Source organism: Pleuronectes platessa, chromosome 6 (assembly GCF_947347685.1).
Source record: "Pleuronectes platessa chromosome 6, fPlePla1.1, whole genome shotgun sequence".
NCBI classification, from domain to species: domain Eukaryota; kingdom Metazoa; phylum Chordata; class Actinopteri; order Pleuronectiformes; family Pleuronectidae; genus Pleuronectes; species Pleuronectes platessa.
This window is the reverse complement of record NC_070631.1, coordinates 2,472,602-2,610,816: the sequence shown is the minus strand read 5'-3', so window position 1 is coordinate 2,610,816 and position 138,215 is coordinate 2,472,602. Positions and strand designations below refer to the sequence as shown.

Below are 138,215 nucleotides of genomic sequence, written 5' to 3'. Positions count from 1 at the left end.
TCAAACAACCTCCGGGGTTTCTGTGGTGAAGATTCTGACTCCAGTCGACAGGATTTGATCCCACGAAGGCTTTTTAAAAGCCCTCAGATTTAGTATCTGATCTTTTGAAAGGACGGTTATAGATCAGATGTTTCCACTTGTTCATGTTTCATCCCCAAAAAAAACCTTGGAAACCCCTGAAACCCTCAGGCTCCACTTCCTCCAGACTTAGGATTGAATCCCTCTCTTCACCCTGGTTTCCGTGATGTCAGGGCAACACGTCCGAGGTCGACTTGAACTTGACTCTGAGTGATTCCTCTACTGGAAAGAGAAGAGCTGCTCAGAGGCTTCTCACAGTGCACAGCTGTCATGACCCCAAACACTGTGTGTGTTGTGTCTGTGTCTCTCAAACCAGTCTCAACAGGACGACACAAACATTCACAGCTGACGGGAACAGGGAGGACAGATTTAAACCTTTACAGGACGGTGGTGCTACACCACAGGGATAACAGGGAGTCGAGAAGGACACTTTAATATCTGTACTGAATATCATCATATAGTTGAGACATCTAGTCAATCCACAAATGTCTGTCTGTATGGAAATTTGGTGCGTTTTGGACTCATTGTTTTGAACGACGACACAAACAGCCAATGAGAATGAGAATAGCCCTGCACCCGAGTCATCAGGAGTGGGAGCAAAATATAAAAGATAATGTGACGTCAGGAAACGTTGACGGAAACTCAAGCGACAAAGACGAAGAGGATTCAGACATCTGTCCATCATAAGTGGACGGGCACAGACATTAACGATGTCAGAAGTTTGAAGTTGTCTTCAAAGTAAAAGATCTGAGCCCTTTAACTGTTATTTGACTCTAAAGTCTTCCCTGCAGATAAACCAGGTGGGATGAACGCAAAGTTTTCTATCTTCACTCTGCACTTTGTGTAGATTGTGGAAGTGTTTGAAGAGGACTCACTAAGTAGGACAAGAGAACACAAGAATAAACTAGTTTTCTTAATATTCTGGTTTGTTGACCTCATGGTGGCGCTAGAGGAACTTTCTGTGCTCATTCATCACATCGATGTTGAGCAGTTAAGTGTTTTAATCTGGAAAATGTCTTTTTTTGGAATGACTAGAAAATAGCAAAGATTTATTTTTTTAAACATTACACTTTGAATCCAAAGACTGGAGCCACTGAAACACAAAGAAATCCCATTCAGGGTCGGAGGAATTCGATGGAGAGAAACACGAGACTCTCTCGGTGCCGGGTGGACACCGAAGACGTCCAGCGTCCGGTTATAAATAGAAGGAGACAGACAGGAAGACAGAAGAGGAGGAAGGAATGTGTGTCGCCGGCAGGTGGGCTCCAGGTGCACGGCCAGTTCACACTATACATTACAAACAAAGCTCACTCATAACTCTGCCTAGAGAGCAGACGGAGTTAGTCTCCCGTCATTAAGCTCCGTCCGTGAGAACACCACCGTGAGGAGAGGATGGAGTCAAGTCATAACATCAACAACTGCAGCCGGTATCAGTCAGAGTGAGGTCATCTGCCAGCTCCACCCAAAGAGGCAGAGAATGAGGCTCAACACAGGTTTTGTTTCCAGAGGACGCAGACGTTGGAAAGTTCCCAGACAGTAAAGATTCACTCTCACTTCTGAAGAAACCAAACCCTGGACAAGGACCCTCATTCAGTCGGGGGGGGGCGCACGTGTTGTTTTGGTGTGTGCTGGTATGCAGGGAAAACCCTCTTGATTCACAATTGCCCCAAAAAAAGACTGCAGGTCAAAGTAATGAAAATATTATTTGTCCCGTGAAGAATGAACCGATCTAAGTGGTGAAAGAGGAGAAACCCCCGCTCGTCCAAGTCTGTCGCTGTGGAGTAAAAAATGTCTAACACATGTTTCGGAGAAGTTGTCCGACGGCCCAGAAATACCTCTCAGGGAAAAGTCGGCGTAGACGCAGATTGTTGGAGCGATACTCAGCGGTGACACTCGGCTGGAGCTATGCAGGGATTAGATCACATCCAGAGAAGTTCTGTTCTGTCTGTGTTCGTTAAAGGTCGTCTCACAGGGAAGTCAGGCCGGTGAATCATTTACTCTCACTTTCACACATAAAGGTCAATTAAGAATCTCGTATTAACCTCATGTCTCTGTCTCTGGACTGTGGGAGGAAGTGGAACCATCGTAGTGTTTCGGGTGAAGCCACAGGAAGCTCTGGTGGAGTCGTGATGGTGACGTGCAAACCAGTCATCTGAGATCATAGGGGAAAGACTTTCCAGCAGCGGGTTTCCCCCCCAAGATGACTCAGCGTCTTGGTTATGTCATGCATCAACAGATTTAATTATTTGTTTGTCTGCCCCGCCCTCCAGTCCCTCTGGAATTCATCAGTATTGATCTTATTTGTTGATCCTCTGACTTTTGAATTTGTCCTGTTCTTTATGATAACTTGACTTTCCCATCAACTGCAGTCACCACTGGACGTGTGAGCAGGCAGATATTAACATTGAGCTCAGGCAGAGCCACTGATTAGCCAGTGTAAACTGTTTACAGTGTAAAGAGGGAAACCAAATCATCTTGATTGCCCCCTGGTGGCTGGCTGTAGTATTAGTCATGTCAGTGGATGGGAAATGGACCAAATTAAAAAGTAAAAGTCCATGTGTCACCTTTACACACGTTAGTTCAGTTCAGAGTGCTTCATATATCTGATTTACAACATGATGAGATGTAAGAAAAGAAACAAAACAAGTCAAACCAATGAGACTCATACATGAGGTACAAATGAATAAATAGACAAATGAATAATTAACATATATTACAATTACAGAGTGGATTAAAACGTTAAGAGAGGGAATAAGAAGAAAAAAGGAGTTTAGTCTCATCTCTTATTCATAGAAATGGCGAACAAGTGTTATCACAGAAATCAGTGCTGATACCAGGAAGAGAAAGCAGATTTAAAAACCACTGTGCAGAACAGTGACATGAGTTCAACCACCTCTTCCATCACCTGTCACATCTCTGAGCTTCTGCTTTCAACTGAAAAGAACATTTTCTCAAGATCAATATTCACGTCTGCCAGTTTGTGGGTTTCGCTGATGCCAACCAGCTCCGACTGATTTGAGTGCTACTCAGAATAAAACGGATGTGGCCTGTAACAAACACTCATATTACTCTAATCTCCTCACAAGGCAAAGGAATCTAACACAACAGGCAGAGCAGCTGCGAGTGCACCTGGTAATCTGTGTGTCTGTGGCTTTGGCATCCTGTGGTGCAGAAGGTTTTTCCGGTACATGTTTTCACGGCTCAGCCAGACGTGCAGGTATCCTCTCAGCGAGGACGGCACCTTGGCCTCGACTGCTGGAACCGTCCGACACAGACAGAAACAAAAACGTGCAAGTGGTTTTCAGCCCTAAGTCAGGAAGCACGTGTGGAGTTGTAGTCTGCTCGTGATGTTGATGCACTGAGTGGGACTGACTCATTGTTCCAGGAAGGCTGCTGCAGAGGTAATGTGATGACGGGCATCCCTGGATCAGCACCACACCCTGAGAGGTCGCAGACAGAGCGCTCTCTATCCATCACAATGACCGTTCTGAATCCACTTGGTCTGTTCCGTCTGCTCCGCTTCCGTCTCTATTTATGACTCCTTCTACAAACCTCAGCTCGGTGACTTTCCTGGTACAGTGACACTGGATTTGTACTTATTCCCTGAAAGCCAGCGGTGTGGATAATGTCATCTGGGCTCTGACATCAAACGGCCGAGCTAAACGACTTCTGCACATTTCTCGTTTACTCACCGACCACGAGAACAAACGGAGCGTGAAGAGTGGAAGTTTTTAAACTTATAAAACTTTTCATGGGGGATGAAAAAAGACGAGATGGAGACGTAAACGTTCGGACGGAAAAGTTTCCCTCACATTTACATAATGAACAGCAAGGAGATGTCCAGGTGTTTCCTCGGAGAGCAGGAGGAAATCCTATAGGTGCAGGGGAAATATTCAGCTCAAATTGCTCTGAGGCGTCTAAATATATCGAGACATGATTTAATTCCACTTCACCACTCAGCCAGAGACTAAATATGGTAATTACCTGAATTCCAAACAGCAGGAGTCTAAAAATGTCCCAGAGAAATATTGAAAACCACAAAAGGGAAACATACCAGAGAGGAGGAATTTATCAAGAGCTGATTGTGTAAGGGCTTTGTGCATGTGCCTGTTACTGCAGGTTATATGATGAGTGTGTCAAGATGTGGTCCAGATGTATGCAGCCACAGCAGGAGACACACACACACACACACACACACACATACACTCCAGCTGCAGATGAAATGTTTTCCCTAAGATGACATCTAGATTCCAGACATTCCAGCTCAGTATGTGAAAATCCGACGGTGTTGTCACAGGAACACCCGGAGCCGGCGATGAGAACATCCTCCCGTCCAAAAGGTCGCCTCCTGACGTACGCGGGGCCAGAGGTCACGGCCGCGTCGACAGCTACAGTAGAAAAGCTCGGATCCTCCAGACTCTCAGACGGATGTGTCAGAAAGAGGAGAAACAAACGAGTGGGACATCGCACGCTCCATCAAAACCAGGAGAATGTGGATCCGGTGACAAAAGGTTTTATAGAGCGAATACAAAGATGGCAGGAGACAGCTCCATCAAAGTGAAGCCAGTACAGGTCCACACCTCCTCCATGTTAGCAGATAGGACCTGGACCAAACTAGAAAGTAAAAAATACATCTTAAATACATTTTTATCAGTGATGGTTTCTGTCCTTTAGATAGTTCTTATCACACTGATGTTCAAGTTTCTGATTGGTTTGTTTTTAACGAGAGGGTGAAACGTGATTGATAGTTGAGAGCTGACTCTTGATTGGTCAAGTTTGTGTATCGGCAGGACCTTGATACTGAAGCTCCACCTTCACATAGGTAGGTAGTTAGGTAGTTCAGTCAGTCAGTCTGTAGGTAGGTAGGTAGGTAGGTAGGTAGGTATGTGGGTAGGTAATTCAGTCAGTCTGTAGGTAGGTAGGTAGGTAGGTAGGTATGTGGGTAGGTAGGTAGGTATGTGGGTAGGTAGGTAGGTGGGTAGGTAGGTAGGTAGGTAAGTAGGTATGTGGGTAGGTAGGTAGGTGGGTAGGTAGGCATGTAGGTAGGTAAGTAGGTAGGTAGGTAGGTAGGCAGGAAGGTAGGTAGGTAGGTGGGTAGGTAGGTAGGTAGGTAGGTAGGTAGGTAGGTAGGTAGGTAGGTATGTGGGTAGGTAGGCAGGAAGGTAGGTATGTGGGTAGGTAGGTAGGTGGGTAGGTAGGCATGTAGGTAGGTAAGTAGGTAGGTAGGCAGGTATGTAGGTATGTGGGTAGGTAGGTAGGTAGGTAGGAAGGTAGGTAGGTAGGTAGGTAGGTAGGTAGGTAGGTAGGTAGGTAGGTAGGTAGGTAGGTAGGTAGTTCAGTCAGTCTGTAGGTAGGTAGGTAGGTAGGCAGGCAGGTAGGTAGGTAGGTAGGTAGGTAGGTAGGTAGGTAGGTAGGTAGGCAGGTAGGTAGGTAGGTAAGTAGGTAGGAAGGTAGGTAGGTGATGAATCTGAAGTATCTCACTTATCTAATACACAGACCTTCATGGTGCACAGAGGATGAATCCTGCAGACTTCGAACAGTCCCTCATTCATTCCACAGAGGAGGTTATGTACTCATTTGTCTGTTTGCCTGATAGTTTGCAGGATCAGAGAAGAACTAGTGCAGATCACCTCAAAGCCTGGTGGAAGGATGCAGTGTGTGCGACAGGGAAGAACTCAATTAACGTTGGTGTGAATCCAGATCAGTGGTCAGATCCAGGATTTTCTTCTTTCTTTAGGATTATGAAATCTGACATTTTTTTTACCATTTACATTGATTTATCAGAGTAAAGATCCGGAATGTGAAGGGAACTGATATTTATGAGATTGTACAATCTGGTGCCGACCCAAAGAGAAATCTGGATCTAGTGAATTTATATGTTTCATGAGGGGACGGAGGTGTGGGTTCCAGATTCTGAATGTGGTGCCAGCAACAGGTGAAAGTCTAAGTTGAGTCTAAGCTATGAAGTTGAGATATTCATGGAGGATCAGTTTGTCTGATTCTTCACCAGAAACCTGCAGAACCAATGACCTTCACATCCCGCTGGTGACACACACTCTGTTTGATGTAAAGCCCACTGACACCTCGGATGTAATGAGCTATACATAAACTTCACTTGAAGTCCCATCGCCCGCTCACTGCGTCGCCCCGGGGTCGGGTTCACGAGGTTGTTTGCAAAGATCTGATTGGCTGCCGCTGCTGCACGGTGCAGAAATAACCTCCTGCATTCGCTGACACGCCTGAACCAACAACACATCCATTTCTAGCTCCACTTACTAAAAATGAACCCGAACAAATAAATAAGCGACAAGGGGCTCGGTTCATGAGCGCAGCCACTTCCTAGCCTGGCACACGGCGGCTGTATTTTTAAGTGGAGGTCGACTCCAGGTTCAGGTGAAGGAGCGATGGTCTTCAGGGAGAAGGAGACGTCTGCAGCACAGGACCGAGGATCCAGCTGCTGAACGTGGATCAACAGTTTCCTGCAGAGCTCCGGACACACGTGATGTTTTCTGTCTGTCTTCTCCAAAAACATATTTTTGTCAGTATGTTGAACGTGAATCTGGCAAACCCCTCCTTCTATTTGGATTCACACTTGTATTGTAAACTGACCGGGGAAGTGAAGAAGTCTATTTTGAAAACGTGATACATACAATATTAATAGAGCTCTTCCTCTTTATCTTTGGATCAAGTGCAGCAGTGGGCGACAACTGCGTCAAACTGAAACTCAAAATCGACACCAGATCATTTTGTTATTTTAATTTCACAACTTTTGACTGAAGCAGACGCTGATCTCCATCACGGCAGCAACATTCATCGAATCACTTTCTATCGAATTGTCTTAAAAATAAAAGAACAACGCTTCATATTGAGCTTAATTACAAAGCTTTTATTTTGAAAGTTGTGAGCTTGGGTCTGAGGAATGAGTCGGTTGCTTCACAGTCTCGTGATGTACGAATAAAAAACACCAGTTCAGTAAATCATTCACTCATATATATAATCCACGTGAACAGTAATAAAGAAACACATAGACTATGAACTTTATGTTATATATGTTCACTGCAGATAAACCAGGTGGGATGAACACAGAGTTTTCTAACTTCACTGCACCACAGACGTAAAGTGTCAGTAGATCATAGAAGAGTTTAGAGACGACTCATTAATGATGAGGAGTAAATCTGAAGGACGAGAGTAACACAACATTACAAACAAGACAACTTTAGAAACATTCAGCTCACGTTTGCATGATTGATTCATTTTTTTTTACCACAGACTCATTTCCTCTTAGTAAATCATTCCAGCCCATGTGAGAAGACACCAGTAACAGATCCACAGACAGTCTTGGGCCTCATCCCAGTAACTCAATGACATATGAACTGGCTCAGTGACGGCCTGAAGCAGCAGCTGCCAGCGTGTGTGGGAGACGTCGGGATTCAATCTGGAATCGCTCCCTGATCCAGAGCCGTGACTTTTCACAATGATTGTCGAATTGTTTGTGTTCAGCTTCTGGTAAACGTCAAGATTTCAGAGTTATGTGTGAGACAAATGTTGTTTTTAACGGTCGACTGTGACACTTTCTTACGCCTCGATTCCAAAACACGTACCAATAATAATAATATATATTCAATTCAGGTTTAAGCTGTAGCCTGAAATGAAAATCTTTATATTTGTTTCCCTATTTGTTTTCAATCAAACACATTTAAGAGATAAAAGAAGAGTAAGAAGCATGTTTTCCTTTCTGAAGGGAAACGCCCCCTTGTGGAAGTTAGTGTGGAAGTTTGTAAACACAAACACATCCCCCCCTCCTGCACCACACACTAGTGATTTATGAGAAACAGAGACCTCTAGTGGACAAATAAAGAAACTTCATCACAGCTGCCTGATGTCGTCACTGTTCACACGGATCTTTACCGTTACCTTTGATGACAGAGGACTTTACATTCAGGTCTGAATCCATCATTTACTTTTTAAACATCATTTCTCAGAGAATAATAATATTTAGGGAGTTGATATTGAATTAGATGTGATTAGAGTGTGTGTGAAATTTGGTGCAGATCCAAATAGAAATCCAGATTTAAATGTGGTTTCATACAGGGCTGTTCCGCCTCGGTGGAAACACGCCCTCTGCTGAGACACATTCTAGTTACAGCATGTTATGTTTTTTATCATCATCACAACATCAATTTTCACAGAAACACAACCGCAACAGAAGTGAGAGACAGGGAATGTTGACCAGGACACGAGCAGAGTGAAGTCAGGGTTGTACGGGTCAAGAGAAAGTGTGTGAGTCTGTGTAGAGATGTCAACAACTCATTGTGTTTCATAAAGGATTCCCACTAAAGTAGGTTTCTATTATAGACAATTTGATGACATAAATGGAAATAAAAGTTCAGGTAGCATTTTTCCTTCTAAACAGAGAAACAGAATCACAACAACAAGTAGAACACAAACCTGCTCCAAGGCCCCTTAGATCAGAACGAGCCTCAGAGTTAAGGCCATGTTACATTTCACAGTTACACACAAGTTTCAGGTTCTGTGAAACTACTTTTAAATCCACTAGATCTGCACAACATTACACAAACTCATCATCAACCTCCTTAATGTGTCTGATTATCATCAAGATGCTAAAACAATTCTCTGATCAATCAGGGAAGATGTGGACAAATATAATGTTGCAATGTTTCCTCATTAATGTGTCGCTAATGGAGCGTGTGTCTGCAGAGCTGCTGCAGCTACGACCACAAGATGGCGCTGACGCACACAGACACACACAATTTACCAGTGATTAGTGACATGTGTAGGTTCAGTGTGAATGAGGTTCACTATGTCACATGACAAAGACAAACAAACATACATACATACAGGCAAAATACATATATACTTATATACATACACACACTTTAATACATACATACAGTACACAAAAACTAAATACAAATATACATATATACAGGAAAAATACATATATACTTATATTCATACAAACACTTTAATACATAAATACAGTACAAAAAACACATACAAATATACATATATACAGGCAAAATACATATATACTTATATTCATACACACACTTTAATACATACATACAGTACACAAAAACAGATACAAATATACATATACAAACACACGTACATACATACATATATACACACATACATAGATACATATACATACACACACATACATACAGTACACAAAAACACATACAAATATACATATATACAGGCAAAATACATATATACTAATATTCATACACACACTTTAATACATACATACAGTACACAAAAACACATACAAATATACATATACAAACACACATACATACATACATATATACACACATAGATAGATACATATACATATACACACATAAATACAAACACACATAAATACAGGCAAAATACACACATACATACAAATACGTACACACACACAAACATATACATACACACTTACACAAACACACACATACAAATTAACAAATTCAATACCTATCGATATATTAGTTTTATGTTCTATATTTAAGGAGACGTGTTCAGTCCTACATGTGAATTTGAGAAGCAGAGTTTCAAACACTGAATTGGTTTTCTTCTTGTTTCCCATCAACTGTCGAGGTGTCCACATCTCTGTGGGTATAACTCAGGGACCTTGTGGTTGCACATGTCTCTGTGAGAAACATCTTACTGACTCTCTGTGGTCCATTGCAACACCCCCCCCCCCCTCCCACCATGTCCCTCATGTCCCTCACCATCTGCGGAGTCCACATCACACAGACCCCCCAGATTGTGTCCTAACGTGGTTTGACATGAGTAATTAGCCCGGAGGTAAAGCTCCCATCACATGGTGCAAAGCTGCTTCCGCCACCCAGGCCCGTTAATCCTCCAACCCGCCGTCCACAGACGTTTTAACCCCGCACCGGGTGAACCGCACGACCCGCAGGCCCGTGCATCCTCTGCCCTGGGTGTACAGCCCTGCAGTGTGTGTGTGTGTGTGTGTGTGTGTGTGTGTATGTGTGTGTGTGTGTGTTTATATTTCAGCCGTTGCGCGCAAAAAGGCGTGTCCATGTCTGAGTCATGCATATAACCAGAGGAGCTGCGATAAGCGCCGTCCCTCCGGTCCTCAGCGCACAGTGCACCGGCTCTCTCACCGGCAGCAGCCTCACCGCGATGGCCGAGCACGCTCCTGAACCAGTGGTATTCAACAAGCCCAAGGTACGTTCCCCACCGGAGGAGTGTGAGTACTCGGGAGTTTAAACAGAGAGGAACGGGATCTGGGGACAGGCGAACTTTGCTTCGAGGGTTTTACGCACGTTGTGGCTGCGTAAAAGTGTCCAGAGACAAGAATGAGCAGGAACACGGAGGCTGAATAAAGACAGGGATGAAGTTTAAAGCTCATTAGAACAAAGATCTACTGCTTCCTGTCACTCTGTTGTTTGGAACCCGCAGTAAAACAAGGGAGAGCAGCTCCAGTGCTTTGGCAACAAGCAGCACTGGGATGTGGCACATTTACTCATCCTCCACTCTCTGGTCTTGGAAGTTGAAAAGAGGAAAGAGGCAGGTTGAGCTCATGGTGGATCAAAGCACGCACTTTAAAAACGTGAAGTTAAATGATCTTCTCCCGAAAACAGAAACAAAGACAAACTCTTTATTTCTGCATCACAGATGTTTTTGCATGAACTGAACACGAGCCTTGTTTGACATGTGTCAGACACTGAGGCATGAGAAGGTTTACAGCCACTCGCCACTGCCCTTTGGTCCCGGGTGATACCTGCACCTGCATATCTCTCCTGATAAGAGGCGAGGAAATGACTGGTTCAGTGACAGAGGAGCAACACACTCACTCAGAGATGTGGCAGCTCCATGGACGTGAATTGTAAAAGCACAGACCTCAGGCCGCCTGAAGAGATAAACTCATTAAATATTAATTTGCTGGAGCAGAATCGAAACCACCATCGTCTGCTGCAGCAGTCGTCACCGGTTCAGTATCCACACACCTCATAGGATCACAGTCATGCAGCTGCAGAGTCAATACTGTCAGTCATCAGGATGTGAGGGAGGTTTCATTTTCTATTTACTATTTTATCAATTGACAAATTAGTTGTTTGGTCTATAAAATGTCAGAAAATAGTAAAATCATGACATTTTCTATGGATTAATTCAAATATGAAGAATATTCACTTTGCAATGACTTAAAACCGAGACGCAGCAAATCCTCACATGTTTTCATCACAAAAGTTGATGAATTAAATTTGAATAATTGATTATTGATGTGGATCAGATGAACATGATTAAGCACAAACATATAAATCCGACCAAAATGGGGCTTCAGTCATTGATTGTGTTGTTTTGTTGATTAGTTCAACAATCTATGAATTGTTTGGAATCCCAAAATATCTATTAAACAGTATAGTATCCATCAATTCTATATAAAACCCAATATGACATTATCATTAGTTTAATTATTTTATCCAACCAACAGCTCAAACCTCAACGCAGTAAAGCACATTCACCTGCCAACGCCCAATTCTGGATTATGGATCTGACCTCTAATGTGGATCCAAACCAAATATGCATAATTCTACTGAAAATCGACTTCAACCTTGGCAGAGGTGAAGATATTGAGTTCACTGTCACTCAGACACTGAGACACTAAGACAAAAGCAAACGACTCCCTTGATTAATCTGAAGTGTGTCGCTTTTTAAAAACATCAAACTGATCCATCACAGTTAAGTGGAAGTGATATTTTCAGATTTCTTGTTTCATTGTTCAGATCATAAAACCCAGAGAAAAGCAGAGAATCTTTAATGATCAGAGCAGAGTCAGAAAATGGTTTGGTGAGATGATGATAATGAAAAAACACTGCAGCTGTGGTGACTAATCAACTAATGTATATAATGTATATAATATGTAAATACAGAAGCTAAAACGATGCGTTCACTGACTGATGTGAAGTCCAGATCTTTGCCTCTCACACACCAGAGATAGTTATGCACCGGTATTGATCACTTATCATCATCTCGCCTAAAGGGCAAGATCTCACATCTTTAATCAACCAATTAGCGAGTGAGTCTGCAGCAGAACAACAAGCTGCTGGATTCCTGAAACGAGCAGAACCGACCTATCACACGCTGCGTGACAGGAAGTGCTGCTGCAGGATTTCCTGTGGTTGCAGATGAGTTTAGCAGCTGGGTTCCTTCTCAAGAACAGCACACGTGTAAACAAGTGAGATGCAAACCACTTCAGTAGAATGCACATCGAGCCGTGGTGTAAACATTTGTGTAGAAACATCCGATCTCTGGAGTTGCTCGTACTTTGTCGCACACAAACGGACACAACTCGGTTTATTGTCGTTTGGATAATTGATTAATTATCATTCAAGGAACAAGTATTAATGCTACGTGTGAACATCAGCACCTGATCCACACACGTTCTGCTGCCTTTACGTATGAAAAGAGATACGTACGTTTCAAGCTATTCCACCATCATCGCACATATACCTGTTAAGCAATACAACCACTAGAGGGCGGGGCCGAGTCGAGGGTTTCTGACGACATCAAACATTTGAGGTTCTCATCACACTGACGTTTTGCTCAAGTGCTTTTTGATAAATTCTGTTTCGCTCTCAGTTGAACGTTCGCAGCCTCAATTCAGGGCTCGTTTCCACAAAGGAGCTAATTTCCATTCTTCGTGCGACCAGGATCTAATGTCTGGTGTAGTGAAATTCTACTTTGGAATCTGGTCCCTCGACTGAAGAGCGTAGTTCAGATGTCAGCTGTTGAAGGAGCAGCAGAGATTCATGGGTGTCATGTGGCCGGAGAGGCAGAGCAGTCAGTCTTCTCTCTGGCCCCCCCGGTCGCTCCACCACTTGTTGCCCAGTCAGGCGCGATGCATTCACGACGGGGTGCAGCCAAAACATTGAACTGCAGCCCCCCCCCCCCCCCCCCCCCCCCCCCCCCGCTCTCCCCTGCAGCTCGGCTCTTTGACACCAGGCAGGTTGTGTTCATTAATAAAGACACAAGACATGAAAAACATATTAAATACACGACTTTTGGGGAATTTGGAGGTCAAAGGTCATAGTTTCGCCTTGTGAACACGTTATCTTGTTGATGCCTTGAGAGAATCCTCCCAGATTCAGAACAAATGTTCACTTAAACTGGATCAATTATCTGATTTGATTTGGGTGGGCGAAGGTCAAAGGTCAATGTAACGGCGACCCTTACAGAAACACAGATTTCACCTCTTGATCAGGAAATATCAACGCTGCATTTAGGGAATTCCCTCAGAGTTTGACCAGTTGTCCCTCTGGACTCAGACACTGAGTCATGAGTCTGAAATGTAAAGTGAAACTCTGCAGGTCATTGGTTTCGTTGAGCCACGGTTTCATTTATAGTTTTGTAAATCATTAAATTCTTGCTATTTTGAAGGAATAGTAAACACATGTTAGTCATCATGTGTTTTCAGGTCTGTTCTGTAGGTAGAACCTTCATATACGTGATTAATAACACCTGTAATAATAATTCATATCCAAATGGCGGCAGTGGAAAATGTCTGTTATTTCAGTTTCTTTCTGTTTTTCCTCTGAACTGCTCAGATTGTTTATTCACTGTTTCCCCGTCGTGCACAGGTGGAGCTTCACGTGCACCTGGACGGAGCCATCAGGGTCCAGACGCTTCTCGATGTCGCCAAGTAAGTTCCTTTATCCGAACTCTTCAATATTGACATTAGATTGTTTGTGTTGTTTTGTGTTTGTTCCAGATAAACACACGTTTAGATAGATAAGAAGATAAGAAGATAAGAAGGCCCCGCTGTCATCACCAGTAACGTTGATTCACTTGTTTTAACAACTTCATCCTGATTAGACAAAGAAGCATTTCAGTAAAGGAATGCAAAATGTATTTTCCAGATAATAACAAACACATTCTTTGATAAGAGAAGATAAGGGATTCTTACTTTTCTTTAATCTCTGCTCGGGAGGTTAATGCTACAGCTAAAGAGAACTGCAGGTTATGAATAAAACCATTAACTGGTGGAGCTCTACAGTAAAAATCTGTGTATTTTTTGTTTTGAATACAATTACACAATAGACTAAATAAGTCCTGGCCCAGTTTCAGCAGCTGGATTCTTCATTAACAACTCGTCTGTGCAACACGTCGCACAAACACAACGGCCTCTTTGTTCAACGTCTCCTTTAACAACAACAAATCACCGGCTCAGATTCCAGCTCTGTGATTGAATCACTTATTTTTATTCTCTTCTCTTCCTTCTAGGAGACGCGGCATCAGTGTGCCGGCCACTGTCGAGGAGATGAGGTCGAGGATCATTCTGCAGGAACCCGCCACCCTCACCCAGTTCCTGGGCAAGTTTGCAGAGTACATGCACGTGGTTGCGTAAGTGCTGACCTGACGTTTCCTAATGACTCTGTTTCATAATTACCAAAGGTGCAAAAGAGCAAAATGTGAGCGATGGTCCTGTCGAGGGAAGTTTTACGACGAGGGGTCAAAATCCAGTCGTGCACTTTATCGCACACGTGCATTCGCCGCAATCCAGTGACTTGTAAAGTTTGAGATTGATGGCGTTCGGGGATCCAAGACGCTGTGGGAGTAACCCGGTGAGATTCTAAAGCTCGGTGGGGCGGCGGTTTTTAAAAAGCCAGACATGCCAGAGAGGAACATATCACTGCTTCGATGGAGGGTCCCCTCGGAGACCACAGTGAAAGGAGGAGTTCCGGTGTCTTACATTTAGTCCTGAGCTGTTTAGAAAAGACCTAAACACACTCTTTCAGATTCTCAGTGGCTGTAGAATCTGTCGTGGTCGGAGTGCAGCGTGCAGTCGAGCTGAATGGACCCTTCTGTGTGGAGGCCCTTGAAAGCAGCACGGCCTCAGCAACACGGGGGAACTTACCAGCGGAGTTCAGCTCATGCAGGATTGTTGTATGTTGTCTGTGTGTGCTGGGGGTTGGGGGTGGGGGGGGGGGGGGAGGGGTGGAGGCTGGAGAACAACAGGCATTCAGACCTGTGCAGAGCATTTACCTTCAGTGTAACTGCTGGAAGCCGCGTTGTTCTAAAGGGAAGAGCACGTTTACATCGTCACAAAAAGCATCCGGTAAACAAACAGTAAACAATCAAATTCCACTTGTCATAAACATGCCGAAATGTTAAAGGGAAAAGTAAATTATTTACTATATTACAAAACACGTCGTAATAAACAGCAGTAAACAATGAAACTCAATAAAAAACCAACACGCCAGGGGAAAGAAAAGAAGAAGAAAAGAGTAAAGTGAATAGTTTGTAATTTTGATTTTCATTTAGAAAGATTAGAACCAAAGATTTTAAGTTAGAAAAATGTATTTTTGTTAATTTTCCCTACAAATATAAATCAGATGTTTATGAATTATTTCCTCTACTTCCATTCATCCTGAAGTGTGTGTTGAAAAAGAATTTAGACAAATAACATGAAGCACATCGAGGTCAAATACATCTAATGAAGTGTTAATGTTCATGATCAATATTAATATAATTATGTTTTGGAGCTCAAATGAAGCTAGCTGTGTAATTGTTATATTGCTCAAGTCCAAAGCCACTTAACTGTTTAAATAACCTGTTAACTGGGACTAATGGTTTGATTTATTATCCCTCAGATAAGTTTATCAGGGTCAAAAGGTCGAAGCACTCACCGGGTGTTTGTCCATGTTCTTTCCAGTGGGGACAGAGACGCCATCAAGAGGATCGCCTTCGAGTTCGTTGAGGACAAAGCGAGCGAGGGCGTGATCTACGTGGAGGTCAGATACAGCCCACATTTCCTGGCCAACACCAAAGTGGAACCTTTGCCGTGGAACCAGACAGAGTGAGTCGAGTCTCAGAGGGAAACACGAAGGTGGATTCACCGCGTGTTGTCGTCTCACGCTGTGTCTCTTCTGTCCAATCAGAGGAGACCTGAGTCCGGACGAGGTGGTGCGGCTGGTGAACGAGGGGCTGAGCGAGGGGGAGAGGGCGTTCCACATCAAGGCCAGGTCCATCCTGTGCTGCATGCGCCACATGCCAAGTAATGAACTGTTACTGTCTGCTAAATCCACCTTGTCCTCACTGTTCTGTCTTCTGTCTCAAACGTCTCGTTCATCATCGCTCAAATCACGAGCAGGAGCATCACAGACACACACTTACTACTTGAATAACCACCGACATGTTGTCAGTGTCCAGGGGAGCCAAGCATCTCCAAACTATTTAACCAGATTGAGATAAGATAAGAGTCTATAAAATAAGATAAGATAAAATATAATTATCCTTTATGAGTCCAACAATTGGGAAACTATGCAATATTACAGCAGCAAGAGTAACTCTCTGCATTTTCTAATATTATTGTTTGAACTTTTGGAAATATTACAGACAACTTCTAGATTATCGGTTTCTCAGATTTTAGCATTCAAAGTTATGTTTTAAAATAAAAAATGTTCTACTATTACAGAAAATTTCAAGTTCCACTGACACTGGAGTAAAATGTAGAGATTCAGATTTAACCTCTTAACTTTGTGATATTTACATTTTCTTCAAAAAAAAACGTGTTAAATTCAAATAATTCAGTCAAACCTGAATGTTAAATATAAATCTAAATATAAAGCTTTTTCTAAGTGTTAAATCACAAACATATTCTGTATACCTGCTTTAAAAAGTCCCTATAAAAATACACACCACTACTTTTTACATGTTTGTGAGCTAAATATTGAAATGTTATTGTCAACGTGCTGCTTTTCATTCGGCGCCCGAAGCAAATCAGAGGAATATTTCAACATGTGGGAAACGAACTCTTTTGTTTCGTTGCCAAGATTCAACCCTGAAACCAACTGTTGTGTGTGTTTGGTAAATATGAGGCTCTCACCAGGAGCCAGGGAGTTAACCAAAGATTAAATCAACTGGTTCCTTCCAAAAGATTATAATAATTAAGCTGAATTAAAATGCTCGGTCACATCGTGTGTGTGTTTGATCCGACCGACACAAACTGTGCAGTAACACATCTGTTCTGGATCCTGCAGGCTGGTCCATGGACGTGGTCGAGCTGTGTAAGAAGTATCGCCACCAGGGCGTGGTGGCCATCGACCTGGCCGGTGATGAGTCCCTGAACTGTGAAGCCAACCCCGACCACAGGAAGGCCTATGAGGTGAGGGGTACACACATCGAGGCAACACCAGCACACACAAGGAGGGAGGTTCTGTTTGTGTTTCTCTTATTCAGCCTCACGAGCAGCAACAACAGCAGTGAGTTGGATAAACAGCAGATTGTTTGGCAGCTTCGGGGGGGGGGGGGGGGGGGGAGTCGAGGGAGAGCTGTGGGAGAGCTGAGGGAGAGCCAGGGATTTCACAACACTAATGCAAAAGCCACATTTCTTCAGGGTTTTTTTCAAACTAGCACTGTCACCTCACAGCGAGAAGACTCCTGGTTCGAATCCCAGCTCTGACCTCGTGCCTCAGAGCAAACAGCACATGTGGGCCAACGTGCAGAGCTCGAGACCAGGTGCAATCTGGATGTGGCTCATGTGGCAAATGGTGAATATGGATCAAATCCAGCTAAACTAATTCAGGCCACCTTTGGATAACAAGCGGTATTACTTTGGATTATCTGTGGCCCAGATCGGAAACTGTTTTCCTCCGTCGGTGTGTCCATGTAGGTTTTCTCTAAAGATTAGATTAAATTGCCAGTAGGTGTAAATGTGTTTGACCCTCGTCTGGAAACCAGTCCTGTCTCTCGCCCTCTCTCTGCTGGGACCAGCTCTTCTCAAACCTCAGAAGAAGAGATGGCTGTGTCTTTTACGCTCTTGCTTCCCAGATCATGTATTTTGGATGATTTCACTTTGTTTAATCCAGGACGTGTCTTGATGAATCCTCTCGTCCCTTGTCCTCACCACTCGTCCCTTCAGGAGCAAAGAGGAGCTGGATCCAATCCCAGCTGCCATCGGGGCGAGAGGCGGCACATGTGGATCACAGGGCCGACGTTTAGAAACAAACAACCAGTCACACTCGTACAGACACTGTAGTCACAATCTATCGTGAGCTGCATGTCTTTGGACCGTGAGAGGAAGGCTTTGTTCAAACCAGGGTTTGAACCCACATCCTCTTTTCTGTGTGACAGGAGCCACTGCACCACCGTGCCACCCAGCTGCTGCCATACTTTGTTTTAGTGCTAGTTAGAAAAAGCTGCTAAAACATTTAGAAAACACTGACCTCAGCTCGATGAGCCCAGCGACACTTGGTTGTGGGCTTGTTTATTTATTTATTTAGAAGGATCCCCATTAGCTCTACCCTAAGACAGAGCTACTTCTAGTGGGGTCCACATTTAAGACATACATACAGATATCAAACATTAAAAAAAATACATTAAATACCAATATCAAACATTTAAAACATACGTTAAACTATAAATATATGTTACATTATAGATATCAAAAGTTAATATACATAAAAATAGTGATCATATAATATTACAGATATCAAAAATAAATTTAGTGGTTATGCAATATTACCTTTGTCATGATATAAAACACTGATATATACAATTCCATAGAAGAGAAAACTGCAAACCATGTAAGAGAATACTACTCCTTTATGTACAGTACCTCACCATCAAGGCTTGTTAACGTGCTGATGTGGAAACTTTACTTATCAAGCGTCAAACAGACGATATCTTCACATCTGGATCTGTCGCCACCATCGTGTGGCAGTGAAACCTGTTTCTCTGAGAAACCGAGTTCCTCTTAATCTCCGACGCTTCTGAGAAAAACTCAGTTTGGCTTTCAGGCAGAATTTAGTGATGAATTCAGAGAAATGTTTTTTTAACTTGTCAGAACATAACGGATGAGATGAACCAATTAAAACACTTTCACTGCCTCATTCCAAAATAATGATGATTCAGGTTGTGAGCTCCGGTCTGTGCACGAGGGCACGAAGGAATGCTTCACTAACTTCCTCTGACCCAACTTGTGACAAGGAAGTAAAAACACAACCAGTTCAAAGTCGTTAGTGACAATGGTTCTGTTAATAATTCATTAAATTACAATAACTCTGTTGCACAATGGTTCATAAGTGTAGTATTTGCAGATGTTGCACTAAATCTGTCCATAAAACAGCAATCAAACCTGAAGACTGACATTAAACCTCTCAAATTAAATTATGCTTAACTATATGAACACCCAGATTTGATTGTTATTATAAGCCTTTTTATGATCTTGTTCAGTTCAGGTTATTGTTCTGCATGTGTTGTATTTGTTTGCATACACGTCCGACTTCAGGACTCAATCAGAAACAGTTCATGGAGTTTTATGCTGCGTACATAATCAGATATTCAGTTTTTAATTCCCATCGTGAAGCAGTGAAACATCTGTCTCACGTCTAGTTTGGAATTTATGAAATGTGATCCAATTGTGAACGAGAAGCACAAGTGACATTCTCCGCTCAGTGAGAAAGCTCAAACGAAAAAACACATGTTCGAACTGGAGCGCTGTCGTGTCTGTACTGAGTTTAAACTTTGTGAATTAGAAAATGAACATTCTGTTTATCTTCTCATCCGGTGGAGACAGTTGTTTTCTCCACGGAGCCTCAGAAAGGCAACTTTTCCTCTGAGACAAAAGAATGTAAAAGTGTTAAGATCCAGGCTGATTTATATAAAAAAAAAAAATAACCTCTGTTGATATCATAGTGGTGCAGATGTGGACACCAGATGTTGGTCCCTGCTGCTCGGTTGCTCATGTGCTCCATGATTTATTTTGTGGCCAGGAAGCCGAGCGGTGTGGGATCCACAGGACGGTGCATGCAGGAGAGGTGGGCCCGGCCTCCGTGGTGAAGGAGGTGAGCTGCTCCACAATGAAGTGAGACATTTCTCAACTGGGCGGAGTCTCGAACAAACACGTGACACAAAACCGGTTTGGTGTTTCCAGCGAAGAGTTGACCAGGGAACAAAGAAGTGATGCAAATACACACGTGTGCAAAAACAACATTTGGGTGGATGTGACAATTTTGTTCCTGTTTGTGTCCATCTCAGCTGCTTTTATTACCACACACACACAAACACACACATAGACCACACACACACACACACACACACCGACAGCCAACACAAAGTGGTCATGCTCCCAGCGAGACATGTTTCAACACTTCCTGCAGATTCTGCTGACATGTGTTCCCTGGAGGGTTTGTTTTGTGCTCTAAACCCTCTGCCTGGTCCTCGTGGCCCCTGGGGGACCCTGTAGGCGGTGGAGGTGCTGAAAGCCGAGCGCGTGGGACACGGCTACAGAACCCTGGAGGATCCGGTCCTGTATAAACAACTACTCGCTCAGGACATGCACTTCGAGGTGAGGACGATTATCACTTGTGCAGAATGTGCATGCAGCTGATTGACAGCCGCTCTGTCCTCGGTGGGGATGCACCGCCCCCTGGTGGAGGCTCAAGTTCTCAGGCTATGTGCTGCTGTGACTGCAGGTGTGTCCTGTTTCCAGTAAACTGACCGGTGCCTGCGACCCGGACTTCAGCAAACACCCTGTGGTCACGTGAGCTGCTTTCATATTCACACTGGGGTCGTGTTGAGATGCAGGTCGATCACGTGGCGTCTCTGGGTTTCACCGGTTTGTCTGTGCAGGTTCAGGAAGGATAAGGCCAACTACTCCCTGAACACAGACGACCCCCTGATCTTCAACTCCACCCTGCACCTCGACTACAGCACCGCGCTCCACCACATGGGATTCACCGAGGAGGAGTTCAAACGGCTGGTGAGATCAAAAGCGTGAATAATTAATTAGAGAAGAAGTTCACAGGCACAGAATGGAGGGAGACTTTGAAATGACGGCACGGGCTGCAGATATACGCCGTGCATGTCAACGACTTCCTCTGCTTCTAATTAAACCAGGAACAAAAGCTTACATGAGAGAGAGAGAGAGAGAGAGAGAGAGAGAGAGAGAGAGAGAGAGAGAGAGAGAGAGAGAGAGAGAGAGAGAGAGAGAGAGGCCTCAGTCTCCTTTTAAAAACCTGCAGAGAATGTGAGGACGTGTTCTTCACAACCAGGTTCATAAGAAGGTCTTTTAATAAACAGTTTGACATTTTGGTAAATTGCTTTCTGCAGAGTTTTTCAAGAAGACTGGAAACAGGGAAAACAAAGAAATCATTGTCATTATGATTCTATGCACTGGACTGACCAGTTTGTTTAACCCCCCCAGCAACACTTTAAAAGAAGACCAATTAAGGCGGGAGCCCAGCAGACTAGAAACCCCGTCTCTCTGCCTATCTGAGAATTCACTGATAATTACCTGGTGGTTTTATTTCTGACTTTTCAGCAGAACCTGGCTGTGAAACTAAGATTTTTAAATGTGACCCTTTTATATCATGAATAACTTGTAGGAGCCGTAAAGTTGTTGTCGTCATTTTCTAGAACCTCAAGTCTGCAGAGTCGTCCTTCCTGCCTGAGGAGGAGAAGAAAGAGCTCCTCCTCAAACTTTACGAGGCCTATGGGATGATACAGGACACCGCCTTCTAAACCTCCGAGGAAATCTGAGGAGGAAAACCCGTTAATCTCCTCCACTTGACACGGGGAGAACGTGTTTTCACAGATCTCTACCCAGATATATCGCCTATAGGATAATAAATCAAACATGGCTGCATCCCTTTAACCACACACACACACGTATATCTGTACATCATCAGCATGAGGGGCATGTTTCTGTGTGGGTTCCATCCCAACCCGTGTTATATGACAGGACAGTTAACTGGAGGATGTCATGGTCCTGGACATGTTGTTCCATCTTGTGTTTGCATCCTGTCGTCTTACAGAGAATCAGGGAACCTTCAGGAATTATTCACAAATATCATAGTAGGTTAAACATTCGCAGTTCAGGTTTCAGACCTATGAGAAATCTATGTCTTACAGTGAAGACATTTGTTCCCGACTATATATGCAAAACTGGTTAAACATCAGGTTAATACAGCTTAATACCAAAGTTCCAGTCGGACACTAGGTGGCAGACTTCTGTCACTTAGATGCACTCACCACTTAGTGTGGTTATGCATTTATATAATTACTCTCAGTTCGATTGATGTGTATATTTATTTAAATAAAACAAATTCCATTGGTAACTGCCACATTTCACACTTAGGAAAAAAAACACCTTAATAAAAGTTATTATGAAACGTTGTCTGTGTGTCAGACTATTTCTTTAACTAATAAAACCAGCTCCTGTTTATGAGGAACATCTGAGAAGATTCAGTTCATGCTCATTACTTTGATTTCACTGGCTGTGACCATAAAGGGAGCGCTGGTACCAGTCAGTGCTGGTTTGAGTATTTTCTGAAACTGCAGCTCTCTGGGGATTTTTCCACTCACAGCAGAAAAATCCAGTGATGTGCCGACGAGAGGTCAGAGGGGACTGGACGCAGGGACTCGAGCTGAGAGGAAAAACAGAATGAACCACGCGTCAGACATGGAGGCCGACGTGCTGGAGCAGAGTCTGTGTCAGGTTCCAGACCTGTCAGGTTCCAGTCCAGTCAGGTTCCAGTCCCGTCAGGTTCCAGTCCCTTCAGGTTCCAGACCCCTCAGGTTCCAGTCCCGTCAGGTTCCAGTCCCGTCAGGTTCCAGTCCCGTCAGGTTCCAGTCCCCTCAGGTTCCAGTCCCCTCAGGTTCCAGTCCCGTCAGGTTCCAGTCCCGTCAGGTTCCAGACCCCTTAGGTTCCAGTCCCTACAGGTTTGACTCCCGTCAGGTTCCAGACCCGTCAGGTTCCAATAGAGCAGAGTCTGTGTCAGGTTCCAGTCCCGTCAGGTTCCAGTCCCGTCAGGTTCCAGACCCCTCAGGTTCCAGTCCTGTCAGGATCCAGTCCCTACAGGTTTGACTCCCGTCAGGTTCCAGACCCATCAGGTTTCAGTCCCATCAGGATCCAGTCCCGTCAGGTTCCACTGGAGCAGAGTCCCTGTCAGGTTCCAGTCCCGTCAGGTTCCACTGGAGCAGAGTCTGTGTCAGGTTCCAGTCCCGTCAGGTTCCAGTCCCGTCAGTCACAGATCTGAGGCTGCAGGGAAACAGACGCAGCAGCAGACTGGACAGACGTGGTCTGGTCTCATGCATCTGCAGTTTAGATGATTTTATTAGGTGTAGATCCAAGTGCAAATCTGGATCTGGTGAATTTCAATGTGTTTTCATGGGGAGACTTGGTGGAGGCTGTTGGCTCAGAATGAGAATCCACTGTTCCTAATAAAGAGCTCAGGGGGTGTGCATATTATTAATCAAACTAATCGTGGATATAAAGATGAAATTTCCTCACCCCTTGTTTTTAAAAAGATCGGTACGACTCACCACGTCATTGGAGCGGAGATGGAGCAGGTCGTCCTCTAACCAGGAGGCCGGCGGTTCGATTCCACCCATAGATAGACTGAGTGTGAATGTGTGTGTGAACGGAAAAGAAACTGATCTTTAAAAGATCTTTGAGCCGTCATCCAGACGAAAGAAGCTCGGTATCAGAACAGAGTATCTACCATAAAGACTGAGGTGGAAGAGTAAACTCTGGATTCCCGTGTGTGTGCTAAAGTAAACAACCACTGTGCGCAGGAAAGATTTGTGGATCTGGAACGACTCAGAGCTGAAGACGATAATCATGCTTCCACCGGGACCCCCCCCCCCCACAGCACTTGAAAACCATAGAATGGAAAATATTGCAGCAGTTCATAGTTATTTTATTACACAAAGAAAATTGCTATCACAAAGTTATCACTGAACATTTAGCAATAAATATGACGTCCGCACACGACAGCTTTAACCGCGACTATGTTTGTTACAAAAAGAAAAGAGAAACGACTCGATGATGAAACCGAACAACAAGGTCACAAACTCACACACGGACATGAAAGGAAAATGACACGTAGATGATTATGAATATTCACTCGAGGACACGGCTCCATATCAGTTTGGAGCCGTGTTTGAGTTCATCTCCACAGACGTGAATCCAGAGTTTCTGTGCTTTCTTGTCCGGTCGGGAAAAACAAACGAGTAGCAGAGTCTGAAGAAGAAGAAGAAGAAGAAGAAGCGTCTCCACTGTCTCTTCTGTTCTGGTCCTCATGTTTCAACAGGGTCCAATGAAAAGCTGAACATCCAGAGCGGTGGACGCTGGGACCAGGCCGGCAGCGAGCCGAGGTGTCTCGTGTCCGGTTGGAAAAAACACTCTCTCTCTCCGTTCTCCACTTTCTCCCCTCTCCACCCTTCTCTCCTCGGCTCGGCCCCCATCTGTCTCCGCCCGGCTGGGTTTAGGACGGGCCTCCACTTCCCTGGGCGTCTTGGCTGGTGGAGCCCTCGGCCTCAGGGGCTGGGGAGGCCCCTGGGTCTCCTTCTGGGGGGGGGGGGGGGGGGGGGGGGGGCACACACAAAGAAATGCATCAGTCAGTGATAGAGCAACGTGATCTAGTTCAGGTGCTCACCTGGAGCTGGGCTGCTCTAATCATGTGACCTGCCTCACTCACCACAATCCTCTATCACACTCCATCCTCAGACATGACCTCAGGAGGATGTCTGGAGAATTGTGTCCGGACTTTCTCTGGAATTTGCTTTTTACACATTTTTACACCTACAGCAGGAGATTCTCGGCTCAGACACGTTTACCAAAGCATCTTCTGCAGACTCTTAACCAGGGGAGTGACCGGAGGAGGTCAGCAGAGAATCCGGAGGCTCTCACTTCCATATTTGCGGTCACTCTCTGGAGAAGATCAGAGGATATCTCCGGAGAGCAGCGATACACACTGGCACAAAGAGGCTGTTTATTCAAGATCATATCTGGGGAAGTGATGAGGCCTCACCACGTTCTGCTGCTGCGATAAACATGTGTCTGACTGAAAAGCTTTCAGCGTTAACAGCGGGGAATCAATCTGCTCTCAGGCGCCGGAGAGAAATAAATAATGAGAATCCTGAGGAAGGAACTACAACTTCCTGTAGCAGCACAGTGTCAGCATGATATGAGATTATTACGAAATATGAGGCCTCCCACCAGAGCCGTGTTAAGTTTGAGTTAAAGCGGTCAAACTGGTTATCGTGACATGGGAGACTTTTCTTTTCTTTGACTGAGGGGGAAGTCAGGAGGAACAAGGATGTGACACACAACCTGCTGGTGGGACACTTGCGTCATATTCAGACATGTTCCTCCTGAGACCACAAGTCTGCGTCTGGAGATCTGGAGATCTGGTTCCTTCAAGTTCCTCAGAGACTGAAGATTAGATCAAACTAACAATCAGACAATCATCCAATGTCATCGTGCGTCATAGTTCCTCGTTTGCCGTGAACTCTGGGTAAATTAGGAGGAAATGACGTCAAACCACTCGGCCGTATTCACGTTCTTCCCTCTGGAACAATTGGACAATTAAAGGATAATTGACTGAGAGAATTCAGCGAACAATGTGCTAAACTAGAATAACCTGACTCATACGAGGCCACAGTGACCTTTGACCTTTGCTTCAGGTTGTGCCCATAGTTCTACAGGATGCAGAGATACCTGGACAAATGCATATTTAACCTATGGATGATGTTAAATTGCTCCCACACACACACAAGCAGAATAATAAAGACATATCCAACCCTACAGTCTGAACGTCTACCTTCTGATGTCCAGCTGTTTACTGACCTGCAGCCTTCAGGTCCATCCCCGCCAGGTCTTTGCTCAGGTCACTGGTGCTGGCCGTGGATTTCTCCTGCCCTTCGATGTCGGGCACTGCGTTCCTGCGGCCTGTGCGATCACAGTTGATGAAGTCCGAGTACGACGTCTCCACGTCCATCATCTGTCCATGACCAGCGCTCGCATTACACCTGCAGGGGGGGGGTGGAGGAGAGAGGCGGGGACAGTGAGAGGAGCTGCGGAGGTGTTGCAAGAAGCACATAAATCACCCTGCTGTCTGTGGAGCCCGTGGGAGGAAGCATTACTGTGTCCTGGGCTTTTCTACTTCCACACAAGAACACTGGCTACACACAGAGAATGATCACCGAGCTCAGGTGTTTCACTTCTATTTCTGCACGCAAATTAACAACACAACCCTGCATCAAACCATCAAACCTCCTCCACTTCTCCACTGGTCTGTTCTACGTCCTGCAGGTCCTGACACAGCACGGGTTCCACACAGAAGAGGAGGCAGAGGCAAAGAGGTTTAAACCGTCTGAAGAACAAAGACACGGGCGGGGCCACAGAAGAGTCAAGCTCCCATTTGCCTTTCACTCCTCCGCCGTTTCCTGTTCTCAGTCCATATTTAACTAGGTCATGGATCCTGCCAACCACTGACTGCACAGCTGGGAACTCCCCGGAGAGGAGAGGACCAAAAGTGAGACTGCTCCAGAAAACACGAGGAGAAAGAAAGAAAAGATAGAAACTGCAAAGAAAGACTGCAAATGTCAAAACAGCTGCTCCTACATCTTCAGTCCCTGGAGACCCCCCCGCACCCCGACCGGGCGGCACAGACAGCAGAGGCCTCACTGCTCCCTGTGTGTATGTGTGTGTGTGTGTGTGGAGGGGGGGGGGGGGGTGTTAAGCTGGTGGCAGCCTGTTTTCAGTTGGAGTCTTATCCAGACTTTTGTACTCGACACAATCGCACTTGCAGAGAGAGGAGGTTCTTCTCTTTGAGCTGCAAAGAACTTTTTTATCTTCACATTTGCACACCACACTTTTCATGGCACAGTGACAGATCTATTTTATTATTTATTTATTTATTCACCTGACAGTGTGGGAATAGGACCTGGCACAAATTCTGAGTCATTTTTACTTTATTTGTTTATCTATCTGGCAGTAAGAGTTTAGTCTGCACGCAGCTCCAGGACAAACCTACCCCAGGTTGTGGGTTGTGTTTTAATTGCTGCTTGAAACACTGTTATTTCCCTTTTGGGATTAATTAAGTATCCATCTTTCTATCTATCCATCTATCTATCTGTCTATATATCTATCTCTCCATCCATCTCTCCATCTATCTATCTATGGGCAGCTACAAACCTGCAGCATGTAACACCAGGACCGTGACAGAAGCCGAGCAGCGACTCTATGAATCCTTAAGAGACACAGAGGTGGTTGGACCCCCGAAGGGAAACGACCAAAAGAATGGGAGAGGAACAAAAAGAAGCTGGCAGCTACAGACACGCTGACCCGGGGCCAGTTTGTTCCCAAACGCTTTCACTCACATTCTGTTATTCAAAGGGCTCTCTCTCTCTCTCTCTCTCTCTCTCAAAAGGAAGCAGCCCGGGTCGCTCCCCGAGAGGTCACGGTTGGGGATTTTGAAACTCACAGTCAGGGGCAGTGTTCGAGTCCCCGTGGGTAAGAGAGCGGTACCTCAGGAAATGTCACTGTGTTCTGTGTGGCTGCCATTTCCCCGCCGAGCGCTCGCACCCGACACCAGAGCCGCTCTGAGTCTCCGATAGAGCAGCCGGTGGTGAGCTCCTCTGACCTCCATGCCACCGGGCCCGTGGAGTCACTACTGAGCGTCTCTCACAGGTTCATAATTACACTTTCTACCTTTTTCCACATGCTCCAGTTCAAACAACTGAGACGTTCACTGATTAGTGAGGCGTCGGAGGAGAACACGTGACTCTGATCATTTCCTTTACATTTAGATTCAAGTCTGTATCTGTGCTCCAGATAAATCAAGATGTTGAACAATCACAAACTTATTCTCATCGGATCGTGAAGGTTTCTCGTCTTTGTGCTGCTGCTGGTGTTAACTTCATATTTACTGTAACGGTGGAAAACACAGACTGTAAATAAAGATGGATGTCATAACAGCTCCCAAAAGTGGAGCCAAAGAACCTCGATCGCCCCCTGGTGGCAGGCTGCAGCATAGGTCATAAACACTGCCTGCTCCATGTTAGTGGACGGGACGAAACTAAAAAGTAAACGTCAAATAAATGTTCATCAAAGATTGTTTCTGTCATTACAGGTCGATTATTAATCAAACTGATGTTTCTTCAAATGTTAAATCTTCCAAAGAGTTTTGGGCTTAATTAGTTAATTTATCCCGAAACATCATGATTGACATCTGACTCGTGATTGGCCGACTGTGTGCATGTCAGTGGTAGAAACTCTGCCTTTAAATTGCAGCTCCTGTTAAATGAAAACAAACCAATCATGATGTAAGAATCATCAAACCTGCGACTGTGATTTCACTAAAGGATCTAAACACAACCAGCAGCGCCCGTATTACAACAACAGTGTGGGTGTGTGTGTGTTTGTCATGTATGTGTGTGTGTGTGTGTGTGTCTGTGCGTGTGTGCCGTGTTATGTTTGCCTTTTTCTACTCCACTGGCCCAGTTGTTATGCCGCTTATGAGAGCTCCATCAAATTGCCATTTGTTTGTTTAATTAGTCGGCTTGCCTGCGCATGTGGATCCAGTCCCACCATGAGATCATTAACAGGTTTCCATGGAGGGACCACAATGATGATGATGATGATGATGATGTTGTTCCGCCCGCTGCTCTTCAGCACGTGTTGACACTCCTCTCTGCCCGGCGGCCGGCCTCAGCTGTGGTAGAAGCAGTTTAACGACGCCGCATTTTAAAAATCACATTATCTCGATAACCGCGGCGCTCGCTGAGATGATGGAGTTGTTTTCATGGCGCCGGTCGACTGAGGCAGCGTCGGATTCTGTTCTTCACCTGCTGCGATTGTTCTGATGCAAATAAACACGTGAGGTCACGTGACACCAGCAGATGAGAAACAGACGACTTTGTGCATGAACTCGAATCAGCTCATTAAGAAGAAGAAGAATAGAAAAGTCACTCACCATCAAGAGCAACACTCAATAATTAGATTATAGTTATGATAAGTCTTTATAGGGAAATAAATAAAACTGAATACTTTAAATGATAAATGATTTAAATCATTAAAAATACATTTTATATTAGAATTTGTCAAGTTTAACGCAGATTTATACAACTGATAGAATCTTGTTTTTCTGTTAACTTTTTCTTCTGCCATTACTTCTAAATGATTATTTTATCTGTTGCCTTTAGAAATTCTAATGAGATTATATCAACTTGCTTCTTGGCTTTGATTATGTTTTCTTATTTTCTATTATTTGTTCTAAGGTGCCATATAAATCAAGTTATTATTATTATTGTCATACAAGTTTCTTGGTAAATAGTAAATATGTCTAAATTAAGAAAAACTAAGAGATGAGACGAGATGTGTAGTCTGTATTAATATTTGCAGGGGAAAAAAACTATAAAATCTTGATCATAGTTCTATGTACTATAGTAGAATTTGTGTTTTCTTTTTAATTACAGCTCTTTATATCCGATATCAGAAGAATGTTTAACTCCTTATATCGGTATCAGCCTCGTTGGGCTTCTTCTCTCCACCCTCCAGAAACAGTGACAGTCTCAAAGAGCGTGTCCTACTTAGATAAAAGGAAGTCTTTGTGTTACAGAGGGAAACTCGACACAGCAGCAACTGGAAACACGAGCAGCTGACAAACGTCACAGGTGTTGTATTTTCACTCCGGACAACAACAGCTCAATCGTCTGAGGGAAACCGCCGCAGCTGAACTCGGCCTCACCCCCCCCTCTGCACCCTGGATCCTGTCCAACCTCCCTCTCTCTCCCTCCCTCCCTCTCTCTCTCTCTCTGCAGTCACCTCAGGAAAACATCCCCTTCGTGAAGGAGCTGCATTATCTCATCTACACAAAAAGGCCCCTAACGTGATCGTGAGCGAGAGGAGAGGCTGAACAAAGGGTTCCACGAGGCTGCAGGTTCCAACACGAGACACATGAGGAGCAGGAGAGGTTCAGGTCTTCAGAGGTGAAGGAGTGAACATGAGTCAGCAGAGTCACTCACACTGGAACCATTAGAGAGACACACCCACCATCATCCCACTGGAGCCTTTTAAGCCTGATTTGTGCATAATAAACTCACATTATCTGCATTGACTCACAAAGAGCGGCTCCCCCCCCCCCCCCGCCCCCCGATATGATTCCATTAGCGCCGTCTTCAGGACCAGTTTCCAGCCTGTCGACTGGTTTCACTGGGGAGGTGAAGAGGCTCCACGTGACTGAGCTTCACCTGCTGCGCGTGGCAACGTGGCCATGTTTCCATTTGGCCTTTTCCACCTTGATGATCGATGAACCGTCTTTACGACTCTGAGCTGAACGAGAGCGAACATGAGACGGACCCGGGAAACAGTCATTTTCTATAAGGATTCATCTGTCGTTCCTGTATTGTTAAGAAACCCTGAATAAAAAAAAAAAACTGTGATTTGCTCATAAACTGATTATTAATTTGCAAATTTATGATGATCAAGTGCTTTTTGTTGTTTTTGAAGCAAATTTACAACACAATGGATAAAAAAAGATGTTATGCTTCTGTTTAAAGTAAACTTCATAACTCTGACATTATGGACAAATGATCAAATGACCCAAGGAAATAATCAGTTGATTATTCCTTGGGTCCGCCCCCACACCTCGAGGATGTGTTAAATTAACACATTATATTATATTATACTTCATTACATTCCATATTGCAATTTGACACTATTCACTGTTTTGCATTTTGCATTTCACTTTTGACATCTTTTACATATTTTTATTTAGATATGTTCTAAATAAATGTTACTTTGTATAAATATTAGAAAAAGTGAGTAAATAAGAAGTAAATAGTGAGTAAATATATATAAATATATTTTTTTTTTATAGCTTTTCTTATGTGTGTTGTATCTATTGTAGGGATGTCCCGATACAACTTTTTCACTTCCGATACGATACCGATATTGTAGCCTTGAGTATTGGCCGATACCGATATCAATACGATACGATATAGGCACAAATCATACATATATTTATTCCTTATTTTGTTGTGTGGAATGTTAGAAAAGGCTTGATAAAGTGATGTTACTGTTACTGATGTTGTAGTGATATAACAGAAAACAATAGTCAGCAACAGTAGGTATAGGAAAAACTGACCCATGTATTATTAACCAATTGGTTACATAAATTTTAACCTTCAACATAAGAGTATTACCTCAACAAATCCAATGAAAACAAAATGTTATATTTAAAGTGCAAAATAACCACTGGTTACCAACATCATTATACAATTGAATAGAATAAATTAAATTTTAAAGTGCAAACAATTCAAGTTCACTTCAGTTATTTTTCTACTGTCAGCATATGTTGGAAACAACTGTGGGCAGGGACAAAAACAACAAAAACTGTAGGAATAATGTAGCGAGGTTCGAGGTGCTCCATTAAGCGTTTAAACCCGACATTACTCACCACCGACAGGGGCTGGTCATCAAGCACAATAAACTGGGCTATCTTTTCTGTTATGGCCATTGCCTTTTTGCTGTCCCGTGGTAGTTTGTCATAGCCTGGATGCCAGACGAATTTAGCCCCGCCCACAACAGATTTGGTCGGGCAGTTCGGTCTGGGGTCGCTCCATTGGGAAAAAATTATGGCCGGACTGGGCCAATCAGATTGTCAGGGCGGGCTTTATACGATGATTGACAGATGATCAACGGTGACGTAATCAACCACGTCACCAAAGTGCCCTCGGGTTGAATTCGTTTTCAACAAACATGCCTGCCGCTGGCGAGCTGAGATGTGTAGATGCTGCCATTGAGTCTGTTTTAGAAGACATCGACAGCGCATTCATTTTGAAAGAGGAACACAGAACGTGGAGGCGACGCCAGAGCACCGCGCTAATCCCTATCGCCCCGGCGCTTGGCTGTTCACACCGGACACTGAAGCGACGCTGAACCGCCGGGCAGCGCTAATAATATCACCCGTTGATCCAGTAGATCGCTGCACGGCTTTGTGCCGGTCACACCGGAGGCTGAAGCACCGCGCTGCACCAAGGCTGCCTCGCGGTGCTTCAGCCTCCGGTGTGACCGGCACAAAGTTTTAACATGGGAGTGGATGGGAGCCAGCTGTTATTTAAGGCTTGGCGCTGCGCTGAAGCGTCCGGTGTGAACCCGGGTTAGTAAATAACTCACAATGCGTTGCTTAGCATACGTCACATACTACGTTGCTCTGATTGGTTGTAGGTCTATCCAATTGAGCGAAATACTTCCACACAGCCGACATCACTACACCTTGCTGCAGGCACACACGTTGTCGTTGTTGTGATCACGTGGGCTGTGCATGCTGGATCAGAGACGCTCTTCTTCCGCGGCCGGCACCAACGTTAATTAAGGGGCATTACCACCTACTGTGTTTGAGTGTGATCAAACCAGAGTCACCTATTATAGAAGTCCTGTAGCGGTAAATGGACAGCTTATATCGGAGCGCTTATATCGGAGTTTTTAGATTCAGTCCGATAAAATCCGATATTCACTTTTTTGGCTGATATCGGACTGATTTCCGATATCAATATCGGATCGGGACATCCCTAATCTATTGTGCTTTTATGTTCATTGTATGCACCAATAACCAGAGCAAATTCCTGGTAGGTGTAAACCTACTTGGCAATAAATACTTTTTGATTCTGATTCTGATTCATGAAAATAATCCTTAGCTGCAGTTTCCCAGTGACCTGGCATCAAACCCTCACTTTAGAGAAGCTGAAACCGGAGTGTGTTTATCATTTCTACTCAAATCATCAGATAAACGTTACAGTAAAACCACTTTTTCCATTAATCAACTAATAATCTTGTCTGTAATCAAACCCCCAGAGAAGGAGGAGGCTCACCGACTCTCCTGTGGGCGAACGAATCATCCAGAAGGAAAACACTCACATCAGGATAAAAGTTAACAAGTCTCTTACCGAAGTATCAGAGTCGCTGCCGGACGCCTACAAGCAGAACCAAACTACTTCAGAGCGATTCATCCCAATCCGTTCCCCCTCCAGATCCCAGTGCTGCACAGGGAGAGCAGCATCACACTGGTGTGGCTCCTGCTCGCTGCCGCTCGGCCCCCCCGTCCGCTGAGGTCTGGCTCTGTTCACATGATGTCAGCAGCTGCCAGGTCCACGACGCGGAGTCCAAACACAAGGGAGCTGTATTTCCTCATCGGGAACAGCATTGTTGTTCCTCTTCCTCCCATAAATAAATAAAAGCCCTGACCATTCAACTGTGCTGTGTGTATTTGCCCCACATCCTTCCTCTTCTACTGGGACCCACTGGGGCTGAAGGCCTTATTTCCCCTGGTGGAGGGGATATTGCCACTCGCCTCTGCTCTTCAATACTCGGCCGTTTTTTACCACCTCTGTCTCGCTGGCACTTTTCAAGTCTCAGGCTTAGTATGAAGCCACAGAGGAAGTTTCCAGTTTCTCTGTCAAACAGGCAGAATTACCACCGAAAACACTGGATACTCAAGTGTCTCTCTCTGCTTCCCACTGAGCGGAGATACCGAGAACCATCACTGCCACTCTGGTATAATAATTGACGGCATTATGAATCAGCCCCGAACAGGAGATAAGAAGCCTGACCGAGGCTATTAGCATCCTGTGGAAAAGTCCTGAGTGAACTAATGAATAAAACAAAAGGCCGGGGCGAGGCTGCTTCTTCAGAAAGCTGAGGCCAAATCAAAAATCCATCAGGCTCGGACAGATTATCGCAGTGGGCGTACAGAGGGGCAGCCGGAGTCCGACTCGGAGCACTTCGGAGATCAATTCCCGGCATTTGTCTTTCGTGAGAAGAAGAAGAGGAAGCGTTCATATGGATGACAGTTCTCCAGAAGAGATTCACACCATTAAGAACATGACACTGCTGGTATGTGAAGCTGAGGAAGGCTGCAGATATAACAAATATCACTATCATCCATAAGAGCAAAAGATGATGAGGATGGACATGAGTCAGTTTATTATATTTATTTGAAACTGCACCAAATTTAACGCATTCATAAAAATCACTTCCCGAAACATCGCAATAATATTTAACCAGTAAGTCATCTTGTCAAGCAGAAGAAGAGCTTGAATTTAATTGTATGCATTATTTTAATCTTTCTTTTGGTCAAACCTCGTGAAGTTTTTATTTATTATAGTCAGAAACTAATGATATTGATCAGGCTGCTTTACGGCAATAAAAAAAACAAAAAGCTCCATCTCCGTGTTTTTAACCAGGAAGGAGAATCGGATCTCGACCTCGAGCTGGAAGCCGCTCACAGAAGATGAGGAGAAGGTCAGAGACGCAGCAACAGAAGCTTAGTGGTCATAAAAAAATCAATTCTTTACAAACCGTGTCGCTAAGTGTTTCTGTGCAGAACGTGACTGCTGCTGCTGCTGCTGAACTCGGATCAGTGCAGTCAAATTAAAACAGATTTAATCCATAACAGCTGCTCGATACCAGTTGGGTGAAGAGAGGCTGTGCACCAGGAAACAGCTTCACACACGTGTAACACTGAAGTCACAGTTTCAGGCTTCAGACACACGACTCATCGACTACAGAGACGTCCACACTGCTCAGGAGCTTCAGAGAAAACAGAGACGTTTGGAAACTATGACTCACAACCTCTTGATGATTTGGGTCTTTTAAAAAGGTCATGACATAGTCTCCACTGATTCGTCAGGCTCCTGTCACGTGACCCTCGACTGGAAGAAGCCAAAAAAAAACGCCGTCGGCCTCGGAGCCACCAGTAGAGAGCGACACGGAGAATCATTCACACGCGTTACTGAGCCTGTTGTCTTTGCCAACAGCTGTTGTGCAGTTAATTCCTGAGTTGTACAGTCACACAACTGTTAACGTGTGTTGGAGACGAGCTGTTGTAGACACACACGTGCACAGAGTATGTGAGTGGCTCACGTGTTATTGTCGTGTTGGTGTGGCCGAGGATTAAAACTGAGCCAAAACACTGATGTGGACAGTTTTGGGTTTTAAAACAAAAATGTAATAGTGTGGGTTTAGCTTCATATGTGTGTGTGTGTGTGTGTGTGTGTGTTTGTGTGTCTCCAAAAACTGCAAATGACCAAAGATCGATCATCATTTCAGAGACGAGTGTCCAGACACACGAGACCAGGTCTACGGCAGCAGCAGCGTGGCCGGCCTCAGGCTACAGGGAGTCCCCTGGTGTGTGTGTGTGTGTGTGTGTGTGTGTCTCTGTGTGTGTGAATTAATAGGATGGGTGTGACTGACAGATTCATCAACCGTCCGTGATTCACAGCTGAGTCAGGAGCAGGTGCTGGGACTGGACCCCGAAATGAGGCCGGGATTACATCCCCCCCCCCCACCGTCCAGCCGCCACCCTCCCTCACCCCCCATCCTACCCCCCCAAAAGAGCGTTCTCCCGTCTTGGTTTCCGACGCAGCACCAACTGGTCACTGGGAGTCTGCTCGATCCTCTGAGGCTTCGCAGGCCGAGCTGCTCCTCACAGATCTCATAAGCTCTGAACTCCTGAATGTGAAGCTCCCTCCGTCTCTCACAGTTAAAAACAAGTTTCATGTTCGCGGACGTGTCTGAACAGACATTCTCTGGCTCCTCGACAGGACGAGTGAATAAACGGCTTTTTGGAAGCAGCTCTGAGGGAAACAGAAGGTGACGCACGTGACGCGGCTGCAGCTCCACGTCCAGCGTGAAGATATTTACATGTGGGTGAAGCTGCTGCGTGTCTGGAAAACTACTGAGAGCCGACAGGACTTTGTTCTACGTCTGTTCTCTTCTGGTTACTCCTCAAACTTTACTTTGACTTGTAAATATTTCAATGTGGAGCTCAAAGGATTCGTTTATACGTAGGAAATAAACTTTCATTATCAATTTGACTTTAAAGTAGATTTTCTTAGCAAAAACTGACAGAAACTTTTAGATTTTCTCAGTTTGTATTGTTCTACATTTAATGTCTTTGTGGTTTCTACACATTCATTGGACATAAAAAAGCCACAGAGCAATTTGAAGATGCAAAGTTTTGATCTGGAAACGATGGTAAACATGATTATTTCTGTCTTTGTGAAAGGAAACAAAGAAAATCTACAAATATTCATGTTTGAAGTTTCAAGCCAAACCGATTAATCACAATCCAATAAATCTAATGTCACGGATCAAAGGATTAATCCAGAGGAAACGAATGTGCAACACTTCTGATGATCAATAGTTTCAGTTTATTCAAGCAAAACAATATTTGGTTCAAGACTTTAAACTGTGAAGATTTGAGCTTTTTCCTCTTTAGTGTCTTTGAAACAATAAAAATCTGTTGACCAGGAATAGATGCATCATAATGAAGATTCAAATCAAATGAAAGTCATTTATCACAACTCCTCTGCACTGATTGGTTTAAATCATAAGTCAGAAAACGACTAACGACCAAAACTGATACATTTATTTATCTTAGAAAAACATCCTCACGACTTTGAGGCTCAATGGATTAATCGAATAGCTTCAGATTATTAATGGACATTGATAAATCGATTGTTTTAATGACTTCCTGTCTCCCTGTCCTCCCCGTCTGACGTCATGGCAGCTCGGTGACACCGTGATGTGTTGTGTGCTCGGTGACTCGTCTCCCACTGTCCATTCTATCTGCTCTAATTCTACAGAGAGGTTGCCCCGCTTCTATTTCCGTCCACACATTTAACAACACGAGACCTCGGCAGGAAGCAGGTGGTTTGTTTGCCTGTGCTGTTTATGTCCCATGTCTTTCCCAGGCTCTCTGCACAGACGCACACGGGAGGAGGCGGGGAGGAGGACATAACGGGAGGACGGGGGGGGGGGGAGGAGATGAGGGGATGGAGGAGATGAGAGGGAGCAGGAGGTCTGGAGGAGGATGAAAGGATGGAAAGCAGATGAGGGACGAGTAGAGAGAAGGGCAGGGGAGTGGGGGGGGGGGACCGAAGGGAAAAGAGGGAGGATGAGCTGCAGGGAAGGAATGCCTGTATATTTATTGTGTTTGCTATATAAGGAAATATCCCTCACAGCCTCCAGTGTTTTCATTTCTTCTTTTTTGAGAAGCGGAGAAACATGGTTCATCCTCCCGGCTCCGACCGCTCAAACAGAATCTGTCATCTGGTCGTGAGCTACGTCTCTGCTCCACCTGTTAGAAGCATCTCACCCACACCTCCCTCCATCCTCTCTGATCAAACAGAACACACTCACATTCAGCCACTGCTCATCTCCAAACCTACGTGAGTTCACTAACCACCGCGCTCTTTACGCTGCGTGTACTAATGAGCTCTGATGGATTCCACTTAGCTGCAACACTGTTTGTCCTCAAGTCCAGGAGGACGTTACCTCCTTGTGAGTAAATTAAATAACAGAGCATGTTTCCCCTCTAGAGCCCTAGACCATGAAGCCATCGCTCCTCATGTTGGAGTAAAGCACAAACACCTTGAGGCTTTTCTAACGTGGCGCTCACCTGGATCCTGGATCAGCCCCCTGATCCAGGATCTGCACCCAAATTCAACAGGTTCTTCCCTGGGTGAGGCCTCAGCCCTCCACCAAACTGCATGGAGCTCGGTTCAGTACTTTTTGCATAATTCTGGTAACAAACAGACAAAAACATATATAAACATATCTATATAATAATTTGTTATATAGAGTTAATGTAGTTTATGTACAGTGAATGTCTTGTGGCTCGTTAGACTGCAGAGTGCTCACCAGCCCGTCTGCCTTCGTTTCCTCACAACTCTGGAATTTATCACTGTCAAGTGAATTTATGACATTAAAATAATTTGCTGTCAGGTTCCTGTGAGCTGCTTCTTATCAACCCTGCTTATTGTTTCCCCTCCTCTGGGATTCAGATGAAAACCTTTCCTGAAGAGCTGTGAAACATCTGAAGGCGAGCGCAGCCTGATGTTTCTCCCTCGATGGATCAAATCAAAGCATCGAGCAGATCAGCCTCCGAGTCGCTGTCAAACTGTGAAGGTCACATCGTTCCGTTTACCCTCAAGCGCTTCTCCGTCTCATCACCTCCAAAGATAATGGATTTAAGCACTGAATGGCATCACACGGAAATTAAAATGGGCCACTCCGTCTGAAACAATGAAAGCTGGTTTTAATTTGTTTTCATGACGAGGGATTCTCATCAAATCATCTCTCACTGACCTGCTGAGCCTGAAAACAGGGTCACTTTCTATTTCCAAACCAATTCACTCTCCGATCCTCCCATCGGCATCGTAAGGTTTGATTAAACGACCTCTCAGAACCGAGTGTTGATTCCAACCTGTCAACATCTGCATCTGTGGGATTGATGCTGATGCTCTGGGCCAATCACGCTGAAGCAGCAGCTGCATTAAAGGGGGGGGGGGGGGGGGGGGGGAAACCTGTCCTTCATTAACAAAGCAGAGACCGAAGAAGAGATGGAAGCCAGGAGGTAGCGAGCGAGTCACAGGGAAGTCGTCTTCTAGTGGTTGTGAGGTCGTCCATGTGCGTAACTTTGACAAGGGAGCTGATGGGAGGGGGGGGGGGGGGGGGGGGGGGGTGACCAACCCTAGCTTTAATAAACTGACTAAATGTTAGAAAACACATGTCACCATGTTGAAAAGGCAACTTCAACAAACAATGTGATTCAGGCAGAGTGGGAGACGTGGGGAGAATAGAGTTTGGACTGTTAAATAAAAGAAGTTGTGGATATTTACCATGCATCCATTTTCTGTAGCCGATTACTGTGTGCAGAGCTGTGGCCAGCTGCAGCCAATCACAGCCTTTCAACTGGAGTGGCGCTCAGCGGAGCGTTTACCTCCACTGAGGCCCCCCCCCGACCCTTAATTCAATCAAGCTGCACCAGTTCTCTGCACATTTCACATTTTCACAAGAGCCATGAATTATTCACTGTGAAATCAGGGATTCTTGAAAGAAAATCACCAAAGATTAAATGTGCTCTTCCCTGACGGACCGGCCTTCCTCCAGGTGTCATGGAAATCTGTCGTAGTTTTTAATCTTGTTGACGACAAACAAACAAACAAACAAACAAACAAACAAACAGAGAACACAACACCCGGCCGAGGCAACAAGGCTTTGGACCAAGTCGCTGCACGATTCCTCCGGCATTTTTGCACTTGGAATGAAATCCATCACACATTGAAGTGATACTCCACCCAGAAGGTATATTTAGAGTGTGGCCCGTTGACTCTCTGTGGGCGTCACATAAGTTCTGGTTTGATCTATCGGTGTAAACGGAGCCTGTAGTTTGTATCCATAGTGGGGACGGTATATTTTCATGGTGACCCACTTTCACAGCAGTTAAAGTTTCTTCTCCAGAGGAGCTCGGTGGTTCTCCTCCTGCAGATCAACGGTCTGATCTGTGCCGTGTGGCGCTCACTGTCACCATCACATGTTTCTGTTGCCCACATATGGTTAAACAGCTCCGTCCTCACACGGACACCAGCACATGTTTATGATCTGTATACGCAGCGTCTGTCTCAGCGTGTGTCTCTACGTCCACACGTCTGCTGGACGGGTTCTTTTTACGATGCAAGCTGTTTTATAAATTCACAAATCGCTTTAACTTGAGGATAGTTGAGGCATTTATATAAATGATTCATTCAACCTTGAGAAGAATGTGTAAAGTGAGCGGGGTAATAAGCTCCTGCAGCTCGACATCTGCTTCACAGAACTTAACATAAAAAATAACTTCATCATTATTTCCAGCAGCTGAATTTTGGGACAAATCCCCCGAAACTGCACAGGGACCCAGTTTGAGACTCTGTGGTGAACGGAGAGAAGCATTCAGACGCCTCAACACAAAAAAGAACCACAATCACAAAGCGTGGATGAGTCGTCGACTGCTGCACAAAGAGCCGTTCACCCGTTCACCCAAAGTTCAGTGAAACTCGGCTCAGCTCACAGAACCTGGAGATCAGTTGTGTTTCTATTGTTCCTGATCATTCAAAGTTCATCCATATTGAACATATCACGTGTCCATATTTGACTTCACTTCCATGGGCCCTTAACATCACACATGACAAGTGTGAAGCTGATCAGATGAACGGTTCTCGAGTTTCGTGTGACACACAAACAGACCGATTCTCGAATAACTAGCCAATAAAGATAAAGATGCTAATATTAGCTGGTGGCTCAGGAGGTTCATGTCGAGTCCTGCTATTTAAAGAACCTGTATCATTATTCAAGAGAAGGTGTCGGTGATATCTAAGTTATTATTATCATTAAATGTCAGAAAGATAATGAGCTACTTAGCAGTAGTAGTATCATTATTAAAGCAGGACTTTATATAAAAGGTGCTTCTCAGTGAAAAGAACCTTAACACAGGAGAAACTAGTTTGGTAATGAAGCGTGTTTGTACATGAACTGTTCTTCTCTCATAAAAACCTGTTTCTGTGTGGAAAAGGTAAATGAAATCACCGATAATGTATCTGATTCCAGAAATGTTCTACATTCATTAACTAAATTCAGATTCTAGAAGAAAAGTCAAAATGCAGCTTTGACCACCAGGACAATAGACTGTTAAAATAATCCTTTCATCATAAGCAGAGTCTCAGGCAGCGCTGGGGAACATCTCAGTAAACCAGAAAGCCTTGTAGGTCTGTCACACGAGATGATGAAGGCCGGGCTGACGGCGCTCGTCTTCTCCTCGTGGGGACGTCAGGGAGCTAAAAGCAGAGGAGCTTAAGTCCTCTGCGCACAGAGCAAAGAATGTGGCAGGAGGTCAGCGCCGTTGAACTGAGAAATCCCCGTCCACAGTACATGTGCACATCAAACCCATGATTACACAGAGGGAAGCAAAAAATAGACCTGGAGCGATGTGTTCACATCGGATCAGAGCCTGTTGTTCTCTGCTGCATCTCAAACGTGGGATCTCAACCAAGTCTAGAAAGCTCTCCAACCACTTCTGAGAATAGATTGCTATTTCCACCCAGAGCGGGTAATGACCAGTGCTTATTGCAGGAAAGCGTTGAATCCAGCTTCCTCTGGTTCCCATTAAAACCAGTGTATTCGCCAGCAACAACATTACAAAGATCTAATTTAACCTTCAGTGGAGCGGTCTGATGAGCACTTGTGGAAAAAGGGAAGCACACAGTCACTCTACTGGCTCTCAGCGCCGGGGTTTAGGGGTTCGAATGTTCTCAGAGTCATCGTGTTATTGTTGGCCGGCCTCAGCAGGAGAAGAAAGCTCTGCCATTTGCAGAAGGAGTTGGAGTTGGAGGAGGAGGAGGAGGAGGAGGAGGAGGAGGAGAATGCTGCTGCTGAGTGCATTCTTCATGCAGCAGTGCAGATAATACAAATTTACTTGCACGACTTCATTACTCATCTTCTAGCTGCTTTCTGAACGTCACAGATCAGAAGATGCACGAGGGCCTCTGAGGACGAGCAGGACATGTCCTCTCAGCAGTGAGTGGTCCCCCCCCCCGCGCCCCATGTTGTGTGTCAGTGAATGTGAGTGAGACGCAGTAGGGAAGGTTGTGTCAGAGGTCAGCAGGACATATGTGTGTGTGTGGGTGTGTCTCAGGGAAGAAGGTTTTCTAGCATCACTGTCCTACACCCCCCCCCCCCCCCCCCAGCCCCTCTGAAGGACACCAGACCATGTTTGGTTTGTTCAGACAGGAGAGGAGACGAGGCAGACACACTCAAACACACACACACACACATCTGCACAGATTTAATCTCTAATTCTTAATCCCCTAATGACTTTTAGTTTTTTTCCCAATAATGTCCAAAGATCTCTCAGCTCTTCAATGTCAAAGTTGTGTCTTGGAGAGAAGCACCAGACACATTCACCTTCAGCTGCAGCTCCTGGGAGAATATATGCAAACACGGTGAGAATCTCTTTTGGCATTTATCATTTTTTTCCCGAGCTGACGTTATCATAAATAATCTAAAATTAGCTTTGTGCCTTTGTCTGGAAGGAAGATTACACAAGAATAACTGAAGGGGTTTCCAGGAAAACATGTTTCAATTCATGGATCTTGATGAAAAGAAATCAGACGTGTTTAGTGGACGTCATCGATGCCCACACATGCTCCTGGTGAATCCTGCTGGGAATCCCCTGCTCTGCTAAAGTCTGTACAAAGTCCGGAGCCGCTCACCTGAACATTCACACCTTCACCTCCTCCGGAGCGGCTCACCTGAACATTCACACCTTCGCCTCCTCCGGAGACAAAGCAGAGGAGCTCCACCGTCCAGTGCACCTCCTCACTCCGTCGTCTCCATCGACCGGGAATCACATCGCTGCCTGTTTTTCCTTTCAGACTCAAATGTCACTGGTGATGTGCAACACTTTCCCTGAGCCACGAAATGCCAAACCATTACAAATCACGGTCCCACCCTGGTAACACAGTTTGTTAAGCCTCAACACTCTGGTTGTGTTACAGAGAAGCTGGAGAACCGGTCCTCCTGCGGAGCTGCCTCCTCTGAACCAGAAGAGTGGGTTGTGTGCAGGTGGCCGAGCTCAGGAGGAGCTGAGCTGTGGTGACAGGCCACAGAGAAGCAAACCACAGGCGAGCAGCCAGTGTTTGTTTGCACCAGGGCCTTTGCCCAGTAACTGGCACTTGCCCAGCAACACTCACACAAAGTGGGGGGTCTCCGGCTGCTTGCCCTCTCCACCACCAGCAGCACCAGCAGCACCAGCAGCAGCCTGCTGCTCAGTCCCAGTCAGACGTCTTTTCACAAGACGACTCTGGACTGAACTAGAAAGACGAGCTGCGTCCTCAGAGTTACTGAGAGGAGAGTTAGGACACACAGCAGGACGGGGTGGGTTAGAGTTAGGGCTGGTTAGGTTTATGATAGGTTAGGTTAAAGTATGGGTCTAGTAATCAGGTTAAGGTCAAGGGTTAGAGTTAGGTTAAGGTTAGGAACTGTGGTTTAGGTTTGATCAAGTGTCCAGGAAATCAATGCAAGTAAATGTCCACAGCTGTGTGTGTGTGTGTGTGTGAGTGTCTGTGTGTATGTGTATGTGTGTGTGTGTGTGTGGAGCTGTCATGAGCTAAACTGTGTGGGAAGGACGTGCATGCCAGCCCTTCACACAAACACACACACACACACACACACTACACACTACACACACACAGACTGTCCATGTACACAAACACACTGCACACACACCGACACACACACAGCGGGCTACGAGCACAATGGCTCCACTTGCCTGCCTCGAACATACACGGAACATACATGTGAAATAACACGAACGTGCACATTAACCAGCGTCGTTCCGTCAGACACGATCCGTGCGCGCGGCCGTGCACACACACACACACACACGCACACACACACACAGGAGGAAAATGTCCCGGTGGAGAAAAATAAAAAAAGGGCAGAACCGGTCGTGACTCTGCAGCTCCACGCGCACGAGCTCGTCGCTCCGTGCACAACAAAGACCTCCACTCACCTTGGCCGGGTCTCCTCCGGTTCTCCACTTGTCACAACGGGGATCTGACACCATGGATCCGCAGTAAGTTCCCAGGCGGGCGGGCTCAACCGAGGCAACCGGGCCGGAGCCGGACCAGGAGGTGGAGCTGGACCAGGAGCTGGAGCAGGAGCTGGAGCTGGAGCAGGAGTCGGTGGATGTGATGGATCAGGGACCGTGTGGTGGAGACGCGTTAACAGCCTCCTCCTCCTCTCCCTCCTCCTCTTCCTCCTCCTCCTCTTCCTCCTGCTGCTGCGGGGTGTTTTCTCATGGCACCGACGGCAAACGACGAGGAAAAGGTTGTGTCTTCGAACAGCTGTTTTCCAAAATGGAGTTAGTCGTGTCTGAGCCAATCAGAACTCGCCTGTGGAGGCTCCCACTCCTCTGTGGGCTGGAGGACTCACACTCTCTCACACTCACACACACAGACACACACTACTCTCTTTTATCGTGTAGGTTTCTCTCTGGGTGTGTTTCATCCTTCATGTGAGGAGAGACTTCAAACCACCAGAGGAGATGAGATTCCCTCACAGAAAAGCCACAGATGTTTTTTTTACCACATGTTGGATTCACTCCCATTGTTCAACATTCCAGGGCCGGGTCTAGGATTTTTAGTTATAAAGGGGCCACCATTTTTTTTGGGGGGGGGGTCCAAGATCCATGCACATTCCCTGATTCAGTAAAGTGAACGTTTGAGTTGTCCCTTGGTTCCTGTTTGCTCTTCAGCTTTGAGCAAAGCCACACATCATAGACAACACAAATACCTGACAGATTGTCATACTGTCATACCTGAGATTCTCCAGATGTTTGTGTTGTTGTGAACTCGTCCTCAGCGGAGAATCTCCTGCTGCCTCCAGAGAAAGTCCGGACCTGATGGTGTGGACATTCTCCGGAGTTCCTGTCTGAAGGAGGCCTCAAACAATAAAAGCACCTGATGAATTGAAACGCTCCTAGAAGATCACTCAATCAATTAATCTAGAAATATTAATCTGCAGATGAATCCACGATGAAAGTAATGACGCGTTATGAATCCCACCATGGAGACAGAAAACCAGCAGTGTCCAGCAGTGTGGGCTGCGAGGAGTTTAGAGTCAGAACCTCCTGGAAGAGACAAGTCAATGAGTTGTGTGTGTGTGTGAGTCGTCCTGAATCACAGCAACACAATCACAAGCCAAACCTATTTTCATCTCCTCTGTAAGCCACAGATCGTCATTGTTGAAAATACATGTTTCTGTTTCTGCAGAGTTTTGAATCACTTCACCACCGTGACTGAGCTCATGAAGAATGTCAAACGTCATCTGATCATGTAAAGTTTACTAAATGATAACATATGGCTGATCTATGATGATATAAGTCTCCCTGAGGGGTGGTGATAGTTACTGGAGTACTTAATTACTTCAAATCATATATGATCATCTTGTTAAATACACATTGCTACAAATGAAGCAGTAATGTTAATGTTTTAGTAATAAAACAAAATTCTTTCTTTTTAACAAGCAGTTTTAAATTATATAAACATAGAATGTTATCATGAAGGGATCTTTGTGATCTTTATCTTTAAAACACATTCTGATTTTAAGACTTCCGACTTTCACGGAAAATGAATGACACTGGAAGTACTAGTTCCACGAAAGTAAAACATATAAATAAAATCTGAATACTTCTTTTTCGGGACCCATGAGCCCAGTTGGTGAAAATACCCACAATGCCCTGGGACTCTTCCTCCTGCTCCGCTGCCAACACAAGCATCCACAGTCCCAACAACACACAAACGGCCTTTTCTCCACTTGTGTTTCACTTTATTATCTATGCTACAGACGATAAATATCCGGCAACACAATGCAGCTTATTGTGACACACACATGCTCGAAAATAAAATTATAAAAAAAGAATGAACAACATTATTCAAAGCTGGCTTCGGGCAACGGCACGGAAACAGATCACTGCACATGTCTGTACATGGCCCGATGTGAGATTTGGCAAAGCAGACGTCTATAGAGTGGGGACAGAATGTTCTGTTCCCCCATGGGACTCCTGTGATCAGGAACCCCCCCCCCCCCCCCCCCCCGCCTTAAGACTGCATGATGACACACAGGTCACACAAAGGTTGAAACAAGAAAAACATAAGGCAGATTATCTGAATTTAAAAAAAGAAACATGAATCCTTTTAGGAGATTCAAGCTGGAGACAACTAAAGCCCCAAGGACACAAAGGCATGAAAACAACGTGTATGAACAAGATGTTGAACTTAAACATTCACCAGTTGATCTGTGAGGTGATTCTTCCTCTCGGCCACAGCAGCATCTTTCTACACCCACTAACAGAGAAGTACCTCCACCCTCAGGTGAATCAAGCCCCCGGGGGAAACATGAGTATTGCTTTGGTGAAACAAACTCATTGACAGAAGTTTAAGGCAAAGTTCTGTTACAGTAACGTTTGTTTGAACAGATACCAAAACAAACGTGAGAGATGTGAGTTGTGAGCAGCTGTTTTTAGAATCGCTCCGCAGTGGGAACCGTTAACAGATGGGTTCATATTTTTCCACGACTGTTCTCAAACAGTGCTCTGGCCCATGTGTACATTAAAACAGATTTACTTTGTTGTTTTTTTTGCTCACTGTATTAAAACCTTCTGTTCATATCGGCCGCCATGGAACCACTTCCAGTCCCGTGCTCCCAGTGAAAGAGACGAGGGACAGAATCCACGTTCCACAGGAGAAGATGTTTTAACGTGAAACTTCTGTGGTCTCAGTCGAATTTGTCTTTTTTTATTACTCAACCCCGTCTTTGATTCTCCTGATATTCTCTCTGTAAATACAATAATTTATTCTGACTGAGATTTCTGAGGCCTGAAGTGTTTTTCTATCCCCCCCGTCTCTTCCATTGGAAACACATAAAAGACATTTTTAATGGACAGCATGGATTTGAGGAATGTTTACATAAAGTCTTTCAAAACACACATGGACCCCTGACTACTGCAGAAAATAATATGAATCCTTCCTTCACTGTAAATACTGTAAATGAATCCACAGAGGCCAATGAAACGTCTCTAAATGCATCAGCTGGTGTCAAAGCCTCTTTCCGGAGTCTGCAGCTGCCTGTGAGACATGATTGATCGCTGGGCTACATGAACATTTAGAGTAGTGCTGCTTTGTTAGTAAAATAAATCATGTAGAACGTCGGCAAATTTCCGCGTCGTTACGTTTCAACTGAAACATAAACTGTCCTCTCAGCGATGGGAGTCGACCCGGGGCTTCAGTAGCAGTAGTAGAGTTGTGAGCGCAGCCCCCTGAAGGTGTCGTCCTCCTGCCCTCTGCCCTGCTCGCCCTCGAACAACATGGAGTCTGGGAGCACCACACCCTCTAGTGGATCGGGCTGGCAGAACTCCACTATGAACTCCTCCTCGCAGTCCAGCAGCAGCCGGGACCAGGAGGACAGGTCCAGCTGGCCCGCGGTGCCGCCGTACTCCTCCGGCAGGACGGAGCGGGGGATGTTCCGGTGCAGGGAGCGCAGGTCGGAGCCGTGGAGGGTGTACTGTCGGAGAGGAGAGGGCACACACACCAGCTTCATTAACTTAAAAGGCTTTAATCAGAAAAAACAGAATAAACAGCCTACAGTTCCTCAGCTCCTCAAGATCTTTGTTCTGGTTTTAAAGCCCCCACATTTACTTTGGGTGCACTCTCTATAGATCTGTCCAGCACCAGTCAGCTGCTTTCAGACTCTGAATTACCCAGAGGGGCCGTAAGTGAGAATACAAATGTCTGAGTCAGTTGCTGTGGACATTTCTAAAAGAGTTTCTCCTGCCTGATCCCCTTGAGCCAAAACTCTGGATGTTTTCCGAATGAGCTCATGTGAGAACGCAGCAGGAGATTCTCCAGAGGATTCACCACGAGCAAGTGGGCGTGTTGAGGACATTTCCAAACCCAACACAAGAGGAACCACAAACGTAGAAGACCCAGATAAAGACGTCTACTTGGAAAGAGGACGATGCTGTGCTCTAAAGGAAAGAGTTTGCTCTCCGCTGCAGAACTCATGTGTAACGACAGATTTCCGTGTTTCTGTGAATGCGTCTGAGCTGAGAATCTCCTGCTGTGTTATTCATGTCAGAAAGATAAACTCTGGAGAAAGTCCAGACTCTGTTTTCAGACATTCTCCAGAGGATTCACCACGAGCAAGTGGGCGTGTAGAGGACATTTACAAACCCAATACAAGAGGAACCACACACGTAGAAGACCCAGATAAAGACGTCTACATGGAAAGAGGACGAGAGTCGAGAGATTTTGGAGACAAGGGGCGTTGCTGTGCTGTAAATGAAAGAGTTTCCTCTCCGCTGCAGAACTCATGTGTAGTGTCATGCCTCTGCCTGCTGCACCCCCCCTCGGCCCCTCCACAGATTTCTGTGTTTCTGTGAATGCGTCTGAGCTGAGAATCTCCTGCTGTGTTATTCATGTCAGAAAGATAAACTCTGGAGAAACACCAGACTCCACTTTGTAGACATTCTCCAGAGTTCACGTCTGAAAACGGTTTTAACGACTCCTCATGCTGCTCTGTATCTGTTGATTGTGTAAACATGCATCTGTCTGGTAATGATTTCCGCTTCAACTTGAAAGCTAATGACACCATTTTCACAGATTCACAATTATTTTGGAACACGAGCTGCAGATAAAAGTAAAACCAACACATCAAAAAAGACAGATAGTTACCCTCTCTGCCATCTTCTCCTTCAGAAACGGTTTAATTATAGCGAAGATGCCTTTGAAAATCCTGGGCTCGTTAATGATGTTCACGGCCTTGATTCTGATTGGAAACCCGTCCTGTAAATCAGAAGAGAAGCAGTCAAACGTCTCATGTGTGATTTGTGTGCTTATGTAAATATTAAACTCTGCAGTCAATCAACAGGAAGAGCTCCAGAGCCTCAGGTGTCATATTTACTGATGTCATAACAAAATAAAAACAAGATGTTGAGAAGCGGTTGCAGCCACGTATCTGATGAAAATACTATTTCATATTCATTTTATTGACACAGATCATCATAGGTTCTCACCTGGAGGATGCTCACCACCTTTTTGGCGAGGAAGGGCCCCGGATTGGACGCCTGCGACATGCCCACGCCGGTGTAGTCGGCTAAGATGACGATGCCGTTCACCTGCGTCTCCTCGGGCTGGATGAGCTTCTCCAGCGTCAGATAAATGGCCCTCACGTTGTCCACAAACGGATAATCGTTGGGTTTCCATTTTCCTGCAAAAAGACGACTGAGCTGAGCGATCGTAAATCACGAGTAAAGCACAAACTGGAAGTAGTTTAAGCTCCACTGTGTACTGGGAAATTGAAAAATAGTATTATAGATGGTGAAGTTGTTGCAAAGCTGCTGAGTTCACAGATGAAGATGCACCAGACCTGGACGCAGACAGAGGATGTATCGTCCGTTGGGCTCGGGCCGGGGCAGGACCGTCAGAAAGCCCAGGTCCAGGACGTGCTTCACCGTGGACGGCTTCAGATCCTGGAACACCTCAGGCCAGGCTCGGCGACCTGCGTGGTAGTTGAGCAGCAGCTGCAGCGCCCGGTCGTAGTCAAACTTCCTGGCTCGCAGGAAGCGGAGGAGGAAGGAGTCGTCCAGCCTCGTCCGGAGGTTCGGCTGTTCCTGCAGAGTCAGGGGGAGGAACAGGCACTCATTGAATATCATTATTATTATAACTGTTATCATTATCGGTATCAGGAAGGGAAAATAGTATTCGAACATCAGTCGGGTTCAGAATTTGTTTTTTTCAACCTCTTCGGGTTTGTACTCGTGTTGATGAACAGGCAGGTCGGTGAAACCCCCACCAGGGGGTCGTTGGCGTCTCCTGAGTCAAGTGGCTGTTGATAAGTGTGAGTTGTTGACCCACCCTGCTGTTGTGTGAGTTATGAGGGTCACAGGAGTTAGGCTGTGGTTGGGCATTGAGCTGCCTGAGGAGAAAACTTACACAACAATACATGTGGTTTAAAGTTGGTGTCTTAAACCACCTGATGGGTTTTTTCACTATTTCAAACCATTTGTCTTTTCTCTGTTGTGCCATTCATTTGTGTTTTGGTTGCTTTGCTTCCCCCGATGGGCTCATGTAGGTCTGAGCCTTTTAGATGAGATGTGAAACTTCATGTAAATGTGTAGAACTCCTGAAGATACCATGACATGGATGACTGAGGATATTCACAAACATCTCAAGTACTACAGTACTCGACTAAATGTACTAAGTTAATGTACATCACTGGCCACCAGTGCCGACTTTCATTACTTGACAGATGTTGGTGACTGGGACTCGGATGTTTTCCATCAGGCTGCCATGTCCTCTGTGAAATGTTACTTATATCTAGAGTTCCCGTTGCTCTGGAAGCAGAAATGAGAAACACTGTTTATGTTCTTTATGAATAAAAGTACAAAGCAGAACCTTCAGTATCATGTCTCTCAGTGCCTGCACGTCCCGGAGACGCCACTCTGGCTTCTCCTGTAGCTCCTCCCGCGCCTTGGCCACCAGTTCAGGGCTCAGGCTGCAGGAGTAGACGGGCGGGGGGGGTCCAGGGAACCAGCTGTGTCCTGCAGCTGCGGGGGGGTCCACTGGAGGAGACATGAGGTCGATGGACTCATGCTGGTCAGCCATGGACTGACTGGGAGGAGCTGTTTGGAAATCAACACAGAGAAAGACACTGAAGTGTGAAAATATAAAACCTTTCAAGGGATTCAAGGACGCTTTACATATTTAAAGGAGAAGAACAGATTAAAGGGAACAGGCAAGGTGGAGTGATTTCTGTCTGTTTATGGACATATTGCATTTTAAATAAGATATGATTTGTATTAATCCAGAAGAAAGTTGTTGTGCCAGCTTGCTCCAGGATAAAAGATAAAATATATTAGGTATTATATCTAAAAATACAAATATAAAGTGAATTATAAAGGGAAGTAAAAACATGATTTTCAAAACAGAATAATGAAGAACCAGAGCCTGATAGAAACGAGATGAGGATTAGAAATGTTCGACTGTTTAATGAATTTAATAGATGTTCAATTTCCTCTCTCATATTTATATATAAAACATGTATTGAAGATTTTGTATTGTATTATGTTGTTTTATATAGTTTTCATATAAGACATAACTGGTTTCCACCAGACAAGGTTTTAACATTTTATGTATATATTCTGTAAACCTGTCTCAAGTCAAACCAGCACCACAGAGGTATAAATACTCTGTCTTCATAAGTACATGTACCACACTAACATAAGTATTTACTGATATTAATATGTGGATGAATAAAGGTAACAGATCCAGAGTCAGAGAAGTCAGTGTTGACAGTGAGTCACAGTCCTCCCCCATCCCCACACGCACACGCGCACACGCACACACGCACACGCACACGCACACACACAAACACACACACACACACACACACACACACACACACACACACACACACACACACACACACAGACTGACACGCACCTGCAGCAGCACTGAACATGAAGCTTCTCAGGACGAACGCACACGTGTTGTGTTAGTTTCCATTGATGAGCGACAGGACAGCGACAGAAAGGACGGAACAGCCGCAGGATCACGGAACAGCCACAAGATCAGGACGCAGCGTTAAACACAACAAGCTTCCAGGGAAATCCTGCTTCCGGGTTCTGACACGGAGCTCTCTCATTGGGTCCTTCTGGATCATGTGACGCTGTGACGCACACATTGTGCTTCCGCTGTTTTGGCGACCGTGCTGCCTTCAGGGCGGCTGGGAGATTTCCCTGACACGACACGTCGCGTAGACAAAATCCTAAAACTTATAGGGGTAGTTTACAAAATAAAAATAAAGATTTAGGAATTATCTTCTCACCACCAAGCAGATGGAGGGCGAGTGAAGGGTTTGAATCCCCAAAACACTTCAGAGGTCACAGCGTTGAACCCAAATCCAATACTACAAAAGTAAATGGTGACAACTTTGTTAAACGTAAAAAATAAACATTTATAAAAAACCTTATAAAATGCCTCCATGCTGCTGGTGTGGTTTCATCTAAGTGTCTGTAATTCATCTGAGGACTAACAGGGTGAAAACATGATGTTAATGAGTCATTTCGAGTTAGATCCCTTCTACCATATTGTTAAACATCAATAAAATCCTACACACTGCATACAACGCTTCTCTCTGCTGGGGGAATTCTGATATAGAAGTTTTTTATTAGTAGTTGGTATTTATTTATTATATTACCTCCTCCTGTCCATTCCAGTGAAGTTACAAGATACTGTCTGGCCTCATGCTCTCCACTCGTCACACTAAAAGCTGTACACGCAGCCCTCCACAACATTTACATCCCAATCCTACATCCTGCTAAACATCCCAGAATATTCAGAAGCATTTTCTGCCTGAAGCAACAAGCACACAGGTTTCTGGCTGTGGATTTAAGTGTGTTTAGCAGTTGTAGTTTGTCTTCAACGTGGTCTAGATCAGGGGTCTTCAACGTTTTTCAGGCCAAGGACCCCCAAACTGGTGGAGAGATGGAGCAGGGACCCCCTACTATATATATTGTATAAAATTGTTTTTTATATTAAACTGGGCCTAGTGCGATATATAAACATAGCTACCCTGTTATTGTGCATTCAATACTAAGCTATTCAAATATAACACGGGTGCATATATTCATGTTTTTAATTTAAACATGTGCACTGTTCAGGGTGGCCATGCCACTGCCATTTATAAACATACATCTTGCATACAACACTGAGCTATTAAAGTAATTCACAGATTCATGTTTTTATTTTAAACATACATGTAGAAGAGACAGTGAATCCCCAAGCCATCTGTGGATGCCACACATACTCCCACATCAGTGAGATGTCGGACCCTGATGGGTAGCACACAACTTATCTAACCTTGGACGGATGGAGGTTGTCAGGCAGAGGGTCAAATCAGCCTCTCAATATGTTGGATGCATGTTAATGTGTATTTAAAGACATTTAAATTTGTGGAATTAATTGGTTAGAAAATGAATAAAAAATTATACAAAATATACGAAATTGTCTAATCAACCAAACATTTCACGAGCCCCCTGCAGTACCTCCGCGACCCCCTAGGGGTCGCGGACCCCCTGTTGAAGACCTCTGGTCTAGATGATGTCTTTTCTCAATTTAACTGCAGAACGTTTTACAGGCAAATAAAAAGTAGCAGAAATGGAAAGTACTTGGGTTAAGTACTTCCACCGCTGGATTACTTCAACATATGAATACCTGCATACATGTAAATGTGTATCCACATTGAAATTTGCCTGTATCCAATGTGCCATTTACACCTGAAACCAGTTGAGGGCAGCGTTTGTCTGCTCAGCCACAGTCTGCAGCTCAGGCCACATGTGATGTTACTAAACCTGTCAGGTATGTTCACAAGCTTTTAAAACATGTCACGGTAATAACTTCATATTTATATTACAGTGTGTGGTGGTGTTGTGTTAAGACACTGAAGATATTTGGGTTTACTCAGCGGTGACCTTCATGTATGAGGTATTTTTACTATATTAATGGGAAACTAGTTGTCTAGTCTAGATGTCTAAAAGCAGCATGTTGTTTTGGCATCGGCTCGAGATTGTAAAGTTGCTCGAAAGTATCACTGACTGTAAAGTTTATCTCCCAGATTGTGTTCAGTGCTGTCAGAGTTGAATCAGAGCTACGTGCCGGGGGTTTATGGCAGTTTATCAATCTGAGGCAGCATGTTGCAATATGGTTTGTAATCAGTGGATGAGCGGCGCTGCCACGTTGGAGCCGTGATTTTCCTCCAGCAAGTCGATTACATCTCATATTCAGCAGTCACCTGCACCAGGGAGGTTACGTTGTCACCCCGGTGTGTTTCTCTTTGTTTGCAATTTGAGACTGGAACCATTAAATGTTTGGATTTTAAATTATTCTTAAATTATTAAACGATTATCAAAAGCATCGTTTAATTACCTGCACCGAGGAGGTAATGTTTTCACCCCTGTCCGTTTGTCTGTGAGGAAGATTACACACAAACCACCGGACTGATTTCCATGAAACTCGGTTGGTGCAGATCTTTTTATGGAAGTGATCCCGATAAGGCAGAGATCCCACAATCTCTCAGGGAACACTTCCTGAATCTTGATGAAAAACATCCGGGATATCTAAGGAACATTTATTTATAAATATGTGCTAATAACAAATCTGGATCTAGGGAAGTTTAATGTATTTTCATGGGTCTAAAGAGACATTTTAGTTATGAACACAACCACATTCATTCTTCTGTAAACTCTTCCCTTGTGATTATGCAGTGAAATAAAACATGGTCGGCAGAAAATGTAAAAATAGATCTTGAGATTTATTATTTCCTGTTCACATTGTAAGGCGAAAACATTGCCTGTTTTTAAAAGGCAGTACAGGTTACAAGGCACAATTAATTCCATCAGCTAAACCATGACAAAGTACTAAACAAAAAATATAATATATATTTTAAAAACCAATACAACACATCATCGGGACACGTCCTCAGTGTGTCTGTGTGGGACTTTTACAAAGTGGCACCACAGAGAATTTTCAACACGGTAAATTGTACTTTTGTAAATATGCATTTTCCGGCATTTATAAAACCGACCACATACATTTGAGTCTTGTCACAGAATCTTTAGGAGACCACCACGTTACGCTTTCTGAGCTCATGCCTGAAAACAGTTTATCACCAATGAACATAAAATAAAAATACTGTGCAACACTAAATACATGACAGTGTAAGGCCTGTTGTAACATTCATAAAGTAGTGATCACCACGCCCGACAAAAGCCGCTCTGCACACTGAGGCCATGCTAATGATGTGATGTTTCCCGATAACAAACTCTATGTACAACATTGTGTGTCTCAAAGTGTCGATCTCACAGACCGACAGTTCTCCTGGAACGTTTCAATGCTGATGGTTTTGTGTGTCTGTCGGTGCAGCTCCTCTGCACCTGCATGCGAGAGCAGATCGATCCCTGAAGACTCAGAATCTGCAAGGGACGTCACCGCAATTACATTCTGAATGTGTAGCTACCTCATTGTTTCAGTCACTTTAACAGCTTCAATGCTGATTGTGTATAAACTTACATTTTAATGATCTAACACAATATAAAAACTGGTGGAATAAGTATTCAGAGGGTTGCTAGATGGCCTCTTGTTTTGTAATGGTGGGCTGAGGGATTGAGGTTGGCTGCTTCGGCGCAGTGGCTATGACCCCCTGAGCCATTTTATAATGTTCTGAGCTGGAGGCAGTAGGCGGAGACGGGATCGGGGTTTCAGGAGTGGCTGGAAAGTGGAGCACAGAGAAACGGGAGCGAGTTAGAAGGAGAGAGTGCAACGTCAGCAGGTGTCTGTTCACCGTTCTGCACGATAACATGTCTTGGGGGTTGACATTTTTTTTTTTCGAGATAAGGAATAAGCACTTTTGTGAAATTTCTGAGAGCATTAAAAATGCTAAGAAAGAATAACAGAAGTTCTCTTTGACTAAATAAGCCAGATTAGTTTGCATGAAGAACTTAGTGGATTATTGCAGAGCCTGTTCCCCCCCCCCACCCCCCCAGCTTCCTGACCAGACTGCACATGGAGCATTGGGATCAGAAAATACAAACTGAACTTCAGGCTGAACATATTTGTTTTATGCACTTACAGATTTGACCGTTATGGATGGACGTTGGTATGTTGCCGGCCACGATGACGTTGCTGCTGAGGTGCTCCTGCACCAGGTGAGGGTGCAGACAGTGAGGTGCATGTGGAGCTTCATTGGCAGAGCCTGGGACACAAACACACAAATATACTGTCAGTCCCAAAAGACAAAAAGCACATCTGACTGCCCAGCAGACACTGGGCGAGAGGCAGGTCCAACATACACAGATAAACAACCATTCACACTATACTGTCAATTTAGAATCTCCAATTAACCCTAACCCCTTTGGACTCTGGAGAAAACACACACAAACACAGGGAGAACATGCAAACAGAAAGACACCAGGCCAATGACGTTAATGTCGTTAACACACTTGGATTCTCAAAGCTAAAAGGGCCCACCTCCGAGGAGCATCTCCTGCAGCAGGTTGTCGATCTTGGCCATCCCGAAGAGCTTGACGAACTGGATCTGTTCGATCATCTGCCAGGTGATGCTCTGTAGTGTGGGCAGCAGCAGGAGCAGCTCCCCGAAGCGGCCTCGGGAGTCGTACTGCCGGTCGTTGATGTAGTCCTCCAGGCTAACCTGGACCTGGTATCGCATCCGCTTGATTTTTCCAGGGTCACTCAGACCTTTGGCATCTGTGGGCAAATAAGAGTCTGTTAATGAGTCGTAACTTTTCATCCGTGTACAGTGTGTGGATATTTCTTTTGGCCTGAGGAGAATCTTTCACAATCCCAAACGGATCGGGAGTCGAACCTGGGTCAAAGAAAACGATGGCCTTCAAGCAGGCGTATTCGTTGTCGTCTATCTGGAGCTCCTGGAAGGGAAGCACCAGCTCGTCCAGGATCCTCACCGACACCCGGCCCACCTCCAGCTCCGGACAGTTCCTGGGAACGATGTAGTCATTTCCTGCAGGAGAAGTGAAAACACTGGGTTAGAATTTCCCTCCTGGATGAGGCGACTGCAGAAATGGGAAATGCAGTTTTTTACAATGTGAGTTTGGTAAGATATCTGTGCATGTGTCAGGTTTACCTAACAAGAGGATATCTTTGTAAAGCATGGACCTCTTGGCAGCACCGAGCAGGAGGTGTTCTCCGGCATGAGCTCGCAGCAGCGCCACCTGGAACCCAATGACATCATTAACTGATTAGTTGTGTGATCGTGACTTTTTTGTAAAATGACACATGAAGCTCGGTTTGAAGAGTGAAGCTTCATGAAGAGAGAGCATGAGAAAGAGACACACCGATATAACCGATGTAATCAGTTACCAAGGCCTGGTGATCGACTGTTAATGATTCTGTATTCCACAAGGGATATAACTTTAAAACCAGCTCATCATGTTCTCACTCAGGATTAAAACCCATTAACCACCATGGCATGAAGACTTCAGTGGTTTTGAGTCCATGAAGATTTGCGTTTTCATTCCTCTCCTCTTTTCGGTGACACATGTATTGATCCAGGCAGAACGTGGTCGGCCTCTGGCTGCGAGCGCCTGTCGGCCGCACCGTGGTTCTGGGTGAACTGGTTGATGAGTGACCAGAGTGTCTATACAACTGTGTACACTGTGTCAGTGAGTGAGTCTTACCTGGTCGTCCAGGGGCAGGTCAGAGAAGGCCGGGATGTACTTGGCCCACTCCACCAGGACCAGCAGCTGCTGCTTCATGGACTCGCACACGTCCGTGATGGCGGCGATCTTCTTGGTCCTGATGTCGCCGTTCAGCAGGGGAGTGGGGGAGGTGATCTGCAGGAGGCCAGGAAGATGAGGAATCACTCTGGTTCTTATTACAGGTGGTTAACAGCAGTGAGGTGTGAGTCCCACGGGATGCAGTACCTGTCTGGACAGCATGTCGGCCTGGATGAGTGCATTGATGGAGGGTAAACTGCTGTCTTCATAGCTGGACCTCCTGGTGCTGATTCTGTCTCGCTCGTTCTGCACGGCTGAGAAAAACCAAACAGGAATAAAAAGTCTGCTGCAGTTGAGACGGTTTTAAAACACCAGAGGGAGACGGGAGAAACGCTTCCTGGTTTCCTTTCTGGACGCTGAGTCATTTAAAAGAAAAACCAAGTCTCCCAAGGTTGTCATGTTTATCAGTATATTGCTGTTATTGCTCCGAAGTGTTTGCTCAGCATAAGCCGCTCGGAGACTTCAGCGCTTCACTGAGTGAACATTAACAAAGTGCTGCTCTCCCGGGTGTCGCAACACACTCACACGAGTCGGGTCAGCTCAGCAGGGACGGCTGTGATTTGTCCAGAGACAGTTTGAGTCTCTGTAAAGTTGTCTCACCTTCTTTCTTCATGCCAGCTCTGAAGCATTTCTTCAGCCGGCAGTATCTGCATTGATTCCTCTTGTCTTTGTCCACGATGCATTGTCTGTTGAACCTGGAGAGTGATCGGAGGAAGGTTTGTTGAAGTGTCGACATTAGAACTGCAACGATTCACTGATTCAGGATTTGCCAATAAACTTTAAAACTGCATAACTTTGGGTTTTAGACAGTTACACAAAAACAAAGAGTAGAAAGGCTGCAAGACCAATACCTGATAAGATATGGATAAAAACATTGATATATTATTAAAGAAGATAATTGGCAGATGTCATGAGTTTAGGATCAAATAGGTCAAAGCTTTGCTGCACTGTGACATGTATGAATCTGAGGGTTTCTCTCACCTGCACGAGTACATGTGGTTCTTGCGGACGCTGCGTCTGAAGAAGCCCTTGCAGCCGTCGCAGCTGGAGGCTCCGTAGTGTTTGCCGGTGGCTCGGTCTCCACAGATGGCGCAGAGGCTGCCCGCTGCCAGGTGGCCGGTGGCGCTCATGTTGGGGCTTTCTGTCGGTGAAGAGTCTGTCACAGCGGGAGAGGACGGAGAGACACATGTTAGAGTCTTAGATATTTAGAGAAACTTAACGTGGAGTAAGAGGAGGGAGATGTTTGATTTAATAAGGTGTGAACAGCCGTGATGAAGACAGTGAGTGGCTCAGTCAACACAGAGCGACTGATGAAAAGTCAATCACAGCTTTCTTTTCAGTCGCTGGACGGAGTGAATCACTCACTCAGAATCAGTCAGGACACATTCTATAGATTAAAACATGTGCTGGTGATGACTCAGGACCCCGTCACCCCGTGTTTGTAACAGACCAGAAATCCGTTTAGAGGTAGAGGTAGAGTTCTCTCTCAGGCTCAGTGGGAATTTAAGAATCGGGATCACAGCCAGGCGTCATGGGAGACTGAATGAATAAATATGTTGGTGTCACCGTGAAACAGAACTTCACTTCAGACTGTGGGAACCAACGTTTGTAACAGGAGAACCGAGATCATGATACTCAGAGAATAAATAACAAGCCCCTCTAATGATCTGACACCACATCGCTGCACAAGCTGAAACAGGCCAAGTCAGCTCGGACCATTTGACCTGAGAGTAAATCAGAGTCTCTCCATGCTTCACACCCAGAGGGGATAATACAAGTGGACCTCTGCAGGTCAGGATGTCCCCTGGACGGACAGATGACCCCTTCGTCCTCTTCTTCTCTATCCCCTCACATCAGAACTCCCCTCTGTCCTCTCACCAGCAAAGTTTTAAAAACCAGCAGATGTTTCCCAGTGGCATGTGTGTGACTCACCTGAGCCCAGCGGCAGCACTTGCATGTTTTCGAACTCCAGCGTGGTGTAGGCCGGGTCCAGGGCCTCGCTGTAGTCTGCCATGTCCATGTCTGCTGCTTTGGACAAACAGATTCTCAACTACCTGACAGTGGGGCCGAAAGACTCGTCCAAGAAGCTAATGTGCCCCCGACCCTCACCCCCTCCTCCTCCTCCTCCTCCTCCTCCTCCTCCTCCGCCTCCTCCTTCTCTTCTCACACCTCCACTAACCCCCCCACACACCCCCTCCCCCTGTTCTTTTGCAGCCTGGCTCCGCCCAGTAACCAGGTCGCTCCCTGTGGGCCCCGGCTGGAGTGTGATGGGACCTGCTGGTGTCAGAGAGGAGACCGGTGAGTGACAGGAGAGCTCGCCTCCTTCTCCTCCTGCTCCTGCCCTCTCGTGCCGCTAACCAGCCAGAGGAGAGGTGGAGTGGTTGATGGTTAACCAGCCCCTTCACTGGTGAATCACAGGCGTGGGTTTTTTTTGTTTTCTGTGCAGAGGAGATAGGACAACTTCGATATGTCCCACCTCCGTCAGTAATGGGGAAACCATTTCTCCACGCCAGCACAGTTGAAGTCAATCCTTTGCCAAATCACTCTGACACCATTAAAAACCAGTTCATTTTACAGACGGTCCTGAGTGGGACACGCAGGACTCACATGCACACGAGGTAAAAGCAGATAAGAGCAAACAGAGGTGCAGTTTGGATTCATGTGTCTGCTCGGTGAGAGGAGTTTTTTTGATTATTATATTCATATGCTATTCTGTGTTTTCATTTCATAGGTTTACAATTATGCTCAGTACAAACAAACCACAGCAAATTCCTTGTTTGTCTAAACCTAACTGGCAAAGAGCCTGAATCCGATTCTTCACTCAAGGACATAGTTCTAAAGTAAATATGGCACTGAGGTACTTTTAACTCCAAGATCTTTATCTGATAGGACATCAATGGATTATTAGACAAACACGTACGAGGCCCCTCACCACCAGTACTGGGAAGTACATTTACTTCGTGTACATAACTTTATTTTCAGGTACTTTTCCCTCTTGCTGTATTACATATATCAGAAAAGTACTTTCCACTCCACTTCATCACTGTATTGACGATCACATTGTTTTCAAGTCATCAATAATGAGAGGGGAATTAGCACGATGATCCAATCAGAGCAGGCAGGTATAACGTTAGACCCCGCCTCCTTCAGCAGAAGAAGAAACGAGTGGGCTGCGTTCGGAAAAAACGAAATAATCTCCTTAGGGGCTAGGAAAGGAGTAAGGGAAGGAGTTAGGAAAGGAGTAAGGGAAGGAGTTAGCGAAGGAGAAACTCTTATTTCACCAGAATTAAACAGCTGGTCTGTTTTTAGTTTTCTTAGTGCAACTACGAGGTTGGCTGAGACTTGCATTAGTGAATAGGTTACAGTACTTTTACTTTTAATACTTTGACTGTGCGATCACGCCTGAAGTTCAACATGTGTTAAAAACATGGACGCTGTAAGAACATGTGTGGTATTAACGTGTTTGGAACATTTAAACAATAGATTCCTCCTTTTTCCAATATTTATATAATTACAAAGAGCAAAGAAAAAGGTGCAGGTGGGACACGTCAGAGACATGTAAGAAGACAAAAGAAGGGTTTCTCTCATCCCTGACGTTAACTAGTGCAACACTGAGAGTGAATCAGAAAGTGATATCATCCCTTTTACAACCTGCTGTTAGGATCACGCCTCTCCGAGCGCCGGGAGGAACGACTGACAAACACTTGATTTCTGAGGAGCTCAGATAAGACAAAGTCAAACTGGTTCTAACGAGGTCTGGTTCTCACTGTGTGAAGATTCCAAACACAGAAACCTACACCGACGTCCCTCTGCACGGATTCTGAATCTGACTATTCACCTGAAAACTCACCATTATTTTTCAATTTTGAATTTTATTTCCACCTAAGCCTCTGAACAGAGAGTACAGTGTATATGAAGCACTTCTATAATCATGAGCTCGCAAAGATATGTATTCATTCACACTGTGCATCTTCTCCATCAAACATCAACCACTCACATACTGGACCAGTAAGTTGCAGCGTCTTGCCCAAAGAAACTTGGGGAGACTGGGATCAAACCGCCAACATTTTCTAAGTGGACGACCCGCTTTGCCTCCTGAGCCACAGCCACCCAAAAGTTAATTCTGATTCCAGAGGAGTTTGTGTTTGAAATTCAAGTTCATTTCTGTTGTTCTTTTAAGGAACCGATACGACAGCATTAAATCAACTTAATTTAAAACTAGATCAATTACATTTTATATTATAAAGCACGATTTTAAAATTCTATTCACTGTCTGGATTTAAATGAAACGTCTTCATTCAATAATAAAAATAATGATCTTACAAATAACCGGTTACTACATATGTTGAAGAATAAAGTCCTAAGTTCCTATTTAAGTACAATTTATTTTGTACAGTACTTGAGTAAATATTGACCCCCCCCCATCGGTGAATTTACTGTGAGATGTAGTAGAGTAAGAAGTTTGTGTTGTTACATTAGAATAATTTTGAAAATAAAAATGAATTTAAAGTAAATGAAGCAAAATGAGAATAAGACGCCACAGTAATATTTCACAAGAACAAAAACCCCAACATGTGATCTGAGCTGATATTGGATTGTTTTCACAAAACAAATTCTCCACTTGCGCAAAGAATCGTCCGCCTCCTGCAAACAGTAGTCGTGTATTTGAAGAGAAAGTGCCAGTACATAACAAGAGGTCAACGATCCCGAGTTCAGCCCGACCTCAGCAGCAGTAAAACCCCGTGTAGGTGAACCTGTTAACTATGCACTCAAATTATACTGGGGACTCGTAAAATTATTTTTCCCTCAGCGGACAAACAGCGTGACATTCCGGGAGGCTCCTGTGCACGACACCTGAGATGATGAGTTCAGGCGACACACACAGAAGGAAATGGACGTGATCAAGCCGTTGATTGAAAAACCCCACAGAAACTGTTCTTCAGCCACGATCACAGATTTAGATTCATTGATCTTTGGCTCCTGCAGTGAGTGGAATCAGTGGAGCAGCCTGATTAACTCAATGGGAACGGCCACGCCCACCAGCAGAGAACCACCAGGGGCCTCCTGCTCCCAATCTGCTCAGGGACGGTTCCTCTGCCTCAGACGCCAGCTCGGTCGCAGCGTGTTGTTCCACTTGTGTGTACAGAGGTCGTCCATTACAACATTTCTGCATGTTCGATCTGCAGTCGCTCATATTTGCTCAAGAATTGTGCTGATTATTTTCAAAGCGAGTGATCAGAGGGTGGGGGGGGGATGGGAGGAGAGCTGCCATTGAGTCACTCGCAGCGAATCTTATCTCCTCCGTCATTAAAACGTCTTTTACTGCCGCCTCAATGTTAAATCTCTGTGAACTCCTCAAGGAAGAGTCATATACACGGGACTGTAAAGTTTAATCTGTGAGGTCACAGCCGTCTCAATCACGAACTGTTCCTGATGAGCTAGATAGGGGCTGGTTAGCTCCACGCTATCCTGTTAACTTATCTGCGTTTTGAGGTGGGGGGGTTTGTGCTAACATGATGTGCCCACATTCCCACAGTGCACGGGGATGGATGTGACACGTGCACGAGGCTGCAGAGCAAAGAAGAACAAGTTACTGCAGCTCACGGTCGTCCCAACTCTCCACTTCAAATCTGCTGAAAAATTAACAAAATGATATTTCTTTCCTTCTTTCTTATTTTCTATACGTAGGAAACACTTTCTGCAGAGGTGTAACTCTCAGTGTAGATGTTACTGAGTCAGACACGACACTAATGAAAGATATCATGTTCAAATTAATAACTAAATTGAAGTTTAGAGTGAATTTCCCCTGTGAGCTCGTGCAGTTGAGCATCATCTGTTTCAAAAGATATTCTGATAAATGAAGCAGAGGTTTGAGCAGAGATCGGTTCTGGAGGTAATGTTCACATGAAGTATAAAGTTCTGCTCACAGGAAAACTTTCAACAAAGTTATTCGTAAATATAAGTTTTCCAGTTTTTCTGTGTCAAGTCTGAATTTTGTAGTATTGCATGTTTAAACTATAAGTTCGACCTCATGTTGAGTCGATCACGTTTACACACCAACTCATTGAAGTTCTCAGAACACGGGACAAGGACCAAATAAAACAATAAAAAACTTTTTCTCAAAGATGGTTTCTGTCGTTCTTATCACGATGATGTTTGTTCAAGTGTTCGTGTTTCTGATAAGTTCGGTTATTTGATGATATAAAAACTGAGACTTGATTGGTCGAGTATCGACTCCGGCTCCAGAAGGAGCTGGTGCTGATCTCTGGGAGGTTGAGGCCTCATCTCTGGATTGAGGGAGGAAGTGGAAATGTGTCGTCCAATTTTATTTACATTGACGTCGACTGTGACGTTTTGCTGTTGAGTGAAACATGCTGTTGGATTTTGGATGAATTTGCATGAAAATTAAAAATGTCCAATAGGTGTAAAATCAATGAGGTTTGAACACGAGTTGTACTGAAGCTTTGTGTACTGTGCTGGAACTAAAACACAAAAGTGAGATGGTGAACATGATGCAGCAGAGAGTGAGCAAGTTAACAACAGTCACACGAGCATGAATATAAACTTTTTATCTGGTTAAATAGAAGAAATTACATATGAAACAAAAAGTTATTAATGTTAACTTGTCATCAGCTTGTAAAATGGTTTATATAATATATTTATTCATAAAAATGGGTTCATTAGAAAACTGAATTGTTGGGAATCAAAGTACTAAAAACTAAAAAATAACTTTAAAAAATAAATTTATCAAACCACATGGAAATCAAATGTAGTTTTTATCTTGTGTTTCCTATTATAGAATCTTGTTTTAATATATCTACATTTTGTCTTTGGATTGAATCTCTTTCTTATTTTTTTATTTTGTGATTCATTTTTCATAAAGTTTCATATTTATAAATGTAAATAAGTTTGCCGGGTAACTGTCGTTTACTCAGAATACAAATATAAATCTCATTTCCACGTCATGTTTTTGCAGATAAAGAATAAATGGAGCAGGTCAAGCTGAATCTGAGCTTTTTACATGACACTGGTTGTGATCCCGGCTTCAGCTGAAAACAACTGTGTGTAAAACCCATCTCCAGTGCAGTGGGAGGCTGCCATGCGGAAATGTGATGGGCCAGAGAGCGTTGTCTTATAATCAGTCACCCAAACTCCTGCCCTGGGGCTAAAAGTCAAAGGATCGCTGAGACCTGATGTAATACTTGTGTGATTCTCCCCTTTGAAACTTCAAACTCCAGTTTGTGAACAAAGTCCTGTCTATCTTCCGAATAGGGATCTCCGACCACTGACCAAACTCCATTTGCAACCACTGCCTATTTGTACCTTCTCCTCCATGACTACATTTCATTTCCCCGTAGTGAGAGCTGAAAGGGAAGCGGCAGGGCAGCGGCTTAGTAAAGTCAAAAGACAGGAGCCAGCGTCTGGGAGGAGAAGACGGCCATAGAGGCCCGGAGGAGTGAATAAGATGTGGAATATACACTGACTGGGGACCTTCTCTGTTTCTCTCTGAGCCGCACCACAGGGGAAATGTGAGTGTTTGTGAGGCTCGTCCGGCAGCGACTCGATGATGATAAGAGTAAAAACAGAAGGAGACAATGTGCTGGCTGCAGCAGGTTTGAGGCCAGCAGAAAAAAGCTGTTCTCCTGCAGTAGATGGAGGAGATAGGTGAGTAGAGTGTCATGGCAAAGCCCTTGTCAACAGATAACTATCTGCAAATAACACGGCTTATGCAAGCCCCTGTGGCTGAGCGGGGGAATATCATATTTTCTGTGCCACGGGAATCATGTCTTTTATTTTACGTTCATTATCCCAGATTTTTTTAATCAACTGATTTCCTGATTGTGTTGTTTCAGTGTGTTTGGTGTCTCCTGCCTCGATGCTGGAAACTACTGTCACACAACTCGGCTAAAACTTATCACTTCTGATTTTTCTGGATCTCTAGAAGCTAATTTGTTGTCCTAGGCCCAGAAACACAGTTAACATGTCATTCATACATGTTTTTTAAAGTTTTGTGCTAATCTGATAATCCTTGTTAACCAGAACGATTAAAAACTCTACTTTAGTCACATAACGTCAGGGTTAAGGTGATTAACTGTCGATTTGTAGGGATGATTTCTAAATGGGCTGAAATCAGATCTTTTCTTTGAAGCCTCGGTCGTACGGTCGTCTCCTGTGATGCCTGTTTGTCTCCGGCTAATGATGAACTAGTGTCTGTGAAGCTGTGATATAAAACACAGGTAAATACATTGAGGATTTCATTAAAGTTGGGAAAGATTTTAACACTTTAAAAGACTTTAGTCGTGCGTTTTAACATATTTTACTTTTTCTTCATATCCGATATTCATTTCTAAATCAAATGGATTCCCTTGGTGATGGTTCAGGCTGAGGTCTCGGGCGTTTGGTGAAAACCTGCTTCATCCCGTTCCACATCCAGTCAGACTGAAGCGCAGCCTCCGTGCACCAAATAAGTAAACAATTGCATCAATAAACACGGAGAGCATTGCGAGACGTAAATCAATCACAGCGCGTGATAAGGGACGGTAATCATTAACTCTGTTTTGCTGAGACTTCGTTTTGGCTGCCGGCCCGATCGCCTCAGTCAGCAGCTCGGGGCCCGGAGCACTTTTATCTCTCTGATTCTCCAAAGGTGCTTCAGTCATCAGCCAATCGATAGACGTTTGACCCCATCACGAATAACAAGGCACTAAATATTCAGATATTAGAGTCATCGGGGCAACACAACACAGGGGAGAGAAATTCTTAAAAAAACTTATTTATGATTGAGACTGTTTCAGCTGCTGAGGTCACATGCTGCTCTGGCCCTCTTTTGTTTTATATCATAGAGAAACTATTTTATTTTACAGCCACGTTGCTGTTACGGTGCTGGGAAACATATATTACATGTATAAACCCCTTAACTTATCAAAAGAAGACATATCACAGTGTCTGACTAGTAAAAATCATGCAGTCAGAGTTTGACTTCAGTAAAAACACATTATGATACTTAAGGAGCTTATTTTATCAACTCAATATTCTATTATGTAACTTTAATCTACAATAATGCATTAACGTTTTTACTTATTTTACTGCGTTTGTTTGTTAGATAGGATTGTGCAAACAAGGCAGATGACCATGGAACTTGGTGAACGCATGTTGTTTGTGTCGGGAAAGAACAAATTAAAGTTTGGTGCAGATCCAGGATTTATTTCTTCACTTTCTTTAATATTGTGACAATTGGGTTTTTCAACTTTTTCATATATTTCTATTTGCGATTACAAGTTGGTGAAGATAAAAATCAGGATCTAATAACTGTTCGAGGATTCACTCTCTAGTTTACTTATATATGTTGAATTAATCTGAATATGCAGGGTTTCTATCTTTAAATGTTGTTATTGTGAAGAATTAAAGTAAGTTAGTGAGCTTTATTTCAGAGTGCTCAGGGATTAAAAACACAGACCGACTTCTGTTCCAGTGTTTATAAAAACAAGATGTGTATATTTTGTCGTCTCAGTTAAGGACCATATGATCAGGTTTTTTGTCAGTTAGTTCATCTGAATATGAAGTTATGGACATTATGGAAAGAAGGAGACATTGTTCTGCACAAAAATGTGACTTGAACTTTTTCATCTTAGAAGTTTGAGCATCATTATATCATGTGCCACCTGAAGCTTTATCAGTTTTACATGACTTTTGCTGCATGTGTGCTAAAAAGTGATATTTTAACATTGTCTGTACACATGTAGAACTTGTTGAGTTGTGCATAAAAGTACTAATTATGCAGTAGTGTTCAGCCAATTATTTATCATATTTAGTTTGCATCATATTTTATGAGGCTGGTGAGAGGTTAGTAGAAATATTGTTTTTGAGTAAAAAGTGAAGTATAAATTACAGTTACACATTATTATATGTAGTAATAGTACTTGAGCCTAGTATTTCAGTTTGCAGTAAGTAGCTCGTTACCACCTCAGGGATCTAAATTCACTGCTCACTACCACCACCATGTGGACGCATCCTGCAACACAAGCTCCGGATCAGTTCACCGATCAGCTGCTCGGGCTCATACCACAGATGATGTTTCATCCACAGACAAATCCCTGAATTATTTAGAGTCTAAACGAGTCGTCACATCAAACACAATCATTTCAGTTGTCAGGTTTTTCAAAGTTTGTTGTTGATTTGTGATTTCTGTTCCTGAAAGTTCCTCCTCGACGAAGCAAACATCCAAACACACGTTCTGTTGAAGTCTAAAAGCTGCAGTGAACCAGAAACCCTCTGAAACCGTCTCTCTACTAAACCAACACCGTCTCTGCGTTTCCTCTCAGCCTCCGGCGGCTTTACTCTCCTCTGTGGTTGGAACAGCAGCTTGTTGTTCTCCCTCCACTCTGGAATAATCACACTCACACTCCAGTAAATCTCCTCGGTGGGTTTTCTTTACCTGCGAGCGTGAAGTGCAGCGTCCCGCCCTGGCCGTACATCCCTGCGAAGGCCGAGCCCGGACAGTGAGCCGGCCAGCTGAGCGAGGAAGGCCCATGAGCCTCGGCGGCTCTCTCGGGCCCGGCCAGGCTGAGAGGAGAAGCAGGGCCACTGTTAGCGGACGGTGCGGTTTGCCGGGGCCACTGGGCCGGCGGTAAGGGCCCACATTATGCAGGGATAATCCACTAATGCCCGTCACAATGAGATTTGATTGGAGGCCTGAACACTGGGATTAATAGTGTCAAGTGAACCGTGTGTAATACCTATCGTCCACTCGGCCGGGCGGCGAACTGGCCTCTGCGCCTGTGTGAGGCTCCACGAGCCACATTGACAGAATATCATGTTTTATTCCAGTGCAGATTAAATGTCACTTCATTAGGTGAGTGGTCAGTTCCCTGTCGGAGTCTGTTCTTCAACACAAGACGTTTTACTCAGTTCTTTATGATCCTGATCAGATTCTGTCGCAGATCAATATCAGCTCTTAGTTTCTGTCTGATCAGATTTTATCTTGAGAACCGGTCACGAACAGACTGAGGCAGAAACAACAACAACATCTTCCCACCGACACAACCGACAAACTTCTTTTTGTTATTTACTATGTGTTATTTACTAGTATTATATTCAGTTTAACAGTAAAATGAAGCTAATTAGTGTGAGTCTCAGAGTTTAGATTAAAAATCAATGAAGGAAAACAAAATTCCGCTGTGACACTTTTAGGTTCTGTACTGAGTTACTCTGTTTTATGAGATGATTAATAACATTTATTTAATAGCTGCAGTTTCTTTGTGTTTACATACAAAACATGATCAACTTATAAAATACTATATATATAACACCTGTGTGTATATCCACATTACACATGACACTGCACGCTGAAAGCTACACTTAGTGTGTGTGTGGGTGTGTGTGTGTACGTGTGTGTGTGTGTGTGTGTGTGTGTGTATATGTGTTTGTGTGTGCTCTTGTAGTGCTATCTTTGTGAGGACCAGTAGAGTCTCCAACCTACGGAGTGAGGACCTTTTGGCCAGTCCTTTGTGACCCCCCCCCCCCCCCATGTTAGAATTCGGTTTAGGTTAAGTTAAGGGTAAGGCATTTAGTTTGGAGGGTTTAGGGTAAGGGTCTCAGGAATGCAATAAACCAATGAGGGTCCTCACTAAGACAGCTGTACAAACACGTGTGTATGTGTGTATATGAGGACATTTGGAAAAGTGAGGACAGACTTTCACTAATTATAGATTATTACTCTGGACTTTATTTCCAGATGATTAACTCTTGGAACTGATCGGTCCAAGATCAAGAAAAACAAAAAAATAACTCGCATCTCATTTATCATTTGATGAGTTACGTCATGAAGAAGTTTCTTATCATGTGACAGGAGTGACATCATCATCATGATCAATTCCCAGCGTATTTAGATTAACCAATCGTTAATGAGGATGAATGACATCATGGTCGTCTCATTAAAATACAAATGTTTACAAACCACAACAGTCAGGAGGTAAATCCTCATGTGATGTTTTTAATTAAGAAGCAGAATAAAGATCAGTGATTCTTGTATATTTACTAAGGCTGTCAACGTTAACGCGTTAACGCGTGCGATTAATCTGGAAACCTTAACGCGTTAATTTTTTTTTAACGCAAATTAATCACATCACCAAGTCTGACCACAATTTCCTGCCGTAGTCCTCCAGCGCGGATGTTTACCTGCCTGTGGGTGAAGAAGTAGCGAAGTGATGAGTGAGGAGACGGACCCCGGTGTGCTTAACGGCAAATTTAGATTAAAAAAGCTTCTGAATGGGAGTTTAGATAAAACCAGAGTTGTGTGTACCACAGACGCTAACACCAAGACGAGTTCAAGCCGTGCTCGTCAAGCTACACTGCCAGCGGAGTGCAGCAGAGCCGGTGCTCTGTCAAAAAGACGATAACAACTAAGCTAACTAATGCTATAGCTAAATGGGTCGCAATAGACTGCAGACCCATCAACATAGTTGAAGACAAGGGGCTTCGAGACATTATCCAGATCGCCTCAGGGGACTCATCCTACAACACGCCTTCGAGGAGAACTATTGTCACAAGAATCCATGAACTCTATGGAAGTGAAAAAAAACACTGGACATCAGTAAGCAACCATAACTACCTCGGCATAATATCAAGTATCAAATAATGTTATTCATTGTAGAGTTTGAAAAGGGACTGTTTACTTTGTCTCTCCAAAGACACCATGGCATTCATTTTCTTTGTAAACGTTAAGCCTACTCAATGTAAAAGTCATGAGGGTAATATGTCATTTTACAAATTATTTACAGGTAAGCTGTTATTCTTGTACTTGATGTGGTTGTCTGCCAAATAAATTTGTATTTTATAGGTTGTTGCTCAGTGACTAAAGACACTGTTATTGCCTGAGATGTAAAATAAAGTTTAGAAAAGCCCTAACCAGTTTGTTATACATTTCTTTATTTAAAAACCGTACTTGAAAATAGTATTAAATAATATTTAAGTGTGTGATTAATCATGATTAATCACAGCCTATTGACGTGATTAACTTGATTAATTTTTTTAATCGATTAACAGCACTAATATTTACCCTCATTCATGTGAATGGGGTTTGACGCCGTCTGTAAAACGTGATACAATTGACCTCAAGTACCTGAAACCTCCGGCTGTTACGTGCCCCTTTCATAAGATGAAGCTGTTTGTGAGTCTCCCTCCCTGAGCTGTTCCCTGTGTGTGTGTGTGTGTGTGTGTGTGTGTGTGTGTGTGTGTATGTGTGTGTGTGTGTGTTCAGGGACCAGGCCTCAAGTCATTCAGCTTGGAAGGCAAACACGTATCTGTCGTGGAGCTGTTGAACGGCTGTTGTCATGTTTACATTCACCCAGCGGCTCAGTTTATCCAGGCAGTGACCGTTGAGCAATTAATCCCATGTGTCTCCCCCTCAGTTGTGTGTTTTGTGTACCAGCTTTAAGTTGCTGTAAGAGGAGCTCGTGTCTGCAGAGTTTAAGTGTTGAAAGGATCCAGATATATTTAAAACACAGACACTGATCTTTTTTCACCGAGCTGTGATCTGCTCAACAACACAGGAAAGTTGTTCAACTCCCCACAGACGTTCTGTCAGCTCCACTTTAAACCTCAGTGATTTGCACTTGGTTTGGACAAAGAAACATAGTATAACCCGATATAGGCCAAAGAGAAGCTTAGAGCCGGCCGCTGCCAAAGAATGTATTTGTAACATTAATGTCCTGGTTTGTGAAGCGTTTACTGTAAACAAATCCTCTCAGAGAAATGTTGCTATTGTGCTGCAACGCCGTGCAGCCGACTAATCACGCCAGAGCTGAGACTCCCTCCTGGAAACATGGTGGTTGTTTACATAACCAGACTTGTTTGTCTGTTTACAAATTAATTCAAGCAAATAATATAAACAGTCTGGAGCAGATATTCTGTGTGAAGCTGTTCTGAGACTTGACTTCTGGGTCAAATCTGGAGAGTTTGTCTTTTACACCTGAACAACACAGCAGGAGGTTTACTGAGGTTTTTACTCAGGCGAGAGATGGAGCAGCCGGGGGGGGGGGGGGGGGGGGGCAGCATGCAGAGACAGGAAGTAACGTATTAACTCCGCTGCAGAGATCACGTGATCATGTTTACATCACCGACACATTTTCAGCTCTGCAACGCAAACTCTCAATGTTTGTGTGTCGTCCAGCCGTGAGTCCTCTACTGTCTTCACACAATCGACTGCTTGTGGATTTCTACGAACTTTATATTCGGAGGCTAGTCAGTAAAGTCCGTAGAACCTACGTCTCATTCGGACATTTGCGTTCACATCCGAACCACCGGAGATAATAGAGAGAAACTGTGGAGTTCAGTGCAGATCTGAAAGCAGCTTTATTGTCAACAAACCCCATGAAACTACCAGAACTAACAGCAGGAGGAGCAACGAGCCGCTGCCAATTATAGTTTGAGTTTTTTATTGGCACTTTTGTTATAACTGTCGCTGTTGCCCCATAACATTATATCATAGCCAGTCATGGGGTAAATGCTTGTTGGGGATTTTCTTTTGTTGCATTACTACGAGTGGCCACTGGGCCCAATTTACAAGTCTAACCGTGCTACAGTAGTTCAAGTACTTTTAGTAATTTCTGAATCTTAATTTGTATTTTATAGACCTTGTCTGTATTTCTGCAGGTATTTCACCTCCATTTGTACGAATTTCTCCGTCCACACGTCCTTTGTTTGTCCAGATGAAAGCACAAAAACAAGTAAAGCCTCTAAAACAAGCATCACAGGCAGTAGGTGACGATAAAGTCGACATGAGGAATCTGTCAAAAAACAGAGAACAACATTATGAGCTTATTCTCTGGTCGTATAAACACGCCATTGTTGTTGTTGTTGTTTTACAAGGATCATAGTAAAATAGTGTCAAACTGTCTGTGTTGCTTTTTGTAATGAACCAATGCAATAGAGTGAGAATATAAAAAAATACAAAGCTGAGTTATTAAACCACTAAACAGGGCAGATAATCAGAATAGAGAGAAAGTTGTAAGTGAGAGAAGCTTCAGCTCAGCAGCAGCTGTTCAGACACATTCTCCCTCTTCTTTAATCTTTCTTTTTCTCGTTTGCTTTGTGAAAATGAATTTGCATCTCCACATCCCATCGTGACATGCAAATCCTCCGGTGAGTAGAAACATGAAGCCAGCTCTCTGTGTGGGAGACGATGAGGCCTCAGCTGGTTGGAAGTCAAACTCAAGGAAACGTTTTCATCCTGCAGCAGATTTCTGTGATCTCCAAGAAATCCACCGTGTTTGTGTTTCCATCACCGACAAAACAGTAAACTTCAACAAGTGTCATCGTAGCTTCTCACAGTTAATGTCGCTCCTCAGATCCAGAATAAAACCTGAATTCATCCGATTTCCTGAAACTCCTTCAAACCAACATCTTTAAATCTCCAGACCTGCTTTGCGCTCGCTGCTCTGACATCCCACAGCCACCATCACCATCAGGCCCGGCTCCCATGGCCTCGCCGAACAACCCCACGTCCCTGACACACCTCCTGGATCACAGCCGTGAGAAAACACCAGACACAAATGGCGATGATAGTTCATTCCACTGGGAATCGAACGTCATCCAGCAGCAGAGCTCCGGATGACAAACGGCTGCAGCACAAACCGGCCAACGAGGGAAAAAAAAGGAAAAACACAAGCAGCTGCCACCGAGAAACCACCGAGCCAAGTTGATAAAAACAAAGTGCACTCACCGAAAGGAAGTTCCATGCTTGACCTGACGTGCGTGTTTACATTGACCATGTCGTCCTCGGCCGCCTCTCTCAACCATATGTCGTAAAATCCACTTTCTCCTGCCGCAACCACACAAGGTGTAAAATGTGGAAGTTTGGCGCAGGGTGCCGTGGTGTGAGAAGGGTGTTGGTGCAAGGTAAGGCCGGCGTTGCTGCTGTTATCTTATTGATTTTCCTAATCTGGGCAAATGTGGGTGGGGAGGTTAAACAGTAACCAGGCTCGTATGGACACCAATCTATATAGCAGCCGGCACCATGGAAACACGATGATAGAAACTCAAATAGACATAAAGTGATTATGAGCTTTTCCCTCGTTCTCATCACCAAACGGCCGTTTCTCCAGATACGGATGTTTTAGAGTTTATAGAAAAAAGGGAGAGAGAAAGGCGAGAGGGTGGGGGAGCCACATAACAGACAGAGGAGTGGAGAATGTACCGAGGGAGGCAGAGAGCAAACGCAAAGTGTGAGGATTGACGTCACAAGTCTTTGACCGAGGAGAACGAGTCACAGACCAGACACCCGGAGGAGTTTTGTTTTCAAATGTTTGTCCAGAGTTTGTCGTCACAAATTTAAACCATTTACCTGATTTCACTCAACAAGACGAAGCTCACAATCACCTCCATGGTTCTGTTTGTGTTAGTTAGTGTGTTTGTTGTTCAGCAGCATTACACAAAAAGATCTGAACCAGTTTCCTTGAAAGTCAGTGGACGTGTGGGACATGACCACAGCATCTCCTGGATTTCTCAGAGAATAACTCATCGACCTTTGTGTGAATGGACATATGAATGATTCAAATAAAATAAGGATTTAGTGAATTTAAATGTGATTTCATGAGGAGACTGTTCTGCACTCGGACATTCTAGTTGTTTTGAGTAATTTGACCTGTTTTATAATTATTCCAGCAAACAAACGAAGGTGTTAAATGTGATATACATGTACGTGTACATAACAGCCAGCAGCATTAATCACATATGAGACAATACAAGTGTGTTCATGTAGTTTCAGTCTGGATTAGTTTGAGGTTTATTTTAAAAGTCTAGAAGAACAATGCACCAAATTCTTGTATAACAATCAAAGATGGTATTTTCCTTCAAGTAACATTTAGAGTTAGAAATATTGGGAGACAAAACAAACAGCCAATCAAATGAAGGGTCCATCTATAGTCTTTAATAAACCTGACCCCATGTGCAGGTGTTTGAACTGTGACTGGAGAGAACCCACAGACAGAGAAGGACCTTGAATTGCCGGATCGTTTTTTATCCCTCTAAGGGTCAGTGTTGTGTCAGTAGTCGGACAAGATGCAGAAAAATATCTCCAACAAAGCAGAAACCATACAAGCTGCCTCCTGCTGTGCAGAGTAATAAGCTGCCAAGATAAATTGGTAATGAAGTCACGTGAATGCTGAGCCACAGGCCTCTCTGCTGGTTTCTGACTAATTCTAATGTCGAACAAAGCTGGCTCCATATCCAGTAGTTTACATGTTTGCTGTCGTGACTGTACAGTGTGTGTGTGTGTGTCTGTGTGTGTGTGTGTGTGTGTCCTGATTCCCTCATATTCTAGACCATAAACTCTGCATTAGTCTCCAGCTTTATGGCAGAGGAGGCCTCCCTGGGGCTGAGGGTGAGATGTAATGAGGTGAAATGCAGCACAGAGAGCGAACAAGCAGTGAACAGCAGATTATTTATTGGGACATAAAGCCTCAGTCCGTTTGTTAATAACTCAATTAATGTTCAGTCGTGCAGAAGGACAAATTGAACACTTGTTTTGCAGTAAATAGATTTTATTGATCATGTTGGAGACAGAACCAGTAACATCCCAGGTTACAGTGGGTTTCATCTGTACAGTAAAAGTGCTTCAATCGGGTCAATGCCTCTAAAAAGTTACTCCAACGACTAATTCATTCAAAACAGTGCAAAACAAGACATTTACAAGAAAACTCTTTCTCTTGTTATTTATTCAAATATTAACATTCCATCTGCAGCTCTACAACTCGATGTGTGTGTGAGACATTCATGGATAAAGATGTTCTGAACATAGTGGTACCTCGACAGCTGCAGCGTTTTCTACAAGCGCAAATTGTTATTTCAAGATGGACTAATCCTGATAAATTACCTTTTCCTCTTCCATTAAAACCCATTTGAAACTTTGTGTTAATATCTGGAGCGTCTTCTGGTCTTGTTGTTTGTCGAGCACTGATTCCTCCAGCAGGAGCCACCGTAGCTGGACGGACAGACGGAGCAGGGCCGGCCGGTCTTATAGGGAGCGTCTCCAACCCAGTTCCCTCTGAAACACACAGGAGCTCAGTGATGTTTAAGAAAATACAAGAATATCTGATTTATATCCTGTGGACGGAATGAAAGATGTTAAATGGACCTGAACAAATGTGTGTTTGAGTTGTTTTTCCTTTTAAATGATAAATAAAGGTTTAAAAAACACTGGTGTGTGTTGTCCTGATCTTGTGCTGATGTGATTTATCTGTGAAAAAAATAAAAACTAGAAGCAGAACTACAGTGTGAAATATTCTGTCATGAGTAAAAGTCGTGTTCTCACATTTTTACTTCTGACTGATGCTCACACGTATCGAGCATCAAACAAATTTTCTCAAACTAACTGATCATGTATTTTAATAAATGTATAATCAATGTAAATGTAATTAATTCATTAAAGGTAATATTATAAACAGTAAATTGTATTGTTACTTATGCATCACATTGCTTTTTAAATTGATATGTAGTGTTTTTTAGTTTTATCTTAGCTGATGTGTTTTTTTACACAATTACAAAATGCATGCAGACAATTGAATGCACAAGCAAAATACAAGTACCTCATAATTGTACTTAAGTACTTTACTAGTTTAATTACCATTTGCTGTATATTGCTATTTAGGGGATTTTTCTGTGAAATAAAACTTCATATCTGAACTTAATCATCAAACTCCTGCTGTATATGTTTTGAGTGTGTGTGAGACAGAACCATGATACACAGATAAATATGAAGAACGTACTTTATAGAGTAGTTGCAGACCAGCAGCGTCGCCTCCCTCCAGCTGCTCCCGAACGCCTGCACGTTGGAGCATTTCCTGACGGCACATCCCAGCCGGCTGCTGCTCGCCCACACCATCTGACCGGGGCCACAGAACACAGGTGATGCTCACTCACTAAATCTCAGTGTTTAAGATTGTCTTCGTTGTAAGAGACTTTGTCTGCTTATGAACAAGATGATGGAAAAACTACTGAACAGATTTCCATGAAACTCAGTGAAAGGTTGTGGTATCAATCACAGAAGAACCCATTAAAGTTTGGTGCAAATCCACATCAGGGGTCCGATCCAGGATTTATCTTTTATTTCTTCACATTGCGAGATTGGGCAACATCGGAAAAGAGATTGAACAAAAATATACAAAACAGGATAAACGTGTATAAAACTCTATTCAAAGTTACTTCAACTGGCTAAAATATGAATAAATAAATAAAATTCATAAGGTAAAGATCCAGAAAAAGCATCATAGATTCCTCTGGATGTACCTGAGTATAGTGCGAGCACACAGATCCAGAGCATCTGCTGGGGTAAGAGAAATGATGCCTCTCGTTGTACCAGGACCTGACGAGGTCAGTGATCGACTGGAACCTGTCACATCCAACAAACATCCAGTCAATCTTCCACGTCAGCCACAGAAAGTGTCACAATCCATCACATGTCCTAGGGATCTGAGGACTGTACCTTCCTGAGGTGATGGACAGGTTCTGGCCCATGTACTTCATGGCTTGTGTTGGGCCGTGATCCCAGATGCAGAGCGAGGCCCAGGAGTCGGCGGACCGAGCCAGTCCCTCATCCCACAGCTGATCAGAGGAGACAGCGAGAGAAGACACGCTTTTATTTTATTCTGTGAGGTGAGAAAAGTGATTCAGCTCTTTGACTAGAATATAAATCTAAAGCCAGGTCGTTTTGAAGATAATAAACCACTTCCTCGGGCCTCCGGTCAGATTCTCCTCACCATGAACTCCATATTAGCAGCAGGGGGGAAAACCTGCGAGCGGACCCGGTTGTGGTAATCCAGCAGGGCCGTGACCTCTCTGGAGGACAGGGCTCTCTTGCGTCTGCTTCTGGAAGCAGTGCCAGCAGGAAGCATCCTGGAGTCAGACTGGGCCTCAGCTGCAGCTCTGGTGGCGTTGAGCAGCTCGGTGGAGCTCGACCACGCGGCAGCAGCAGCTCCCACATGGGGCATCGACCACAGGGGGGCAGCGAGCAGCAGCTGAAGGCAAACAGCAGCCATCTGGGGCCTGTGGAGGAGGAGGAGGAGGAGGGGGGGGGGTGTCCCTGCAAGACTCTGTTGAAAAACAGGTGAATTAACTCAACACCTCTGCAGCCACATCGCTAGATGAATAATCTTTGAATCTATATACAAGGTTTCTGCAGAAACACAAGTATAAATGTTACTGGGTCACAGTTAATGAGGAAGACGTGATCAGTTTTTAGGACGTCTAATATTAATAAAAACGTAATAAACAGGTGACCAGTGCTGTGTAGCAGTCAGAGGGGGCGGGGCAGTCGGTAGTAAACATGTCTTCTTCCAGGTCCTCAGATAAACGGGTCGGTAACTGGGTCAAAAACCATTGGAGATCATTTGATTATGTTTATTTCACCATATCAGACTGAGACAGAAATTCTGAGTTGTGAACTTGAGTCTGAAGATTGATGCTTAACAGACTCTGAAGTAGCCGACTAATGATGTATGAAAAAACAACAAATCATTCAAACTAACACGTGAACAGTAATAAAGCAAATTTGAATTTGAACATTTGATTAAAAACATTGACTATAAACTCTTCCCTGCAGATAAACCAGGTAGGATGAACACAACGTTTTCTAACCTCACTCTGCAACATAGACTGTTTATGAAACTCTCTGCACACAAACAATAAAAAGTGACAGAATATTGTAGAAGAGTCTGTGGATAATTCACATAATTCTGAAGTAGCATCAAAACAAAACAAGAGAAACACAACATTACAAACAAACAAGTTCAGAGCAGAGACTGACCTAGAAACCTAATTTAAAACAATGATCCCAACATCTGCAGTGAGTGAATCAGCCTCTGCTCTCGTCCTGTGTTCGAGTGAAGAAGACAAAGAGTGTTTTACCTTCATCAGCTCCTCTCACAGGTCAGAGCCACAGAGCAGCAGCACAGTCGCTCTGCAGCTTCAACTCGAGCTTCTGCAAACAAGCTGCTGTCTCTGAGCGGCAGAGAGTTTTAACTGGGCCGAGGAACTTTCTGACGTGTTCTTCTTCCTCCCCAAACCGAGCGTCTGCCTCCTTCTCTCGGTCGTTGCCTCCACTGCAGAGAAAATCACAAACGCAGGAAATTGCCTTTCATAACAGACGAGGCAATCACGAAATATCTCACTGGCCACCTTCTTTTTTTTAAGAGGCTTTATGAGGTGGTTGCACACAGATACATTTAAATGTTTGTGTTGATGCACTGGAATTTTAACAAGTATAACTTCTATAAAAACACATTTTATACATCTACAGCTAAGTTACATGTTTATCATACCAGTGGTGGATTTAGGATGTTTCTGTGTCAGGGGCCATAATTCACTTTTGGCTCTAAAACTTTAAGCAAAACTTTGAATATTTCCGAAAATAGTTTAGTTTATTATCATTCTTGTAAGTGAGTGACTAGTTCTTTTTCTAAAGATGTCTGAAAAGTAAGTGAAGCTGTCAGACAAATGTGGTCGAGTAAAAAGTACAATATCTTCATCAGAGACGGAGACAAAGTATTACAAGTAGCACTAGAGTAAATGTACTCAGCTGAACCCACCAGTTGAACTCTTCAGCTCCAGTAGGAATAGAGCGCATGCTTTGGCTGATCTCCCCGAAGTCGTTTCAATAAAACACAATGAAATGTTTCAATCAGCACGCCTCGGGGACGGCCTGAGTGAAGAATGCATCTTAAACAAAGGGAGAGAAGTCAGCGTTCATCTGCAGCTGCTGTTTCCAGGGAGAAGCCCCAGACTCCTCCACTGAGTAATACACGATGAGGAGACGCTGCCAAGATACACTGCACCACCTGGCCGTGGCGCTACAGGGGGGCACAGGGATCAGTGGTACCCGGACTCAAACACCGGGGGGAACAACCGCTACATGGAATTAAAACCACAGAATACAACTTCTATTGAAATGCAATGAAACTATTGGCAGCTTTTGAAAAGCCACTAAATTATAGGTTCTTACGCAACAAAACCCGACGCACTCCCAAACATCTCGTGCACGATAACTGGAAACTGTGAGAAATCTAAATTCATGAAGGGCTCTATATGCACAGAATGAAATGAGCTCTTTAACTCTGGCGCTCACAGGGAGTGTCAGTTCACGGTTTAGGGCCGAGGAACCCGGTTCATGTTTGTTTAACCCAGATACGACCTCCAGGAGTTCCACAGCAGCTATGATGACTTTATGATTCAAACTCAGACATGAGCACGAAAGCATCAGGCAGCGAATAACGTGGAAATGACTCAAATCTTTCCTCTGTCACGTTGTCTCAGCTGTTGGCCCGTCAAGCTGCTTCAGGAAGGAAAACTTCAGATTAAAGTAAATAGAGAAACTGGCTGAAGGCCCCGTGTGAATATTAAATAAGTTAAGGACTAAATCACTGCTTCTATTCAAAATGGGGCAGAAAGCAGAATCCTCCTGAGAGCACACGTGTCACCTGGTCGCTCAGGTGAGGCGTCTGAAGTGCAGCCTTCAAAGCTTCGCAGCTTACTTCCACACAGGCTCAGCAAGGAGCTGTCAGACTTTGCGACTTTGTGTGTAAAATGCCCAGAAGGATCCTTCAAAGAGGCGGCCGGGCCCTTTGGCATCGGGAAGGTCAACGTCTCTCAAGGTTCAGGTCAAACCCAGAGTCACATCGTGTTCATGATCTTGAAGCTCGGCCGGTTTGCTTTTCCACTCGCCTGAAGGATCACATCTCACAGACAGAAAGAGAAAGAGCTTTGAGTGATCAAGACTAGAAAAGTACATAAATACAGATAATTTACCTTTAACTTCTAGTTTTAATCTGCATTTTGACAGTTTTTATCACTATACCTCCAAGAATTAGAAGAAAAGAAGGAAGAAAATACGAGGAAAAATACAAAATCACATATTTTCTCTTTAATATTGTGATATAGGCAGTTTTTCAACATTTGTGCAATTTCTCAGAATAATTCATGGACAATCAAACGTATTTAAGGACTGGTATTTGTGTGTGTGTGCAATTTGATGCAAATTCAGATAAAAGACTATATTTAGTGAATTTTAAAAGCAGTTTCATGTTCAGTTATGTACTAAGTATTCCTAACTGTGCATTTATCTCATCTGAGTGTAATCAAGCTGTATCTATACTGCAGTGCTGAGGCTGGACGAGCTGTTTGAACACCGCTGAAAGCAAAGACTTGTACTTGCAGCATCCAGCGTTTAAATTTAGCAAAGCCCACTTGTGTGTCACTTCTGTCACATAGTTAATATTTCCATCAGTGCACATCTAAGAGGGGGGGGAAATGTTGAGCAGCGATATAAAGCCGATCCCTCAGATTGACGGATGGTGGAGCGAGTGCAACATGTCGGACTTCTGGTTTCAAGGATGAAACACTTGTGGAGAAATTCTGTTCCGAGCTGTGCAGCCAGACAAATTAAAGTACTCGGTCATTTATTAAATTTCATGAGACAGACAGAAGTTGGAAATGTGGCTGTTGCATGAATTCACAGAGTCAATAAAGAATAAACCTTCAACTTGGTGATGTGAATACAAACTTTGAGGTTTTTTTTCTTAAACATACAGAGTCAGAGGATAATTTATTGTGGTTTTCCTTCCCACACAAAGTCCGTCTCCAGGTGGTACCGCTGGATACTTCTGCAGGATTTGGCCCTTAAACATTCAGGAAGTCTGAGCAGAGACAAGTTCTGGAGGACGATTCTCCGTCCAGACGGTTTCACCCGGAGTCCGTCCCTCAGCACCTGCAGTATGACATCATCTGTCTGGTCTGAGGCGCTGCAGGGCGCTCGCACACAAAAGCTCCCTGTGACCTTGTAGCGTCTGAAAGGTGAGGAGGAGAACTCAGTAGCCTCGTGCATTTACTCAGGAAGGAACATAAAACATCCACCCGACTGTTTTCAGATCCCTGCTTGTGTCGGCCGGGTCGAGTTACAGCTGCTGCTGCGTCTCACTGGGAAATACTTTGTTCAACAGTGGATCTATTGTAATAATCTATAAAAACTATGAATGATGAGGGGGAGAACAAAGGGCTTTTTATAGACAACTTAATGAAGGTATAAATAAAGTGTTTTATGCAAGGTAAGTTTATTTGTAAAGCACATTTCAGGAACTTTAACATGTTTAACATATTACATCTTCCATCAAGAATAATGGATCTCAGAATAACTTTTTAAGAAGATTTTGTACTAATTGTTTCATGAAACCAGCAGGCATTGATCTTACAATCTGATGATGCAGGAAAAGTCTAAAAACCAGGAAACATCGTCCCAACACTGTGTTCATGGAGGACAGGAAGCAAACAGGAAGTAGAACCACAGGGGGTTTAAATACAACGGCGTCTGATTGGCTAACTGACAACAGGTGAACTGAAGAACTGGCGGGAAGTGCAAACAGGAAGTAAACTAACTGAAATACATTCGGATAAGAGAGGAGACATTTGATCATGAGTCAGGATGGATGGTGGATGATGGGTGTATGGTCCTTCCTCCAACCATGACCTCACAGCATCTGCCTTCACTGTGGCTTGAGATTCTTCTTCATATGATATAATGTGACCGTGTTGTGTCTAAAGGTTGTGACTCTGCCCTCAGGTGGCCACATATAAAACATCTTCAGAAAACAGACGGAACAAATCCAAAGTTCTGACCTTTGTCTCTGGAAGAAAACTGAAGACATCAGGACTGGTGTCTCTGCAGCGTCATCGTGCAGTCGGGCACTAAATCAGCAAAGTCAATGAGCAGCTTCTCCTCCTGGATGCAGGAAGAAACTCAGTTTGTTTTAATAATTCATTCTGCACAGGAAAGCTGCAGCCTTTTGAAAAAGCAGCCAAGATGTCTACTGTAGTTTTTTTGTTTTATGTTTCATTCCCTTTCCCATAGTGAAGGAGATTCTCTCAGTGTTTGCATTGAGCAGGATCACATATCTGCAGTCTAACAGTAAGAGTAAGAGTCATTTTCAATATTTGAATTAGCATCAAACGTTTTCTTAATTGTATAACCCACGTTTTAAAACCTTAGGTCCCTTAAATCAACTCTTGTGTTGACATATCTGAACAGTGAGACATTCAAGAACAATCAGCCGAACCCCGGCCATGCCTGCAGACTGCATTTCTAGGAGACGCTTGTTTGCCGAGTCAGAGTGCATCAATCCTCCGGTACAACTGTGATGACTCAGCAAGAGCTCAGCCTTTCCTTTAGAACTCAGAGCACCACGAACACACACTTCATGAGTCACTCCACAAGAAAACAACCACTATTCAATCCATGAAAACATTTCCTTACTGATGGATGGAAGGAGGAGTATATTTACTCTTTTGACCAGGTTTGAATGACCTGACATTATGATGATGACTGTAGAAAGAAGAAATAGTTTGACAGTTTTTCTTGTAGAGATTTGTTTTGTTCTAAGATTTAGATTTAGATTTAGATTAAGATTTAAATTTAGATTTAGATTTAGATCAAGATTTAAATTTAGATTTAGATTTAGATCAGGCATGATGCCGCCAGAAAGTACATTTTCACTGCAATTATCATCCATTTGATATAAATACATCTGTATTAATTTATTATCCACTGCCAGCTTGAACAGTATCTGCTTTCACACAATCTCCAGTAGCAGTACACCACTCTGTACAGCAGGTGTCAGCCAAGATACCTCATTGGTTGATCTACGCCGGGGATGTCAGAGCAACTTCCGCCCTTAGCATCTTTTAAAAATACATTTGCTGTAATTATAATAATAATAATCATAATACTAATCATACTAATCATGATAATCATGAAGAAAATTTGTGGAACTAATCTTATTTCTTTATTATAATTATATATTCAAAATCCCAATTTCATTTAGTCTCGAACACACTTATTACTCACACTTTAATTATATGTTACGTATTATAAAGTTAAGTATCATCACTGTAAGTGTCATTATTGTAAGTATTACAATTGTATTATAATTGTAAGTATTATAATTATTATTATTGTTATTGTATTATCATGATTTTGATATAATACTGTAACGTGTGTCCTGCACTTTGTCAGCTGCCTGTGATCGTTGTTGGAATGTTAAGCTGTAGTGTTTGTGTTAATAAAGTTATTTGAACAGTTCAACATGGCGGCGGTGGACGTGACGGTGGAGAGGCTGCTGTCTCTGTGGAGGACACCGGCTCTCAGGCTCTACTTCCCCGGGGTCTTCGTGCTGCTGACGGTGCTGGGCTCCGTGCTGAAGGAGCTGGAGCTCGTCCCGGAGACTTACTTCAGCAGCAGCCGCAACCTGCTGAACGTGTGAGTGGCTGTTAGCTCTGTTGTTAGCTGTTAGCAGTTAGCCGTTAGCTTCACAGTGCTAGTCAGAGACACCTGTAGCTCAGGGACAGGTCACCTGCTGACGTCACAAAGGTGAGAGGAGGGGCTCCCTGGTTTTCATGACGTCAACATTAATGTACTATACAAAAGTGTGAGGAGAGTTAGGAAAGAGGAATCTGTGAGGTATTAGGAAAGGAGACTCACCGAGGAGTTAAGAAAGGAGAATCTGTGAGGGACTAGGAAAGGAGAATCTCTGAGGTATTAGGAAAGGAGAATCTGTTAGGAGTTAGGAAAGGATAATCTCTGAGGTATTAGGAAAGGAGAACCTGTGAGGAGAGTTAGGAAAGGCTAATCTGTCAGGAGTTAGGAAAGGAGAATATGTAAGGAGTTAGGAAAGGAGAAACTGTGAGGTATTAGGAAAGGAGAATATGTAAGGAGTTAGGAAAGGAGAAACTGTGAGGTATTAGGAAAGGAGAATCTGTGAGGAGTTAGGAAAGGATAATGGCTGAGGTATTAGGAAAGGAGAATCTGTGAGGTATAAGGAAAGGATAATCTTTGAGGTATTAGGAAAGGAGAATCTGTGAGGAGTTAGGAAAGGAGAATCTGTGAGGAGTTAGGAAAGGAGAATCTGTGAGGAGTTAGGAAAGGAGAATCTGTGAGGTATAAGGAAAGGATAATCTTTGAGGTATTAGGAAAGGAGACTCTGTGAGTAGAGTTAGGAAAGGAGAACCTGTGAGGTATTAGGAAAGGAGAATCTGTGAGGAGTTAGGAAAGGAGAATCTGTGAGGAGTTAGGAAAGGAGACTGTGAGGAGTTAGGAAAGGAGACTGTGAGGAGTTAGGAAAGGAGAATCTGTGAGGAGTTAGGAAAGGAGAATCTGTGAGGTATAAGGAAAGGAGACTCTGTGAGTAGAGTTAGGAAAGGAGAACCTGTGAAGAGCTAGGAAAGGATAATCTCTGAGGTATTAGGAAAGGAGACTGTGAGGAGTTAGGAAAGGAGAATAGAACCCAGAGTCAGCGTCTGTCTTGTCCTGCAGGTACTTTGTCAAAGTGTCCTGGGGCTGGACGCTGCTGCTGCTGACGCCCTTCGTCCTCCTGTCCAACTCCTCCTTCAGCCGGAGCCCCTCCTTCCTCGGCCGGCGGCTGCTGTCCCTGGCGGTGGCGTCGGCCGTGTGGTACGTGTGCACCGAGACCTTCTTCTACATCGAGGACGTGACCGGCTCCTGCTTTGAGACCTCCTCCATGGAGGCGCTGAACTCGGAGCTCACGACCAAAGTGTCCTGCAGGCGCGCCGGCTTCCACTGGTGGGGCTACGACATCTCGGGCCACTCCTTCATCCTGTGTTACTCCGCCCTCTTCATCGTGGAGGAGATAGCGCCCATGGCCTCGGTGAAGACAGCTGGACTGTCCCCGCTGCCCCGGCTGGTCCTCAACCTGCTCTACGTGGCCTTGAACGTGCTGGTGACCCTCTGGGTGTGGATGTTTGCCTGCACCTCTGTTTACTTCCATGAGTCGATCCAGAAGTGGCTGGGCACCACGTGCGCTCTGCTGGCCTGGTACCTCACCTACCGGGTCTGGTATCTAAACCCCTTGTCTCCAGGACTCCCCCCACAGCGCCACCCGAAGGAGAAGAAGCAACACGCCTGAGCTGCACTCAAACGCTCCTCTACCACGTTGTTTCTCACGTTTCCGACACACTACAGTAGATGTTCTGTCCCCAGGTCCGAGCTGTCGCACTCCTCTAACTTATAGAAAGGTCATCTTGTGCAGGAGGGCCGGCTGGTGGCTCCTCCCGGTGTCTGGCAGCTGCCGTTCCCAAAATGACTCCTGGTAATCTGAGATAAACACACGACGCTGCCTCCTTTGTCCGGCTCCTCACATTCAGCCTCTGTAGCTGCTCTCAGACCTGAACTCCAGATGTTCTCCTGAAATTATCCAGAGGGACTGAATGTGAGAACGCACAAGTCCAAGTCAGCTTTTCTTGTCAGTCCCCCCCCCCCAAGAGTAAAACCTCCAGATAATGAGTGAGCCCATGTGAGACCACAGCAGGAGATTCTCCGGAGGATTCATCATGAGTCTCCTGCGCCTCCTCGTTCCTGCGCCTCCTCTCACTTGACCTCTCCGGAGGTTTGTGTCTCCAGTGGAGAATCTCCTGCTGAACTCCTCACATGTGAAACAAACTCCAAAGAAAGTCCGAACCCGGTTGTGTGGACGTTCTCCAGAGAGGTTCTCACGCTGGCTGATTGTTTGTTTGTTGCCTTATAATGTTCTGAACTAATAGATGAGTGATCTGATCAGTGGCCACTTTTCATCCTCCAGGTTATACAGCGTGTTAACATTATATTTAAATTTCATATAACAGGGTAATTGAACTGTAGTTGTAGACCAGTCCTACAAGTACAACACATTATTAAAATACTTCAGAGGACAAGGCTGGAAATATTCAGTTAGTATTGTAGTATTAAATTATTTAGGGCTGCATCGAACAAGTATTTACACAATCATTTAAAAATATGAATAATGACAAAATGTCACTGTTCCAATGGTCCAAACTCCAAAGAAATAGTTTACTATCTATTTATAAGAGAAATATATGGTGATTTTAAATGATAAATCAATTGTTGAAACATTTGCAATTTTATTTTCTTGTGAAGCAACTTCTTGTTTCAGCTGAAATGTTTCCTTTAGGTATAAAGTAGTAGATGTATTAAAATCAAGCTAAGCTAATTCCTCTCTGCCACAGACTTCCATTGTTTTCCTCATTGATGATGTAAAACCTCGGTGCTCACTTGTTTTAGAAAATAGTTTTTAAAGACTTGAACTTTATTTGCCAAACATGTTAAATAGGAACCATCGAGCTTCAGAGACAGAAAGTGTTGAGGAGCTTTTCATCTGCATTTGTTTATTCCTTATCAGAATAATGTTAAAACTACAGAACTGATTCCATTGCAATATTTTGGAGACGTGGAGCTTGACCCAATAAAGAATCCAGAAAATGTCTTTGCACCATCCAGGATTTTATTTTTTCCAACTTTCTTTAATATTGTTTGAGTTAAGGCGTTTTTAGAAAGCTGATGAATATGAGTGTTTGGCCTCGTGGAGGTTTGAGCTCCACTGAAGAACAATGTGTTAAGTTTGTCGAAACTAGTGGACGGATTAACACTGAAGCAGGTGGAAGGATCATTTAAAACATCTATAGATCATATCTGAGAACAGGGGAACGATTTGTGCAGATCCGGATCATGATTCAGTATTTTAAGAGGATTGATATTTATTCAGTATTTCTAAGAATATTAAGCTAAATGTTTTGTAGCCGTGTTTCAAGAAGCAAAGTAACAAAGTAAAAACCAGATTCTTCATATTCCATTTTTCATTATTTATTTGTCATTGATGGCAACTGAATAAATTAAGGCTTATGAACAAACATCATAAAAAGCACCATAAATAAATGCATATATATATATAGAAATATAAAAAATAAAAAGTAAAAAATAAAAAAATACTATAGTGAAATATAATGGCCACAAATCACAACCAGGACTCTCGACTTGAACTCTGTGTGATCCAGGAAGTTCAGATCCGACCCTCAGGCAGCAGGACTTGGTGAAGCAGTCGAGTCGACAGGTCTTTGCCCTCAGTTAAACAATAAGTGAATGTTTTTGCATCTTAAAATCAACGTGAATGAGAATCAATCTAATTATTTGATTTGATCACATCAGCAGATGAAACCTTTTCACCCGAGTGTCCTCGTCCTTACTTCTAATCTTCTCCTATGTGCCGTTTACATGCAAGAAGCCAAACACCCTCCCTGTTTCCTCTAATGCATAACCTTAAAGTATATCATGTATATCTTAAGCTCCAGACTGTCCTGCACCCTCACATGAAAACTGGAATCAGAACAACAGCTTCTACTCGTAGTGAAAATCAGGTTTAATTGACACAGCACGGTGATGCTGCGGTTAAAGGAACTCTGATCATCATCGTCTTTGGTTCAACGTTGTCCTGAAAATCTCCCCATCGATCACCTCCATCGTCCGAGGCCACCCCCCCCCCCCCCCCCCTCTTCAGATGACAGGAAGAAAAGCTGCCTCACTGCAAGAATGTCTCTGTAACCGGCCGTGAAAACCAAAAGCAGCTTACAAGTCCAGCCAGGGCCTCACAACCACGAGTTAAACCATAAGAGCGCACGGTTCAGGAGCAGATTGTGAAGCTTGTTAAACCCCAGAGGTCTGACCAGGAGCAGGAAGGTTCCCCCTGAAGGGTGAACAGAAGAATCACGGCATCGAACAGGCGACTGGCCACGAGGAGAGAAAAGGCCTTTCTCCACTTCTCCATCCTTTAGCCTCGGGATGAGTCGGCTGTTTCCTCCCCGCTCGGTTCCCCTTACTCACCCTATGAGCTCATTAAAAATGCAGCATGGTAAAATAAACGAGACGATGCACAATTAAAAATATCTGTCTGCAAAAACAATCTTGCATCTGTCAGGAGGAGTGGGCGTCGACCGGGGGGGGGGGGGGGGGGGGGCAGCGCTGGTGCTTCAGAGGTCACATTGAGAAATCTGTGGTTTTAACGTCGGCTCGTAAAACTCTGCAGACACCGAGTCCTCAGTGTTCACTCGCCTGGACACGCTTACACAACAAGAAAAGAACCCATGCAATGAAATACACAATCCTAAACCTAACGCAACACTATCGCACCATCCACGCAGAATCCACAAAGTGACCTCCGGTTCAGTGCAGCCGGTCAAACACCAGAGAGACTCCTCCCGGCTGAACTCCTGCTCAGCGACAGAGAGGGTGACAGTGGACCACGTGTGTGTGTGTGACCTGTGGTGCTCCAAATAAACTGAGCGCACGTGTGTGTGTCTGTGTGTGTGTCTGTGTGTGTGTGTCTGTGTGCACGGTGTACAGTTATTGAAAGGAATCGTTTGACATTTGGGAGAAATTTGCTTCACTGCTGAGTGTCGAGACGAGAAGACGTCACGTCTCAGACTCGTCTCCTTTCTGTTTGTCTCATTTCCCCCCCCCCCCCGACAGATAAACATGAACCTGGTGGATTTCATTTTGGTTCATATCTGTGTCTGGATGTTTTCCTCGTGTCTCTGTGAGTTTCCTCCCACTGAGTCATGCAGATTAGGTTAAAAGGATCTAATTTCACAGCAGATGTGATTGGCTGTTTGTCTCTGTAAGTGTTGACCCTGTGATACGCTGGGGACCATGTGTGACCCCCCCTCCCGCCCAACGACAGCTGGGATTGGCTCCAGCTCCCCCCCCACCACCACCACCACCCTCACCCTCAATAGGCAAAGCAGTATGGATAATGGATGAATCTGGATCAGGGGGGCGGATTCAGGATATTTATTTTTCACTTTCTTCCATATTGCGGAGATGGGACGTCCCTCGACCAATCAGAAGATGCGGGACAAGAGTTTCTAGTTTGTTTCTAGTTTGACCAATCACGTCTGAACCGGCTCTGGCTGCTCGGAACAAATTGACTTTTACAAATTTAACTTATATGCAGACTTATCTTGATGGAATTTTGCCAAATTTGCATCTACAAAAAAGGTAGATGCCCACGAAGGGAGAAGGTCTGTGAAGAGAAGGTTTGATAGATTTTCCGAGATCTTCATCTACTGGTCCCCCCCCCCCCCCCCCCCCCCGCCCTTTGGCTTATGGCTCTAGAAACAGAAATTGGACGCTATGACAAAGTTTTGATTCTCTGGGTTTGACGGCACCAATTAATCACCAAAGCAGATTAGCAAATTCCCCCGAATGTCAAACGACTCCGGAGCAGTTATCCTCCCTCCTCCTCTCCTCGTGTCCTCTGGCCCAGCTCTTCTCGTCACGTACGTTTTCCAGTGGTTGTACTGGTCGAGCCCCAGGCAGCTGGAGGCGTGGTCAGCAGGTATGAGTCGTGACCATAGTGGTGGCATGCAAAGGTCACTGTACCCCGGTCGGTGAGACTGTGTTTAACTTCTCCTCTGGGATCCTACGGTGGGTTTTCAGTGAACGTGGATCTGCCTCCAACCGAAGTCCAACCAGGACCCGAGGGAGAAGAGCAGCGAGTTCCCACAAATTAAACTTGATCACCAGAAAATGTGCTGTCGAGAATTTCTTATCATGGAATGTTTTAATATTTCTTTGTTCGCCCAGGTAAGTAATAGTGTTCTCTATATATAGATTCATTATGTTTTTCCTGCAGTCATAAAACGTTACAGAAAAGTTGAAACATCACACAAATACACAGACATTGAACACGACACGAGGGCATTCACTACATGTATTTCTTTTTTAAAAACCAGTAGGCGAAGTAGCCCATCCCTCCCAGCGAGCCCATGAGAAAAGAGGCGCCGAAGAAGGAGGGCGGCTTCTTTTTTACCATCCGAAAGGCGTTGGGCAGGACGGCGGACAGGAGGGTCGTGTGGATGTCGCCCAGGACCTTCCGGAAAGCGTAGCGTTTCTGCACACGCATAAAAAAGGACTGCAGGTTGGGCCGGCTGCCGTCCTCCCAGAATTTCTTAGAAAGTCCCAAGAACTTGAGCCTGTGCAACAAGGCTCCGAGGCAGATATCAGCTAGCGTAAAATCAGGTCCACAAAGCCACAACTCACATTTCTGACCTGCGGAGGAGGACGAGAGACACAGAGAGAGAGAGAGGGAGAGCACAGTTGGAAATGTGACCCATGTGTTTTGATGCCATCAAAGATAATAATCTTGTGGATGTACCTTGATACTCTAGTTTCCTTTTCTCCAGCTCAGCCTCCACTTGATCCAGGACCATCGCTAACTCCCCCAGGATCTTCTTCAGGTAGTTCACGTTGTCGTGGTCCAAGATCTTCGCCTGTCAATCATCACCAGAAGATGACGTTTAACAGTGAAATCAGAAGTTAGAGTGAGTTGTTGGTTTGTTAGTCACATAGAAAACCTACTGGAGGAATCATCATGAAACCCGGTGGGAGCGCGTGGTCTCGTTCGGGGGAAGAACCCGTTCAACTTTGGTGCAGATCCATAAAAGGGCTTATTATGGTTTCTACGTAATTTGTTAAATTTGTATGTGTTTGTGCATCTTTTAAAAAACACTTGAAATAGGAAACAAAATCCATTTCACAAACATGTTATCACTAAATCCTTTAGTTCACTATTTTGTGCCCATTCAAAATATTGGTCCAGTTCCCAAAGTGGACAAAGTTGTCATGAACGTGTTGATGTGTCCCAGCTGCTTCTGCTTCCTGTTCATTCAGAGTTTATGAATATTAAACATCTCAAGTTCACGCAGTAACTCACCATGAGCTTTTTCTGCTTGGACAGGTACGGTTCTGTCAGCTGAGGCTCCTCGTGGTCCAGCTTCATCAGCTCCGTCGCAGCGTTGGCCAAGTGTCCTGAAGTCACACACACACACAGACACACACACACACACAGACACACACACAGACACACAAATGTTCAAAGCAACAACATCTATTTCTATCAAATTAGCACAAGCTACATGAGGCACTATTATTCATGGTGTCCATATATTAATCTGTGTGTGTTAAGGATAAAAAGCATCAAATCTTGCTGCATCAATGCACAATAGAAGTGGTGAGTGAGTGTGTGTGTGTGTGTGTATGTGTGTGTGTGTGCATGTTACACACTTGAGTGGATTCAGCTGCTTTAGTCCAGTGATAGAGAAAAAACATAACTATATTTATTCAAGTGTTGTGCTTTACAACATCTGTGCTTTCAGCTGCAGGTGTCCCTAATAAACTGGGTAACCTCCCCTCTGCTCAGTCGGTGAGGCGGCTTCACTTACTGCGTATTTCTTCGGTGGCGTACTTTGGGATCATGGAGTCGATGGTGAGCTCTGGATGGAGGATGCAGCCGTGTGTGTAGGCGTCCATGGGCAGGCCGTCCAGCAGCGTGCGGTACTGCTGCACGCGCTCGTGCACGGGCGACTCGGCGTCAGGAATCAGCGGCGCCACGGCTTCTGTGGGCGACACACGGAGAGAAGACATGTTGACGTGTGTCTGTGAGGACGAAGGAGAGTGAAGAAGACTCTGGTTTCATGGTTTCTCCAAACACCTCAGAGCTCCTGCAGGTTTCCAAGCAACCATCGTCCACTCTGCTGCTGCACAAACCAGAAATAACACAACTCTGCACCGGGTGGTAACCAGGTAACACACAACACCGCTCGCTCTGTGTAACATTTAAAACACACTGGAGAGAGTTGAGAGAGAAACCTTCATGAAGTCCAGGAGAACCGACACGCTGCTCCACCACGTCACACAACTTCACACACACGGGTTCAGTGGTTTTTGTGTAATCATGCAAACTAAATCACAAACACATGAGAATATAATCTCCTCAACGAAGGGATGAGAGCTCAACAGAGATTTGAATGATCAGCCATAATGATTTAACCATCCAAGGTAGAATCACCACGAGCAGTGAGATTGTGACGCCACAACTTTGACAACTTGATATCAGATAAGTTTTAAGATTAAATCTGTTTTGTTCTCAACGTCGAGGAGAAAAACTAAACTTCCCATAATTCTCATGTGTCTTGGCTTCACCTCTGAATGGAGGAGCTTGTTGTTTCCATGAAAATGTTCATCATGTTGATTATGATCAGCTGGTTCAGTGTTACTAGGTTATAATATACCTATACTATATGAAATACTATAAAGAAAGACACAAACAATATAACACAACACAATATTAACAACAATTAAATGTTTCTTGGTCACGATTCATCTTTGAAAACGTCAATCGAGAAAATAAATGAGAAGTTTCCCTCCAGTAGCAGAGCTGCTCTATTTTCAACTAGAACACAAAACACAGACCTGCAATCAAAATCTAATTTAAATGAGTCATTTCTTTTAGACGATATTCTCCTAATGCACGAGTTTCATTTCATGAGGAGAATCATAAAAAGATTGATCTTCAATAAGCGATGGCTCCAGAAAGCTGAGTCATCGTCCAGCGGCTTCCTGCTGACCTGTGCATACCAAGCAGGCCCTGGTCCTGAAGCCGGGCCGCTGCAGCACCGGGCTGGAAATGTCACGTCAGCAGAAAAAAGCCGAACCCATCGATAGAACCACCTGGGCCAGGGTCGGGCTGCACCTTCAGTTCACAGTGAAAGAGAGACCCTGACGGTTTGAGGCTGCCTCTCCATGCAGGACGTCCCTGTGAGACTCGTCCCTCTGATTAACTCACGGCTGAAAGCACCAGGTTCTGAAACATGTTTTCTTTTTAACCTTCAAACGTACAAACAAACAAAACTCCATCACAGTGCACTCTGGGAAATACCGAGTTGTTTTAGTATCACTGAGCTGAAATGTGGCCGAATGAGAAGAGGACGTCAGACACCAGGGACGATCTCAGTGAACCACATCTTCTCCGACTCGTTCAGGCTTCACTGATCCGAACGACTGAACACTAACGAACCTGAGAGGAGGGAAATGTCCGATATCGTGCAGCTTCCCTCGGGGCCGTCACTGATGTGAGGCTCCCAGGACGTTGTGTAACACTACAGGGCCTCGTGTGATGTCACTGAAGCTCACCACACCCACAGTGAAACAGTGAAACACACAGGACTCCATGAGAGACTCACAAGGAGCAGCTTCCACATGGTGACACGTACTGTGCTTATTGAAATTGAAACCCTGCTCCTGTTCTTACTCCCTCACTGCCTCTAAGTTCTACGTCTTAGTAGCAAACACTTGCTCGCCCGGTGAACTCTCTCTCTCTCTCTCTCTCTCTCTTTCTCTCTCTCGTGTCTTGTTTTGCCACAAATTTCACCCGGGGGATCATTTCCAATTTTGTCTAATCTGATCAGTGGAGTGTGTGGTGGTGAAGCTGGAGACTCTGACACACGCTGCACTAGAGCAACACATTGACTTGAAGCTTCCAGTTGTCTTCACTTCACACACTGACTGTAAACAACCAGGACCTGAAAACCCTCAAGGACCCGAGTCCAGAAAGTCCTGGTTTGACTTTTTCCATTCTGGCTATAATACTTTTTACCATTTTACCCCTTAAGGAGACATGAACCCTTAATATAGGCCGACCTGACCATCTAAACAACTATGAAAGAACAATAAGATCTCCACTAGGAAGCCTTAACCCACTGTGTGGCTTTAGGTGAGCATCACACCACATCATGTGACCGTACCTCCCACAAAGGTCTTCTCCAGGTAGTCTATAATCTGGTTGTAGTCGCTGATGATGGCGTCGCCGTGGAGGAAGACGGGCACCTCCTCTCCCAGGTTCAGCCTCATGAACCACGGCTCCTTGTGCTCCTGCAGCGGCATGCTCACGTCCCGCTCCTCGCAGACCAGGCCCTTCTCCCCGATGACCAGACGAACCTGCAACCGGGAAAACACACGTTTAGCTTCTCGGTTCCTCGGGAGTGACAGATGCTCTCGTTCGCTTGTTGCAGCCGTGATGGGATCTGATGAGCGGGAGAGATGAGATGTTCACAGGAAGGAGTTTCCTGCTCGCTGCCGCTCTGCTGCAGGAAATCAAACTGGGAAGGAAGTAAAACTGACCAAACCACAGAGAGGTTTGTGTACACTCCAAAAAACATGTGTGTTTGAAACATTTGCAAAGGTGTAAGAGGGTAAGAAGCCCACGAGGGTCACAGCAGGAGGTCTGCCTTTACATTCCTGTGCAATATGTTTTGTTGGGCAGTTTCTACTATAATCAATAATCTACTAAAAATGGAGGAGAAGAAATTGTAGAAGAAAAGTATTTTAAAGGTAACGCAAAGTGTTTCATCCCCCACAAGACAAAACATGGTACATGAAGTGAAATATAAAAAGATGAGGCTCATCGTACTTGTAAAAAGAAAACGTGTTTGTGTTGCACAGAATAAAAACTGATGATACAGGCTGAGCCGACTTGTTTGTGTGGTCGGACAAACTAATGAGTTTGTTTTTTAACAGTGTGTTAAAGTCTGAGCTGAAACGAGGATACTCAGGATCCGTTAGTTTCTGGATAAACGATAAGCCGAGGCCCGTGGAGAGATATTAATATGAATAAGATTAATGAAAAGGAGACGACACTTGGTTGTGCAGCTCCACGTGTGGCTGCTTAGGCAGAGCGAGGAAATGGGAGTTTAGCTGAAAAGGCCCCGACGTGGTGTAATGAATGATTTAGTAGATCAGTGATTCCGGATGGACGATGGCCGACAGGAACTCAAACCGACCAACGCAGAGGAACAGAAATCAGCATTAAAGTTGATCCACTGTAAATAACTTCTGTATGAAAATACCTCAGCAGCAACACAGTCCCTGTTTGTTATATAATGATGTGAGTCACTGTTCAGTGGTGATGCAGAGACACTCACACTGTCCAGTGACCTCACCCAGATCAGCACGTTACAACGAGACTGAAATATCAAACCACATTTTATCTGTACAGCCCATAATCATAAATCACAATGTGTCTCATGGATCTTAACAAGGTGCAACAACCTCTGTTCTTTACCCTCAAGAGCAAAACTACCTAAAATACTACCAACAGGGGGAAGAAACTAGAGTAAACAAGTACTGTCAGTGGTGTCCCCCCTCTACAACAAACTGGACTGGTCCACCACCACAGACACAGTCCTGAGGAGCCAGAGTCGTGTCCCTCTGCGGAGGAGACAGACGTCCTCAGAGCGTGCAGGACGCCATGAAGGACTGAATATTTAAATACTGACCTGGTTCTCCTCGTGTCACTCTACTTATATGACTTACTATCGTTTTGCACATGAGTGTCCTCTGCACATGAGGATAGCTCTTTACTTTATAACATTTCTATACAAACCACTTCTACAGTGGGAGGATATATGATGCGTTTGTTGTTTATTTCTATTCTCTTTGCCTTCTTCTATTTCTGTTCCCTGGTCTCTGCCTCGTTGTGACCTGCTGCTGCTGTAGTGTTAGTCTGGATCGATGAAGTCGTATCTTATCTTCTCCTGGACACTGATCCGTGAAAAACAGACGACGAGGCAACAACGACTGATTCTCTATAGTTCAGGGTTCTGTGTTTGATTTGGACGTTGATATCGTTTTAAATAGATAAATCTCAGTCGTGCACTAATGAAGTAGATTCACTGTCGACTGATGAATTAGAGTTTTACATGTTTTACAATCTGCCACAACAGAAGAGTCCATAAAGAACGATCACAGGACAGATCCCTAGTTTGAGCTCCAGTGGTTTACATGACTCTAGTGTTACTGTATATAAAATACAGAGGTTACAACTATCTCCCATGCTGCTTATATGCAGTGTTGTTTTGGTACATTCACTAAACTCCCTCCTCTTCCTCTTCCTCCTCCTCCGCTGCTTGTCGGCGTCACCACAGTTTCTCTCTCACAGGCTCATTGAAGGTGTAAGTCTCCGCAGGCCTCCACGCTGCCAGTGCTGCATCGGTCTGGAGCCGCTACATGTGCCATCTGTCCCTGTCCTGTGAGCTAAATGGATATGTAGAATACTATGTCCCACTTCAGGACATGAGAGCTACAGCAGCAGCATGTCAACACACGGAGGAGAGGGAGGAGGTGCTGTGCAGCAGAAGTTCAATATCATCGCTTCCCCGTTTCCTCCTGAGCTTGCTGAGGCAAACAAAGACGTGTAAATAATCCCCCCCCCCCCCCCCCCGGCAGTCTGATGACCATCGTGTCTTCACAGAGACGCAGCGGGGACGTGATGGACCTCTTGTCTCCGCATCGTTCTCAGTGTCTCGTTGCCAAAAGCACTGACGCTAGAACCGTCTCTTCTTAGAGGAGGAACAGGTGTTCTGCAAGTCACGAACAACTGACTAAATATAACACGGAGCTTTCAAGGTGCTGCAGACGGATTTTGACCAATCACGTCCCGAGCGTTTATGAATAATATCAAGTCCCAGAATGTGCAGCAGGGTTCTGGTGCAGTGGACCAACTAGTGCTCGGCCTCTTAATCTCCTGAAATCCACCCCCGCCCCAAAAAACGCTGTTTACAGCACGCTTCAGCTTGCATGACAACAAATGTCACACACACCATTGTACAAAAACACACAAAGCAAATCGTGCTGAGATCTGTGTGTGTTGTTGCCCAGTGGTCTGTTCACAGGATCATGTATCTTCTGCTGAGTGACAGCGGCTCCGACTGTGAGCCGCCAATCAAGCCTCATCACTGACATAGCAGCCTGACACGTCGCTTCAACACAGACGAGGATAAGGAGCTTTAGAAAAAACACTCTTAAGATTCATCCACGTAAAAGTTCGGCCTGTAGGGGGCGATCACAAGGACAAAACACTCAATGACGCTGAGGAGCAAAACTGAGGTTATGTCCCTAACGTCCTCTAGGGGCCGCTAACACCCGCTAACGTCTACTGGTAGTTGTGTTGATATTCTCCATCCAGTCCTATATTCTAAAATATGTTAAACACATGCCAGGCAATGTGCACAAGCCTGTGTCCCATGATGCACTGGGCCACTGGCTCTTTGAGTTTGAACAGCAAACAGATTAAAGGTTATTACCTCAAGTTAGAGACGTTATGTTGGGATGAACATGAAACCTGGTGGAAGAATGTGGGTCAGAGAAGAAGTTATTAAAGTTTAATGTACATCCAGTAATTTTTGTATCACTTTCTTTAACTTGTTCCTTGATCTCTGAGAGAATATTTCCTGGATCTTAATGAATGTAATCTGATATTTATGAATGTGTGTAATTTGGTGCAGATTGAAATTCAAATGTGGCTCTGATGAGTCTGTGAGCTGTGAGATCTCGACTCGGTTTAATTAACTGATTCATTCATTGGTCTTTAAAATGTGAGATAAAGAGACCAATCATGTTGCTTCTTCCTCCTCCTTTCGGACAAAAAAATTAAATTCTAATGTATTTTTACTGAATATTTATGTTATCTTTTAAGTCTGAGACTCACAGTAATAAAAACACAAGAGTTTAACCAGTGTTAGCAGATAAGTCACACGTGGAGGTAAGAGAGGAAAACAGGAAGTGCCTTTTTCTAAAAGACATTTAACCAGTGAACTTGAGGAGAAGATACTGAAGACAAATAAACCTGAGATGTCCTGACTTCTAAAGCCCACGGGTCCAGTTTACTGCTTAGTGCTAATCTGAGTCTTACAAGTTTCACTTTCCACCTAAGATCTATAAAGATCCTAAGTCTGTGAACTAAACCACTGATGAAACAGGAAACTTGTATTTTAAAATCCAAGTTAAACGATTTAACAAAGACTGAAGATGAAGCTCTACTTGTGAGACCTGAAAAACATCTCACTGATTTGTGCTTTCTGTGGTTTAACATGTTATTCTGTGTATAAGAGTTAAATTAACAGTAACAGTAGAAGGGATAAGGTCTGTGGAACGAAAGGACCTCACGTTAAGGGACCCTACTCTTTCTATTGGACTTGGGGGGGGGGGGGGGGGGTCTCCTGGTGTGAGGGGGCCCCACTTGAGCCCTTTTCTCAAAACACATCATGCAGAGTCTTTGTAACTCACACAGCCAGAGCCACAGGAAATGTAGCTTCCACTGCCACTGACTAGCAAAGCAGTGACCTGATGTTTGTCCTCTTCAAACTCAAGGTCCTCACGATGAAGCTGCTTCAGAACCAAGAGTTCTAAACGGTCAGTTCTGTGCTCCATGCTATTTTACAGGAGATGCACAGATAGGTTAGTGTCGGCCAGGTGGCTCTGCTGCAGATGGGGGGAAGGTGGCCTTTGGTTTGTTTTGCACATCATCTTGAATGAATTATTTAGGATGTCATGTGTCAGAGCACACAGGCTGAAAGCAGCTCGGGCAGCAGGGACAGGACAACAGCTTCCCCGTGTCCCGGAGACAGAGGCTGATTAGTAATGCGCTGCTGAATTGGACAGAAATCCTGGTTTCGTGTCGAGGAACCGAGGCTCGATGCTGCTGCAGCTCGCGGGTCTGCAGCTGCAGGATCACATTCATATTCCGGTGCAGGAGGAAACATGCACACATGCACGAAAACAACAGGGTTCGGACATGATGGTGAAAACAAGCACGGAGCTGCACATGCAAAGAGACGCCTCCTCCATTTTCATCCTCCGCCGTCTGTGTTTTATTACCTTCTGGGAGGCGAACGACTGCGTCCAGTGGTAAAGCACCAGCCTGTCTTTACTGAAGGGTTTGGGCTCTGCCGTCGGTTCCTCGCTCTCCTCCCCGTCCGTGATTTTACCGTCCTCGTCCATGGCTGAGATGGGCCACCAGCTACAGTTGGTGGGGGTAACATGGTTGGAAGACGCCATGACAGAGCGTTTTGTGCGTGTGGAGGAGGAGAGGAGCGAGCCAGGGAGAGAGAGAGAGAGGGAGAGGGAGGTGGGAGGGGAGAGAGAAAGAGAAAGAGAGAGATATAGTAGAGGAGAGGAGAGGGAGAGAGAATAGAGGAGGGAGAGCGAGAGCGAGAGTGAGAGAGAGAAAAGGAGGAATGGGAGAGAGAGAGTGAGAGAGAGGAGAGGGAGGGAGAGAGAGCGTAGAGAGAGAAGAGGAGGGATGGGAGAGAGAGAGAGTGAGAGAGAGGAGAGGGAGGGAGAGAGAGAGCGTAGAGAGAGAAGAGGAGGGATGGGAGAGAGAGAGAGAGAGAGAGAGAGGAGAGGGAGGGGGGGGGTACCTTCAGCAGCTCGCGCTCAGCATCCTCTCCTCACGCGGACAGCTCCGGTGCTGAAATCAGATTGGGATTTTTTAAAGGAGAAAAAAACAAAATAAAATGTGAATTAAATTCGTTTATTAACTCGAGCAGCTGCTGAACCAATCACGTGACGACACGTCACCGACCTGAGCTTTGACAGAGGATCATCGATTTCCTGTCAGGATCTGAGGCTGAAGAACAGTTCACTGTAAACTACAATAAACTACAATAAACTACAATAAACTACAATGAACTACAATAAACTACAATGAACTAGAACAATCAAATAAAGCTAAGCACAGTACAGAGTGAGGGATATCTACTGTAAAATAAAAACAAAACAAAATAGGTGAAACTTAAGTCAAAGACAAATAAAATAGGATATAACTAAAATAACTATATTATTTGCTTGTGCAATTTCAGAGTGGACAGTAGACAGGTGCGGATCCAAGGGGGGGGGGGGGGGGGCAAGGGGGGGTACTGGCCCAGGCTTAACTATGATTGGCCCCTGTTCAGTTCAGAAAGCTTCTTCAGCCGAGCAGCAGCAAACCTGACTTCACTAATTGAATCATCTTTATTATAAGTTCAACCTCTAAACCTCTGAAATGGTTTCATTTAAATAACAGAGAATTAATAAAAAAAAAAGGTCAAGTAATAAAAAGCACAGAAGATTAACCTGAGGTCACGTGAGCTCATTTAGCATCAACTCCCTGCAGAGGTTTTAAACGACTAGTGCTATGTCATCGGTTTGTCGTGCTTCATCCACACCTGCAGTCATCTCACTACCTCTGACCCTTCAGGGGCCTTGACCCTTGACCCTTATGATGATGACAACCACTAAACTAACAGATAAACATAACTGAAGGAACTGCAGCAGGTAAATGTTGTTGATAAGTGAGATTTATTTATATAGAAGCTGGAAAACAACATTGTGGGAAACAAGGGGAAGAAAAACATAAGTATGCATAAACAGATAAAGTATAAACTGTGCAATAACACACAAGAGGTAAAAGAACATAAGATCATTAGAGAATCAAGCTGAAATAAGAGTGAGATTAAAAAGGAAGGTTTCTAAATTATATTTAAAATAGTCAATTGTAGCACAAGATGCAAAACAGGTTATTAATATAACATTACATAACATATTTATCCTCTTATGAACTAAAACAGCCTGAACACCAACTTAAATATTGTCAAACCTACTACGACATTAATAGTAATACGATTTTTATTCATATAGCGTTTCTAAAAACAAAGCTACAAATTGCTTAACAAACAAAATACAGTAAGTAAAGTAAAAATACATGAAACATAACCAGCAAACGCAATAAAAGGATATAATAAAATCTCGTAAAGCTACATTACAATAGTAAAAACTAGAATTAGGTTAAATCACAAAATGCATTACGGGAAAAGTAGATTTTAAGGAGGAATTAAGAATCAAAAGAACCTTAAAAATCTATTCTAAAACCTATTGGAAGCCACTTGAAAACCAACCTGTTTACTACGACTAAATTAAAAAGACTTAACATAACTTCAACTTCAACACAATCATCAAAAACACAAAATCGCTCAAACACAAACGGCCCAAACTTGAGGGGATGAGATCTGCAGCACGAGGTCGGCCATGTTTGCTCAGGAAGAAAGAACCAGGTGAGCTTCCTGTTTATCTTCTGCAGGCGGAGCCACAGCAGGAAGTAGACGCCCAGGTGAGGAAGGGGAGGAAGTAGGAGGAGATTTTCCACAGCAACATAACAAAGGTTAAATATATTTATCAATATAGAGTTGATGCAGCGTTTGGAGAACAGTGAGGAAGATAACACATAATTCATCAGATTTGTTCAGTGATTTAATGTTTGAAAGAAATAATAGTTTTACATTTATTGTGATAATTATGGTTATTTTTTTCTGGCCTGGCTGATTCCAAAGGAAGTGGGAGGTGAAATAGCGTTGGTGCAGTTCCCTTTATTGTCCAGCAGAGGGACTAACGAGCTGCTACATTCACATCTTTTATCTCAACTTCTTGTGAACTAAAAGAATTTGGTTGCAACTTTTTTTAAGCGACAGTGAGTGGAAAATAAGCAGAAAGTAAGGGATACTGCAGGTAGATATAAATTGATTGATTCATTGATTGATTGATTGATTGTTGGAAGTCCTTTAATCAGAAGCTATTGAGAACCTGTGCCATCCAGTATGAGATATTCATATAAAAAGCTGAATATACTGTTATAATAAAACAATAAATCTGTAAAAACATCAACCACAGACACAGAGGCTGTAGGTTTATTTATTTATTTTTGGAGGAGTGTATAAATATCATCCTGTTCCATACGATCTGTGGAGAACCGTGCAGACGAGCCACAGAGGAACATGAGAGGAACATGAGAGGAACATTATTTAACTGTCTGGTTTCTCTTTCCACTCAAACACTGTTAAGAATGAGTGTAGGTCTGTGAGTGAGGGGGCAAAGAGAGCAGAGTCCCGAGTCTCCAGTCCCCAAGTGGCAAGACTCCTCTGGCAGGGTTCCTTACAGCAGCAGAGTCAAGGATTGGGCTGTATTTTTGGAAGTGTGTGTGTGTGTGTGTGTGTGTGTGTGTGTGTGTGTGTGTGTGTGTGTGTGTGTGTGTGTGTGTTTGGTGAGGGGGGGGGGGGGGGTGTGGGGGGAGGGTTAGCCTTGTTAGGTCTGCTGAAATATTTCCAACAGCAGCGACTGTCAGGAGATAGCTGGTGGCAGCAGGGACAGGACAGGGGGAGAGAGAGGGGCTGTTTCTCTGAGGCCATGTAAGATCTCCGGCTCCTCATCCAGACTCATCCAGAAACAAATCCATTCGATCGTAACAACAAGTTATTGGCTCCAGAAGATGTTTAGAATCTAAGTGTGTGTGTGGAGTCGATCGTTCATGAAGAATCCAGCGCTGGAAGAATCTGGATCCAAATAAAGTGCGTCCTTCATGGACACAAACCAAGTCCAGAGGAAGACACCGGGACAGACCGAGCCCTGAGGACACCTCCGGTCCGTGTTCATGTCAGGTGGAGGTGAAGTCTCACTGACGGAGCTCCAGCCTTCATCCAGCTAACACAGCTTCACTTTCTGACCCGCGCGTAATTGCGCAGCGGCGGAGGCATGAGCGGGGGTCGCTTCGAGTTCGACGACGGTGGAGCTTACTGCGGAGGCTGGGAGGGGGGCAAGGCCCACGGCCACGGCATCTGCACCGGACCCAAGGGCCAGGGCGAGTTCTCCGGCTCCTGGAACTACGGCTTCGAGGTGGTGGGGGTCTACACCTGGCCCAGCGGGAACACCTACGAGGGCTACTGGTCGCAGGGGAAGCGTCATGGTCTGGGGGTGGAATCCAAAGGACACTGGATTTACAAAGGGGAATGGACTCATGGCTTCAAGGGGAGATATGGCGTCCGGCTCAGTGTGGGCAGCGGAGCCAAGTATGAGGGGACGTGGAATAACGGACTTCAGGATGGATACGGAACAGAAACATATGCTGACGGAGGTAAGAGCCACAGGAGGACACGCAGCTCGTTGACCTTTGACCTAAAGTACAACTGTGTAGAAATACAACAAGTCAAAGTCATGCATTTGACATTTGACTTAAATATATACTTAAAGTACAACACGTATGCAAAGTGAGCCCTTATGGATTCATCTGGAAGTTTGACCTATAAATAGCCAACTTTATTTATATGTTTCACTTGTAACGCACCTTGTTGGTGTGTTTTTAAAGGAGCCGCATAAAAAGAGACGTGTACAATTATTTATAGTTATTTATTATCTATGTTTCATTCTCACTACTTTGGTGGAACCAGGAGTTTTCTATATCAGGGGCCCCGGTTTACACTGAAGAGCCAATTACATGTTCCCAGCATGAAACCTGATTCAGTAAGATGACACATTCCTCGTTAGCTCTGAGCAGAACCACACATCTTTAAATATACTTTGAAAATTGTTCCACGTTCAAGCACATTGTGTTCTTAATAAAATATTATTATAACTTATTTATTGTTCGTATAAGTTGTTTATCTTCTTCTGAGAGGACAGGGGGACTTCAGGGGCCAATCAGATTTCAGCTGGGAGTTCTTTAACCACTGCTGGTTATATTTTGAATTATAAATCTGAATTTATCAAATTAACTTCACAAGTTACATGTAATATTCATGTACCTGTACCTGTACTTTACTTTCCACTTCTAAATTACTTAACTTTACACATCAAGCTAATTTGCGTCGTCCATTTTGGTTCAGAGAACTAAGTTCATTGCCGACGACATGAAAACAAACAAGCGAAGAAGATCTTCAAGGTTCATAACGTCGATTTAACCAGAAGAAAATATCACTCTGCTGCTGTCAGTCAGGAGCTGCTCTGGAAATCCAAACCCCACTGGAACGTTTCCGTTTGGTGAAAGTGTTCCATCAGGAGCGGAGGTGGAATAACTCAGATCGTTTACTTACATATATGAATATATTACTATTTTGGGGGGGGGGGGGGGGTTCTTTCAAAAGTTTGAAAAGGAAATAATAAAGTGAACTAAAGCGGAATTCCACCTCTTTGTGTTATGATATAATATATCGGATTATTGGATTATATGATAATATCATATATTCCAATAAGTGACACTACATGACAGGGTTGTGTTGAAATCTGTTAATAAACTTAGATATTTTAACACAACCCTGTCATGTTAGTGTGTATAAATCTGCAGTTAACTACTTTATTTCTTATTTTAATCTCTAAAAATCTATAAACTGTATTTTATTTATAACCCAAATCTGCAAAGTTACTTTAGTTTGTAGTATAATTGAAATAATATCATATTGATGTATGAACTACATAACTCAACATTAACATTGTCCTGGAATTAACTGAAATTTCTCGATTCTGTTCCACCACTAACCATCGTAAGTTTTTTTTTATTTCCTTCTTATCTCAAATTCCTTGTTTCCGTCCTTTAGTCTCTCTGGAAGCTTCTGGTGTTTCTCCTGAACGCTCCGAGTTCCTGAATGTAAACGTGTTGGTTGAATGAACCACATGTAAAACATCGATGGTAACGTGTTGGTTGAATGAACCACATGTAAAACATCGATGGTAACGTGTTGGTTGAATGAACCGTGTCGGACATGTAAAACATCGATGGTTCGGGTTAGCGGACGTTTCCCTCGTTACCAGCTGACTCATCAGCCTGAAGCCCACTGGGCTGGACGCTCTGTTGGGGGGGGGGGGGGGGGGGGGGGATGTGATAGCACCAGATGTCAGGATGTAATAATAGCCCACCAGCCCTCATGCCCTCCTGGCCTCACGGGCTGAGGCCTCGCGCTCACTTTAATCCACACGCATGTCAATTTTAGCATGAGCCCAAAACCCAGACATGACTTGTCAGCGAGTGCTTGACTGACGGAACCTTTTCACACCAGAGATTCCCGCACGACACTTCGGCACGAATAAACGTTTGAGCAGTTTTATATAGAGGGAAGTATTTTCTCTCCATAGTGTCAACGAGTTAACACGGGGACCAGAAACAGGCTCAGGCAACGACTAACGCTAATTAACGCTGACTGAGAAGTTGAGATTGTCTTCACTTTTGTAGGTTACAAAGTTTCGGACTCATTTTGACTAGATGATGACGCTGGAGGCAAAATGTGAAAGTATCAGTTCTCATGTGTGGAGCGTAGAAACCGAACGCTGCTTCTCCGGGTTCAGTTCTGACTCTGGGGACAGAAGGCCGACCTGACGACCTGACGAGCTGAGGGGTCGGGAACATAACCTGGCAGCAGATCAGAAATAGATGTGGGCCCTAAACCATTCTGTGCTTTACAAACCAAGAGTAGGAGTGTAAAGATCTCAGAACTGGAGAGATGAGATCCACTTTCTTGATCGTTTCTTTAGAGAGACCTGTGAACACACCATGCAAGGACAAGACTCACCCAATCCTGCTGAGCAATAAGTCCCTTAAACCTAGATATGTTCTTAAGGTGGTAATAAGATGATTAAGAATGTTTGAGTCTATGGCTACACCAAGATGTCTGGCTCGTGGTTTTTAACTTAACAGATTCAAGCTGACTTTTAATCAAACTTCTCTGCCTCCAAAAAACAATAACTAACCAAAGAAGAGCCTGACTCATATAATCTTTGATTTCGTAAATGCTTGTAATGGATTAACGTTCCCTGGTCGTGTACATTTTTCATGTCATCTGCAAAACTGTGGTAACATATTTAGTTGTTTTCCATTGTCTGTGGAAGTGGGAGCATGTTGAGCGGGAGAGGCCCCAGTATAGAGCCTTGAGGAATCCCATATGATTGTATTTCTCTGCTCAGGTGAAAACTCCCTGTGCTTTAAGTAGGATTCAAACCTGTTCAGTGCCAAAGTTCTATGTTATTTCTAAATAATAATAAAGTCCCTGTCCTCTGACGTTTGCAGGTACTTTCCAGGGTCAGTTCACCGGTGGGATGCGGCACGGCTATGGTGTTCGTCAGAGCGTCCCCTACGGGATGGCGGCAGTGGTCCGCTCCCCGCTCCGCACGTCTTTGACCTCCCTGCGCAGCGAGCACAGCAACGGCACCGTCCTGCAGCAAGACATCCCCCTCATCACCACCACCAATGCCTCAGGTGAGGAGATGCAAGTCGCCACCCCCACCCACCTGGGACCGTCCCGCGGGGGCTTCGCCCTCACGCTCCAGGTGGACCCCGAGGCCATGAAACCCAAGAAGAAGGGTCTGTTTCGCAGGGGCTCTCTGCTCGGCAAGCTGAGGAAGTCCGACTCCAGCACCTCGCTCTCCAGCCAGAAGAGCAAGCTCAGCTTCCTGAGGACAGAATCCGCCCTGAGCTCCAACGCCAGCGACACCAACTCCACCATCAGCATCGGGGACGAGAGCCTGGCCGGGGCCGAGGATTTCCCCCCCGTGGAGGCCGACATCGACGCCACCACCACAGAGGTCTACATGGGCGAGTGGAAGAACGACAAGCGCTCGGGATACGGAATAAGCGAAAGGTCCAGCGGGCTGAAGTACGAGGGCGAGTGGATGAACAACCAGAGACACGGCTACGGGAGCACCACCTTCGCAGAGGGAGGGAAGGAGGAGGGCAAGTACATGAACAACATGCTGGTGAAAGCCGTGAAGAAGAGGGTGATCCAGCTGAAGGGAACCAAGATCAAGCAGAAGGTGGAGCGAGCGGTGGAGGGAGCTCAGAGGGCGGCGGCCATCGGCAAGCAGAAGGCCGAGATCGCTGCTTCCAGGTGAGAAGAGTCCGAGGAAACAAACGATAAACATGTGCTTCTTTTTCCAAACTCAATCAGTGATGGAATCTATAGGTTTTTAATCAACCAGACAAAGCAGTTGACTAAAGTGACGTTAATAAAAGATAAAGCTCTTAGAATGATTAAAACAAAAATACAAACTTCTCTTGAGCTTTTCAAATAGACAAAGTTTTGGAGATAAGATTTCAAAGAGTTCCGTGAACAGAGAAAGTAAACGAGACAAAATAAAAACCAGACACTTCATTTATTCTGAGCCGCCCACTGACCTATACGTATATTATTATAAATTATTATTATAGATAAGAAATAATGAGAACACAGGCTAAAGGGACCAAAGGAATTTCCTATCAGACGCTTGACACCCAGAGCCCATCATGAGTCTCTATATTGGATATAATATATATATATATATAATAATGATCCTCTATTCCTGAGCTGGGAGCACATGAGACACTGTAAGACAAAACCTCACTAGCGAGCAGAACAACCCCCGAGGTCAACAACACAAATCAATCCAGACACAAAAATACAAATGACACAAAAGAGAAATGGAGCGTACACACATGAACTGGAGTTTGTCTGTGACCGTACATGGACGCAGTGTTTTTGTCCACAGTCGTCTTCAGCACCTGAAATAAGCTCCGTGTTTACAGACTTGTTCTGACGGAGCGCAGACCCCCGTCCCAGCAGATCCAAATCTAAATATTGTGCTGTGAGGATGAGCAGTAATGGGCCAGTGTGCATCGTGTCAGTGCTTCACGCTCACAGCTCATCTTCAGGCGCCTGGACCGGCAGAATGGAAGCAAGCACTTGGTGTGTTTATGAAATTATGAACCAGAATATATTAAAAAAAAAAAAACACAGGATACATCAGAAAAACTTCTGAAATCCCTTTTTTTATGTATCTTTAGACCCTTCAGCTCAGCCTGACCTCTGAACTAAACTACCAAACTATTAATAAAGTAGTTAACACAACGGCCTGGAGTCACTTTCTGCAGAGAGAAAACTATAACTTGTGATTCCTCAAGTGGGAGTTTGAACAAGGGACTTCTACTTGTAGTATTTATACATTCTCATGAGTCGTTTTCAGACGTGAACTCCTGAGCATGTGCACAGAACTGGGTCCGGACCTTCTCCACAGTTTATTAGACATTATCAACACATGTGCGGCTCCACTTTTGATCCTGAATGGAGCCGGCCGGAGAAACTCTGGAGAAACTCTGGTGAAACTCTGGAGAAACTCTGGAGAAAGTCGGGAGATTATCCGGAGTTCAGTGCATGTCTGGAAGTAGCTATATTTGTACTTTCCCTGAAGTACTGGATATTAATACTTCTCACGTTTTCCATGATGCAAACTTCTCCGCAGTGTAGCATGAATATTAAACTAAAGTCCTGTGTTATATAAGCAGTGGAGACATGACACATCTCCTGGACGCTCTATGATCCTCTGGCGAAGGCGCAGACGGTTATAAATACAACCTGTGCTCTGCCTGGGAAGCCAGACCCGGCCTCTTCCAGAGCAGAGAGGTACACGTCTGCACCCGGACGCTCTGTGGACATTGTTGTGTTGCGTGGGCCGGCAGCCGCGCGTCTGGAGGAGGACCTGTGTGGCAAGACGGGGTGTAAATGACGCACACACAGGGGCCCTGCGGTCACAGAGGAGCCCTGACTAAATATGGACACGCACACTCCTGCTGTATCACAATCACAGGGGAATGCAACAGCTGATTATCCCCCCCCCGCCCTCCCCTCCTCCTCTCCAGCCTCCATCTTTCCTGCCTGGTCACAGACACACACACAGACTGTGTGCTTACACTAACTCACACTGGCTCTTCTATTGTTTCCCTCACATTTGTCCAGTTGAGGCAAATCGAAAACTCGCCCCAGAGTCGCACAACTCTTCCTCAACAACACAACTCTTCCCCAACAACACAACTCTGCAGCGTAGACTGCTTGTAGACAGTTTTTGTCAGCGCCTGTAAACTGCAGCTCCTCTTCTTGACAGTTAGAGATCACAGGTCTGAGACCAGCTTGTGTCAGCAGTGGTGTCAAATGGTTCCGCGGATATAAATATGACACAGCTCATAAGCAAGTGCCTGGGTATAAAGGGTTAGTGTATATATGTACCACACCTAGCTTTAGTTGTGCAGCTTGGATTACACAGTGTTCTGCTGATTCCAGTGTTTTGTGCGGCCTGTAACATTTGTAAACACGGTTCAGGTCTGACCTCAGTGTGGGAGTGTTCCGCCTGTTTTTATAAGTTACTTGTTTAATGAGTAATAAAGTCCCAGAGGAGAAAATAGCCGGTGAGTGATTAGATGAGATCTCTGAAGCTGGTCCTCGTGTGACCTCTTGACGATGTTGCACTTAGCAGCTAATAGGGTTTTCCCACCGAGCAACAAAACCACTTCACACGGGGCATCGCTGGAGTCGAGTCGTTCATGTGGGGGTGCAGGACGCTGCACCCCCCACATGGTTAAAGGTTAAAGCTGTGGCAGTGGTACCTACAGCACTTATGCAGTAGGGGGCGCTGCTGTTGTTGACGAGCAGGTGACAGGTCGCAGGTGTTAGCCCGAGTGTCTGCAGGATTGAGCTCCGACTTTTGGAGGAGTTTTGCATTTTTGTACACGTGAACATTTGTTTCCTCCTGAGATACTTTTTGTTTTTCATGGGCTCATTGGGACATCAGATGATATATTTTTCTAGGAGACTGTTTGGAGAAAATCCTGAGAAATTCTAGAGTCGCACTCGGACCTTTGCGTTGTCACAAACAGTCCCTCAGGATAATGTCAGTGGATTACCTGGAGTTCAGTTCCTGTCTGACAGCAGATCAGCACTGCAGTGTGGCTGCTGGAGCTGCAGACCTGCAGCAGGAGCTGGAAAGAAACAACCAGATTCAGATGCTCGACTATAATCACTGGTGTACGTATAACATTAATACCAGCTCTGTACATGACTGGAGCTCGTCATGCTAGCAGCAGCAGAGTGAGCGAGGAGAAGCACCGACAGCGAAGGCAGAACACAAGCACTGAACTCTCTAAACGACCAATCACAGACCTGCTGACATCAAATCTCTCTCACGCACATCGACATCGGTGGGAAAGAATCCGCCTCCAGAGATTAATCGACGTTGACAACTTTTTGGGAATAGCTGACAACTACTGACATGTAGTAATCGTGAAGTGATTTATTCGTCTTTTTTTAAAGGGACCAATTCACTCTGTCACACTCCCCCTGTCCTTCACACACACACACACACAAACACACACACACACACTGCACACTGGAACAGGACCTTCCAAACAGATCCAGTGGCACATGCCAGACTGACAGAATATCTCTTGCCATCAGCGGCCTCCAGGACAACTGCAGCCGGACGATAAACAGATGGTGACAAACCAGCAGCACAGAAGGACGTGCGAGAGAAGAAAGGATTTTATTGCTCAGGATAAACGTTACATAAAGATTTATGGTTCAGATCATTCTGTGATCTCAGACAAGCTGTGGGTGGTGAAGACGGGACCGAGTCTCTTTCTGCAGCTCCAGTGCAACAGGCAGCTCCAGCAGGCGACCCTAAAAGCACAAGGGGTATTTAGGTCACAGTGTCAAATGTCATGTTTGGTTGCAGAGACACTCTGGAGGACGGACACAGGCTGCAGCAGTTACACAATGTAAAGGGACGGAAAAGGCTTTGGTTGAATTCTTTTTTTGTACCAAGACAGATATTCTTCCTTCTTTTACTTCCCACAATAATAATAATAATATTTGTTGCCTTTCAAAACAGTTACAGAGCTACAAGCTGCTTCACAAATAAAGTATACGTGCAAAGTTAGCACATCATAGGAAAGCCAGATCAGTAATGTGATAAAAAAAATTAAAAAATAAAACAATCAAATAAAAACTTTTAAGGCATTTAAAGACTTTAAAAACTGAGTCGGTGATTCTGCTGATCTGATGTTGTTCCACAGCGTCGGAGCTAAAACCATAAAAACATGATGCCCCTTTGTTTTAAACCCGGATCGTGAACATCAGATTCTCCGATTTCATGGTGTCAGAGCAGAGTGACAGGTTCAAAGGGCTGAAACACAAAGCGGAGACAGATCCTGTGATGATTCGAAGGTGATTAATTAATTAAAATGAATTCTGCAGTGGACCGGGGAGCCAGTGACGCTGCAGAGCTCTGTGTCCACTTCCTCTGGTGTCTGATGAAACATCACAGAGAACAAAGAGACTGCAGAAATCTTAATGCGACGATAATCAGGATGTTATGAACTTATCATAAAATAATAAATAAAAACCAAACTTATCAGAACCGTGAAGATTTGTACAAACATCAGTCTGATAAGAACGACCTGAAAGGACAGGAACCTGAGAGACATTTATGAGATGATTGTTTTGTGGTGTGTTGAGTGATATTTCTAATTTCTCCTCCTTGGGACGATCAACCAAGGTCACAACTACATTTAATCTACTTTTGGTAAAAAATAATTGCTTTCGTTGTAATGGTTAAGGTCAAGGTAAGCATTTAAGGAGTGGTTGATATCAATGGGGATCCTCTCCCCCATAAGGATTTATGTGTAATAATTTGTAAACAGGTAAACAGCAGCTGCGTGTTTCAGTTATAACGTGTGAGGTTGTGAGGATGTTCGTGGAAGAGGGGGGGCAGACTGTGTGAGGACAGGTGGAGCTCATCGATCACACAGGAAACCCCGGGAGTCTGTAATTGTTCCAGTGGGAAGCAACTTCCCTGCTGAGTTGTCAAGTGGACTGGGAGACTATTTCCAGCTCAGGGTAAAGTTACAAGTATCCTCAGAGTAATCACAATCAGTAATTCTCACAGTTAATGTGGCACAAATTACAGCAGCCTCGCAGCTGCCAGCTTTTTCAGTCAACGGGTCGACCACTTTGGTCCAGACTGAAATATCCCGACAACTATGGGATGGATCTCCACGTTGTTGAAAGTCATGGACCCCAGAGGATGAACCCTGCTGACGGGGTCGACCCCTCTAGTTTTCCTCTGAAGCTTCACTGTGTTTTTTAGATCAAATGTTCAGTTGAACTCAGAAATTCATTTTGATTTCACAAACTCATTTGCATCAGAAAACAAGAACCTCCCGGACACATTGAGGGTATTTCCTCAGATTTGGTACAAACGTTAGACTCGAGGACGACCTGATTTGATTTTGAAGGTCAATGGTCAAGGTCGCTGTGACCTCACAAAGCTGTGACATCACAAAGCCCTAAAGGAACATGTTATATGAAGAAAGCCTCAGATAATCCTTTCAAAATTGGTAAAAAATAGTGGTCAGAGGTCAAATTGGGTCAATCAATCAATCAAATTGTATTTGTATAGCCGATATTCACAAATCACAATTTGTCTCATAGGGCTTTAACATGGTGAGACATCCTCTTTCCTTAACCTTCAGCAAGAGTCAGGAAAAACTACTAAAAAACTTTTTTATAGGGTAAAAATACGTAGAAACCTCAGAGAGACACATCTGAGGATCCGTCTCCCAGGACGGACAGAAGTGCAATAGATGCCACGTGTAGGAAAACATTAAGATTAAAGTCTTAAGCAGCATTGATGAGGGTAAACATCTTGAAGGATAACTTCAATACTATATGTCAAGCAGTCCAGCTGCAATCAAAGTCTATGGTCAGCAGCCAGCAAGATCATGATCCACCATCCACATCTGATCCACTATAGTCCACAGTCAAGGTCAATGTGACCTCATATGAGTCTAGAAAGAATGAAGTGGACTGGAACTGCACTGGTTTGGGTAATATGGTCCAGTGGCAGGTGAGTTACCAACTGCGTACATGAAACTATGTGCAGAGCAAGAAACTTACATAAATGCTATTTTCATGCCGCTGATGCTTTCAATGAATAGTGAATTACGTTGCTTCTGTCCCCCCCCCCCCCCCCCCCCCTGCAGGACGACCCACGCGAAGGCCAAGTCGGACGGAGCTGAACAATCGTCTCAAGCGTCCAACAGCGAGTCCAGCATCGCCCGGCTGGTCGCCAAGGAGCTCTCCCCCTCCTTCTACCAACCAGGTCAGTGGAAACCGGAACTAGACGTGAGGAGTTCCACAAAATGGAAAGAACACAAACAAACACCAACGTCGCCTCCTTGAAAAAAGATAATACAGCGCTCCCTGTTCTCAACCTTTTTCTATAATAGGATGTTCATAATTATATATAACAAATTCCTGTGTGACATGAATCCACGCGAAAATCCTCACCTTCATCTTATATTCATGGATATAAATAGTTTGGTGTTTGCTGCATTGCCATTTGCACTCTGGCGTTATTGAACGTTAGGTTTTTACCATCCTCGCGGACAGTCGCACCTCACAGGATCAGTTTCAGTTGTGCGTGTTCCTGCCAGTAGCACACAAAGCAGTTCCCCCCCCCCCCCCCCCCCCCCCCCCCGAAGGCCATAGATTTTATATTTCTGTCCCTGTACATCCCTCCAGCTTGAGGCTAACGATAAGATTAGTCGCATTTGAATGTCTAAAAAAGGAACGTCTTATTGGACAGAAGGGATCATATCAGTTTCATTGGGACTCTGGTAACACACAACAGCAGGAGCAGCCATTTTGGAGCCTCTAGCACTTTCCTCCTGCTTTCTCCCCCAGCAGAGCGTAGAGGCATCAGACGGCTTCCTGCAGGAACTGTGACTAATACAACAAATGGATGATGCTCTGCTGTGCACTGCTCCGTCAGAGATCTCTTACCAAGGAGATAGCAACACAGGCAACACACATCATGTGTCGGTATCTGCACCATCTGGTTTACTTTCACTGGGGAAAACAATGGTGCAGCCTCACCATTCAGAAAATAAACTGTGAGGAACTGATATATATATAGAAACAGCTGTGTCTGTGTAGGAAAGGCCTGATGCATTTTAATATCTGCTGCTTTCTCTCTCTGCCATGAACACTCACACCTTTGTGTGTAAGGAAATGTCCAATAAATGTCGTTTAGTAAAAAGTACACTATTTCAACTTGAGGAATTAAAGTACAAAGTAGTATAAAATAGAAAGTAAAATACATATCTACTGAAGTATAGCCCCTGAGTGAATGTACTTCTCATTTACTCAGGTAAAGTGTTTCCTTTTGTTCTCATCTTCTTTCTTAAACTAGAACCAGAGGTGATAGTGATTATTAAAACAATGGATAAGATTAAACTAACGTGGTGACATCCCTGGTCTCCCCCAGGTCCTGAGTATCTGAAGAAGAGGATGTTCCAGGAGGTGGTGGAGGGCAGCGAGACCACAGACATTGTCATGCATGAGCCGCTGTTGTCTGAGGAGGAGCCCCCGCCGACCCCGCCCGAGAGCCCCCTCATGAATGAACTGGACAGCCTCAGGCCTGGCTCTTCTCCAGGCCGCACGCCCTCCCCCAGCCTGGGCATCATCAGCAAGGAAGACCCTAAACTCCTCAGTCCAGGGAGCTGGAATGAAGACAGAACCAGTAAAGGTGGTGGCAGCAGAGGAAGCAGTAAACCCAACAGCCGGCCCAGCAGTCGCCCCACCACCCCTTCAAACCCTGCTCCAGCTGCCCCTGAAGGAGGAGGGGGGCCCAGCAGCCGCGGCCCCTCTCGGACCCCCAGCCGTCAGAGCAGCAAGAACGAGCAGGGCTCCGACCTGGAGATCAAGCCCCTGCAGAAGTTTGAGTCAGAGTCCAAAGCTCCGGACGCGTCTCCCGTGGCCCCAGTAAGGAATAGCCTCATCTCCCACTATGATGAAGAAGAAGCTCCGCGCCCCTCTGCCAAGGCGCCCAAAGCTGTCACCCCCGAGCCCGAACCCGCAGAGATCCAACCTGAGAGAGCGCCACCAGTCCCAGAGCCAGCGCCCATCGTCTCCGAGAACAAGGTGGAGTCCAGGGAGGTGAGCAGGCCGTCCAGCAAAGCAGAGACGAAGCCGGTACCGAAACGACAACCAAGCCCAGCTCCGGTACCGAAACGGCAACCCAGCCCAGCTCCGGTACCGAAACGGCAACCCAGTCCAGCTCCCTCCCCGAAACCTGCACCCACCCCTGAACCTAAAGTACTACCAAAGCAGGTGGAAGCCGTCGTTGCCAAACCGGCTCCGAAGGTGGAACCCAAAGTGGAAAGTCGACTGAAGCCCATTGTGTCCAACCCGTGTGAGGAGGCGACTGCAGAGTCTCTGGAGCTGGAGGTAAATACACATCCAGTGTTAGATTATTTCAGGAATGTCAGTTTCCATGATTTCTTTTTATATCTTAACTATACTGGGAAAGCTGTCATGATGTTTTGTTCTGACGTTCTCGCTCCCCAGAGGATGAACCCTAATGACTTTTATGATCTTTTACTTAGAGCACCACCAGCGGGTCAAAATAAATATTAATATTGTTTGTTTAAATTAGCATTTAGCTCAAAGTTCATGCTCAGTTCAGGGGCCGCATCCTTCAGAGCCCATAGGTAAATTGTGGCCCCTTTGTGGCCCCCCATTTAGAAAAAAAACTAGATCCGCCCCTGGTTCTTTAATTATGATCTGATCCACGATCTGATTCTTAGGTTTATGATCCGTTGCAGTAATGACAACAACAACCACTGTCCTCACGACCACCTCTTTGTTCTTCCAGGGCCCGAACACCATCATGATCTGCATGGTGATCCTGCTCAACATCGGCCTGGCCATTCTCTTCGTACACATTTTGTCATGAGATGTTTTCCTCCGACTCAGGTGATCTACAGTCCGCCATTTTGAACAAGTGACGCGGAGAAATCACAATTTTATTCACGTTTTCACAATCTGCTGGAGTCCATTAACACAACCTGAAGACCGACCTTTTATATTAATAACCCTAATCTGGCTTTCAAGTGAATTTTATCTACTTATTTGTCCTTTTGTTTATATTTTAGAATGTTTCATTATTTGGTTTCTCTTTTTAGATTCACTGATTCTAGATTCAAGCACAATATTAATATTTAAGGTTTTAGTTGATTTTGTTCACTTTCACACATCTATTCTTTTTAGGTTTAAGAATTGTGTTGATTTATTCTGTGTGTGTGTGTGTGTGTGTGTGTGTGTGTTTATATGAGAAGTGCTGTATTAATGGTCTAAATCGGTTACCTGCAGGTCGCCTGCGGTGTTGGAGAGAGATGGCGTCCCTCCTCTTCAGAAAGGAGCAGAGATGGAAAAAGGCTACTGACGGGAGAAGGAGGAAGATGAAGAGGAAGAGGAGGAAGAGGAGGAGGAGGAGCAGAGCCCCATGCAGGCGGCCACCGCTCTGCTCAAGGTTTTTCTCGGTGTGACTGTGTGAGGCTCTTTCCTCTTTCCAGAGCTGAGAGGAAGTGAAGGACATTGACTGACAAGATTCATCTGGATCTGGAGGTGTGTGTTAAAGGGTTGTGGGGGGGGGGGGCAGGGCTGGAGGGCGGCAGCAGGGTGACACAAAGAAAAAGAAAAAAGGTTTTTAAAATACACTTATGAAGTTAACGAGTTAGTTAACTAGTGAACTTAGGTTCAGGAGCAGGACCACGCTTCCACCTCTAGTCACCCGTCAACATTTACCTGGTTCACACGTCACAGCATCCCTTTGTTCCCCCTCCTGGAGAAAGAGAAAAGTAGAGGGCCCACCCTCATCCCTTCATCCTCATCCCTTCATCCTCATCCCTTCATCCTCCTCCCCTCATCCCTATATAGATTTCCATTCAAACCTTTGAATCACTTATTGCTGGGGCGTGGTCCTGGTGAATGATAATTATGTTTTGTCACAGGTTTGTAGTTGCCAGCTGCAGGAACGTTGCTCACACACACAGACTTAATATTCTCTCCACCCGCAGCAGACGTGTGGAGGATTTAAAGGTGATCCTGTTGTTTTGATCACCTGCTTTGTCCACGGTTTGGGTTGAGCAGCCGAGGAGGATCCGTTAAGTAGGAGGCTGAAACTGTGTGTGTCAAGTACTGCTGCATACTGAATCTAATGTTCTGTCAAGTTGTTGTTTTTTCGCCCTGTTGCTCTTGACTGTCTTAAGAAAGACTCCAAAGCATCATGAGTTTTATTTGCCAAAAAAATCTGTATTTGAGTCCGTGTGTGTTCGACACTGTGAAAGATTCTGTTCTCTCGCTGCCTCCACTGTCACGCTGAAGGAAACCGGAAGGTCAATGAGTTCCACTGCTCCTGTGTTTGTTGTGCACTGCTGCTACACACCCGGGAGGTTTTAAATGAGTTGGGACGGTTCTTCAATAGGATGAGCGAGCAGAACATGGAGGCTGTATGTTGTAGCATGTTTGCTTTAGTCGACAGAATCATATGTGTTTGCCTGTAGGTGTTGTCACGTATGTTCCAGTGTAGAGAACTTCCACTGCTTCATATTCAGGGCCTGTTGAGCTTTTAGAGCCAAACATCAACTTTTGTACGCATGAGGGCACTTTGTGTGTATGGGTCTGTGTTTTTGTACCATTTTGAAGTGCACATCTTTTCAACGTTCAAAATATTCTGATAATATGCAGCCCCTGAATTTATTTATTTCCCAAAAGGAGTTAGTCAGATTACCTCGTGACCGTGAGCTGGAAGGATCCTTAACGCCGTGTCTTACATTGAGAGGAGCACTCTTCACGTGTGGAGGCGAATATTTTCCCCGTGTTGTGAATACATGGGGATTTTAAAAAGTGAGGTTCTTAGCTGCACCTTTAATGAATCTCCTATGATTTAATAATTGGAAAACATTTTCAACTGGTAATTCTGTCTCAGTTCATTCAGCCAACTGACAGATTAACTCAGCCGAACGTGCAATAAAACTAGTTTTCACACGGGTCAGTGTAATGTAGAAGCCATTTTTGTCAGTTTTAGTGCATCAAAATAAAACTAAATATCATTGCTGAATTTGACACAAGTGTTTGTGTGGCTGAACGTGGCCAAAACTACAAAACTCAAGATTAAATAAAAACTTTTACAACATTTGTGAATGTGTTGTGTTTTTATGAATCAGTCAGAAGTGTCATGTTGGTTCATTATCTACAGATCCAGGATAGAAACAGCAGAACTCAGTATTTTGAAACCCCACCTGTCTGTCAGCAGGAGACGTCCCTGCCCACAGTTCAAACCACACCCTCTTCTATTGTCTCACCAGGACACCGTCTGTTTGGTTCTCAGGCAGAAACACAATCAACTTAATCAATACAAATGAAATCTGAAAGTGACGTTTATAGACAAAATGCTGCACAGGTCACTGAGTGAATCGAGTTTATCTGACCTGCAATAATTTCATGATGCAAAATGGAGGCATCAGCTGCTGATCACCACTGCCCCCAGGTGGCTGAACTGAGTGGGTTAGGGGGTTTTGTTTAAAATTAAAATATCAATAAATTCATGTGAGAAATGGACACTGTAAAGGAGTGAGCTTCAACAAATATACAAAATGGACTCCATCTTGGTTCATATTGCAAATCATGTTGTGAAATGCTGCAATAATCCAGCTTTCATCATGAACAACTCAATCATAACTTAAACCACAGCAGACAGAGCATTTCCTAACATAATCCATTTAAAAAGGTAGTCAGTGGACTGGTTTATCACTTCCTTATTTATTTAATGTTGCAGGCTTTAATTTTGTCAGTTGTTTTATAGATTAACACCTTTGATTGTAATCATAAGTCCTCCGATTCTTGAAAATAAATGTCTCTCAAATGGATTTTTAATGGAGGAAGCCTGGATTAGTGTCGGTCATTTCCTGAAGTATTAAGAAACAGTTTGAGTTTAAGAGAATCGGCTCATCAAAGCAAATCACATCTTTTAGATGGTCACAAATTATATTCTAAATGTTAAAATGTGTAGAACAAAGTCTGTGGAATAAAGATTATATATATATATATATATCCATCTATATGGAGAGAAAATGAGGAAACAATATTACGAGTCAATTCACTTTATTAACAAAATGACACAGGTAAATACAAGGGAATGTATACATGATTAATACTCCTCCCCTTCCTCATCATCCTCTCCCACAGTATCAGCTCCGACCTCCTCGTAATCCTTCTCCAGAGCAGCCATGTCCTCCCTGGCCTCGGAGAACTCCCCCTCCTCCATACCCTCACCCACATACCAGTGCACGAAGGCCCTCTTGGCGTACATCAGGTCAAACTTGTGGTCGAGCCGAGCCCAGGCCTCAGCGATGGCGGTGGTGTTGCTCAGCATGCACACGGCCCTCTGGACCTTGGCCAGGTCTCCACCAGGAACCACAGTGGGTGGCTGGTAGTTGATGCCGACCTTGAAACCAGTGGGACACCAGTCCACAAACTGGATGGAACGTTTGGTCTTGATGGTGGCGATGGCGGCGTTCACATCTTTGGGCACCACATCTCCACGGTACAGGAGGCAGCAGGCCATGTACTTACCATGGCGAGGGTCACATTTCACCAGCTGATTGGCCGGCTCGAAGCAGGCGTTTGTGATCTCAGACACTGTTAATTGCTCGTGGTAGGCCTTCTCTGCAGAGATGACGGGGGCGTAGGTGGCCAGAGGGAAGTGGACACGGGGATATGGCACCAAGTTGGTCTGGAACTCGGTCAGGTCCACGTTGAGGGCACCATCGAAACGGAGGGAAGCAGTGATGGAGGAGACAATCTGACTGATCAGCCTGTTCAGGTTGACGTAGGAGGGACGATCGATGTCCAGGTTCCTGCGGCAGATATCATAGATGGCTTCGTTATCTACCATGAAGGCGCAGTCAGAGTGCTCCAGGGTGGTGTGGGTGGTCAGGATGGCGTTGTAGGGCTCCACCACTGCAGTGGACACCTGGGGGGCGGGGTAGATGGAGAACTCCAGCTTGGACTTCTTGCCGTAGTCGACGGACAGACGCTCCATCAGCAGGGAGGTGAAGCCAGAGCCGGTGCCACCGCCGAAGCTGTGGAAGACCAGGAAGCCCTGAAGACCAGTGCACTGGTCGGCCTGAAGACATGAGAGGATAAGAGATATTATGATTTGAGTAAATTTGAAAAACGAACTCCTGAGATCAAGTTGAGATCAAGTTACTCACCAGTTTGCGGATCCTGTCCAGCACAATGTCAATGATCTCTTTGCCGACGGTGTAGTGTCCACGGGCGTAGTTGTTGGCAGCATCTTCCTTCCCAGTGATCAGCTGCTCAGGGTGGAACAGCTGGCGGTAGATTCCAGAGCGAACTTCATCTGAAGAGACAGAGTCAGTCAGAAATGATTTAATAAATCAAGTTTGATTTAATAAATCAGAGTAACCGCGGTCTCTACATTTCATGACAGCTTACCGATGACAGTGGGCTCCAGGTCCACGAAGACGGCTCTGGGGACGTGCTTCCCTGCTCCGGTCTCACTGAAGAAGGTGTTGAAGGAGTCGTCTCCTCCTCCGATGCTCTTTTTGCCACCAGGCATCTGTCCGTCCGGCTGGATCCCATGTTCCAGGCAGTACAGCTCCCAGCAAGCGTTACCGATCTGGACTCCGGCCTGACCAACGTGGATAGAGATGCACTCACGCTGTGGAAGGAGAAATATTATTCAACCACGTGTATTTATCCATTTATAAAAATGAAAAAGAAAAAAAAGGCTTTAAGCAAGTGATCCCATGTGCACTGGTCCTGGAGCTAATGCATGATCTGAGAAGAAAGGAGCTCTTGTGAGGATCATCTCGATTAGGGTCACCTGACAGATGATGTACATTCATTATTTACCCTCTGAGCAGGAAACGCTTCCTGGACAAAGACACCACAGAGCAGCTGATTATTCAGACATGCGGTTAATGGAGGAGAAAAGGAAAAATAACTCGTTTGGAAGACAAAGAATCTTCATGTGAAAGAGATTTTGATCAAACACAGCTGGAGTCGAACTAAACATGAAAGACGAGATGTAACCAGAGCAGGGGCTCCTCAGAGGTGTCGTCTGAAAGGGCCTGTGGTTGTGGGGTCGAGGCCTGAAGCCTCATGGGTGGATTAGACCACAGGCCTGCGTCACGTCAGAGAAACAGAGACCGGGCTGCTCTCAGGGAGGGACCCGGCCCAGGGGCTTAGTTCTGGGACACTTTTACCTCCCGAGTCGTGGTGCTTTCTTTCTAACCTCCCGCCCCAGCAGGGGTTCGAAGCAGGCGGTAAAACGGGCCTGATGGCGGCGGAGAGCCCAGAGCTCCTCTAACTGGATCAAACTGGATCAGGAGGAGCAGGACACTCCGGCTCCACTTGAATCTGAGCCGCTTCCGGTTCGGACTCCACTACGACCACGGAAACACACATTCTGCTGCTTCACCCACTCGGTGCGTCGTCACGTTCACTTCCTGTTTTAAAAGCTGCAGCTGCTTTTTAAACTGAGTCAAACTAAACTCCAGAGATTTGAGAACACGTGATTTAAAGAGTGTTTTTCCTACTCACCATGATTCCTGGAACAATAAAGATCAAAAACGAGGAGACGCTGATTTGCTTCGTGCGACAAGACTCAATCTGTCCTGCGTTGGAAGCAACTGAACCAGTGCAGCCGTTACACGGGGAATTTATACCGCCTGAGCCCGGGGGACAAAAGGACGACTGTGATTGGTCCAGGGCTCCACATGTGACCTTTTCCTATAGGTCCAATCGAAAGAGACTGCGCAGCTTGTTAAACTTTATGAACTACACACGGAAGTAAAGTTCATAAAGTTTGAATTGAATTGAATTGAATTGAATTGAATTGAATTGAATTGAATTGAATTGAATTGAATTGAATTGAATTGAATTGAATCGAAATAAATTTAATTATATTACCAAAAATAAGATAAATGAAATCATATTGAAAATGTTGGTAAAGATCAATAAATTGAATAATACAAAATTAAATAAAATTCGATTAACTCCGTAACTCAAACACAACAAAGAATACATTGAATTAGATTGAGAAATAATATTTTAATTAAAATAAAGTATATTTTTAATTCAAACACAACCAGAAAATTAATGAATGAGATTAGAACATTATTTTATTTTAAATAGAATCAAACAAAAAAAATCACTTAATTCAGACATAACAAAAAGCTAAATAAAATGAGGTAGAAAATGAAAATAAAATAAACCAAACCATCTATTTAACCTTAAAATACAGACAAGAATATTTTTCTTTATCTTCAATTAAATCAAAAATAAAATAATAGGTAGGCGGCGTAAGAAATATGAAGCCATCAATAAAGTTCAGTAGTTCTGGGCTGTTTTGGTTCTACATGTAAACAACTACACAACTTAAATACAGACAAAAAGTTAAATGAGATGAGACTGAATTTCCCTTCATTCAGTCTCAGTGGGCGGCTGTGGCTGAGGGGGTAGAGTGGTAGTCCTCCAACCTGAAGGTCGGTAGTTCGATCCCCAGTCTGATCCATCTGCATGCCGAAGTCTCCTTGGGCAAGATGCTGAACCCTGAATGCCCCCCCAATAGAATAACAAAGTGCTGCGAATAGATGCACTGTATGAATGTGTGTGAATGTAGAACTGTACTGTAAAGCGCTTTGAGTGTTCATCACGACTAGAAAAGCTCTATATAAATACAAAACCATTGACCATTTCCCTTCATAGAAAACAGTCGCTATCTGGGCATTTCCCAGCCTTAAATATATTTGCTGCTTTCCCTAAATCTTCCTCTGATATAAGTCGAACATGGTCTACATTTTACTGATCCCTCACCTGTGATAATTTAAGATCCGCTGTATGTTTTGCAGTATCCTGGGCAAAGGGGCTGATCTGGTCTGGGCTCCGGAGCTGTTCATAACTCTTGATGAATTATTGTGCTCTGATGCCCTTACATGTAGTTACTGTCTTTGTACGGTTGTTGTTTTATTAATCATGTATACAAAGAGCTTCAGGGGTTTTGGGCCGTTGTCATCATATGTTTCTGTTTGGTAAATATCAAAGACCTTTAAACTCTCTCTGTAAGCAAGTATCTAAACTCTGTGTTTAATTGACATGTAATTCATTTCAGAATACTGTAGCTGAGTCCTTTGTTTGCTTGATGTTTTAATTCCATTATTTTCATTTTGATTTCCAACTCTATAATTTATATTTCACGTGTCTTCTTTTTAAAGACTTCTGTCTGATATCTGCTTTTTCTCCATCTGGGAGGGTTTAAGGAGCGATTGCACTAATTTCCTTTATTTTAAGATTGTTTTCTTAACAACTTGTTGTATTTTATTTGTTTGAAACTGTCATTCAACAGAGTGTTATTTATTCTCCAGGCTGATCTTCCTTTTCCATATCAATGTTAATCGTTGGTATTTTAGGGGCGTGATCGGATGTGACCTGTTTCACAGCTTCTTACTCTGGACAGAACCTTTTTGAACATAAAGTAGTCAAGTCTGGAGTAGCAGTTGTAGGAATTAGAGTAAAATGTACTATCTCACTCAGAGTGGAATGTTCTCCAGATATTTATCAAACCTATTTCTGATGATGCACTTTTCACGGCTTTAACGTTTGATAGCGACCAAGTCTTTAAACTTTAGTGCTTTAAGCTTTACAAAGATGGGTTGGTTTGTTTTATTCTCAATTCTTACAGCTCTATTTAATAGAGTCAGATTAGATGGTTTTTTTTGTGTGTTTCCTGAAGTAAGAATAAACAGCATCATGTCATCAAAGCATATTACATCTCTTAAATGGGGACACATTATATTCTAGATGTTAATATGTGTAAAACTAAGCATCAGTGATTGTTATTGTTTATAACTACAAACCCGTTTGATATTTGCATTTATAGATATCGAATCCGCTTAAAAAGCTTTTTGTAACAAATCCTCTGCTGTGTGCAAAAAAAAGATGAATGTAGGCAGTTCAAATTTAAGAGAGGAAACAATTTTATTAGGCACTTTATTAAGAACAAGAGGACTACGCTGAGGTAAAAACAAGGGAATGCAACTGTGATTAATACTCTTCCCCTTCCTCATCATCCTCTCCCAAGCTATCAGCTCCAACCTCCTCGTAATCCTTCTCCAGAGCTGCCATGTCCTCCCTGGCCTCGGAGAACTCCCCCTCCTCCATACCCTCACCCACATACCAGTGCACGAAGGCCCTCTTGGCGTACATCAGGTCAAACTTGTGGTCGAGCCGAGCCCAGGCCTCAGCAATGGCGGTGGTGTTGCTCAGCATGCACACGGCCCTCTGGACCTTGGCCAGGTCTCCACCAGGAACCACAGTGGGCGGCTGGTAGTTGATGCCGACCTTGAATCCAGTGGGACACCAGTCCACAAACTGGATGGAGCGTTTGGTCTTGATGGTGGCAATGGCTGAGTTGACATCTTTGGGCACCACATCTCCACGGTACAGGAGGCAGCAGGCCATGTACTTACCGTGGCGAGGGTCACATTTCACCATCTGATTGGCCGGCTCGAAGCAGGCGTTTGTGATCTCAGACACGGAGAGCTGCTCGTGGTAGGCCTTCTCTGCAGAGATGACGGGGGCGTAGGTGGCCAGAGGGAAGTGGATACGGGGATATGGCACCAAGTTGGTCTGGAACTCGGTCAGGTCCACGTTGAGGGCGCCATCGAAACGGAGGGAAGCAGTGATGGAGGACACAATCTGACTGATCAGCCTGTTCAGGTTGACATAGGTGGGTTGCTCGATATCGAGGTTCCTGCGGCAGATATCATAGATGGCTTCGTTATCTACCATGAAGGCGCAGTCAGAGTGCTCCAGGGTGGTGTGGGTGGTCAGGATGGCGTTGTAGGGCTCCACCACAGCGGTGGACACCTGGGGGGCGGGGTAGATGGAGAACTCCAGCTTGGACTTCTTGCCGTAGTCGACGGACAGACGCTCCATCAGCAGGGAGGTGAAGCCAGAGCCGGTGCCACCTCCGAAGCTGTGGAAGATCAGGAAGCCCTGAAGACCAGTGCACTGGTCAGCCTGAAGACATGAGAGAATATGAGATATTATGATTTTTGAATAAACATTTGGAAAAGTATTAAGTAACCTACCAGTTTGCGGATCCTGTCCAGCACCAGGTCAATGATCTCTTTGCCGATGGTGTAGTGTCCACGGGCGTAGTTGTTGGCAGCATCTTCCTTCCCAGTGATCAGCTGCTCAGGGTGGAACAACTGGCGGTAGGTTCCAGTGCGAACTTCATCTGAAGAGACAGAGTCAGTTAGAAATGACTCAACAGTTTGATTTAATAAATCAGAGTAACCGTGGTCTCTACATTTCATGACAGCTTACCGATGACAGTGGGCTCCAGGTCCACGAAGACGGCTCTGGGGACGTGCTTTCCTGCCCCCGTCTCACTGAAGAAGGTGTTGAAGGAGTCGTCTCCTCCTCCGATGCTCTTGTTAGAGGGCATCAGGCCGTCAGGCTGGATCCCATGTTCCAAGCAGTACAGCTCCCAGCAGGTGTTGCCAATCTGGACTCCGGCCTGACCAACGTGCACAGAGATACACTCACGCTGTGGAAGGAGAAATATTATTCAACCACGTGCATTCATCGATTTATGATACTGAGGAGACGACAACACACTTCGAGCAAGTAATCACATGTTGTGCTTCCTGTTCGAGCTCCACTAGGACCACAGAAACACACATTCTGCTGCTTCAGGCACTCGGAGCGTCGCCATGTTCACTTCCTGTATTAAAGCTGCAGCTGCTTTTTGAACTGAGTCAAACTAAACTCCAGATATTTGTGATCACATGATTTAAAGTGTTTTCCTACTCACCATGATTCCTCGAACACTTTAGATTGAATAATGAGAAGACGTTGATTTGCTTCTGGCAACAAGACTCAATCTGTCCTGGGTTTGGAGCAACTAAACCAGTGCAGCCGTTACATGGAAATATTTATACCAGTAGGGGCTAGCTCAAATCGTGGCAGCGGTAGCTCATAGTAGCAGTTATGGTTTCAACAGAACTCCCACTGACTTATACAGGCAGTTGCCTTTGAAGCCAAACTGTATAAAGGCAGCTGCCTTTGTTGCCAAACTGTTTGAGGCAGCTGCCTTTGATGCCAAACTGTTTGAGGCAGCTGCCTTTGATGTCACACTGTTTGAGGCTGCTGTCACAGTTCCCACGTGTTTGGGGGCAACCGAAGCTGTTTGTGATTCATTAAAGGAGTTATATACAGGTTTATGAAAGTTTGCTAGATACTTTGTTAGCTCTCAGGGGGTTGGATTCAAAATGATTTAAGAAAGCTCCAGATCTATCAGATTCTGGTTAGGGGTTAGGGTTAGATAAAAGGAGCATGCATGATCTTGGTATCTATGGATAGGTTAGAACTCCAAGACTGTATTCCTAGTATCAGTGTGACTGATACTTTTCCTGAGTAAACTGTGATAAAGCATATAAAAAATGTACATTTCTATCTTTGCATTAAACTTTACATAAGATGGTGAATAACTCCATTATAGCAATGATGCACAGATATGCCACTGCTCATATGGCAGTTTATTTACTACTACTGTAACAGTAGTAAACTTTCCATTTATATTTATTCTCTATAGGTTGAATAAATGTATTCTGTGTCTTTGTGTTAAAAGAACGCAAATAGAGACTCACACAATTTTACTTTCCTGTTGCTTGTAAGCCATTTACAGTTTTATTTACTATAATAAATTGACTTGCCCAAATGCATCAAAAAACATTTGGAATAGACTTGTTACCTGTTCAACTTTAAAATATGTTCATTACTTATGAACTTCTATGGTATAGAAGCATCAGTGCATATACTATACAAATGACCCCCGAAGCAGTACACAACAAACAGCTACTGACCTATAGCTTGTTAACCAACTTTTATTCTCATGTCTTCAGTATTTATCAATTTAATTGCTTTTACTCTGAACTGAATGTTTTTGAACAATTAAAGAGAGGAAACAATACAGCATTTAACAAACACTTTATTTAGAACAAAATGACAATGCTCAGGTAAGTACAGCGGAATGCATGTGTGTTTAATACTCCTCCCCTTCCTCATCCTCATCCTCTCCCAAGCTATCAGCTCCGACCTCCTCGTAATCCTTCTCCAGAGCTGCCATGTCCTCCCTGGCCTCGGAGAACTCCCCCTCCTCCATACCCTCACCCACATACCAGTGCACGAAGGCCCTCTTGGCGTACATCAGGTCAAACTTGTGGTCGAGCCGAGCCCAGGCCTCAGCGATGGCGGTGGTGTTGCTCAGCATGCACACGGCCCTCTGGACCTTGGCCAGGTCTCCACCAGGAACCACAGTGGGTGGCTGGTAGTTGATGCCGACCTTGAATCCAGTGGGACACCAGTCCACAAACTGGATGGTGCGTTTGGTCTTGATGGTGGCGATGGCGGCGTTGACATCTTTGGGCACCACATCTCCACGGAACAGGAGGCAGCAGGCCATGTACTTACCGTGGCGAGGGTCACATTTCACCAGCTGATTGGCCGGCTCGAAGCAGGCGTTTGTGATCTCAGACACGGAGAGCTGCTCGTGGTAGGCCTTCTCTGCAGAGATGACGGGGGCGTAGGTGGCCAGAGGGAAGTGGATACGGGGATATGGCACCAAGTTGGTCTGGAACTCGGTCAGATCCACGTTGAGGGCACCATCGAAACGGAGGGAAGCAGTGATGGAGGACACAATCTGACTGATCAGCCTGTTCAGGTTGGTGTAGGAGGGACGTTCGATGTCCAGGTTCCTGCGGCAGATATCATAGATGGCTTCGTTATCTACCATGAAGGCACAGTCAGAGTGCTCCAGGGTGGTGTGGGTGGTCAGGATGGCGTTGTAGGGCTCCACCACAGCGGTGGACACCTGGGGGGCGGGGTAGATGGAGAACTCCAGCTTGGACTTCTTGCCGTAGTCGACGGACAGACGCTCCATCAGCAGGGAGGTGAAGCCAGAGCCGGTGCCACCGCCGAAGCTGTGGAAGACCAGGAAGCCCTGAAGACCAGTGCACTGGTCGGCCTGAAGACAGAGAGGATATGAGGTATTATGATATTTGCATTAAATTAGGAAAATTAACTCCTGAGATTAAGCTACTCACCAGTTTGCGGATCCTGTCCAGCACCTGGTCAATGATCTCTTTGCCGATGGTGTAGTGGCCACGGGCGTAGTTGTTGGCAGCATCTTCCTTCCCAGTGATCAGCTGCTCAGGGTGGAACAGCTGGCGGTAGGTTCCAGAGCGAACTTCATCTGAAGAGACAGAGTCAGTCAGAGATGAATCAACAGTTTGATTTAATAAATCAGAGTACCCGTGGTCTCTACATTTCGTGACAGCTTACCGATGACAGTGGGCTCCAGGTCCACGAAGACGGCCCTGGGGACGTGCTTCCCTGCTCCGGTCTCACTGAAGAAGGTGTTGAAGGAGTCGTCTCCTCCTCCGATGGTCTTGTCACTGGGCATCTGTCCATCCGGCTGGATCCCATGTTCCAAGCAGTACAGCTCCCAGCAGGCGTTACCGATCTGGACTCCGGCCTGACCGACGTGGATAGAGATGCACTCACGCTGCGGAGAGAAGAGACATTTTATTCAACCAGCTTCCTGAAGCTGATTCACTGAAGAAGAAAGGAGCTCTTGTGAAGAACGTCATGAATAAAGTGTATCGATTAATCTATCGATTATTGTTTTCAATTAATTGATTAATAGTCGAATGAAAAGACCGAGACTACATCTAAACCTTTCCATTGCAAAAAGTAACGCTCCTCTTTTACGATGCAGTTTTTACATGTATTACAGACATCTGCAATTTATTTACCACTAATTTCAGTTTCAGATTTACATAATACAGGTTCAACATGTCTTGAATAAAATTTGATTAAGTCAGTATGGTGTTGCATTCATGACTAGTCAAAGTTAAAGTGTGTACATGGGAAACTGGAATGAAAGAAAATATATAACAACTGAATTCTATATCTACAATGCAATAACACAAAGTAGTTCAAACAGAATCAAAGATATTGTTTTGAATATTTAGAAAGAGGTTGTTTAATCTTATATGAAAATCCTTACGTCACAGTGAAAGTATGACTCGTCAAAAATGATGTCACTGATATGTTTAGTATTTTTCTTCACCCTAGAATGGGCCTTTTATATTTAAATACTTTATAATTAAATACTTTAATTACTGGACTGGACATACTAAACCTTCCGAGTTTTTTTTATGACAACTGAAGTCTACCACTGGTTCTCCGTCATGTCTGGAAGGGGAGGGTGAGCTGAGGGTGTATTCAGCTGCGACATGACTCTTCACCACTAGATGTCACTAATGAGACACTGAACTTGTAAGCTGTTAACGAGCAAACACCAGTAAACCGGAAGAAAAGGATGAAGAAGCAGAATGTCTTCAACGCGGTTTCTCCTCTGGTTCGTTTCACTAGGATGTTGCAGTGTTCCTTATCTTGAAATCAGCTTCACACAGTTTGCAGGAGACGGTTTCCATGAAAGACTCGTTCTCACACTTTAAGGAATTGCCTCCTCTGTATCATTAGATGCTTTCATCCCGGCCAGAGATGAGACAACCTCGTCACGCGAACCAATAAGGAACGGGATTGGTTGGTTTACTGCCCCCACCTCAGGAGACGCTGCCGCAGTGCGCGTGGTGTATTATATCAGACCTGACCACTTTGTTACCAGATTAGCTGCCAGATATGTTTGAGTCGATTACATATTTTTGTTGTTGCAGCCCTATATTAAGAATCCCCTGACAGATGCTGTTCATTCATCTTTTACCCTCTGAACAGATAAACTCTTCACGGACACTGCAGCAGATTAGTCAGACATGAGCTTAAAGGGATAGTTCACCCAAAATCGAAAATTCACTGGTTATCTAGCCACCTCTATGCCGATGGGGGGGGGGGGAGGGTTTGAGCTTGTGCGGTGTGCGCGTGCCGGAACGTGAACGCCGCTCAGGCAGAAGGATCACAGAGGGCATTTATTCTAACAACACTAAATGATGCCATTTTTAGTCGTATTTTAATGTCGGGGCTTACAGACACTTCGATGACATCACAGGAGCAGGATGGAGCATTTTAGTGGTTTTATATATAAACATTTTTTTTTTTAACATTTAAAGGCCTGTTTGCCATTTACGTTAATTGTATTGGGTTTGGCTGCAACCCTGTTAAGCCCTTAAACTCCAAAAGCGTTTTATGGTCTCTTACACTTAACGCACCCTCCATCATAGTGACGAGTGGATGATGAGACAATTTAAATCTTGGGGTGAACTGTCCCTTTAAGGGAGGAGGAAAAACCTCTTGTTTGGAAGACAAAGAAAAACTTCATCTGAAAGAGACATTCAGTAAACACAGCTGGAAACAAATTGAACATGAAAGATGAGATGTAACCAGAGCAGGAGCTTCTCAGAGGTTTAGTCTGAAAGGCCTGTGGTTGTAGGGTCATTGAGGCCTGAAGCCTAATGGATGGATTAGACAACAGGCCTGCGACACTTCAGAGACAGACAGACAGTCTGGGCTGCTCTCAGGGAGGGACCCGGCGCAGGAGCTTAGTTCTGGGACACTTCTACCTCCCGAGTCCTGGAGCTTTCTTTCTAACCTCCAGCCCCAGCAGGTGTTTGAACCAGGCGGTAAAACAGGCCTGTTGGCGGCCGAGGGCCCAGAGAGCTCCTCTAACTGGATCAAGGTCCAGACAGGAGGAGCAGGACTCTACAGCTCCACTTGAATCTCAGCTGCTTCTTGATCTAGCTCCACTGCGGCCACAGAAACACACATTCTGCGGCTTCAGTTCACGTCCTGTATTAAAGCTGCAGCTGCCTTTTGAACTGAGTCAAACTAAATTCCAGATATTTGAGATCACATGATTTAAAGAGTTTTCCTACTCACCATGTTTCCTGGAACAATGAAGATTAAATAACCAGGAGATGTTGATTTGCTTCTGGCAACAAGACTCAATCTGTCCTGCGTTTGGAGCAACTGTACCAGTGCAGCATCACACAGAGCTATTTATACTGCCTGAGCTTGAAGAACAAAAGGACAACTGTGATTGGTCCAGGAGTCACATGTGACCTATTCCTATTGGTCCAACAAAACAGACAACGCCCTTGCACAGGGAGGTGACGCATTTCAATGTTTTAAATTAAATTAAACTAAATAAAAATAATTTTAATTAAATTATACAAAATAAAACAAAATATCATAAAAATAACTATTTAAATCAAACAAAAGTAAAAAATAAATAAAATGAGACTGATATAACTTAAATTAAAATAACTATTTAACTAAGGCAAAATAATAACATAAATTGAATTAAAATGAAAAAAGCAAACAAAGTAAAAACACATATTAGGAAAGGAGTGGGAATGACGTGTGAACTCACTGAGCCCTACCTCTTCCATATATTTCATCTTCAAAATTCATGTTAAACATTCTCCTTCAATGCTTCGGACTACCAGACTCACATACAGCTTCTTCCCCCAGGCCATTAGGCTTCTGAACAATCAACACTGACCCTCTGAACAGTCACCATGTACATTCTGCTCCCCCGCTCATACAAATACACTTACATATATGCATTTATTTAATATTCCCCACTTCTTCACCCTGTAAACTGCTGCTTCATTTGACTTTGATTTGACTCTGTTATATGTTATACATATATTCATATTATTTAATTTAATATTCCCCCATCCTTCACCCTGTAAAGTGGTGCATCACTTGACTATGTTATATGTTACAATGTTATATGTTATATGTTACATAGTATGTTATTTTTCTATTTTGTAAAGTCGTCTACTGCGTAGATGTTGCCTGCCATGTCACAAGAATTCCACTGCTCCGATGACGCTGTCATTGGTGCATGTGACAATAAACTTTGATTTGATTTGATTTGATTCAAAGCTCTCTGCTCTCAAACCCCTCTCTAGATGAGTCAGGCAGATCCAGATACAAATGAGTAACGAATAAAGCATTCTGAGCAAAAAGAAAACCAGATAGAGAAACACATCAGTCAGAACGAGACACTTCAGCAAAAGTAAGCTCCTCCATTCAGGGCTGGTTATAACATGTTATTAATTGCTTTATAACTGATGATGTCAGCAAGTCATGTTTCAAAATTTTCCGGGCTGTTGTTCTGACTTGAGGTCGTGTTCACATGGACAAATCCACCTGCCACAGGAGAACTCTGTGGGGTGGTTAATGCAAAGACCTGAGCATAGTGTCACACTCTTTGGTCACAAGTATTTTTTTGTGAATAACATTTATATATTATTCTATGTTATAAAAGAATATTCTGAAAACTTGTCTTCATTTTGTCCTTGTTGGGCTACTGAGCGTATGATTGCTGATCAAATGGCAATTCCATAGATTTTTCATTAAATCTACAGTTAGATGTCTATTTGTATTTTTGTACATCAAAATGTATGAAGATCTTTTAAAAATTGCTTTGTTAAAAACACCTCAAGACATCGAGTCTCACAACTAGTGTGAGTCTCTTAACTTGTAGTCAAATGTATAACTTTGTGGTGGCCGATCTTTATTGTGTTCTTCTTCATTTCACATCCATTTAGTTTATCACAAGTCAACATGTCTCACTATTTATAATTATAAAATTTAGAAATAACTTTAAAATATGCTCGTTCTTCCCAAAGCACTTAGTTATATATATACATAGATATAAATATCTGCCCAAACTTGTATAATCTGTTAAATGTATGAAGAGAAAGAAAAAACTTCAATGATTGAACCTGATTTTCAACATTTTTCATTTCATTATAATTTTTGCAAAAAACACAGTTTATTTAGTTTGAATGAACAAAAGCAAAACAACTTCACATGTGACAGAAACTTTATTTTGAACAAAGCCCAATTTTACATTTTGCAATCAATTTATTTTCTGTTGAACTAATGCCTGTGTGTCCCTTTTAATATTCTTCTCCTTCCTCTTCTCCCTCTCCCTCGATGGAGTCGACTCCGACCTCCTCGTAATCCTTCTCCAGAGCGGCCATGTCCTCCCTGGCCTCGGAGAACTCCCCCTCCTCCATACCCTCACCCACATACCAGTGCACGAAGGCCCTCTTGGCGTACATCAGGTCAAACTTGTGGTCGAGCCGAGCCCAGGCCTCAGCGATGGCGGTGGTGTTGCTCAGCATGCACACGGCCCTCTGGACCTTGGCCAGGTCTCCACCAGGAACCACAGTGGGTGGCTGGTAGTTGATGCCGACCTTGAATCCAGTGGGACACCAGTCCACAAACTGGATGGAGCGTTTGGTCTTGATGGTGGCAATGGCTGAGTTGACATCTTTGGGCACCACATCTCCACGGTACAGGAGGCAGCAGGCCATGTACTTACCGTGGCGAGGGTCACATTTCACCATCTGATTGGCCGGCTCGAAGCAGGCGTTTGTGATCTCAGACACGGAGAGCTGCTCGTGGTAGGCCTTCTCTGCAGAGATGACGGGGGCGTAGGTGGCCAGAGGGAAGTGGATACGGGGATATGGCACCAAGTTGGTCTGGAACTCGGTCAGATCCACGTTGAGGGCACCATCGAAACGGAGGGAAGCAGTGATGGAGGACACAATCTGACTGATCAGCCTGTTCAGGTTGGTGTAGGAGGGACGTTCGATGTCCAGGTTCCTGCGGCAGATATCATAGATGGCTTCGTTATCTACCATGAAGGCACAGTCAGAGTGCTCCAGGGTGGTGTGGGTGGTCAGGATGGCGTTGTAGGGCTCCACCACTGCAGTGGACACCTGGGGGGCGGGGTAGATGGAGAACTCCAGCTTGGACTTCTTGCCGTAGTCGACGGACAGACGCTCCATCAGCAGGGAGGTGAAGCCAGAGCCGGTGCCACCTCCGAAGCTGTGGAAGACCAGGAAGCCCTGAAGACCAGTGCACTGGTCGGCCTGGAGACATGAGAGGGAGAGAGATTAAATATGAGACACAATATTATGATTTAGTTTGATGTTTTCTGTCAAAATTAAGAAAGATGTATAACTGATCCTAAGTTACTCACCAGTTTGCGCATCCTGTCCAGCACAATGTCAATGATCTCTTTGCCGATGGTGTAGTGTCCACGGGCGTAGTTGTTGGCAGCATCTTCCTTCCCAGTGATCAGCTGCTCAGGGTGGAACAGCTGGCGGTAGGTTCCAGTGCGAACTTCATCTGAAGAGACAGAGTCAGTCAGAGATGACTCAACAGTTTGATTTAATAAATCAGAGTAACCGTGGTCTCTACATTTCATGACAGCTTACCGATGACAGTGGGCTCCAGGTCCACGAAGACGGCTCTGGGGACGTGCTTCCCTGCTCCGGTCTCACTGAAGAAGGTGTTGAAGGAGTCGTCTCCTCCTCCGATGGTCTTGTCACTGGGCATCTGTCCGTCCGGCTGGATCCCATGTTCCAGGCAGTACAGCTCCCAGCAGGCGTTACCGATCTGGACTCCGGCCTGACCGACGTGGATAGAGATGCACTCACGCTGTGGAAAAAAGAAAATACCTGTTATACACCTGCGGGCCATGAATTATAATAATGCATCAATAAACTTGTTCCTCTTTGAGATTTCAGAATAAATAAGAGGATGAAAAGTCTCTTTAATGTCAAACACTAAACTATTTCAGTTGTGTTAATATTTCTAACGGCATGAAAACTATTTGATCAGCAGCAGCCAATCACTGGCAGAGGAGCTCCCTGCCTCAACCTGTGATTGGTGCATTGCGTTTATTCTGCGTTGCTGTGGTCAAACCCTCCACTCAGCAACCGACATTTAATAAATAATGAAAATTTGAATCCTCTCATAGAAAAACAGACGTCACAGACATTAAGATCTCAGGTAATAACAGTTTTAATGGTATTTTATTGTTGTTATTGTTGTTGTTGTTTCAGCGGATGTTTCGGTTTCGTTCCCTCAAGATGAACAGTTGTGTTCTGCAGTAAAAAATAACAACTGAGTCCCCCTCCCCCCCTCCTCGGGTGGTGTCTCTGGCGGTGGAGGGCTCTGCTCCTGCGCATCCTCCGCCGCAGGAACAGTGAGTCAACGGGGCGGCGGCTGCAGGAGCCTCACCGGGGCTCAGTCGAACCGAGGACCGGAGCGAACCGGCCATCGGGACTCATTCTGCCCGCGGTGCGACCCTCTCTTGTCCCGGTGTCCCCTCCCGCGACGTCCCCAGAGCCCGACACAGCGCCCCCCCCCCCCCCCACCCCTCCTCACACAACACCATTGTCTCACACCCCCCACATCTGCTGCTTTTATATTGCATGAAGTCAAATGGCGGTTTCATCCGCTCTGACTCCCCCCTCCCCCCCCCCCTTCTCCTCTCCATCCTCCCTGTCTGCAGACCCTGCACCGACCTGGAGTCAGACTCATGCTTTAAAGGATTCTTACCATTTCGAGGAGTTGAGTTGAGCAGGAGCCGTGAAGGAGAAGAAGAAGATGGACGGTGGTGAATCTTACACTTCGACGACTATGGGGCCGATGTAAGATATGATGGAGCTGGTGGGGGTGGAGTGACGTTTATATCGGAGCGAAGCCCCTGCGTCCCCGTGGATGCTGTGCCGCCATTGGTCGCCTTCCCTGTCACTCAGGTATGTGGAAGCTGACTGTGGCTTCCCATTGGCTGAGCGGCTGAAGGGCTGCAGGGACCGCCTCCTTCACCCCACCCTGGTGCCGTCATGTGTTTTCCAACATGGCGCCTCTTATTAGCAAAGTGCTGTGTAATGTGAAGACTTATTTTAAACACAGGGAAGCTCTTACACCACTTTACTACCACACATGTAGAAGTTTATATGAGATAATTCTGTTTTTATTTTTGTTCCCTGTGTTTTTGTTGTTTCTGTGTTGTTAGTGCGTGTTTTCTTCTGAATTATTTGTTGACTTGCTATTTGTGTAGTGATAGTTTATTTGATCAAGAAGGTGCAACAGAATAACAACGTCAACAGAGTCACATGAGCAGTTGTCCGCCCCCCCAGTCTGAGGATGTCTCCCACAGCCTCCCAGTGTATCTCCCTCTTCTTGCGTCACCCATTCCAGCATCACATCCATGAATGGCCTGAACTGCTGTCACTCTCTATGTTACATGTAGGTGTTCACATCCTGATGGATGGTTAAGCCTTCATTAAGCATTCCTAAATCACATTGTGTCCTCACGTCTTGCCCCTGGTGACATACGCAGAAGACTTGAAGTCTGGAGCATCTGAATTAGATATGAAGGTCCCGAGCGTCAGACCAAGCCGACCAATCACAGCTCGTGGGAGGCGCACGTCAGGATACTGCGTAGAGCTCTTCGTAGCACACTCGTCTTCAGGTTGGCTAGCTTCGACTCAGAAGCACGACTGAGCTTTACTCTCCCTCAAAAACAAACAATACTAAGTCTTTTTGATTTGATTGTGTGACTTGTTAATCACGAATCTACAGATAGTAACTCAAAAAACATCCTTTCTTATTTGTGAATATGAAAAAAAATAAGTTAAACTTATTCCACACTCGAGTGATTAAAACCTGTTTGTGTCTAAGTGTGAAGTTTTTGTGAGTTGGACTTGCTGTGTGTTGTATTTGCTGTCAGGGACCAATCATTCCCTGAAATGGCCCATATCCGAGTCCTATCCATAGACTGTATATATAAAGATCCTATCTACTAAAATAAAAAACAATAAATTAAATCGAGTGCACCCACAAATGCTAATTCCAGAAATTGATAGATAGATTACTTTATTCATCCCCGAAGGGAAATTAAGTCGTCATAGCAGCAGGTATATTTGAATACAATAAAATACAATACAATAGAATAAAATAAAAAATATTGAGGTAGAAAGAATAAAAAAACAGGAACACAAGATAAATAGGTAGATAAGGTGCAGTGGCAAGATGATGGTAATAGTACTGATGATATGATGGTAATGTTATTGTTAGACAGTATATACAAATAGTACAGTATATATAGTATATAATATAACATAATATATATATTTATATATGATATTAATTCTACCAGTATAATAGCAGTATATAGTAATAATGGCAGCAACAGTATATATAATAATAGTAAATATAATAATAATAACATGTACACATGTATAAATATTATATACAAAGAATATACAAAGAGAATGATATAATATGATATGATATATAGTAGAGGTATAAATATAAGTATTCGACTATACAATAGATAATATAATATACTATGAGTGTAAGAATATGTAGACAGTGTGCAAAAGACAATATTATTGTATAAAATGATATATAGTATCAATATGGTTTATATTAACACATAGCGTAGTGTTGTACAGGGTACACAGTGCGAGGAGACAGGTACATTTAGTGCAGTTCTGTGATGGTGGCTCTGACAGAGGTAGATGCGTTGTACAGTCTTATTGCAGTTGGGAGGAACGACTTCCTGTATCGTTCCTTAGAGCAGCGGGTTGAATGAGTCTGTGGCTGAAGCTGCTCCTTAGCTTGTCCAGTGTTTTGTGGAGGGGGGAGAGGGATTGTCCATGATTGCCAGCAGTTTTGCCAGCATCCTGTCCTCCACCACCTCGTCCAGGGTGACAAGCTTAGAGCCAACCACAGACTCTGCCTTCCTAAGGAGTTTTCTCAGTCTGTTGGCGTCCTTAGCCTTGATGCCCGCACCCCAGGACACCACAGCAAAGAAGATGGTGCTCGCCACAACAGACTTGTAGAAAATCTGCAGCATCTTGTTGCAGACATTGAAGGACCTGAGCCTCCTCAGGAAGTAAAGCTGGCTCAGGCCCTTCTTGTAGACGGCCTCTGTGTTGGTGGACAGGTCCAGTTTATTGTCCAGTGTGACACCCAGGTACTTGTAATAGAGTAAGACACAGTAGAATAGAACAGATGCAATGTGGTAATATATCATCATGACTACTATTGTCAAAGGATTTTGGACATTACCTGTAAACATTTACCAGAATCAAACACAAATATTGATATGGAGCCTTATAACACCTTTCATCATAATTTTAAGAAATATGTCCCAGTAGCTTATTGCTAAATAATATGTTTTTAAGATGAATTGAGTTTCAATTAAAAGTCCATTCAAGCTTCATCATTCATCATATGTTTCTGACCACGTGTCGTATGATACCTGTGACATCACACAGCTTGTCAAGCAGTATCCAGATCAGTGAGCTCTCCCTGTGCTGTGCTCTTTGTTTGGGTTCTAGAAGCTGATCAGATTCTCAGTGGTCGGTGGATAAAGGAGGTCGGACCGCCACGTCACAGATGAGGGGCATGTAGGCCACATAGAGCCCCCCCCCGCCCTCCTCCCAAGATCCAACGGTTGCTAGGAAATGAATAACTGAGTTGCCCTGGACACAGCCTGGTATCCACATAGCCCCCCCCCCCCCACCCCCCCTTTATCTGGTGGTCACGTGTCCCCGGCTTAAATGGGCTGTGCTGCAGCTGCCCCTGTGGGGGGATGTGAGGCGTCTCAACCACCTAGTTCCCTAAATCTGCCACCCTGATGTCCAATGTCGCCCTCCCACTGAATGCATGAAAACATAGACTGTCAGAAGGATGATGGGGGCGTGGCCTCTGCAGCACAAGATGTGTCGTGTTGACGCCGCTCGGCTCTTTTGTGGGAACAGTAGTCAGGGCAGTTGCAGCTCATATAGAAGCTCATTCTCTCAGGAGACAGTAATGTGACTGGATGTGCATAACAGCTCTGCTGGGGTCTGTCTCAAACAATTATCTCTCAGCAGGAAAAAGACCATAAAATGTTCTTCTTCGGCCGGGAAAGCTACAGTCAAGCACCTTGGCTGCTAACGGCAAAGGAAACTCGATAACAAGAGCTGCCCCCCCCCCCCCCCCCCCCTCCCCCCGGGGGAGAAACGATACCTCTGTTAATGCAGGGTAGCTTTACACAACCCGGAGATACTCAAAGATGCTGATGCCTGTAGCCGACTGCAGGTTACATGGAGCTGCTGTTTGGTGAAACCAGCTGATGAGCACAGTCTCCTGGAGATGACACCAGGGTCTGAGGAGAAGCAGACTTCAGTTAACTGGCCTCCAGACAGGTGGAGTTTACTGCTGCTGTACAATTCAGATACCTGCAGCTCCGTGGTGGATCAGTATTGTTCTAAACCAGGTCCTTAACGGGACCAGGATTTACACTAAGGGTAATATGTACAACACCCAGGCATGATTCCTGACTCAGTAAGGAAAGTACAGCCACACAATCCTTGAATACATTTAGAAAATTGTTGTTCCTTGTTGAAATACATTGTGTTCTTCAAAAAACGTCAAATAAAACTAACAATTCAGAACAAACTGCTCCTCTTGGCTCCGCTCTGAGATTCACCAGCTGTGACAGAAAATCAATCTGTAAGAGATTTGATCATCTTTCAACAAACGTATGAAACATTTTATGGATTTGATTCCATCTGTTTTATAACGTCAATGTTCTAGTGAACCTTTCTTTTTATATCTGATTCCTCTCCCTTAATGGCGCTGGTGGTATATCAGGTTATGCAGGTGCACCTGACCTGAAAACATCAGATTTTTGACCTCAGCCAGCGTTCGTTTGATTTTTAGCAGCTTAACATGGACACAAGAACTACTGGAGAAGAT

At 44.5% G+C, this 138,215-nt stretch overlaps 12 protein-coding genes across 20 annotated transcripts; 3 read left to right on the top strand and 9 right to left on the bottom strand.

The window, feature by feature from the left end:
- Nucleotides 1-10,152: 10,152 nt before the first annotated feature.
- Nucleotides 10,153-22,242, top strand: ada (adenosine deaminase). The gene is made up of 11 exons (XM_053424908.1): nt 10,153-10,290; nt 13,704-13,765; nt 14,347-14,466; nt 15,779-15,922; nt 16,005-16,120; nt 17,106-17,230; nt 19,839-19,910; nt 20,312-20,413; nt 20,541-20,608; nt 20,698-20,827; nt 21,484-22,242. The coding sequence occupies exons 1-11, from the start codon at nt 10,153-10,155 to the stop codon at nt 21,586-21,588; spliced, it is 1,182 nt and encodes a 393-aa protein (XP_053280883.1). The 3' UTR covers nt 21,589-22,242.
- A 1,509-nt stretch (nt 22,243-23,751) lies between these two features.
- pkig (protein kinase (cAMP-dependent, catalytic) inhibitor gamma) lies at nt 23,752-43,599 on the bottom strand. Of its 5 annotated transcripts, none has more exons than XM_053424949.1 (3): nt 43,245-43,599; nt 25,700-25,881; nt 23,752-24,418 (listed from the first exon to the last, which is right to left on the bottom strand). In XM_053424949.1, exons 2-3 carry the CDS (start codon nt 25,851-25,853, stop codon nt 24,336-24,338), a joined length of 237 nt encoding a protein of 78 aa, XP_053280924.1. In that variant the 5' UTR covers nt 25,854-25,881; nt 43,245-43,599; the 3' UTR covers nt 23,752-24,335. The 5 variants fall into 5 exon arrangements, with proteins under 5 accessions (XP_053280924.1, XP_053280921.1, XP_053280920.1 ...); XM_053424946.1 differs by lacking the exon at nt 43,245-43,599 and adding an exon at nt 41,983-42,456 and having other exon boundaries at nt 23,752-24,415; XM_053424945.1 differs by lacking the exon at nt 43,245-43,599 and adding an exon at nt 41,983-42,436.
- Nucleotides 43,600-46,128: 2,529 nt separating this feature from the next.
- Nucleotides 46,129-50,920, bottom strand: ttpal (tocopherol (alpha) transfer protein-like). Its single transcript, XM_053424913.1, has 6 exons — nt 50,734-50,920; nt 49,687-49,913; nt 48,659-48,902; nt 48,306-48,499; nt 47,965-48,075; nt 46,129-46,795 (listed from the first exon to the last, which is right to left on the bottom strand). Exons 1-6 carry the CDS (start codon nt 50,750-50,752, stop codon nt 46,517-46,519), a joined length of 1,074 nt encoding a protein of 357 aa, XP_053280888.1. The 5' UTR covers nt 50,753-50,920; the 3' UTR covers nt 46,129-46,516.
- Nucleotides 50,921-53,583: 2,663 nt separating this feature from the next.
- Nucleotides 53,584-58,743, bottom strand: hnf4a (hepatocyte nuclear factor 4, alpha). Of its 2 annotated transcripts, XR_008338835.1 has the most exons (11): nt 58,533-58,743; nt 57,582-57,756; nt 57,201-57,295; nt 56,748-56,854; nt 56,502-56,657; nt 55,949-56,036; nt 55,673-55,825; nt 55,318-55,554; nt 54,920-55,042; nt 54,361-54,558; nt 53,584-54,263 (listed from the first exon to the last, which is right to left on the bottom strand). XR_008338835.1 is itself a non-coding variant. In XM_053424893.1 (10 exons), exons 1-10 carry the CDS (start codon nt 58,618-58,620, stop codon nt 54,416-54,418), a joined length of 1,365 nt encoding a protein of 454 aa, XP_053280868.1. In that variant the 5' UTR covers nt 58,621-58,743; the 3' UTR covers nt 53,584-54,415. The 2 variants fall into 2 exon arrangements, 1 of the variants encoding a protein (XP_053280868.1); XM_053424893.1 differs by having other exon boundaries at nt 53,584-54,558.
- Nucleotides 58,744-74,510: 15,767 nt separating this feature from the next.
- On the bottom strand, nt 74,511-76,633 carry r3hdml (R3H domain containing-like). The gene is made up of 5 exons (XM_053423964.1): nt 76,355-76,633; nt 76,081-76,199; nt 75,885-75,987; nt 75,365-75,480; nt 74,511-74,643 (listed from the first exon to the last, which is right to left on the bottom strand). The coding sequence occupies exons 1-5, from the start codon at nt 76,631-76,633 to the stop codon at nt 74,511-74,513; spliced, it is 750 nt and encodes a 249-aa protein (XP_053279939.1).
- Nucleotides 76,634-82,722: 6,089 nt separating this feature from the next.
- Nucleotides 82,723-85,912, top strand: fitm2 (fat storage inducing transmembrane protein 2). The gene is made up of 2 exons (XM_053424933.1): nt 82,723-82,896; nt 83,950-85,912. The coding sequence occupies exons 1-2, from the start codon at nt 82,724-82,726 to the stop codon at nt 84,557-84,559; spliced, it is 783 nt and encodes a 260-aa protein (XP_053280908.1). The 5' UTR covers nt 82,723; the 3' UTR covers nt 84,560-85,912.
- A 3,273-nt stretch (nt 85,913-89,185) lies between these two features.
- gdap1l1 (ganglioside induced differentiation associated protein 1-like 1) lies at nt 89,186-98,151 on the bottom strand. 4 transcript variants are annotated; one of them, XM_053424916.1, is made up of 6 exons: nt 97,972-98,151; nt 93,063-93,264; nt 90,702-90,875; nt 90,194-90,288; nt 89,636-89,750; nt 89,186-89,529 (listed from the first exon to the last, which is right to left on the bottom strand). In XM_053424916.1, the coding sequence occupies exons 1-6, from the start codon at nt 98,149-98,151 to the stop codon at nt 89,186-89,188; spliced, it is 1,110 nt and encodes a 369-aa protein (XP_053280891.1). The 4 variants fall into 4 exon arrangements, with proteins under 4 accessions (XP_053280891.1, XP_053280892.1, XP_053280894.1 ...); XM_053424917.1 differs by having other exon boundaries at nt 93,063-93,255; XM_053424919.1 differs by lacking the exon at nt 90,702-90,875 and having other exon boundaries at nt 93,063-93,255.
- A 3,091-nt stretch (nt 98,152-101,242) lies between these two features.
- jph2 (junctophilin 2) lies at nt 101,243-115,161 on the top strand. Its single transcript, XM_053424865.1, has 6 exons — nt 101,243-102,034; nt 104,954-105,770; nt 111,728-111,846; nt 113,014-113,975; nt 114,403-114,503; nt 114,900-115,161. The coding sequence occupies exons 1-5, from the start codon at nt 101,656-101,658 to the stop codon at nt 114,481-114,483; spliced, it is 2,358 nt and encodes a 785-aa protein (XP_053280840.1). The 5' UTR covers nt 101,243-101,655; the 3' UTR covers nt 114,484-114,503; nt 114,900-115,161.
- Nucleotides 115,162-117,675: 2,514 nt separating this feature from the next.
- On the bottom strand, nt 117,676-120,300 carry LOC128442435 (tubulin alpha chain). The gene is made up of 4 exons (XM_053424894.1): nt 120,159-120,300; nt 119,049-119,274; nt 118,805-118,953; nt 117,676-118,716 (listed from the first exon to the last, which is right to left on the bottom strand). The coding sequence occupies exons 1-4, from the start codon at nt 120,159-120,161 to the stop codon at nt 117,739-117,741; spliced, it is 1,356 nt and encodes a 451-aa protein (XP_053280869.1). The 5' UTR covers nt 120,162-120,300; the 3' UTR covers nt 117,676-117,738.
- A 2,360-nt stretch (nt 120,301-122,660) lies between these two features.
- Nucleotides 122,661-124,165, bottom strand: LOC128442469 (tubulin alpha chain-like). The gene is made up of 3 exons (XM_053424935.1): nt 123,948-124,165; nt 123,710-123,858; nt 122,661-123,638 (listed from the first exon to the last, which is right to left on the bottom strand). Exons 1-3 carry the CDS (start codon nt 124,066-124,068, stop codon nt 122,661-122,663), a joined length of 1,248 nt encoding a protein of 415 aa, XP_053280910.1. The 5' UTR covers nt 124,069-124,165.
- A 1,477-nt stretch (nt 124,166-125,642) lies between these two features.
- On the bottom strand, nt 125,643-129,657 carry LOC128442439 (tubulin alpha chain). Its single transcript, XM_053424898.1, has 4 exons — nt 129,522-129,657; nt 126,966-127,188; nt 126,728-126,876; nt 125,643-126,648 (listed from the first exon to the last, which is right to left on the bottom strand). The coding sequence occupies exons 1-4, from the start codon at nt 129,522-129,524 to the stop codon at nt 125,668-125,670; spliced, it is 1,356 nt and encodes a 451-aa protein (XP_053280873.1). The 5' UTR covers nt 129,525-129,657; the 3' UTR covers nt 125,643-125,667.
- Nucleotides 129,658-131,463: 1,806 nt separating this feature from the next.
- Nucleotides 131,464-134,177, bottom strand: LOC128442436 (tubulin alpha chain). Its single transcript, XM_053424896.1, has 4 exons — nt 134,016-134,177; nt 132,887-133,109; nt 132,649-132,797; nt 131,464-132,538 (listed from the first exon to the last, which is right to left on the bottom strand). Exons 1-4 carry the CDS (start codon nt 134,016-134,018, stop codon nt 131,558-131,560), a joined length of 1,356 nt encoding a protein of 451 aa, XP_053280871.1. The 5' UTR covers nt 134,019-134,177; the 3' UTR covers nt 131,464-131,557.
- Nucleotides 134,178-138,215: the final 4,038 nt, after the last annotated feature.

Excerpts from the sequence above, each read along its gene's own strand:
- ada (XM_053424908.1), top strand. The coding sequence starts at position 10,153 with ATGCATATAACCAGAGGAGCTGCGATAAGCGCCGTCCCTCCGGTCCTC. Across the intron at positions 14,467-15,778 it reads GAGTACATGCACGTGGTTGC|TGGGGACAGAGACGCCATCA; the intron begins GTAAGTGCTGAC and ends TGTTCTTTCCAG. Across the intron at positions 15,923-16,004 it reads TTGCCGTGGAACCAGACAGA|AGGAGACCTGAGTCCGGACG; the intron begins GTGAGTCGAGTC and ends CTGTCCAATCAG.
- pkig (XM_053424945.1), bottom strand. Across the intron at positions 24,419-25,699 it reads GATGGACCTGAAGGCTGCAG|AAGGAGACCCAGGGGCCTCC; the intron begins GTCAGTAAACAG and ends CCCCCCCCCCAG.
- ttpal (XM_053424913.1), bottom strand. Across the intron at positions 48,903-49,686 it reads TGAGAGACATGATACTGAAG|GAACAGCCGAACCTCCGGAC; the intron begins GTTCTGCTTTGT and ends CTGACTCTGCAG. Across the intron at positions 48,500-48,658 it reads CATCCTCTGTCTGCGTCCAG|GAAAATGGAAACCCAACGAT; the intron begins GTCTGGTGCATC and ends GTCTTTTTGCAG.
- hnf4a (XM_053424893.1), bottom strand. The coding sequence starts at position 58,620 with ATGGACATGGCAGACTACAGCGAGGCCCTGGACCCGGCCTACACCACG. Across the intron at positions 57,296-57,581 it reads AACCACATGTACTCGTGCAG|GTTCAACAGACAATGCATCG; the intron begins GTGAGAGAAACC and ends ATCACTCTCCAG. Across the intron at positions 54,559-54,919 it reads CATCCATAACGGTCAAATCT|CCACTCCTGAAACCCCGATC; the intron begins GTAAGTGCATAA and ends TCCACTTTCCAG.
- r3hdml (XM_053423964.1), bottom strand. The coding sequence starts at position 76,633 with ATGGCTGCTGTTTGCCTTCAGCTGCTGCTCGCTGCCCCCCTGTGGTCG. Across the intron at positions 76,200-76,354 it reads CTGCTAATATGGAGTTCATG|CTGTGGGATGAGGGACTGGC; the intron begins GTGAGGAGAATC and ends TCCTCTGATCAG. Across the intron at positions 75,481-75,884 it reads TGTGCTCGCACTATACTCAG|ATGGTGTGGGCGAGCAGCAG; the intron begins GTACATCCAGAG and ends GGCCCCGGTCAG.
- fitm2 (XM_053424933.1), top strand. The coding sequence starts at position 82,724 with ATGGCGGCGGTGGACGTGACGGTGGAGAGGCTGCTGTCTCTGTGGAGG. Across the intron at positions 82,897-83,949 it reads AGCCGCAACCTGCTGAACGT|GTACTTTGTCAAAGTGTCCT; the intron begins GTGAGTGGCTGT and ends CTTGTCCTGCAG.
- gdap1l1 (XM_053424916.1), bottom strand. The coding sequence starts at position 98,151 with ATGGCGTCTTCCAACCATGTTACCCCCACCAACTGTAGCTGGTGGCCC. Across the intron at positions 93,265-97,971 it reads AGTCGTTCGCCTCCCAGAAG|CGGTTGCAGGTTCGTCTGGT; the intron begins GTAATAAAACAC and ends CGTGTGTTTTCC. Across the intron at positions 90,876-93,062 it reads GGAGAAGACCTTTGTGGGAG|AAGCCGTGGCGCCGCTGATT; the intron begins GTACGGTCACAT and ends TGTCGCCCACAG.
- jph2 (XM_053424865.1), top strand. The coding sequence starts at position 101,656 with ATGAGCGGGGGTCGCTTCGAGTTCGACGACGGTGGAGCTTACTGCGGA. Across the intron at positions 102,035-104,953 it reads AGAAACATATGCTGACGGAG|GTACTTTCCAGGGTCAGTTC; the intron begins GTAAGAGCCACA and ends TGACGTTTGCAG. Across the intron at positions 111,847-113,013 it reads CCCCTCCTTCTACCAACCAG|GTCCTGAGTATCTGAAGAAG; the intron begins GTCAGTGGAAAC and ends GGTCTCCCCCAG.
- LOC128442435 (XM_053424894.1), bottom strand. Across the intron at positions 118,954-119,048 it reads CCTGGAGCCCACTGTCATCG|ATGAAGTTCGCTCTGGAATC; the intron begins GTAAGCTGTCAT and ends CTGTCTCTTCAG. Across the intron at positions 118,717-118,804 it reads TGGACAGGATCCGCAAACTG|GCCGACCAGTGCACTGGTCT; the intron begins GTGAGTAACTTG and ends TCATGTCTTCAG.
- LOC128442469 (XM_053424935.1), bottom strand. The coding sequence starts at position 124,068 with ATGCCCTCTAACAAGAGCATCGGAGGAGGAGACGACTCCTTCAACACC. Across the intron at positions 123,859-123,947 it reads CCTGGAGCCCACTGTCATCG|ATGAAGTTCGCACTGGAACC; the intron begins GTAAGCTGTCAT and ends CTGTCTCTTCAG. Across the intron at positions 123,639-123,709 it reads TGGACAGGATCCGCAAACTG|GCTGACCAGTGCACTGGTCT; the intron begins GTAGGTTACTTA and ends TCATGTCTTCAG.
- LOC128442439 (XM_053424898.1), bottom strand. Across the intron at positions 126,877-126,965 it reads CCTGGAGCCCACTGTCATCG|ATGAAGTTCGCTCTGGAACC; the intron begins GTAAGCTGTCAC and ends CTGTCTCTTCAG. Across the intron at positions 126,649-126,727 it reads TGGACAGGATCCGCAAACTG|GCCGACCAGTGCACTGGTCT; the intron begins GTGAGTAGCTTA and ends CTCTGTCTTCAG.
- LOC128442436 (XM_053424896.1), bottom strand. Across the intron at positions 132,798-132,886 it reads CCTGGAGCCCACTGTCATCG|ATGAAGTTCGCACTGGAACC; the intron begins GTAAGCTGTCAT and ends CTGTCTCTTCAG. Across the intron at positions 132,539-132,648 it reads TGGACAGGATGCGCAAACTG|GCCGACCAGTGCACTGGTCT; the intron begins GTGAGTAACTTA and ends TCATGTCTCCAG.